This window comes from Aulonocara sp. 'chitande type north' Nkhata Bay, linkage group LG19 (assembly GCF_057382095.1).
Source record: "Aulonocara sp. 'chitande type north' Nkhata Bay isolate Kocher_YH1m ecotype deep benthic linkage group LG19, A_spYH_male_GT1.1, whole genome shotgun sequence".
In the NCBI taxonomy this organism is placed as follows: Eukaryota; Metazoa; Chordata; class Actinopteri; order Cichliformes; family Cichlidae; genus Aulonocara; species Aulonocara sp. 'chitande type north' Nkhata Bay.
Genome location: NC_141362.1, coordinates 12,121,013 through 12,243,124, shown reverse-complemented (window position 1 = coordinate 12,243,124; position 122,112 = coordinate 12,121,013). Strand labels below are relative to the sequence as shown.

The window sequence follows — 122,112 nt, the reverse complement described above, 5'->3', positions numbered from 1 at the left end:
TCAGGAAGAGAGCTGGACAGGGCCGTAGAAGGCCAATAACCTGGCAACAGGAGGAGCACATGGAACCAGAGCTCCATGAAGTGACCTCCAGCAGCCTACTCATGTGCATGTGTCAGGTAGCAGTACGCTAACAAATATTTTTAATTTTATGCAGAAACACAGTTGGCAAAATATTTTTATTGTAGCTCTGGAAGCTTTCTCTTGGAATTTCACCTGTTCTAAGCGTTCCAGGTTCACTTTTCGTGTTGCCACAGGTCATTCAAATCTTCAGGCAACACTTTTTGGATCATGCAGAAACCATCAGCTTTTTTCTTACACTGTGGTCATTTGAATGCATTCCTGAAAGCTTAAACAAAAAACTATGCAGATTAAAGTTTTGGCATAAATCACATGACTGCCTAAAGTGGAACTCTCGGTCACCTTATACCAGGCAGTGTTGAATAACTGAGCCACAGCTGTGTTACAAAATGTCTTGTAGATTATTTTACAATTTTTCAAAATGCTTTCAAGCAGGACTGGTGCATTTCCCGTCCCTTAGGTTTGCACATCAGTGCCGTTCTCTTTGTCTTTTCATCCCTTCATCTAAAAACATCTTCAGTCCCTTCATGGCTTCAGGCCCAGAATACGACTGTCTCTGTTTTCTCAGTTTAGCCTAATCTCACTTTGCTTGGACAGCTCATCAGCATCCTTCAGCGAGGCCAAACCTAAAAACGACCCGGGAGAGCCGAGGTGACGGCTGATCAGAAGAAGTAGAAGTGAAGAGAGACTCGCTAATGCTGGTGGAGTGATGTGAAGACAGCCGTGACCGTTGGATGGGAAAGACCGGCGTGAAAAATGGAGATATGAAAGACTTACATAATAGAGTCTGGTATGTAACATCATACAGTGCAGATGTCATGTTATCTTCTCTGCCTACGTTTCCCTCGATTAAACCTCAAACCAAGACTTTTGCTTCCACCTGGGTCATGAAGCTGACATCTTATAGCAAAATTTTATCACCCATCTTGTATTTATCAGACGTGAGTGCGATTCGCTCTGATCACATCGTACAGGAATGGCAGCTCCTTCCACCAGCCCACATGTTTCATAACAACCACAGCCCAAAGCGCCCTGACGGGCCCACCGTCCTCCGGGCATTCTGTGTACAGATTGAAATCATAACAAACCTCTTCCTCACAGAATCCCACCACATGACTTCATTCTGGGTGTGGGAATTATGGCATCCAATCAAAATAACCTTCTCATGACCTCAGTTTGGCTAGAGCTTCTTCTCCGATACCAAACGGAGAGGAATGACTTCATATATGAGGAGGAAGAGGCCTGTCAAACAAATGGGCTTTGTTTTTCTTTGCGCTCATTCATGCTGATTGTCACAAATAAGGATGAGAAAAAGTTCAAAGCTTTGGGTTAGCTGCAGAGCGCGTGCACGTTAAGGTGATTTTGCATCTTCAGATAGGCCGCCTGGAGAAATGATTCATGACAACAGAAGTAAAGGAATCTGAAGAAGCAGAGAAGTGTATGCATGGGTTTATGTCCGCTGCAGCAAGGTTTCACTTTATGGAACAAAACATGACATCAGCACCACGCCCAGATAATCCAGCAACTGCTACTCCTGAACGCAACTGCTCTGACAAACAGGGAGTGAATGCATCAGTGTCCATCTGACATAACTCCTCAGGGAGTACGTGAGTCTGTTCGCCGCTGCCTCTTTTGTTTGCTTTGGTTTCCACATAGAGATAAGAGCGTCATTATGTGCACCGAGCCCTGCTCCTTGGTGACCAGACAGGACTTTCACTTTAGTAACAGAAAGACGCAGACCGCCATGACTCCTTGTGCATCACCCGTAACTGTGATTTGAAATCTTTAAACTTTCTGTCCTGGTCAGACAAGAAAGCAGAGGAGCTCTGGGTTTATGTTTCGGAGCATTACCATCACTCACTGCTGATCTCTGCCATGGGCCACATGCAAAGTGCTTTCACTTCACTGTTTACATTATCATAATTTACACGCATGCAGAATAAAGGACAGTTTATGCTCCTTACATTAGCGTATATGATATCAAATCTGAGAGCATATACTGGACTACTGCTGGCAAGATATTACAAAACCATCTGTATGAGCCGTGATGAACTGTAGCATTGAAAAGGAACCATTATGTCCTTAATGTGATGTACTGTTTTGAAAGGAGAGACGATGAGATTTTGCAAATATTTAAATATAGTTTTACTGCTTAGATATTTTACAGTTAAGACAAAGTTTTAAAGTTCAGTGCAGAGTTAGAAGAGCTGCTAGACACCTTTCATTTTGGCATTTCCTTTTCATTCAATAGGTCACATCTGTCTTCGTGCTTGATTCTAGAGTGAGGTGCCCTTTTCATTTTCACTTCCTGTTGGGAATCATGCATTCCTCTTCCCATCCTCTTCATCTTCCTCCATCCGTACTGCTCCTCTCCTCTTGCCTGGCCCCATCTCCGGCATCCCTGTCCTTAGATGTCCTCTGCCCAGATCCAAACCAGCTCAGACTCACCTATTTCGTTGTCTCTAAGCCTTCCATCCTACGCCATGTTTTACTTATTCTTTTTCATCATCGCAAATCAGCGTGTCAAGAAAATGTGCCACTGGTGCCGGGCTTTTATAACCAGTAAAGATGCACAGTTCCCAGCAGTAATGAGCTCTTCAGTTATGATCTAAACTACATGGACTAGATGTTGTCTTTGCTTTTCAGTATATATTTATTTATGCTGGACTTGAGAGCGAACTACCCCACATATAAAACAGGTAGGTGAACCAAGGTTAGGTTCATTTACTCACTCTGACTCAGCAGCACCCTGGCAGCAGCTCTTCCCATTGATGCAGAGCACAATTACCGCACCTCAGATTCTGCTCGCCTCCCTAAATTAGATTGTTTTCTGCAAGCAGGGCCAAAAAGACAGCCTGGCTGCCAAAGTCCTGGAGAGTTTGGCCACGCTCAACCATCCCAAGACGGCAATTGGCGGTTACTCGGCCACTGTTAGGGCTTGGGTGGCTGCTGTCACTGGACTTTCCCAGCCTGTGAGAATGGCACAGCACTGTTCAGCTGTCACCGAGGGTCAGCGGGGAGAGTTGGCTCTCTGAATGGCCGGCCAAAACATCTAGCATTCAGCTAGCCTCAGCTGCTAGTGGCACCCGTGCTGGCAGCAGTGGATGAGTTAAATATAGAAGTATACTTCTGGCTTTTGTGACTCTGGTCAAAAAGCACAGAGAGGGATGATGGTGGATGTGGCTTGGAGAAAAGATCTGGCCCTGTGACAAAGGACATCACAGTCCACCTCACCAGGCAACGGCCTCTTTCAGACAGAGCGGGAAGAGAATAGCGCATGCCCCCCTCCACACACACGCACGCACACACACACACACACACACACACACCGCTCATCAACTGGCTTCTTGAAGGGATAGGAGGGAAAGAAAATGAGAGGTGTGTGCTAGCCTGCTATGTGAAACAGAACTGGATAGGCTGTGGGAGCGAGAGAGGGCGTGTGTGTGTGTGTATCTGTGTGTATCTGTGTGTGTGTGAGAGAGAGGGAAGTTACAGTCCTCTGTTATTGCTCTCTACCATTCCCTTCTTGACCCGACGACCTAAAAGAAGAGAGGCAGGGAGAGAGTGAGAGAGCAGGGAAGCAGACACCACCAGTGGACCACACAAGCCAGAGGATACGAGTGGACTCTGTATTTCCTTCTTGCCTTTTATTATTTTTGATTCTAGGATTACTTGCTGTGTTTACTAACTGGTTAAACATTCTGGAAACATCAGAGCGGCAGGTGAGTGATCATCTCTTGCATCTCTCATGCTGGAGAAAAAAAATCTCTGCTATTTAGAGGGAAAGAGCCAATGACAAACATGCGGTTCTAGCAGAGTGGAGCTTATCAGCTGTTCTGCTTTCAGGCTGTAGTGAATGAAACGGCTGAGTGCAGGTGCTGCTGCTGCTCGGCTGTCATCAGTTTTATTGAGCCAGTAAAGAGCACTGGTCAAAAGAGTCTCCTGGCTTCATTTGTTCTGCAGTATGTGAATGAAAACACTATTCCCCACATTCCTGTGTGATTAATTCCAAATAATGAGCGTTTAAACATTTTGAATTAATTAGTGTGCGAGCAGACACACGACTAGTCTCTGTGCTGATAATGGAAATGCAGCACGTTCGGATAAAAGAAAGTCATGAATCAAACATTTCTCAATGAATTACACGTTGTTACTGTGTGAATGAGACCATTTACTGTAAAGAATGTGGGCATGTGGGAGGAAACACCCACAACACAGCAGGGCATGGTGGTTTATTGAGATATTGCAAAGAAATGAGAATGATATCGTACACATTCACACAGTCGACCTTTGCCCCCGACCTCTCCCACACGCGCCGCCTTCGCCTCCTCATGCAGCTCTCACTGCTGCGCTGCTCAGCATTAAGAAGCTTAGGCCCGACGAGCTGCAGCACGATGACATCTTTCATCTGGAATATTTATGGGATGTAATGACACCGAAATGAATTCCATTTCATTCACATGAAGTCACCAGTGTTTAGGAGGAGACACATGGCTCCTGCCAGTCGCTGTTTGTCAGGCCATACGTCACCCTGTCTCAGTAAACTGAAAAGAAAAATGTGAAATGCGCCTCGGTCTCTTCAAGGCCAGCTCCCGCTGATGAGTCGAGGGTTTTCTTTCCTCCTTGAGTGTTCGAGACCGCAGCGCAGCCTCTCCCTTCCTGCCTTCCAGTGGTACCAGCCCTGCCTCAGGACAGAGAGACCCGGTGCAGAGAGATTGCTCATTAACATTTCTGTGCTTGTAAGTCCTCTTTACTCCTGCACACTCTCAGGATAGTCTGTGAAATTCACCGATGGAAGGAGTTCTAATGATATTTCGTGGGTTATTGATAGTAAAGCATACTTAAAGCTACTCTGTGGTCACACAGTCACTGCAGTGCGTTATTGTTATTCCTGCAGTGTTACTATGTATGTTGCATGCTGCTGATGGAGTGGCTAAGCTCCTCCTCTCGCACGTGACCGTGGCAGGTTGGGGCTGGAGTTTGATTCTTCCTGTTAAAAAGACGTTTTTCCTTCCCACTGTTGCCAAGTGCTTGCTCATAGGAGGCCATCTGATTGTTGGGGTTCTCTCTGTATTATCATGCAGTGTATTACCTTACAATATAACATTGTTGTTGTGATTTTACGCCATAGAAATAAAGCTGATTCAATTCGGGATTGTTTTTAACTCTTTTTTCTTACTTTTTATTTTTTTTTATATGTAAAACATACACAGACTTGGCCTAATATATAAATAGATATAACAGAAGCATAAAGGTTTCTAAAGTAGAACAAGAACATGTATTTTAATGCAGTACTTGAGTAAATGTACTCAGTTACATTTGGCCACTGTAGAAATTCAGTCAGCTGAATGAGCAATCAGAAGAGACAGATCTGTGACTGTAATCAGTCCCAGCTTGTTAATGGATCAGTCTTTGTGTAAATCAATAATGCAGTCTCTGATTAACTGAAACTAAGCTGAGGCTGGGTCTCCGCCAGAGCAGCATTGATTCGTGTGTCACCTCACGACATCACTTGAGCTCTATGTCACTTAAGGTGTTTCTCATGCACAAGGTGACATAGTTTAGCAGTGAGTACACAGTGGTACACATGACAGAACAGCATTGTTCCAGGATTAAACGTTGACACCGACACCTCAGCACCCTGTAAATGCTGCTTATCATGATACCGTTCTTTATACTTGCATCGATATGCACCTGTACCTCTATCTTGTGTGTTCGTGTTCATGTGGGCTAATTCATTTTATGACACGTGCACTAACAGAAACAGGAGGCGGAGCTTGTTCCGCCAGTAGCCGGTGTCTTTCCTGCGTGTCTGGGGGGCCTCGACAACAGCTGTCACCGACACATGCACAGCTACAGTCGTATAAATGCCCCTGGTCTTGAATTCCAAAAATGCAGTTTAGATACTTCGGGATGTTTCGCAGAACAGCGGCACTTATAACTCATGTGCCCTTCATTTAAAAATAAGCCCAGAACTCCATGGCAACCCAAGATATTCTAAAGAGCACTTGATATGTTGTGGTCAGAATGGCGACGCATACGTGCTAAAAACAGGGGACTGGTTAACTGGCTGTTGATGTTTAACGATAATAAGACGAGTGATGTCATTCATTAGGTTCGGATCTTTGGACCATGATGTGCCTGGACCGCTCTGGCATTAAATATGGATTGCATCAGGAGACATTTCAAATTTCACAGCTGGGAACAAACCTCACGACCCATTCTGTAAACTTTTCCCCTGTTTGCCAGTAGTGACATAATCATGACTTTCCTGGTGATTTCCTGTGTGATAAGTTACACCAGCCTTCATCATTCCAGTGATATTACTGGTCAGGAGAGAACAAACCAGCATATACAGTAAAACATCTGAAGGCACCTTTAGAATGAAGATGACTGGCCTCTGTGACTAAGACAGGCCGTCTTTGTCCCTGAACCAATCACTCTGTGACTCCACACGTCTCTCAGCGAGTCAGAGCTCTTCTCTGACAGACATGTTATGCTTTAGTTTATTTTTGTCTCACCTGCAACAATGCTTTTCATTTTTTCCCATCTGTAAAAAAGGTAAACAACTGACAATGGCACCAGCACAAGACAATGCAAATGCTCACTTACAAACTTAAATGGGTAGCAGTTTGGAGATTTGTGGTTAGCCATGTGTTACATTATCATTCCGAGCGCTGCGACGTGCGATAGCTTAGGTTTACTGGAAGGCCAGCTGCAAACTTTAAACTTTAAAGCTGAAATTTCTGCCCACTGTTTTCCCGTCCACACATATTTAATCTCTCTGACCTTTGGAGCCTTTTTACCTCTGTTTTGGTCTCCACACCCTCCTCAGATAAAATATCTGGGTCGCTGAGTTGCTAAGCTCAATTTTCATCTCCAGCAACAGTTACGTTTACACCTTTGGTAGCGGTGACACATTTTTATCAACATTTTCTTTTATTAATTTGAACGATTAAAAAAGCTTCTGGGTGCTGTTGGTGTGACTGAAGAGGATAGTAGACGCAGGACAGAATGGAGGGAGGAGCCTTTGTGCCTGCCAGGTTTTTGTGATTGTTCTGCAAGTCGCCACCCTGGCATACAGCTGGGATCAACAGGGGCTCAAGAAGTAGAGTTGGTCACTTACCCGTCGGAAGGTCGATGTTTATTTTACAGCTACTCCAGTCCAGTGTGTGTGTGCACAATTGTCAGACAAAGCTCTTAGGTATAGAAAACAGTGTTTGCATGAATATGTATGAAACTGGGTGAATGAGGTTTGCAGTAGAAAAGGACTTGGAGTGCTCCAGTGCACCATATCAGTACCAGTCCAATTCCCAATAAATTCCAGAACTCTAATGGTTGGAGAAGAGCTGCAAGTTAGCACAAAAACACTGTTCTCTGAACAGCTATGAAAACATGTTATGGAAACCAAACAGACGTTTGATGTGTGCTTTAAGATGACTTTCTAAGTTCTCTCTCAGTCGCCCATTTTTTGCTCCGCGCTGACTTCAGCTGGCATTCAGAGGATTTTAGACAAATGGCCGAGCCTATGTCTCTTTCCCACGTTTGAATGTGCTTCATCCATATGTTGCTGTTTCTATTCATAGCACACTCAGAACTTAATATCTTCCTTAAGAGAGGGTAAAGATGATAACCAGATCTAGAAAGATCTAGTGCTTCATTAGTTGGTGTTGGTTTACCGATGCTGCCGCTAGACTTTAGCAACAAGAGTCAAGTGACTCTTACTAAATGCCGTTGCTATGGGAATCGTTAAAATGTGAACGTTTATCGTCGTGTTTGAAACTATGTTTCTAATAGACTATGTCTAATCTAAGTGTGCTTCATGTGCAGCAGTGTTTATAATGCATGACCCAAATCTGAGCATGTTTCATCTCGCTAGGTTCGCCGGTGGATTTACACAGTAAGAGTGAATAAACAGCTTGAGTGAATATTTAACAAAGTGCCCTCACAACAACTCTCACGAATGCGTCCTGTTTTATAAGTGACTGATTAACGGCCTACCTGCGCTGAGTGTTTATCAAGCAAAGAGCGTGTTTGCTCTAATAGCAAAGACTTACTTAGAGAGCCACCTGCATTCTTCTCGGTTTGCTCACTGTTCAAGCTTCGGCTGGTTCCCATGAGGGGATCAGGTTAATGTGACATCAGGAGAATACTACAAGATGAAACCCACCACCTATGCTGACATTTTGCTCCAGTGTGCTATGCCAGCATTAGTTAAGTATTAATAGAAGCCATGATTACAGTAAGACAAGCTGTAAATGCTCGCGTTATGTGCACAAAATCTTTTTGATGGTTCAGTTTAACATTACAAGAAGAACGTTTATGAAAGCAGAATCTTTAAGGAATGTGAACAAGTATCACTCCAAACTTTTTCTGCCAACAGAGTCTTTAGTTTTCCCAGGAAAAGACTGTTATGTAAAATTTGACCCGTGAAGGCCACCGGCCGTCTCGGCTCGAAGGCTCCGTCTCCCAAAATGGATTCCTGGAGCAGACTGCGGCTTTGTACCCTTGCATCCTCACAAAAGTTTCAATAATAAATGGATTGACTGGTAGCTTCGAAATCCATCCGCAGAGACGGTTTTGATTGGAGCTTTCATGTCTTGGCAGGGCTGGTGTGTTTTTCTTGCTGCTCGAGCACGCTGCATTTTATCTGTGTTCTCTGGCAGAACTGGTACCCTAATGCTCTCGTGCAGTTCTCTCTCCTTTTTTGGTCACGCTGGGTTTGTGCTGTGAATACATCAAATCACACCGAATCAAAAAAGTCATTTTTCCTTATTCATCACCTCCGTCCTCATCCGGCAGATCAATTTGGTTATATGCCAGTTTTTTGCCACCAGGCCCAACCTCTTGATACGAGCATCACATACAAGCTCAGTTTTCAGTAGCCTCGTGACCTTATCATGCTATAATTTTATTTCAGCTAATGGTGTCTTTAAAGGGAATATCTGCAAATGAACACACACAGGATGCAGGTAGTTGACTTTCCACCATCTTTTGTGCGATTGAGGGCTCGTATCTGCCCAAGCAGACCAACCACTGGCAAATAAATGACTCATTTATTTAATAAGTTTTCAGTCATTTTCTCCAACTCTAACTCTGTGTGTAACCATAACATAATTAGTGTATCTGGCACAGGCTACAACATTATGCCTATTAAATTTTATTAGAGCGTGCTGGGAGCAAACATCATTCGGACTAAAGGTATATGTAAGCCATAAAGTGAACATCGGTGCGGACCACTGATTAGCTTTTACAGTTTCTTTTTATCACTTTGGAATGGAGGCACGTGCTTTGTTGGGGCCTATAAATACACGTGTGTGACAGCTGGACCTGCCCAAGCCTTGGGGCAGATATGGGTCCCACTTTAAATTTAGACTCAGGCCTTGGACTTGGGTTTTAGGATATTTCTTATTAGATTGAAGTACTGGATGCCGCACCATCAGTGGTGATGGCTTAGATGCTGTGAGTGTGTGTGGACATTGTGACAGGTGGTCATTGATGTTAGAGTACAGATTTACTGTCTGCATGCTCTCCTTTCTTTTCCATAAAGACAAATGGGAATGCTTCACGGCAGGGAGGAATTCAGGTCACGTGACTCAGGAATCCCAGCTTGTCTCTCTGCGGAATTAAATTGATAAAGACTGCAGCGACCAGTCAAGGTGACTCAAAACTGTGAAGACAGTGGGCTTTGACACATGACAGTTGTGTTCATGAGTTGCCTGTAATTGGCCATGAGGATGATAAATATGTAGCAGTTTCAACAGCAAGATTTCAGATCAGCTGTGGTTGCACATGGAGAAATACCTGGTCAAATAGTCCAAATACTTATGGACTCTGCAAAAGTTGTTAAACTGTAATCAGCAAAGGCTGTGAAACTGTAATGATTTTATTATTTTCTGCTACCAGGAAGTGTTGGATATTAAATGTCATCAGGTTGTGCAGCTGAGGAATGTTGGACTTGTTATAATAATAAATTAAAAGTTGATTTCTAAAGACAAATGCATTTCTCGTTGAGATATATTTAGTTTTCTAACACTCTGTGCAGTGTTTGTCATGTTTCGGCTGTGTGGCAGGCAGGGATTGGACACAAACGCAAACTCACGGGGACAGAACTTGAACTCAAAAGCACAGCTTTATTGCTGGAAAATAGAACACAAGCAATACAAAACTAAACTGGGAAAAGCTAATTAAAATGCATACCAGAAGGCACGGGGAGAGTCACACACAGCATGAGGGACGACGCGACACTGACTCAGAGAAACACGGGGTTTAAATACACTGGGAAGTAACGAGGGGAATGAGACACAGAAGGAGGGCACAGCTGGGAGAAATCAGGACTGACGAGACAAGCAAAGCAGGACACATTCACATAGGACACGGACCATCAAAGTAAAACAGGAAGTATCACACAGAGACGCGAACTTGACACAGTGGAGACAGCAACTAAGAAACACGGATGATCTGATATCCTCGTGTTGGTGTTGTTCCCAGACCATCATGAAAATGTTGTTCCAGGTTCAACATTGCAAGTGACCAATCACATTGTTGTGACGTTATTCTTTTGCGCGCCAAGCCATTCGTGCATTTATGAAATTCCAATGTTGCAAGGACAATATCAATTCTGCTTACTGTTTATTAAAGGGTTACGGTTAGGGTTAGGGTCAGGGTCCGTTGATCGGCGGACAGAGGCAGTTTCACGCAGCTTTAGTACAGTTTTTTGTTTTACGCCGGTTTTTCCCGAAGTCGCAAAAGTATGACGTCACAACATTCTGATTGGTCACTTGCAATGTTGATCCTGGAACAACATTTAGTATGATGATCTGGGAACAACACCAACACGAGGATATCAGATCAACCAAGAAACACAGAGACATAAACCATAAGGCAGAGGACTCTAAGAACCGAGAGACACAGAGGGGAACTCAAACATGCAGACACAGACTACACAGAACAGAGGGGACACAGAGAAACATGAAGGGCAAGGGATCGAAACTAGAAACCATAGAATAACTCACACAAGTACAATAATACAAACATCACAAAGAACTAAAAACGCTGAGTCAGAAGACCCAGGACCGTGACAGTACCACCCCCCCCCTTAAGGGCTGGCTCCAGACAACCGAAACTCAGAAAAACAAAACCAAACAGAAAACAACCCAGGGCGGGCGGCGGGGGCCCAGGACGGAGGGCTCGGAACAGAAAACAAAAGCAGAGCACAGCAAACACCGGAGCCCAAGAAAACAGCCCAAACACAGGGGCAGTTCAGGGGGCCGACCATGCGGACGGCAATGGCGGCGGCGAAACAGTTCAGGGGGCCGACCGCGCGGAAGGCAGCGGCGGCGGCGACGACGGAGCAGTTCAGGGGGCTGGCCGCGCGGAAGGCAACGGCGGCGGCGAAGGAGACGACGGAGCAGTTCAGGGGGCTGGCCGCGCGGAAGGCAACGGCGGCGGCGAAGGAGACGACGGAGCTGTTCAGGGGGCCGGCCGCGCGGAAGGCAACGGCGGCGGCGAAGGAGACGACGGAGCAGTTCAGGGGGCTGGCCGCGCGGAAGGCAACGGCGGCGGCGAAGGAGACGACGGAGCTGTTCAGGGGGCCGGCCGCGGAAAGCGGCGGCGGCTCTTAAGTGTCAGGCGTACTGGCCGAGGCTCGGTGGGCACAGGACCAGACGGCAGCTCAGCAGCTGACGCTGCAGACGAGGATGGACCACACGAGGCGGAAGCAGAAGCTGATGATGCTGATGCTACAGACGGGGATGAAGCTGATGATGCTGGAGCTGGACCAGGCGACGGCGTGGGTGGAGACGCGGAGGCTGCACCTGGCGAGGAAGGAGACGCGGAGGCTGCAGCTGACGAGGAAGGAGACGCGGAGGCGCTGCAGCTGGCGGCGGCGTGGATGACACTGCTACTGCAGACGTGTATGAGGCTGCCGGTGGAGCAGCTGGTGGCTGGACGGGCCCCTCGGGCCCCCCAGCGGAGACAGGTGGCTGGACGGGCCCCTTGGGCCCCCCAGCGGAGACGGGAGGCTGGACGGACTCGCCAGAACCCCCAGCGGACGAGGCGGGTGGCGGCGCGGGAGCCACGGAGTGCTGGATGGACTCATCTGAGCTTTCTTTACGATCCGTGTTTTAGTTTTGCAAGAACCGTTCCTGTGAGGACACAGTTGTATATTCAGCTGGTGGAGGCCAAACAAGAGATAAAAGAAGAGTGAATACTGCCTTTCATGAGGAGGATAATTAGTACTGTAAATCAGTGCTAAACTAAGTAGAAAATGATGTGCCATTTCCAAAAACCTAAATGAAAGGCATTAGCTCAGGGGTGGGCAATCTCAGTCCATGAGGGCCGGTGTCCCTGCAGGTTTTAGATGTGTCCTCGAACCAACACAGCTGATTTAAATGGCCTAATTAGCTCCTCAACATGTCCTGAAGTTCTCCAGAGGCCTGGTAATGAACTAATCATGTGATTCAGGTGTGTTGACCCAAGGTGAGACCTAAAACCTGCAGGGACACCGGCCCTCGTGGACTGAGATTGCCCACCCCTGCATTAGCTGGTAGGTTTAAATAAAGTTTTGTATGTTTTACTCAAAGCCCTGCTTCAGATTGGTCACCTGCCCGGGGTGTGACCTGCCTCTGAGCCTGTAGTAGCGAGATAGGGTCCCGCCCCCTATTAGGAAAAAGGACAAAAGCCTTTATTCAGAGCTAAACATGATAAAAACATATATAGTTGCCGTGAAGTCAAGTGAGCTGCATTTCAACAATAAGATCAGAATTAATGTTTGTGTTCTGGGGCAGTTTGTCTGAAACCTTGTTTTGATTGTTTGCTTTACTTTTAATGCATTCTTACATTTTCCTCATATGAATTTTTATTGTACAAGACTGAATTTGACCTGAAGCTATTTTTATTCTTACATCTGTCAGCTCTAACTGCACTCGCCTGCCTTCTCTGCTGAACGATAGTAACACTGCAAAGTGAGCCGAGCTGTTACAGTAGCTGGATTTTCATGGCGTCGGCCCAGAAATTAAAAATAAACCATCACGGTCCTCACTCGGTGTCAACCATCTTGTCCTTAGGAAGTCTGCCAGAGTCATTTGCAGCACTACACATGTTTCTGTGTTTCGTCACGCTCGTGTCCCAGAGGTGGTCATTTTAATGCCCTCGACCTCTGGGCATCATTCAGAAACACTGGCACAGTTTGAATGGTGGACCCAACACTATCAGCACTCGCGCACACTGCTGCACCACAACACTGGAATGAACGTTAGCGAGCCTACAGCTGAAACTAATAGGTATGAGCAGGAAAGAAGGCACCGCCATTAATCTCCAGTTAAGAACCAGATCTCCTCGGAGCCAAAGTGCACTCTCTGAACTCCGAGATAAAGGATGCACTTAATGGGTCCGTTTGTTTGATTTTCTTTCCTCTTTATTTGAACTGAGAGATGCTGCCACTGTTATCTTGCACCCCAATTTTCGTACATGGGTGTTTTTCCCCGAAATAAGTGGGATTCAAAGAGATCGGTTTCAAGCGTCATTGGAATTCACTGCAGTCTTGACTTTGGTGACCTTTATTACTGAAGAAGATAAGCATTTCTCTTGATGTGAAGCAGCAGTTTGATAGACTCTCTTTCAAACTTCTCAAAATTGTATAGAAAATCTAACTGAGCTTTACTTTTTTATCAGGTTGGACTGATACGCATAGTTACTGATGTTCCAGTAGAGCATATGTGTGAATTCTATCGCACACTTCCATGAACGTGCACCAGAGAGAAGTCCTGACAGTTTGGACGGCTTATTTGGGATGATTCAGAGGTCAGGGCGCTATGACATCACTGTGGGCTTACAGGGGGACTCTAGGTGCTCAGGGTGCTTTTCTGTTTGTAATTATAAAGAGCTGCTGATGTCATATCTGAAACCGATCACAAAGAGCACTCTGTTCGTACAGAACGTGAACACACACACAAGAACACGCACGTTTTCACATTCACAGAGACAGAGAAACAAACTTCTCTTCAGTCTCTTAACATTGTTGGTTGTTGTTCTCGTGTGTGGAGTCAGCTCCCAGCTTGAGAACTGGGTAGAGGTCTTTGCCCCTAGCTTTTGTTTTAGCATCACAGAAATGTGGAAATTTTAATGTCACATTTTTGCCATTTTTTGTAACTAATTTAACCTCCTAAGACCTGAACTCTTCCACAACATGCATTTTAAGTTTCTCTTTGATATTTGGGCTGATTGGCACCTGATGAATGTAAAAACAAAGAATTACCAGATTTTTTTTTGACCTTTTTTTTTTGTTTCTGAGAAAAATGAGAGCCACATATGAGGATATTTGTTTAAAATTTCAATAGAACAGTGGCAGCATAATGTCCTCGTAAGTGGATATCAGGCCCTTGAAGAGCAAAATTGAGGATTTTGGCCTAAATAACCCAAAATGTGACGTCCACATGTGTGGACACCAGGTCGTAGGAGGATAAATATAAATTAGTTTGTGTATCCATGTCCTCCAAAAGTTGTACCCACTGCTTTCATAACTTTAAAAAAAATGATATTAACTGAAGAGGGTGGCAGAGTGGTTCAGTGGTTAGCATGGTCACCTCACAGCACCAAGGTCGTGGGTTTGAATCTTTCTCTGTGGAGTTTGTGTGGATTACTGTGACTGAGAAGCCACACCGGCGGTTTGGTTCATTGGTTATTCTAAATTGACTGTAGCTGTGTCTCCAACCTTTGACAACTGTAAACTTGACTCATAAATACAAATGAACTCATGCTGTGCACAGGCTCAGTTGCAAACTACTTTTAAATTATTTAAAACATTCAGAAATGACAGCAGAAGTTGTGAACCAGTGATAAGTACATGCACTTCTACCAACACTCACCCTTATATGCCTTTGTGATTTTGGGACTACACACACACACACACACACACACAGGTGGGTAATTATTGATATTCACTCCAGATTAGGGATGTTAACAGAAGACATGTTTATCCAGTTTTAATACAAACACAATGATTGTGCTTGTGTTTGTCATCGGATCAGTGCAGGTCAGAAGGTCTGTTAATGTGAACAGGAATGGAAGCCAAACTCAAACAACACACTCCTGAACCAAAAATACCTATGAAAGGAAAAAGATGAATGGTAGTGGGATGCAACCGAATAAAAGGCTGAATTAAAAACAGAGAAACCTGTTCCTTCTCTCTCTGGTTCAGGTAGGATGAGATCCAAAAGCAGTGGGGTGGACACCCCAGCCAATGGGGTACTTGGAGTTCCACAGGGTGACCAAGAACAGGAAGTGAGCCTGCCTGTGAAGACCCTGAAGGCCAAAGTCCAGCAGAAAGATGGTGAGGAAACAGTGGAGGTCGAGGTGATCTCTGACAAAGACAAACCGTTGGATTCCTCCAAGGCTGGAGATAAAAGACAGAACATCCTGGATCTGTCTAAAGAGGATTTGCTGACACTGTTGGGAATCATGGAAGGAGAGATTCAGGTGGGCGAGGCATTGTTTCCCTTTGTGTTTAGCTTTCTGTATGTGATCTGCAGCTGTAAGCAGGACAAGTGCAATGATAAGAGAAAAGGTGGATGAGCGCAGTACCTGAACATTATTGGCTTGAGTAACTGCAAGTTTTGCACAACAGCTCTCTCTTGTGGTTTAAAATGTAACATACCAGAGAAAACTGACAACCACACTTAGACTTTATCGAGTTGGTACTTTAGAGAACTCTGAAAGGTAAACTGGTGATCCACAAAGCAAAGACTAGCAAGTTTTTAACACCCTCTGTATCATTTCTGTGTAACTTCAGGCCAGAGAGGATGTTATCTGCATGCTGAAGTCCAAACAGAGTTCCCCAGAAGCCCTTGAGTCACAGTATGGCGCCGCGGTCCCTGGCTCGGCCCTCCAGGCCCTTCAGAGAGACGGCGTCATCACAGGCACCAAACCACACAACCACAGTGTCTACCAGAAACCGATGACTGAGGTTAGTAGGCGAGTGTCAGTCACAAACCCTGAGGGATGATCAAAATTACTTTTTTATTAACAGGCCTCAAGACCCTCGAAATCCAAGAAATCACAAGACAGAAACTAATAAAAGTAATGTTTTTGTCACCACCTGGCAGGAGGTTGTTGCTACAAAACACTCGGCATGTTGCACCACAGCAACTGGAATTATTTGTTTCTGTGTGTGCGTGTTCGTCTTTGCCGTCTCAGCTCGAGCGTCTGCAGGAGAAGCACAAGGAGACGTACCGGCGGATGCTGGGTCAGCTGCTATTCGCAGAAAAGTGCCACCGGCGAACGATCCACGAGCTGGACACAGAGAAGCGGAAGCACGCCGACTACATGAACAAGAGCGACGACTTCACCAACCTCCTGGAGCAGGAGAGAGAAAGGTGAGGAGATCAGGAAAGGAATGCAAGAGCCAGCGGCTGTAAAATTGCAACACCATTATCTGAACCTGGACACTGTTTAGCTGCCCCGCTATTTTAAATCATTTGGTAAATAAGCTTTGAGAGAAGCACCTACAAATATGTTCATTTAACAGAAAGCAATATGCACATAAAGTGAAAAAATGGTGTACAGAAAGTAAATTTATTGCTGTAGCACTGCAAACATCATGTGATGCTCATACAGAATTTTACAGGTATGAGAAGTAAAAGGAGGAACTGTGAAGGAGAACCTGGTAAAAGCAGCAGGGGAAGAAGAAGAAAGCATAAAGTGCAGTTCCAGTGTAGTCTATGAAGCCAGTGCATCCAGTGGCTCAAGGGAGAGAGTCGAGGGAAGGAATGCTTGAAAAACATCTCAGACTGCATGAAAGATGGCTTCATCGAACCTGTGACGCAAGCGAGATGGGAGAAGACAGGGAGGTGCCGCTTACTGAATGATAACCTCGCATAGCTTTGTATGCAGGGGAGAGTCACGCAGCTCAAGGAAAGAGAGGCCAGAGGCAGGGTGGACTTGGACTGCTGTGGGAAAGACACAGGTCAGATATTGAGAGAAGAGGACACAGAGCCATGGGGTGGAAGAACAGCAGGAAAGACAAGCGCAGGGCTAAAGGACATGTCAGAGCTTCATTGCTGAGGTTGTGACATGGGCTCGCAACCTCAGAGCGGCTGCATGGACACACAACACAGGAGGGGAGATGGTGAAATTCTGTGTTTAGAAGGCTCATAGAGATAAAGCAAGCCTGTATGTGAGAGCGTATTTGTGCCATGGGAGTGTATGAGAGAGAAGGCCCTGCTAACTGCAAACACTCCCATATAAAAGGGTTTAATTGACTGTTGGTTGTTGGAGATTATTCTTTTGTTATTGTTTTGTTGCAGCTTCCACAAACGGACGGCGATGCATAATTTAAAGCTATTCGCACTCATAGTTTGCAAAATAAAAATAACAGCAAAATATGTGGACGACATAATCATCTGTAAGACAGACTGGAGCACTTATGTGGCAATTTATAATGACTGTGAAAAAGTTGCTTTAAAACTGTGACATTACCTCTTTGCACGGGCACGGGCACGGGCACACACACACACACACACACACACACACACACACGACACAGCTGGGAAATAAGCAGCTGAATTTACCCACAGAAACGACCACCTGCAGTAACCAACCACTGTGGCCCGCCCCACAGTTTGAGAAAGACTAATCTAAAGTAAATTTATGTGAAATTTGATACTTTAATCTAGCACTGTCCAACTCCAGGCCTCGAGGGCCGGAGTCCTGCAGGTTTTAGTCCTTGATCTGACACAGCTGATTCAAATGGCTAAATTCCTCATCAACATGTCTTGTAGTTCTCCAGAGGCCTGCGAATGAACTAATCATGTGATTCAGGTGTGTTGACCCAGGGTGAGATCTAAAACCTGCAGGACACCAGCCTTCGGGGCCTGGAGTTCCCCACCCCTGTTTTAAACAGAGCCCTAGTGAAAGAGTGCACACAACCAGCTTAAACTGCATATATTTCATGAGTTTTAGCAACAGGAAAGAGGGACTGCTGACCTGTCTGTGGTGTATCCTGCTGTGTTAGCTGGACTGGTCGAGCTCTTCTGTGTTGCATAAGCAGGGGTCTCGAACTCCAGTCCTCGAGGGCCAGTGTCCTGAAACTTTTCCATGTGTCCCTGTTGCAACACGCCTGAATACAATTAGTAGGTCATTAGTAAGAGTATAGAACTTGACTGCGTGCTGAAGTGGAAAAATTACTTCTAACAGTACTTTTATTGCACCATGTTCATTCACTCATGAGCTGCTGTAACATGAATCAAATGGCTGAATTGTCACCTCAGCATGCAGTCACGTTCTACAGGGTCTTGCTAATGACCTACTAACTGTATTCAGGCTTGTTGCAACAGGGACACATGGAAAAGTTTCAGGACACCGGCCCTCGAGGACTGGAGTTCGAGACCCCTGGCATAAGCAGTGAGGTACATAGGTAGTGGTCTCACCCTGACCACACCTATAAAATTGTCCGTCTTTACCACCGACATGAACCAAAAGGAGTCTGCAAATATTCAAATGAGGTTATTGTAACATTTCTGAAGGAAAACAACTAATTGATATTTGTGAAGTTGTTTGAGTGACATTCCACAACTTTACTCCAAAAGAATCTGATCTGAAACTTTATAATTAATAAGATAAGATAACCTTTATTGAGAGAGATAAGGATAAGTGAAGTTTAGCTGTAAGTGCTGCGGTTGGTAATAGCGACCAAATCATAACTAAACGGGTTAATTTACTTCTACTCGATCATTTGTTGATCCCCATCTCATGCCAGGTGGTTTCCAGCAGGTTCCTTGGCTCGCACACATGGCGGCCTCTGTCACCCCAAAGAGAGAGAGCAGAGAGGATGAACTCTGCCAGGTCTTTACTCTGTCAACACCTGCACGTTTCAGATTCCTCTATTTGCACCATACACAGGGATGCGAAAACAGCTCAACTCCAGGAGGAAATCTAACATGTCCATGGTATATTCATTAAAGAGAAAGCCTGACGGAGCTCGCAGTAAAGCTCACGCAGTGTTATTCTTGTCTAATTTACATCAATTTTGTTTAGCCGGAAGTAAAACTTCCAATTTTGTTTTTCAAATCTCACTTGCACTGAGAGATGGGACAGACGTTTGCTGTCCACACAGTAGCAGGTTTTTCCCTTAGGCCTTAGATTTATGGAGTTTTTATTCACTAAAACTTTACCTAGAAAGTGAAAAAAAGTAGCCAGGGGCTGGAGGGGTTAACATAAACAGGAAAAACAGATTTAAAAGAGAACATGACACAAGTGCTAACAGCTACACAAAAACATGCAAACAGACAGTCATTCACTCTCTCAGGTGAGATGGAAGCGTGTCATGCTCTCATCCTTATGGATGTGATCTCCTCCAGCCATCTAGATGAGAGTGAAGAGAGAGAAGTCAAACGCTCTTGTGCCAAACACCTTGAGGAATGCAGAAAATGGGCAGAGAAGAAGCTCCTTCAGACCGGCAGCCATCAGCGATTAACACCCTCTCAGACAACAAGTAATTTATGTGTCAAGATGTTAAATATTTCAAGTGGCACAGTGGAATGTGTTCAGACTGACGGAGGAAGCAGCTCCCACTCCTGACGGGAGTTTCAAAGAGCGCAAAGTCACGCACACAAAATGAAGACGTGGCCTCCAAACTTAAACTGTTTGCCGTTATCGAGCATGCTGTCTGCTCTCCTTTAACACCAAGTCAGAGTGCACAGAGCTCAGGCTCTGCACCTTTTGCCACTTGTTTTCTACATCCATCTTCATCCTACTGACACAGGCTTTTAGATCACACACACTTTTACATGGACGCAAAGCAATTTCTTGCAAAGTTGAAACACAAGCTAAGCTGTGCTTCATAGAAACGGTAACACAAACACTTGTATTTTCCCATTTTGGACATTGTACACCACAATTATTTCTTCCTTAGTAACAGTAAACTAGAAATCTACATGACTTGGCCACAAGTGCCAAACCCCTCTGACATCATGACTCTGACCTTTGCATGAAAGTAATTTTAGAGTTCCAGTTTCTAGGGTGTCAGTGACTTCTGACTGTGTAAGTATGAAATGTTATGAGCTACACTTTCACATGTGGACGGCCTCTTTGTACAGTAGCCAGGTATGCTAAACACACTTGGCAATGGAAGCTGCTGGCATTATGAATCAATGTCGATGTTTATCTACAAGTTCACTGGCAGACGTGGTTTTTTTTAAACTGTGGTTTTGTTTAAATGATTAACTGTAGCTACACGGCCCCGCGCTGCAGTCTGGATGTAGCGCTTCGTACTCTTATTGCCATGTCTCTATCCTCCCATGTCTCCGTCACCTCAAGGGAGGCATCCAACTCTTCCATATCTGGTTTCCTCATCATATGTAGACTTTGCAGGGAGCCTCATTCATGTCCAGGTTCCCCTAAAGTGCAACTGCAGCAGACATTCTCTCTTGTACCAGTGAGCTCACAGCAGAGACATTATCCTGCACACAGAATGGAAAATGGAGCAACAATGATATAACTTTGAATGTGAGCCTCAGAAAGCATTAACACTAATTCATTTTTTTTGGAGTAAACTTGGAAACAAAGTTATATTGGGCTAATCTCTATTTTTATAAAAAGCATTAAAACTGAGGGGAGCTTTGCAAAACACTGGTTCTGTGGAAGGGTCCCACCCCCTTCACAGTGTCTGAAGCAGAGCTCTCTCTCTCACACACTCTCACACTGCTTTACATGGATGAGGTGGCATCACTCACTAGAAGTCTGCTGTTTCCTCGCAGTAGTTATTCACCTTTCATTGCCCTCATGCCACGCCTGGAGTGTGCCGGTGGAAGATTTAAGTGACAGGAGGTCTCTGCTACTCCTATTGCTGCTACTGTGGATTTTTGCACGGGCAGAACAGGGTTCATGTGCTACTTGTAGAGCATCAATAGTGGGTAAGTTTTAAATCTAGCAAGTTTCTGAGGTCTTGTGACCACATACATTTTGAATGGAGCTCATTTAGTCTCTTTACGAGTTGTTTAAAATGCACAGTCATCCTTGTTGTGCTGATGCTTCTTGTAATTTGGTTTAATTTGCAATGCAAAAAGGTTCAGGTTGAATATTGTATTACAATATCCCCGGGAGTGTACAGGCAGGAACTGCATCTGCATGCATTCTGCTTTGTATGGATTTTCTTCGAGCTGGAAATGAGAATGGACATGAGCAGCATAGAAAGGAGCTAAGAGAAAAGATGACTGCTTGGTGAGGGGGTGTTGGTGAAACTCAGTAGCAGTTTGTTCTCTTGTACTATTGCTTTGGCAGGATTGAAAATAGTAGGAATGTTGGAGTGTTTCATTCTGACAGGTTTTCCTCTGGATGCTTGTTTGGGACACTGTAGCATGAATTATGTGTTCTACCAGGACTGTGACTGATAATTGTTTTATCCGTGTTCTTTCTAGATAGCTTCAAGTGCTGGGCTTGTTTATACCACTGTTTGATTTAGAGTGTGGAGTCAGTGCATAAAGTTTTCAAATTCAAATTCAAATTTTATTTGTCACATACACAGTCATACACAGTAGGATATGCAGTGAAATGCTTAGACAACTGCTCGTGACCTAAAGAAAAAAAGACTATGAATAGGATAGGAAATAAATCTGAAAATTAAAATGAAGGGTAAATTTAGCTTGGAAGGAATAAAATAAAATATTGATATTAAAGTTAAAAATAAAATAATTGTACAACAAATTACACAATATAGAAATATATAAGAATATATGAAGAAATATAGAACAATACCAGCAGCTGTAAAAGTACTAAATGGTATCAAGAAATATAATGTCCAGGGCTGTGCAATCCACATGTAAGTGTCTTGTGCAGTGCAAATATGCTTAAAGTGATTTATTTAAGTGACTTGTGATAGAGTGATTAGATTAGATGACCACGCAGTGTAGTTGTGCAGTGGCCACTGGTGTAAACAAATGTCCAGAATGTCCAGTGTGTGTGTAAGAACTATATGTGTGGGTCAGTACTGTGTGGTGGTGTGATTGAGAGACCGTATCGCCTGCAGGAAGAAGCTCCTCCTCAATCTCTCTGTGTTGGTCTTCAGGGAGCAGAATCGCTTTCCTGACCTCAACAGAGAGAACAGTCCATTGTTGGGATGGCTGAGGTCCTTCACGATCTTCCTGGCCTTGGTCCAGCACCGCCTGCTGTAGATTGAGTGCAGGTCAGGGAGCTCGGAGCGGAGCTGATCGCACAACCCTCTGTAGAGCTCGTCTGTCCTGCATGGTGCTGTTCCCGAACCAGGTGGAGATGTTTCCCGTCAGGATGCTCTCTATGGTGCGCGAGTAAAAGTTCCTGAGCACCTTGGAGGGCAGTCGGAAGTCTCTCAAGCGTTTGAGCTGGTAGAGATGCTGTCGGGCCTTTTTCACCACGGTGCTGATGTGGCAGGACCATGACAGGTCCTGCGTGATGTGAACTCCGAGGTATTTGAAGTTGTCCACTCTCTCCACTGGGCACTTGTTGATGATGCAGCCTTGAAGCGAGCATAGAAAGTGTTCAGCTTGTCTGCCAGTCTGCGTTCGTCATACCGGTTGTTGATGCTTCATAATCCGTTATTGTCCTTAATCCCTGCCACAGGCTCCTAGATTCACTCTGTTGGAGTTGTGACTCTAGTTTCCTCCCGTACATGCAAATTTCAAGTTTAAAGTCAGTGACCTTCCAGAATAATGCCCTTTCTTTTTTTGTTCCTTTCAGACTGAAGAAGTTGCTTGAGAACGAGAAAGCCTACCAGCTCAGAAAGGAGAACGAACACGCCAAACGTCTGACCAAGGTGCGAGAGGAGCTGGTCAAGCTGAAGTCTTTCACCCTGATGTTGGTCAATGAGCGGCAGCAGCACCTGGAACAAATAGACCAGCAGAGCCAGCGGGTCCAGGAGCTCAGCCAGCAGCTGCAGCAGCGTGAGCAGGCTCTAAGTGAAGCCAGGCAGCGTGCTCAGGAAGATGGACACAGGGTGCTGAGCCTCGAGGCCGAGCTTAAAGAGAAAGCCGACAAGCTCAAGCAACAACACGAAGAGATGAGTGCCAAGCTAGCCGGTCAGGAGCTTCTCAATCGTCAACTAAATACAAAACTTTCAGGCCTCACGAATGAGGTTGCGGAGCTACAGGAAAGCAACAGAGCACTGAGGAGATCTGAGGAGGAACTGCATGAGCTAAGGGAGAAGATCAGCAGGGGGGAGTGTGACAACTCAAACCTGATTGCTGAATTAGAGAACTTGAGAAAACGAGTGCTGGAGATGGAAGGAAAGGATGAGGAGATTATTAAAACAGAAAATCAGTGTAAGGAGCTACGGAAGAGGCTACAAGAGGAGGACAATAAGAGTAAAGACCTCAGACTGGAAGTGGAGAAGCTCCAAAAAAGAATCATGGCATTGGAAAAACTCGAGGGAGCATTTAGCGTTAGCAAAGCCGAGTGTGCACAGTTACACGGTGCTCTAGAAAAAGAGAAGGGCCTGACCAAAGAGCTTTCAGACGAAGTTGTAGCTCTCAAGATTCGTATGAAAGAGCTCGAGTCATCTGAGATAAAGCTGGAAAAGTCTGAGCTGAGCCTTAAGGATGACCTCAGTAAGCTTAAATCACTGACCGTCGCATTGATGGAAGAACGAAAGACCCTGATGGAAACAGTGAAGTCATGTGAGGAGAAAAAGGACGATTTAAGCAACCTGGTCAAAGCTGAGCAGAATAAAGTTATGGAAGTGACAGAGAAGCTGATAGAAGAAAGCAAAAAGCTCCTAAAATTGAAATCAGAGATGGAAACCAAAATAGAGACTTTAACGAATGAAAAGGGCGAGCTTAGCACTAAGCTAGCTTATGAAATTGATAAAACTAAGGACCTTAGCTCTAAAGTCAACCAAATGAAAAAGAAGTTAGATGGATTTGAGCAAGCAGAAAAACTTTCTGGAAAGAATTCAGTGAAATGTGACATGCAGAGAACATCTGAGCCCATCATCAGAGATGACAACAAAGTTAAGGAGCTGACGTTTGAAATTGAGCGCCTGAAAAACCGTCTCAAACAGCTCGAAGTGGTAGAGGGAGATCTTCTCAAGACAGAGGATCAGTACGACATGTTGGAGAAAAAGTTCATGAGTGAACAGGACAAAGCCAACATTCTGTCCCAGCAGGTGGAGGAAATGCGGACTCAGATAGCACGGAATAAAGCAATCGAGAAAGGAGAGGAGGAAAGCCAGGAGGAAGATCTGCGTCAACGTTGCAAGAGAGAGGAGGCCAGAACCAGGGAACTGCAAGGTGACGTGGTAGCGCTCAAGGAGAAGATCCACGAACTCATGCACAAAGAAGACCAGCTTTCTCAGCTCCAAGTGGACTTCTCCGTCCTGCAGCAGAGGTTCTTGGAAGAAGAAGAGAAAGCCAAGAACATGAGCACTGAAGTTTTCCATCTCACCAAAGAACTGGAGATGGCTAAGCGTCAAAGTCGAGCGCTGCGACCCAGCTTGAATGGGAGAAGAATAGTGGACGTGGCGGTGACCTCCACTGGCGTGCAGACAGAAGCGTCGTCCTCCGAGCCAGCAGAGGAGGATACCCCGGCTGGCTTTATAAGAAAGTCTGTTCAAGAAGAGAACCACATTATGAACAACTTAAGACAGAAGTGCCTGAAGAAGCCAGCAGAGAAAGGCAGTGCTGTTGAGCGTTCACCTTCATCTGGCAGTGATTTAGGTATCAAGAGATCTTGGATTCCCTGGATGAGAAGAAAGGACAACAGCCCTCAAGAGACCCACCTGGAGAAGCCACTGCACAATGGAGAGAGCTTCTCCTCTGAGCTGACCATGCCCCAGAAGCCAGGTCAGCCTTTCCACATCCGAGTGACACCAGATCACCAAAACAACATGGCAACTCTTGAAATCAGAAGCCCGACTGCTGGGGACGTTTTCTCTAGTTCCGCTCCCCTCAGCCCCAATCCATCTCAACCCAAATCCAGAATCACCATCATTCCCACCGGCACTGCTCCGACCCAGCGGAGAAAGTCCCCCGCTGTGTCTCAGGGCCCCGAAAGGGCCAAGTCTCCAGTCACTATCACAGCTATATCTAGAGCCAAGTCTCCAGAAACCAGCCGAATCTCCTCCACTAACTCAGGAAGACCCTTGTCCCCTGTCTCCATCATGACAGTGAGCACAGCTGTAGCGTGCGAAGCATCTGCCTCCCCAGAACCTCAGGAGATGACCATGGGCCGAGCCGTGTTCAAGGTTACCCCCGAGAAGCAGATGGTCCCATCGCCTGTACGAAAGGGTCACGGCAACACGAGTATCATCACCACGACTGACGATAGCAAGATCCACATTCATCTAGGCAACAACATCGCCCCAAAGATGGTCGTCAGGCCGGTGGCTGCTGTCACAGAGAGCAAGGAAATGACCTTATCGACTGGGACAGTTTTGCGCTCGCCTCGTCAAATCACCACCACTACTACCAGGAGCACGCAGAGCAAAGTGATGAGCAGCATTACAATTTCTCCTGTTACGTCCTCCTCTTCCAGAACGACACAAGGCATGGTAAGTTTTCCTTCATCCAGCTTTGGATAATTCCTGTTTTCTTTAAGTTGGATCATCTCTTTTCCTTACCTTCTTCATTTTCTTTTACATTTTTGGATCAAAGAGTTGATAGGAACACTCAAGCTGATAGCGGTTTCCTAAGTTCACCATGAGCTTCTTTTCACATCTCTGGAGATGAGAGATAATGCAGCACTGTGTGTGGTGTTTCCCGGGACCCCTTTTACTCTGCTCTTTGTGGATCCGATGGGTAGTGTGACAGAAACGGGGCCATGTGCAGGTCTGAGAGCAGCAGAGATAATGAGGTGGAATTTTGCCACCCTGCTTTAATCAGGCTGTAATTTATAGTTGTTACACTGTGTTTACTGTTTACATTCACAAACAGCCGTGGCTCGGGGCCCTCCGCGCTCTGGCTGACACAAAACAGCTTGGCACCGTCAGCAGCGTACTGAAACCTGGCCTGGACAAGCACTCGCTCGCTCAGTGAAAAATAAATGTTTACATTTCTCATTTGTGCTGCTCTTTTAGCACATAAGATCAGTTACATTGCACTAATTTACAATTCCTGTTTCCTGCATGATTTTTACCATGAATCCATAACTTAGTGTCGGTGTGGCTCAACTGTTTTCATTCTCCTGCCTGAGAAACTGTACTCTCTCTCTATTGTCAAACAGACCGGGCACGATGCCCAGCCACCGCGCTCAGGGCTGACCCGCATCCCAATGTCCAAGAGCCTGAAGACGGGAAAGGCTGCGCTGGGATCCCTGGGGGTCTCCGGTGGAGTGAAACTGGAGTCGCGGGCTGAGAGTCAGTCTATGAGGATAGAAGTTAAGAAATCCAGCGTGAATAGCAGTACTTTACAGAATGGAGGAAAAGCCTGAGAGACACAGTACCAAACGTATCTACATGGTGCTTCAGAGAGATTCATAGTAAAAGCTGTGGTGTTTGAGTACAACTCAACTATAGTTTACAAGGCATTTCTTTATTATTATTATTAAGCAGGAGACTGATTTTATACTTTTTATAAGGTATTTTCTACTTCTTTACTTCTTATTTGCATTTCTGCCATTTAGACTGAAACATCCATGATTTGTTTTGTTGTTTTTTACAGTGTGTTGTGATGGGCATTTGGGTAAGACTCTGCTGCTATCAATGGCTTCTTTCTTGGGGTGGATATTTAATCTATAATGAGTTTATTTGTTTTATATTAGACACAAAAAGTACACAATTATGTGAAAATTTGGTGCATTTCTAAAGGATTTGTATTGAAAATATTGTAAATAAAAGTGATATTAGAGCAAAGTGTGGTGTGATCATTTATGCAGACACTTATGTTAACTCATCTGTGTACCTGCAACCAGTGCTTCTTGCCCGGGCCTGCATCCAAGGATTGAGGGAAATGAAAAAATTCATATCCTGTGCTTTACGTAAATATTTTTGGAATAACAAATATTCTGGTTGATTCCTGTAATATAAACAGAAATCTTTAAAAAGCAATGTGCACGAGGCCAGACAAAGAAAACAATGAGACAGTGACGGTGCAAGAAGCAGAGGTCGTGAAGGTAGATGTGCTTAAACACCTGGGGTCAAGCATCCAAAGAGAGGTGAAGGAGAAACCCGGAACAACATTTATTATGATGATGTGGGAACAACACCAACACGATGATATCAGATCATCCGGAAAGCACTGCCAGGGGTGATTTGTGACAAAAGGATAGCAGCAAGAGGGAAAGGGAAAGTTTACAAGATGGCAGTGAGACCTGCTGTGATGCATGGTTTGGAGATGGTGACACTGAAGATTTTGAAGGTTTTCATTGGGAGTGACCAGGAAGTGAGGTTAGAGAGGTGATGTTGAGATAGCTTGGACAGAGGAGACACTGGACAAAGGATGGTAAATATGGAGCTATCAGGTATGAAGAAAGGAAGAAGACAACAAAGAAGCTTCAAGGATGTAGTGAAGGAGGACGTGCAGAGGTTTGGTGTAACTGAGGAGGATTCTAGGGACAGACGACAGAGAAAAAAGGTTAAAAACAGTCAAACATGTAGAGCCTTCACGTTAAAACCCGAGCACAGACGCCTACAGGTACCATCAGCTGTCAGTGACAAAGGGGCGTTACCCTAATGTTTGCGATGATGTCACTACTACGCTACTTCTTGCTATTGGTTCGAAAGCTTCCGGCTTCTTCTTCTGGAGAGAGAACCGCAGTTGAAGGCAAACAAGAAGTCAGCGCTACAATGAGCAGATATTTTCATTAGACTGGGGGTAAAGTTCACTTCGCTCACAGTTTTACCCTTTGCCTAACCGCTCTGTGTCTTACTTGACGTGTGGGATTAACGGAGCAGCTCGGCTGTCTGTCAGAGAGGATTATTTAACTCGAAGCTGACCGCAGCCATGATGGCGTCGAGCTACAACGCTAAGGAAGAGGACGGACACCACTCCGGCGCTTCGAGCGGCACTGGCCTTTCGAAAAATAAGAAACCGGACAACACGGCGTTCAAACAGCAGAGACTTCCAGCCTGGCAGCCCATCCTCACTGCAGGCAGTGTGCTGCCGGCTTTTTTCGTCATTGGGCTCATCTTTATCCCCATCGGCATCGGCCTGTACGTCACATCGAACAACATCAAAGAGTTTGAGGTACAGTCGCGCTCCTGTCCGCCTTTAACCGACTCTGGCTTCTTCTCGGTTCTCCTACACAGCCCGGTGTAGCTACACACCGTTTATACACACAGTAAACCTGCTGAAGGAGGCTCACTAAACAGGAATAAGTGGTTCTTCGATAAGTGACGTAGCTTCTTTACGTCACGCCAATGTTAACAATGTTAATTGTAAAGATGAACAACATAGTGTTGAAGTTCAGTTTGAAGCGCATTCATTCGACGTTACTTTTAAATGTGGTTGCTACACACTTGTATCAAAGGTCGATATTAGATGGTAAAAACATCAGAGACATGGGGAGTCGGCACCACATATTTAATATTAATGAGGCTAGAAAGTGATCACGGCTTATATCAGTGTGGCTGATCATAGTTTGGGCAGTGTGGTTTAACAGCACCACAAACCACAGCCTCTAAAGTGGCTTTCACATGGCTTCAAAACAGTCTAAACAAAGCTGGACTAGAAGGTAAGAAACACAGGATGTGTCCGGGGTTCCTGCCTCGCAGTGGGCCTTTGAGGGCTGCTGTGATCATAAGTGATTGCTGCCTGTGCATTAAACAAAGTGTTCCTGTATTTGATTCAAGTCTGTACCTTCTTCTAGTCATGTTGCTGCACTGAATAGACGGAGCACTGAGTGTATTTCAACATCAGTTTATTTCCTCTTTGCTTCAGATCGACTACACTGGTGTGAGCAGTGACAGCCCGTGCTACAACTGTGCAAAGAACTTCACCTGGAACACCACAGAGCCCTGTGTCTGCACCGTCAACTTCACTTTGCTCCAGCCGTTTGAGGTGAGCTCAGATCCCCCACCAGCTTCCAGGCATTGGAAGTTAATGAATAATGCATGCATTTACCTGCAGGACGGAGAGTGCTGCTTGTGCAATCCTAACAATAATTGTCCATTAAGATCTATTTTGAGTACAAACAAAAAACACTCAAGGTTTGTTTAGAGGCTGCTTTACTATTGATTGTTGTAGGTTTAAAATATGCTCTGCAGCTTTCAGAAGGCTTCATTGATTATTTATAAAAAGCTCTCAGTTGCTCGTCTGCACTCGTCTCATTTAACAGCTTGCATTTAGCTTGTAAAATAGCATTTTTTTTTTTTAATTAAAATGTTTGCGTGCTTCTTTTCTGAGAAGCAGAAGAAGTATTTGTATTAAGTACACTGCATCCTGAACAGTGAATCACCTGAAGGTGAAGTATTTTTGTCAACAAAGTTATTCACGTTCAACAGAAAATGGAATCATGTGCTCTTTCAGTTTAACAAACCTGATGAAGTGAGTTGTGTAGAAACGAACAGCAGCACTGATCAACAAAATAAATGAGCTGGGCTTTAAATGTTTATTTCAGCGTTCTCTTCATACTGAAATCAAACGCTTATGAATGTGCAAGATTAATGATTTTCTGGAGTGCTGCTCTCTTGTCGTTTTGCAGCAGCACTATTGCGTTGTACCATGTTATTTTTATATTCCTTGTAGATTTCCAGCACCTGTTATTGTCTCTGGTTGGAGTAGGTATACAGGTATTTTATACCTGTATAAAACATTTTATACAGGTATAAAATGAGGTTATTTAAAATTTACTTTAGGGCTTTTTAGTCCTCATTTAACAGACAGCAGAGAAAATAGGGAGAGCGAGCAGGAATGAAATGGTTCAAATAAACCTGCGCGGACTCAAACCCAGGCCCCTGCAGTAAGGACTCCAGCCTGTGGTATATGGGTTGCTAACTCAACCAGGTGAGCTGTGATGGTGCGCACAAAAAGCAGTTTGTAAAACTGGCCTGATTGCTCGAAACAAAGATGACACCGGTGCCGTAACGCTGTGGGAGAAACATCACTACCTGATCAAGCACCACAGCCTTTTATGAAGGCACAGACTGGCAAGAAGACGCATGTCCCACATTAAACAAAGCCCCTCTATGTTGTTAACCTTTTTACAAATGTATTATTTATTTTTAAATATGCATGGATATCATTGGATTTGGTTTTATCTCCCAGTCCCAGTAACCAGTGAGTTCAAATGAATTTCCATCACTGTTTTCCGAAGGGGAATCTTTTAATCTTGATGATTTTCTTGATGATTTATGTTGATCATAGAGATTGTGTGTAAGACCCTGTCACGGAAAAGCTGCTCATTCATCCTGGTCGTTACTGATTCCTAATTCTGTCAGCGATGCCGTCTTTTCTCTCGTACAGAGCAACGTCTTCATGTACTACGGCTTGTCCAACTTCTACCAGAACCACAGACGCTATGTGAAGTCCAGAGATGACAGACAGCTGAACGGTGACCTGTCTGCTCTGACGGTATGCTGCTGTACTTTTTGTGCCTATAGATAATTCAGAGAATCCAGTGAATGTTTCTTCCATCAGGTGAACATTATGTCCTTTTTCCAGGATCCCAGCAAGGAGTGTGAGCCGTACCGTAAGAGCGGAGATGTGTCCATTGCTCCGTGTGGGGCCATAGCTAACAGCCTTTTCAATGGTGAGTGTGTTGAAAAACTTCACTTTCCCTCTCTCAGCTGTTTAGCTTAACTGGAGTCTTATCTACAGTTTAAAACTGCTGTGTTAAAGCTTTGTAGAGCCTGATATCTGTACTGAATATACTGATTATGTGTTTCAGACACTCTGGTGCTGTACTACGTCGATTCCAACAACAGCAAAATTGAAGTTCCTCTGGTAAAAAAAGGCATTGCGTGGTGGACGGACAAGCATGTGAAATTCAGGAATCCTGCTGGAAACAGCAACCTGACTTTAGCTTTCCGAGGTGACATCTGCACACAGTTCACAGGCCCCTGTAGTAGGGATGCACCGATACCGGTATCTGGTATTGGCCTCGATACCACATTTTCTAAAGTACTCGTTAAAAGTCCCCCGATACCGGGGACCGATACCACGGTCTGAGACCTGTCTATGTTTGAGCGGCATGTAAGGGGTTAATCACAAGGGCCGAGTGAGTGAGTTGCACTGTCACTGTTTAAATATTTTTTTCATAATTATTTATTCTGTAATATGTTGCATACAACATGCTTTTCATTTTAAATAATAATTCTTAATTCCAAGCCAGTCCCTTGTTTTATTTTTTGTTAAATTATAGGACTAAAGCTGTTACCTGTAAATTTAAATCATGTTTTTATTCAGTACTCGGTATCGGCGAGTACTGAAATGCAAGTACTCGTACTCGTTTCCAAAAAAGTGGTATCGGTGCATCCCTACCCTGTAGGCTCGCAGGTTCGAGTTGCAATGACCAGCTGGGTTTTGTCTTCATCTCTCTCAGACACAGCGAAGCCGGTGAACTGGGCGAAGCCGGTGTACGAGCTGGACCCGTCGGATCCTGATAACAACGGCTTTATCAATGAGGACTTCATCGTGTGGATGCGCACGGCTGCATTGCCCACCTTTCGGAAGCTCTATCGCATCATCCAGAAGAAGTCTGGCACCACCCCAACTCTCCCCAACGGGAATTATATGTTGAACATCACCTACAGTATCCTTTACATTCCAGTAATCTCATTACTAGAGTTAGACATGCTGCTTTGAACAGGCTAGCGTGAGTTTTTTGTGTCTTATAAAGCTTAACAGATCAGACGGTCTTTACTTGCAGTATCTCTGCTTCTTTGATTAGCACACGGAGAAGCTTTTGATTCAAGAGGTGTGCAGATATAAATATTTTAAACACATCTACATATACTCAAGTATCCACTCTGGGCCACAAATAGATTATTATTTTATATTCCTTTATGGCCACAGTGTATCCATCTACTGTTGGCCCTTACAGCAGGATAACGCGCCATGTCACAAAGTTGGTTCCTTGAATGTGATAAAGAGTTCAGTGCACTCAAATGCCCTGCAAAGTCAATGGATTTAAAGCAATAGAGACACTTTTGGGATGTGGTGAAACAGGAGTTTGTCCTTATCTCCAAAATCAAAATGTTCCCAGCACCTTGTTGAAACTGTGCCATTAAGTCTGTTGTGAAGACAACAGCAAGGCGTACCTAATAAAGTGTCCATTGAGTGTAAAGATATTTAAAAAGATCATTTTTCTGGTTTCTCGAATCTCAGTAGATTAAGGGTGTATCGTTGTTCGTGTGTGTGCGCGCGCTCTGTCGTTTCTCTTTAACCGCATGTAATCAGATTACCCCGTACTCAGTTTTGATGGTCGCAAGCGGATGATCCTGAGCACCATCTCCTGGATGGGAGGAAAGAACCCCTTCCTGGGCATCGCCTACATCACCGTGGGCTCCATCTGCTTCTTCCTGGGTGTGGTTCTGCTCATCATCCACCACAAATACGACAACCGCAACACCAGTGCGGATATCCCAAGCTAAACGGCGCGTTCCACGCTCGGGCCTCTGCATGCACGAGTGCGTACGCCGTACCAGGCTGTCGTGCGGTAGCGTCTCCAGTTTCTCATCAAAGCTGTGTTTAAGCGTAGCGAGGCGTCTCCGTGTGTCTCTGTGTATATAGCTTCAGGCCGATTTGCTGAGAATGTCTTTTTTTTTTTTTTGTCTTCAGGTTTGCAGTCTTTTATTTATCTGAACATTATCAAAGTACCTGTTTCATTTTAGCAGTGCTTTGCGAATGGCTTAATTATTGAAGGATGTATGTAATTTTAATGCAAGTTTTTGTCCATATTATGTAAAGTTATATGTCCTGCTGATGAATGTACCGTAACACTTCGTTGACATACCTCTGTGGGTTCTGGGATTACCTTGAATACTGAAGGTGATTATGATTGCTTGGATAAATACTGATATTCAAGAGTCATAAAGCATTAATAAGAAGTAATAACAGAAATATGCTTTTCTGCCCTCCACTGTGACCGAGGAGCCAGTCTTTTATTTATCACTCATAAAACTTACTTTATACAGTATTCCTAATTCAAAGGTGGTGTCTCTGGGTGGGTGGAGCACAGGAATTCTTAATTTATTGTTTGTTAGTGGTTCGGCCAGAGTGTGAAATCGTCTGATTGGTTAATGTTGACCAAACGATATGCACTTTAAAAGTGTCCCGTTTGTTCGGTTCCCCCTTGTTTCGCCCTTCTGGACTGTTCTTGGTTTTTTATGCTGTTAAAACTTTCAATTTGAGCTCCTTGGCTTTTTATAAGGTTTGTAGGGTCCAATTAAAGAACTTGGTCAATGTATCGCTGTCATTTGTGATTATAATGGTAGAACTCCCACTGCTTCCATTATCCATGCTACTGTGATTTGTAGGGATGTTGATGTGTTTTATTGGCCTTTATTAACTTAATGAAATAAGGGGAAACAATCCCCTCAAGAATTTAAACACATAAAAAGTAGCACTTTATAATGATGTCACACTATTGGTAAAGTATTAGTAAGTGCTTAATTTGTCAATTATATATCACTATATACATCATTATATACTTCTCCTTAGTATGTCATTTATAAATCCAGATATATTTTAATGATCATTACCAGCAGCGATAGCTCTGTGTGGTGCAACAGTAACACATCTGTATTGATAAATGGCATACTAAGGAGGAGTAATGATATATGAATGAAACATTATCTCATACCTTACTAATGCTTAATGGTGTGATGTTGTAAAATGTAATGTAAAAAACAGTCCTTGTACTTAAAGCCTCACCTGTGTGGACTGCACCACTTATCCAGGTAAGGAGGAGGTTGTGTTTAATGTGTCTCTTATACACTCTCCTACTCTTAATGCTTCTGTGCTCCTCTCACTGCTCTGGATTCAGTCGCGCCCGTCTTACCAGCTGATTACATCATCATCATCAGAACGTTAAATGAAATCTGACTGTCTCAGACACTGAAATACACAACAAAGACGATCATCAATAACACACCATGCTGATAATCTCTGGGAACTGGGGAAAATGGGGAGCTAACTTTTGTTAAGAAGACTTTTATCAGTAATTAGATCATGCCTAATTAACGTTATATGAATTATGGACTGTATATACCAGGGGTAGGCAACTCCAGGCCTCGAGTGCCGGTGTCCTGCAGGTTTTAGATGTGTCCTTGATCAAACACAGCTGATTCAAATGGCTATATGACCTCCTCAACATGTCTTGCAGTTCTCCAGAGGCCTGGTAATGAACTAATCATTTGATTCAGGTGTGTTGACCCAGGGTGAGATCTAAAACCTGCAGGACACCGGCCTTCGGGGCCTGGCATTGCCTAAACCTGGTATATACCATTGAATTCATCTTTTAACTGAACTCACTGCAACGGACAGGGCTGACCAGCAGGTGTCGCCATTTGGCTTTATCAGCCTTTAAGGGCCTAATTGTAGGTCCGGTGGTTCCCACAGACAGACAGAGCACAGAAGCAGAAAAGGTGAAGATCTTTCAGTATTATTGTGTGGTTTTGGGATGATTTGAAGTGAAGTTGTTTCTTGTCGGTTCACTTTTGACCAACGCTGCTGTTTTGTGCATCATTGTGATCACAAGACTCCTCCAGCAGTGTGGCGTCTTAAAGCTTATTATAAGTAAATTACAAGCAAATGTTTGCTTGAAATATTGTTTTTACTTTATGTGAATCTTTAGATGGAGGTACAGGATAACAGGCTGTATTTCTCAGTGAGTTACAGTAAAATGAAAGGGTCTCTTTGGATTTGCAGGTTCTGGAGACAGAACCTTGACGTTTTTGTAGCCTGGAGGATAAATATGTGAGATACCTGCTGCATTATTGAAAGATCTCCGCCTGTAGGGGAGCTGGGCTTTAGTAGTTATTCTTGTGTGCTGCAAGTAAAAAATCTTGCAAAGTCAACATTCAGAGTGTGCCAGGCTTTGCTGATCTTCCATAATACTAGAAATCTGGAGCCCAAAACAAACACTGTTCCAGCACATCATTTGATTGCTGTGGTTAACCAGAGTCGAGCTCTTTGCAAGCAAACTTTAGACATTCTTGTTGGGAGAAATTTGCTCAAATCATTTTTATATTATTTCTTTGTTTTTTTTTAGATGCATGAACACAGAAACTGAAGCCTTTGAAGCAATAATGTGCTTTCATTCCTCCCCCTCTTTGATCAGGAGGACAACAGCATGCCCATCATCATCTGAAGGGTGGGTCAAAGGACGCTCCGCTCCACAGAGCCGCAATAAGTCTCAGTGTGTTTGGTATGTCAGCTCTCGTCTGAGATTTGATGAGTCAGGCTAATTTCAGATGTCTCACTCTGTGTTTTGGATAAAACACGCCCGCGTCCCGACCCCAGCGTTTTAACCCAAACTGTCTTCTAAAGATAAATGCCTGTAATTTGACGATGCATCATCGAGGCTGTTTAAAGTCTAGATTATTAACTTGTGTTGTATCTCGGTTACATCTGTAATTCTTGTTTGATCTCCTCACAAGGAGTGGATATGTTGAGCTGTTAGTGCTGTGATGCCCAGGAAGCCACAGTGAAACAAGATCAATAAAAAGCATTCCCAGTTAATTACACCAACATGGCTGTAGGATCCCATGCAGACCCCTTTGCATCCTCTTGTCTCTTGTCTGATCACTGTTATAGCACCCTCCTGGGTGTTTGTCTCATGGTGTAACTCTGTAAAAGTTCAGTATCAGATGCTTGAGATCACTGCTTATTTATTGTGCAGATAAATCACAGTCACTCTCTTTTTAAAGGAATGTTGGTATTTTTAATTAAAACCTACAAAATCATTTATTCTATGGGAAAATATCCCAAGAATTTCCCGGTGTCCTGCAGGTTTTAGATGTGTCCTTGATCCAACACAGCTGATTTAAATGGCTAAATGACCTCCTCGGCATGTCTTGAAGTTCTCCAGAGGGCTGCTGATGACCTAATCATTAGATTCAGGTGTGTTGACCCAGGGTGAGATCTAAAACCGGCCTTCGAGGCCTGGAGTTTGACACCCTTGTTTTAGACTTCTTTCCCAAGCTGCTGTCTATCTCTAGTATGACCACTAGAGGGCGCCATAAACCTTCGACTCTCAGTTTCAGGAGCAGCTGCTGCTCAAAATCCAGGGCTTCCCCAATAAAAGCCAACTAAACTCAGTCCTTTATAGTTTAAATAAACTTGAAAGACAAACGGACTGATGTGATTTCGCTTTTGTTTCTTTAAGCATCTTGAGCGCATTATGGGGAGAATGACAACAAAAAAATTATTGTTTATAAATGAAAAGGTGAAGTTTTAATTTCAGCTGACATCTGTGTAAATAAGCTGGATAAAGTTGCTCATTGCGCAAATAAGAAAGTTCCCCTCGGTGCGCTCTGGCCAAAGGTGCCCCTGCTGTGAAGTCACAATTGGCGCTGGAAACTCGTCGCCAGACCGAACGAATGCTGGGAAAAATGTAATTTCCGAACACCCGGTCGGTCTTAGCGGGGGACATACATCAAGTGAAGGACGGAGCTTTCGTAAGAAGCCCATATGATGGTAAATTGAGAGCTGGGAACTCCCCCCTTATTAAGTAGCCGATGGTGGAAAGATTCTTCCCACTTGGAAAGAGGCTTTCCTTTCTTGGACATCTGCTGGTGGAGCTTCCAGTAGCTAGAGAGAGAGGAAAGGGGGTCCAGGAGCAGCTCCTGAAATTTCTTACTTTCCTGAGGGGGGAGGCTTCAAGCGGGCTGCGCTCACGTTTGGTCCGTTCAGAATTTTGGGGGAACTTCAGTAGGTGAGTAGACAAACTTTTATTTCTAACAATTACGTTATAAAGATCAACTTTTATTTTTCCTCACAAAATTTCGATACGATATTTAAATTTTTTATTCACACTTTTTCAATTGAATGCGCTTTGATCACCAAACCAAGCTGAATGCTCTTAAAGCAAATTATAGAAGTTTGAAATGAGTTGTTGATCTGAGATTAGAAGATTTAAGATAAGAGCTCGATTTTTTGTTGTTGAGCTGAACAGATTTAAATGCAGCCACCGCGAGAGGCAGGTAAGCCTGTAGTAACTTAGATTTAGCCTAATATTTGTGTTTTATATGATCCAAGATATCCGATTGGATCCAGGGCTGCAGTGTCCTCACATGTGCACCAGGCGGAGCGCACAGCCTGCGGTTAAGTTTAAAGAACTCGAGTTCAGCCTGAAGTGTCCCGTGTGAGGGCGACTCATGAGTTTATAATAATAAAATAATGTCAAAAATGCAAATTAATCACATCCAAGTAAATCTGCAACAGGAAATGAATGTATTAAAAACAAATTTTTGCTTCTGTGATTTTTTTTTTTTCTCTTTTCCCAAGGGAACCCTTAGGATCATAGTGAAGATTTAGGGAAGGATAGAGGAGTAATATATTTTCATATACATGAAAATGAATCATCACAGAGTAGCCCGTGATATCACAGACTTAGTGATACTATGAGGTCCTCCAAGGCAAGGCAAGTTTATTTGTATAGCACAATTCAACAACAAGGTGATTCAAAGTGCTTTACAGAGACATTAGAAACAAAAACAAATAAAAAGCATGATTTAAAATTAATCATCCAGTCTTCATCCCCGTAGGTGTTATGTGAACGAGAACCAGCGAGTCTATGCTGGATGTAATGATCCGCACAGCAAGCTGCCAAAGTTGGCAAACAACCAGAAACGCATCAATTTTCCAGTTTATGCACTGGAAAATCAAAACTGAATTGCATGTGTTGGATATTTCTTTCATTCTCTTATTACTGAATAACTGCAGAGCTTCATTCAGTGGTAAGAAAAGTGCTCCCTCAGGCCATGCGAGTCAACTGAAGGCAGCAAGGTGTGGTTGGTTGTGTAAAGGAGTCTAGGTGAATCCAGCAGTTTTTTTTTTGTGTCGGGACTGAAAGCGATGACTGACTAATTAAAGTTATTTATCTAGATTTATATTCAAATAAACACGATCCAGGGAGAACTGCGTGCACGCTGTCTAATTGTAAAGGCTCTCAGGTCACGCTTTAGACGCAGCTCTACGTTAGGTGTAAAGCTGATGCCTTTACACCACAGTGTAAAAGTGAGCTGAGATGTGCAAATGTCCTTTTTTGTTGTTGTCTGCAGACTTTTTGATGCGCTGCTGACCCTTTAGAGCCAAACATGAAGATAGGGCTGTCTCTGGCCACGGCTGCCTTCCTGGCGGCCCTGTTGTCCTCCATAGATGCTCAAGGTAAATACAAAGCATCTGGCCTCACTCTCCCCACACACACTATTCAACTCTGTCCAGTCTTTATCTCCTCCTTTTCTATTTTTACCTCTTATCTCCACTCCTTATTGAAGCTACTGGAATTAATGTGAGCGATTCATCACAACCAAACATGAACTGTTTGTACTGACTGAATAAAGTTAATCTTATTTCATATGTATGATATGTTGACTATGTGACTGATTCCTTGATGTCTGTCATGCTTTTATTCCTCAGTAGTGGCATATTTTCCCAATGTATCTATCAGGACTCATTGTTTGCTTTGATGTGAACTCCAAATCCAGATCCCACTCACTTGGAATTAAACTGTAATTTAGGAGTTTTAAACCAATAATGCACGAGCAAGTTTCTCATCCACATTTGGCACATGTGAGAAACCGTGCACACGAAAGTTTATTTAATTTCCAGTTTCTAACTGAATGTATTAAACAGCGAGGCACAGACTACAAGTGTAACAAAAGGCATTTTGTGGTTAATGTTTCCCTATAAATGTTTTAGCACAGTTTTTACTATTTCCGTTTTACACTTTTTCCAAAGCAAAAATGGGAAGATGGCCCAAACCAGGTAGTTACGCACCGATTAATCTGGCTTACATAAATGTTATCATCATTACACTAAAGGTGCAGAAAGATCCTAAAACATATGCAAATTTCTTTTGCAGTGGTTCTAACAGCTGTTAAAACATTAGATTATTGTGCATGACAGCAAAAGCACAAAAGATAAAGTAGAATACAGTCATTTCAGTTTTAATAATAAATAGAAATGTGAAAAGTGCATCAGTACTGGAGTAGAGTCATTTAGTGGACAGAAGTGGATCTGTGCAAGAAAAATGCAAGTGATTAAAACTCGAGTGTCTGGCTTTTTCCTTCCCAACACTGATTTCACGCTTCTACGTTACAGTTTCAGTAGAAACTAAATGATTTCGCTCCACATGCGACATGATGTAAAACATCATCAACGGTTAGGAATCGGTTGTAGCAGGAGTAGTTCTGACAGAAAATGACTTAATGTAATTAAATATTCAAACATCTCAGTCCAAAATAATGACACATAGAGAGGGGGTATGAAATCCTGCTCTCGCACGGCAGAGGAGTCTGCGCTCGGGTATCTCCGCTAACCGAGTGGAAAGATGAAATAGGAGAATAGCCAATTAATCCTCAGACAGCTCAAAGACAAAGAGCCTTTCTCGAGCTTCTTTGCGGGCATTTGTGAAAATGCTGAGTTGCAGGACATATGGAAAGTTAATATGCAGTAATGTTTAATGTCAGCACAGGCTGTGGAATTACTTTGGCATCTGTCCTGCCTCTTTGGGAGAGTCAGTGTTCTTTCCTCCTCTTCTTGGTCTCTCCTATTGGCAGCAGCTCAGGTCAGGATAGCTGGTTGGCTGGCTGACTGCTGGAGACTGAGGTAACACAACGGGAGCCAGATTCTGGCCCCTGGAAGACAGAAGTGTCCTTTATTATGAGCTGATGGGACAGACGTCCATATAACAAACACAACCGCAAAGTCCAAATAACCTACCCGCGATTATTTTGACAAAACCACATTTGTTCCTCAGCTACATTTTTTTAGAGCAGACAGACATGCGGTGAAAGGAATTGTAGCAAATCAAAACAAGATGCTCAGACAAGCTCGCCATGAACAAACGTGGGAGCGGCAGGCGCATCCTGCAGCTGAATTTTCCACTCATCGTCCACGCTGTGCTACTCACTACCCCTCCCCAACTCATCCACACCCAAGTACCAACACACACTATACACCCGTACCGTTTTGGTGTTGGAGATGAGTACTCGTGGAGAAATCAGGGGCAACATGGTCCACCGGGGCTCCTTGAGTTGAGATGCCAGGTTGGTGATCCTCCAATGCCAGTTTTTAAATATTTGGTGGGCTCCTCTTTGTCATCTGCCTGTGCACTCAGTGTGTCCCAAGCTATGGCTTCCTCCTCATAGTATATTTTACAATGATATTCTTATGAAGCATGCACCCAGTACCGCATGCCGTGGCATCTTATGCATGTTCGCGTCCCCGCCACTACACGGACAAACGAGGACCCGCACCAGAGGACCACGTAAGATTGGTTGCGCTAACCTCATTAACCTCACGGCAATTAATTTGATTGTGTTGTTGACACTAATTTACTGAGTGAAAAGACTTTCAGAGCTGCATGATTACATGAGAAGTAACTGAAAGATGAGCTCACAAAATATGAACTAACACCCATACCGTGACCCGACTCTAACAGTGGTTAACCTGGTTGACAGAAGCGCAGTCAGAAGTTTGCTGCTAGTTCCTGAAATACTCTGATGTGACTTTAATGCATGTGTGGTACTCACGTACTCAAACGTTAACACTGTGCCTGCCTGCAGCCTAAAGACGTAAGAAAGAATATCATTCTAAAATATGTTTGTCATCTCTGTCTCTGTACATGGAAACTAATGTCCAGCCGGTCAAAGTTGTTGAGTCAAACAACTTTCTCATGTACACACTGCATGATGTTGTCATCAAGTCAGCTCCATGTAAAGGCCTGCGGTCTTCTCACACTGTATATGTCTTCTCATATTTATTTTACATGTACACCTTTCTCTGTAAAAGCACATTTGGTTGTCTGAGGAAGTCTTGTTCTCTCACACCTTCTTGTGCATTTATGCTGCTGCTGGAAAAAGTACACAAGAGTCGCCGGTGACGAATTGTGTATTCTTTTTGAAAGGTTTGCAATGGATGTGTGCCACACGCTTTTGTAAAGAGTCGTAAGCAAATAAACAACAAAGTATTTTTTTTTTGTCCCTCAGATATGTTTATATACGTTGTGTATATAACATATGGTGTTCATTTTGTCACTCCAACAGCTACATGGCATCGTTGATTCCATTGTATAATCGGTAACTTAAGAATGAAGTCACTGTTGTGTTTGTTACTCTGAGCTCGGCTCCATCATAAAGGCAGTTTAATATGTGGGGCATGCGTTGTAACTGCACTTAGCATGTGTTGGATGGTTCACTCAGTGTCTGCACTTTAGTGGCGTTTGCGTGGATTCGTGCACAGACTGACGTGTATGCCAGTGCTTGAGTTGCCGGGCCGTCTCGGCTGGGCAACTCAAACAAGCGCCATTTTGCTCCAAAATGGCTTCTCACACTTTTCCATTGTCACGTGTTGCTCACCTGTCACCCTCACAGAGGGACGTGTTGTGTGTTTGGCCCCAACAACGAACAAGTCCGCTTCAGCCACGAAGTGTTTGTCGTTGGGATTAATGTGAATGTTTAATCAAAGATGCCCTTTTATTTCATTTGATCAGAAATACGCCCACGGTCACACGCGTCTTGTGTTTTAACAGCGTTTCGTCTCTTATTTGCAGTGGAGCCGCCCTCAAACTTGAAATTTCACATTCTAAATGAGAATACAGTGGAAATGTCGTGGCTGAGACCCTCGGCAACGATAGAGGGCTTCAAAATACAAGTGCAAGTGCCGGATGGAGGTCAGTGCGTGTGTTGGTGTGCTGACACTACAAACGCTTTGAAACCCTAGCAGCTTTCTAACTTCCTGCTTTGCTCCTCATAGATGAACCGACCAGAGACTTTACCCTAGATGCATCTGCCACTATGACATTGCTCACTGACCTGACCCCTGACTTGGACTACTCTGTGTCAATAAGCTCCTATTATGGCTCAGAGGAGAGCATCCCCATCTTTGGACAACTGACCAGTGAGTTGATTATGCTTTATAAACATATTTTTCAGTGGAAAACAGGTTTTTAAAAAGTAAGTGTATGTTTTTACGCTCTATAATGTTCTTATTGTGTCCTGATGTGAATTCAGGACATCAGGAAATCACTTTTCCTTGCTGGCTATTGAAACCTCTGAATTATGTTCACTGATACAAAGCATTTACTCCCTCGGCAACACGGAGAGAATTTAATCATATAATATGCTAGTAAAAGTCAAGTAATAGCATTTCCATCCAGCCATAAAAAATCTAGGAAAGGGAAAAATCACATCTGTTTACCGACTCTTGAATTGCTCGCTGTTTGTAGTTAATGCAGCGTTTGTGTGCGTACGGAGCTGCTTTTATGATGTGTTGATTTTCTTGCCTTTTTCCGCTGTGAAAAAGTACACAGTGAGGCTTCAATGTGCGGCGCTAACTCACCGAGTGTTTCCTGTGTTTCAGTCCAGTCCAGTAACAGCAGCGGACGAGTCAGGAGGCCACAGGCAGATGCAATCAGTGAGTATGCTTACTGCAGTGTCGGCCAAAATCCAAACACACCCGACCTTTCGCAGGGCTTTCCGAACTTTTAAAATGTATTTTTTCCTTTTTGACTGTCATCATAATATTTTTCCCATGGAATAATTTGGTCAGGCATCTTACTGGGTTCTAACTGGGTAGACAGACAGGGTTTTGGCAGCGAGTGGAAAGGCACATTGGTTCCTTTAATTCTAACCAGCAGCCTGGTTAGAATTAGGAAGAAAAAAAAGTAAAGGAAGGCTTGAAGCTGCAAGAGAAAAGCTCCCTTGAGCTCTCAGCTTCAACCCTTAAGGAGAACGATTTTGGAGGGGAAAGGAGCAGGAGGCAGGTCTGAGGTACGAGTTCAGCTTTGATCAAGCGTCGCCATTGCAAACTTTCCTCAGCTTATTCAAACTGTCCGTGGTGACTGATGGGCAGACGTGCTCACTTTTCCCTCATATGATGATTGGAAACTGCAACCATGAGTGCAGATCCTCTGAAACATTAAGTCAGAGCATTTTGACTGAAGATGCCTTTTTCTGAATGTTTCATGTGAGACAGGAGGAATCGCATTTAGAGTCAATGAGAGTGCAGGGAGCGAGGATTATAAAGTCCATCCACATAAGCCCTGCCAATTAGCATTTCAACTTAAATGTTCTGTTGCATCTGTGATTTAAAAGCTTGAGGATCTCAGTGTTTAAAAGTAGATATTACCAGTGGAACTTCTGCTGAATATTTAGTCTACAAAGGCACATTTTTGCCTCAGTCTGCTGGAATAACTCCACCAGCCCACTTTTGGCAATGGCTCAGAGTTCCTTTGATGCAAGAATGCACATCTCTCAGTCGTCCAACTACCTGTCAAAGATTTTATTTTATTCAGACGGACAGAAGAAATGCCATGATTTAAAATATCACCGTGAGATGTAAAGAATGTAGTTTTCTGCTTTCTGAGATTTTAACCCCATCGTTCACCAAAAGTTGAAAGCCAATCCATTCCTAATACGAATCAGTTAAAGTGTGTTTATTCATTCTCTCATCGACTGTTCTCCTGATTGACGGTCTTTCCTGTCCGCCGTCTGTCCTCAGAGTGTTCGGTCAGTGCGATAGCCGACTTGGTTTTCCTGGTGGACGGCTCTTGGAGTGTAGGAAGAGAAAACTTCAAACACATCCGGAGCTTTATCGGCTCGCTGGCAGGGGCCTTTGACATTGGCGAGGACAAAACCCGTGTGGCGGTGGTTCAGTACAGCTCAGACACTCGTACAGAGTTCCCCCTCACTCGTTACACCAGGAGAGGAGACCTGCTCCAAGCTATCAACTCACTTCCGTATAAAGGAGGAAATACCATGACAGGTACGATGTTTATCAGGAGGCTTTGAATCACGTTTTTTAACCTGATTGCGAGCGAGGACTTAAAAATACACATGAACTTCTTTTTAAAGGCGATGCCATAGAGTACCTGGTGAGAAACATTTTCACTGAGGCAGCTGGATCCAGGAAAGCTTTTCCAAAGGTAGCCATGATCATCACTGATGGAAAATCCCAAGACCCAGTGGAGGCGCATGCTAGAAGACTTAGGAACATTGGAGTGGAAATATTTGTCCTAGGTATGGTTTATTATTCAGTGTTTTTTTTCCTTTCTGATTTGTGCTTTCCCATGTGAAAGTCTGCCTGTTCTCAGAAACCATTTGATTTTCCATCGATGGCTCGTTTTAAGATGCAGTTTTGCCCCAGTAAAAGTCAAACTGTTGTATTGCCTAACATAAGCAATGCCCTAAATCACATCTGTAAAGCAGACAGTCCTAACACATGAGTTACTGTTTTTCCTTCGCAGGTATCAAAGGAGCAGATGAGGATGAGCTCAGGGAAATAGCCTCCACGCCTCACAGCAAACACGTGTACAATGTGCCCAACTTTGACATGATCCAGGAGGTCCAGAAAGAGATCATAACACAAGTGTGCTCCGGTGTTGACGAGCAGCTGAACATTCTGGTCAGCGGAGAGGAGAGTGAGTCAAGTGATATTTAATACATGCCCATGCAGGATTCATCTAAAATGCTGTTACAGTATACTGATGTGCAGCATCTTGTTTACTTTGATGCCTCCCACAGTGGTGGAGCCAGCCTCCAACTTGGAGGTCACAGAAGTTTCATCCAAGTCAATGAGGGTGACGTGGGCCCCGTCTCTGGGTGATATCACGGGCTACAAGCTAACCCTCAATCCCATGCTGCCCGGCATGAAACGCCAAGAGCTGTACATTGGGGCTGGACAGACATCCGTCAACGTCCGTGACCTTTCCCCCGAGACCGAGTATGAAATCAGCCTGTACGCACTCAAAGGTCTGACTCCCAGTGAACCCATCGTTGAACTGGAGAAGACGCAGCCTGTCAAGGTGTCAACAGGTGAGGTGGTTTGCTGTCATGTGTGGTCAGCTTTTAAGTTTGATGTACTCGTGAATGAATCACAGGCAGTCATGTGACTTGGTTTCCTGTCTTTTTCAAGAGTGCTCACTGGGAGTGGATGTGCAGGCCGATGTAGTCCTGCTGGTCGATGGCTCGTACAGTATCGGATTACAAAACTTTGCAAAAGTCCGTGCCTTCCTGGAGGTTCTGGTCAACTCCTTTGACATCGGACCAAACAAAATCCAGATTAGCTTGGTCCAGTACAGTCGCGACACATACACCGAGTTTGCCCTCAACACTCACCATGACATTAACGCTGTCGTCAGAGCTGTGCGCACCTTCCCCTACCGCGGCGGTTCCACTAACACCGGCAGGGCCATGACTTACGTCAGGGAGAAGATCTTCGTCCCAGCTCGTGGAGCGAGACAGAACGTCCCCCGCGTCATGGTCCTGATCACAGACGGAAAGTCGTCAGACTCTTTTAGGGATGCGGCCACCAAACTGAGGAATATTGATGTGGAAATATTTGCTGTTGGCGTGAAGGATGCGGTGAGATCAGAGCTGGAGGCCATCGCTAATCCACCGACTGACACCCATGTGTATGAGGTGGAGGACTTTGACGCTTTTCAGAGGATCTCTAAGGAGCTGACTCAGTCCATCTGTCTGAGGATTGAACAGGAGCTGCTCAACATCAAAAAGAGAAGTAAGTAGAAGAAGATCAACTCCTTTACTATGATCTGGAGCTCAGATTTACTTCTCTTTCTGATGGTTTCCATGTGTTAGCACCTTCACACTGGTCCACAGGATATTAGACCCTGAAATGTGACTGCATTTTTAGCCGCTGACGTAGTGGCAAATAGCCAGAGCAGTCATGGAAAAGCTAAACAGAGAAACATATTTTGTAAATTGCTGTCAGACATGGCAAAATTGAATCATTTCATCAGAGTTGCCAATAAACATACCACAAAAACCACGGACGTGCCTCTTGAATGAGCTCGAGTGATACCGAGAGCTGCAGCCCAAAACACTCGACAATCAGCCAGTGTGCCGTCCAGTGCTTCAAGATCTCAACTTTTGAAATCCATATTTGTTAAACTACAGTAGCTTTATAAAAGTCACGTGCAGGTGAGGCTCTAACTACCTGACTACCTCTTTGATTTTCAGGTTTGCTTCCACCGAGCGATTTGCGCTTTTCTGAAATTACCTCCCGAAGCTTCCGTGCCACCTGGGTACCTCCTCTTGCCAATGTCTTGTCTTACCTGCTACGTTTCCGCAAGGCGGAAGATGTCACCGGAGACTACATTTCCCTGGCTTTGCCCAGCGATACCAACACAGCTGTCCTTCCCCATCTTTATCCCCTCACCACCTATGAAGTCAATGTCTTTGCTCAGTATGATAAAGGAGACAGTTTCCCTTTGACGGGTGAAGAGACAACTCTCGAAGGTAAGAGATTTACCTGAATTTAACAGAATGTAATCAAAATAAAAACACTGAGCATCTAAGAGTTGCGTTTTTCTTCTCAGAACAAGGAGCTGTAAGAAATCTACGAGTGACAGAAGAAACAACCAACAGTTTCAAGGTGTCGTGGCAAGCCGCGCCGGGTTCAGTGATCAGATACCGCCTGTCCTACATCCCGCTGAGCGGCACAGGAGAGATACTGGAGGCTCAGACCCTTGGCCCAGAGACCACCATAGTCCTCCAGGAGCTCTTCCCCATCACTACCTACCGTGTGTCTGTGTCTGCTGAGTACGCATCCGGCCTTGGAAGCGAGATGCAGGTGGATGGAACCACCAAGGAGGGTGAGCGAGGACAACTGCTGACACTATTGTCAAACTGAAGTTTTGAGAAATGTGAATTTTGAGAAATGATGCATTTTGATCTGTTTTCAGTCCGCGGCTCTCCCCGTGACCTGCGTGTCTTCGATGAAACAATATCTACGATGAAACTGGCGTGGAGGTCTGCTCCTGGCAATGTTCTTCAATACCGCATTGCCTTCAAACCTGCTGAGGGAGGTGAGAGGAAGGAGATCTCTGTCAAAGGAGACACCACCCAGGCTGTACTGAAGAACCTCCAGCCAGCCACTGAGTATGAGCTGTTTGTCAGCGCTCGCTATTCTTCTGGTTTGGGCGATCCTCTCCTGGGCACCGGAACCACCTTAGAAGGTAAGAGACGCTGCCATATTGGTACTTTAAAGCCTTTGAAGCACAGTCGGATCATGTTTATTTCCAGTGTTTGCAGCATGCTTTGTAGATGTGCTTAGTATTTCCAGCTTAACAGGCCCCCTATTGTGAAACTACACGCATTTGGGAACTTGTTTCCTGTCCTCTAAAGGTCCCTGCACCAATAAAGTGAAAGTTGTGTAGTAGTTTGGAAGGTTGGTGTGAAAAATATGGAATGTGTAAGCGTTCTTTTACCACAGACTCCCCAACACGTCCTCACTCCTAAAGCGTAATATTTCACGCTACGTGACAAATCATCGATATATTACGCTTCCGAGCACCCAACACGTCTCTATGTTACGAGATCTGAAAAATGAGGAAACATGAGAACCGTTTGGAATCAATCTACACATGTATGTTCGTTTTACTTAAATCTGTTTAAAACGTCATTAAAGTGCTGGTTAGGGTTAAGGTTAGGGCTGGAATACCGCGGGAGTGTCATTCTACTGGATTTCATCCGTAACCCGGCGCGTAGCATAAGAACGCGGGTGGTCACCTTTCGTGTTCCTCAGGAACGCCTCAGGACTTGACAAATCATCAGCATATTACGCCTCAGGAGTGAGAACGGGCTGGACTCCTAGCTCGGGGTGACTTTGCCACCCATGAAGGCAGTAAGATGGAAATGAGTGGGTGTGGAATGCTTGTAAACCTATGGAATGACTTGGAACTGACTTTGAGAGGCATATGCTCGCCTGCTGAGACCTTTGCATCTCTATGACACGCGAATGATTGTGTTAGAGTCGCTCAGCGGGGTTGTCTCTCTGTCAGTAATTGCTACTGATTGCAAATTCTGTTTATAAAATCAGGAATTTTATTAGTTGTGCATTCAGTTTTATTGGGGAGCTAGCTGTTCTGGCCCAAATTGTGGTTTAAACGGACAATAATTTGAATCTCAATAATGTGTGAAGAGATAAAGTCTGCTGTTGTTTTGGCCAAACTGTTAATAAAAGGGCAAAAAAGAAAGTAGACTTGGCCGATTTCACTTATGAGTCCTTTTTGGGTAGTTAAAGATCAGAGAATGAATTTTGCAGTAATAGAAAAAGTGGGACTGTGTTTTCTTCATCTTGTCGAGTGCCAAGATGAAAATGGCACGGTGGCTGTTTTTCATCACATCTAAGTTGTGCCTCATTTGAATCAGAGTCTTCTCTGAAAGCAATTTAAGCCCTTGGACATATTAAAGAGTACATTTCTTGGTCTTTACAATTATGTTGTTACATTGAAACCACTGGCGAGGTCCTGCGTGCTGGATATATCTGCTTTTAATAGGCTTCCCAGTGCAGGTTGAATAAGAAGACTCGAGTGCAAAAAATTAACTAAATTTCCGTCTTGAATTTACAACTTCAACAAAGCATTTTTGTGTAAATTTCGGTGACCATAAAAATGTGGATGAAAAGTGGTCTCGTCTTTATTTCTTGCTGTTCCCACACTGACCGGAGAGCCCAGTCTGGATTAAAGCCGTCTCCACAGGTCAAATCTGTGCAGTCAGCCCCACACCCCCACAGGAAAAAGCTCCATGACAAAGCACTCTGTTTAGGCATTTTTTATTAAGCTGTCATGATATCAGCATGCCTAAACACTGATCTCATTGTGTGCCACTCTTTTTGAGTGACCCACTCTGTGAAGTCCATGTAGGCAAGAACTGGAAGAAAGTGGCTCGCACAAAGGCCTCTCTCACGGCCAACAGAGGATGGTAGACAATACAGAAGCCTTGAGCAGAGCAGAATTAAATCATCCTGAAACGAGTGGGAGCAGAGAGAAGGTGTGACACAGAATGCTTACATCAATGTGTTAAATGTGGATATTATACACTAACTATTTACTTAAGGAGTGGGAGTGTTAGTCGGCATGTGGAAGATGTTACCTAAGAGGACCCTGAAAGCTGGGTGAGCTGTCTGTCTCGTCTCAGGGAGAGCCGTCTGTTCATCTTCCTCCAGGGTGGGGCAAAGGACAGGCAGGGGCAGAGAGAAAGGCAGAGGGAAAACAGGGTACTTGAAAATGTGAACCACAATGCCTCAGGGTGACCTGGTGGGATAAAGGGCTGTTTCTTCCCTAAGAGGTCAAACGTTCAACCCCTCATTTATCAAATGCTTAACTACCTGCATGACACCTCTGATGTGTTTATGCCATGAAGGACTTTCGAGCTTTGACTTGCACAAAAGCTTGGCACCAGGTGAGGTTGTAGCGCTTTGGCTCGGTTTCCTCTTTAACCTATCCCTTTAATGAATTTTGTGCAGTGCCAGACTCTTTGGCGTGCCACATATTTTTTTCCACCACTGTAAAAGGTCCTTTGAGGTAAAAAGACTAGGGACAGGCAACCCTGGCTGACAGACACTGAAGGCTTGATCTTCGTGGCCCACGTGTACGTCTTAGCTGACCAAGAGCAATAAAGCGAAGGAAGCTTGAACCTGGCTGCCAGTGCTGAGATGGCACAATGTATTTCCCGATGTGATTTTGAAGGAGTTTGCAGAGAAAGCAAGCGTGCTCAGTCTAGTCAGGTAATATATACAGTGACCCACCTGAGTCTATGTAGCTGCGTAAAATGACAGTGCTGGCAGGTTAGTCGTGTTTCCTCTGAATTTCTCTTGCCTGCTGGCACGACTGATTTCTTTCAAGTGCCGTCTGCAGTCATTTATATTTTCGAGCTTTAGACGTCGTTGGCTGCAGATGTGAAGGTTATGTCGGCACATGCCCTGCAGGAAATCTCTCAGATGAGCTTCGGTTGTGTCATATGCGGTTTTCTAGACATGGGTGAGGCCTTACTGTTATTTTGTGAGCCACCCTCGTTCCAGATCTTAATTTGAGAGTTCCTCGCCTTGATGGGTAGGATGCTCAGGAGGCGGGTGGGGTGTTATATAGAGGCGGCTATAATTGTTCTATTTTGATAGGTGGCACTGTAAACAATGCAACAAGATCTAAACATGTGTTTTGTAACCAAGCACTGAACTACAAACTGTGCAGAAAAGAAGTGAAACTTGTTTTTTTGCATTGCTGTAGAGGTTTTGCTTGGACTGGAGCATGTGTTTCCCCTTCTCTATAGCTTGTCTGCAAGTGCTGATGAAAAGTGAGCCGCTGTCTGCAGAAACCATTATGTTGTGATTTTTTTTTTTTTTTTTTTTTTTTTTCCACCGTTGGTTCACGCACAGCCGGTAAAGTCAGTCAAGTTCATCTGCTTGGCAAAGATAATTCTTTTGATGGAACAATCTGGGTATTTATGAGCGGTCCACGCTGTTTTCATGGTATCCATAAATCTGGAACTCTTCATTAATTTGTGGCCGTGGCCGTTGCGCTTGACAAGTGCCTCCTCTCTTTGCTCTCAAGGTGCAGATTTCTGCTTGGCAGGCACGCCCGGTGCCGTTACTTCCGTTCGCTTTCCAATTCAGCCAGACTGGATAAGTCGCAGGGCCTGAAATCATCATGCATTTCATTTATAGGACTTTTCTGTTCCATTACATTCTTTTCAACTGCATTTTTGCTTTTATTAAATCTCATTTGGTGAGGTTTGATAGATGAGGTTTGAGTGGGACCACCCAGCTGGTCAGCTCTGCTCTGCTCGCCCGCAGTGGGTTAGGTGTTTGAATGAGGATCAGGATCCCGGAGGTTGTGTGGGAGGCTGTGCGTGGCAGCTCATCCTCATCCTCCTGTGAGATATCCAGCTCCTCTATATGGCGGCCAGATTGAAGAGCTGTCTCAACACGAGCGTCCCTCTCAGCCAGGCGTGCGCTGGCCGTGCGTTGCGAGACGCCACCGCAAAGTTCCCTTCCCTGCCTTTTCTGCAGCTTTCTCCTCTCATGACAGTCTCCTAGGAAAAGAGAGTGAAGGAGAAAAACGGCGAGCACAGCATCTGCAATTGTAGCGAGCGCACATTTCTGGATCGGGTTTCCTCTGCTTCAATGGAAAATTAAAGAGCTGTCAGGAGAGGTGCTGAGGATATGTGATTAGTTCTGCAGAAGTTTTTCCAACCGTCTCTTATTATGAAGGGAGAAAACTGTCAGTGCTCAAACACATCCTCAGGGGTTAAGGTGGAGACAGATGAGTGATGTCTGGTGGTTTATCACCGCCATTGTTCATTCCGTCCCTTTCGTCAGATCTTTATATGTCTGCATTCGCAGTACTAACAGCATCTCAGCCCAAATATAAAGTACTGAACCAACTCAAAACAAACTTCTATGTCTGATCTACTTCTGCCTTTGAATCCATCCCCCAGAGCTCGGCTCACCCAGAGACTTGGTGACCAGTGACGTCACAGACACCAGTTTTGCCGTGTCTTGGACCGCGGCCCCGGGTAACGTTCGTCAGTACAGGGTCACGTACAAGTCTCTGTTCACTACGGAGTCTGGGGAAGCAGTAATACCAGGAAGCAGCACCACCACAGTTTTGCAGGGTCTCACCCCAGAGACACGCTACGAGGTGTCTGTGTTTGCCGTCTACGGCCATGGAACGGGCCAGGCATTGGTTGGAGAAGAAACCACAGATGGTAAGTTACTCTTCTTTTTTCTTGGTCTGTTTCGCTTTCTTCATAGGCTTTCTGTGTGAAGTCTGAAGACTTCATCTCGGTCATGCCTAGAAAGTGTGAAGCTAAGTATGTGTGATGTCACCGTACAGCCATAAAACCACAGAAGACACAAAGGGACCTTCAGATATTTCCCCCCACCTAAAACACAAACAAAGCCTTAGGGCTTCTTGCATCTGTTAAACTCCAAATACGGTCCAGGAGCATCATCACTGAGCTTTCTGGGTCAGTGACGCAGGCTTAAAAGTGGTCCAGGAAAAAGTGGTATTTTGTAAGCTGTAGAAAAAGGGAGCTGTCATCAGCGCTTACTGCTCAGTTCATTCTGTTGAGCTCAGAGATAACGTCATAGCTGATGCCATTCGCCTGAGCAGTAACGAATCTGGAGACTTCACACGCACGTCTTCGAGGCTGTGCATGTATGTTATATATGTGTGCAGAGGTGATGTCATGTCCAGGACACCTGCACGAATTTTCATGGGAGATCCAGAGCAGATAGGCCTCACTCATGCATATTGTGCAGAAACTTGCACCAGTTGGGAGGATTTTAGTTCAAGAGTTAGTAAAAACGATTTCAAGGAAAAAGATTTCCAAACACTATTATTGTTTATTGATTCTGGCAAGCAGGAGAGGGGGCATACCCACCAAATACAACCATCCTATCTAGAACCTCCCTGGGCCGAAGCGACACGCAGCTAACTTGGATGTGCTTCCCTTTTCCATTAATAAACGTGCTCCCACCGATGCAGAGGGCTCTGAATATTTTCCTCAGCCCATTTCAAATCCTCTGACAATTCAACAACAACAACAACAATCTTTATTTATAGAGCACATTTAAAAGCCTTGGGCATACCAAAGTGCTTTACATAAAACAATAAAAGGTTCAAACATTGATAACGGATAAATAAAAATAACGAGTTATGTTCATAGATAAAAGCTACCAATAAGAATGACTACAGCACATGGGTAATAGCAAGATAAAAGCTGTACCACCATAATAAAAGACACCAATAGAAAGATAGGAGGGAATTAATACAAGAGGTCAATAGGTCACAGCAACCAAACAAACAAACAAACAAACCAGCAATTAAAAGGTGGAGAAGGCAAGTTTAAAAAGATATGTTTTAAGCTGTGATTTAAAAGAATGAATAGAATCAGATGCCCGGATGCCAATCGGGAGATTGTTCCACAGCACAGGTGCAACAAGAGCAAACGATCGAGATCTGGGCTGAGCCAGCAGTAACTGTGACGATGACCTTAAAGCCCTAGCAGGAGCATAAGGGTTTAAAAGGTCCTTAAGGTAGCTGGGTGCAGTGTTGTTAGTAATTTTAAAAGTAAACAACAAAATTTTAAATTGAATACGATATTTGACAGGCAACCAGTGCAGATCGGCAAGGACAGGAGTAATGTGGGCAAACTTGCTGGTTTTAGTTAGAATGCGAGCTGCAGCATTCTGAACTGTCTGTAATCTCTGTAAAAGGGAAGAGTGGAGACCACAATAAAGTGAATTACAATAGTCTAGCCTCGACGTTACAAAGGCGTGGATGAGCTTTTCGAGGTCTTTATGCGGGATATAGCGCCTAGCCTTAGAGATAAGACGAAGCTGGTAAAAACTAGATCTGACAACAGCAGACACTTGTTTGTCAAGTGAAAAGGAGCTGTCAAATAAGACACCCAGATTCCTGACAGTATCAGAGAGAGAACAACTAAGAAAACCAAAGGCATCCCGGAGTTTGGCACGAAGGGCATTACTACCAAAAATCATAATCTCGGTTTTCTTCTCATTAAGGATAAGAGAATTCGACAACAACCACTTCTTGGCCTCAGACATGCATTCTCGGAGGCTATTCAGAGACAGAGCAAGATCGTCGTTTAGCTCAAAATAGAGCTGGATATCATCTGCATAATAGTGATAAGCAATATGGTATTTCTCAAAGATGGCACTTAAAGGAAGCAAGTATAATGAGAAAAGGGTAGGGCCCAGCACAGATCCCTGGGGGACACCACAGCAAACAGGTACAGCCGAGGAAGAGGATGTAGCCAGATGTACCGTAGAGAGCCGATTGGAGAGATAGGATTTAAACCAATCCAGGGCAGCGCCCTTGATGCCTACAGTGTGCTCAAGTCTCGCTAATAAGATATTATGGTCAACCATGTCAAATGCCGATGATAGATCCAAAAGCACTAAGACTGAGGGGCGTCCGTTGTCAGCCATTAGTAGGAGATCATTGAAAACACGAAGCAATGCTGATTCTGTGCTGTGATGTTGTTTGAAGGCCGATTGAAATTTATCATTTATATTATTCTCATCAAGGTAGGTCTGCAGTTGGAGCAGAACCACCTTCTCAAGTATTTTAGCCAGAAAGGGAAGCTTAGAAATTGGCCTAAAATTGGCAAAATCACTAAGCTCAAGGTTCCTTTTTTTTAGAACAGGTTGGATTATGGCATGCTTGAGAGCTGAAGGTACATAGCCAGAAAGCAAGGAGAAGTTCAATATGGACAATAAACAAGGTCCAATTACACTGAAACAATCCTTAACAATACGGGATGGGAGAGCATCATGTACACAGTTAGTATTGTTCAATTTATCAATTAGACGCTTCAGAGTGGAGAGAGAAACGGGTTCAAATTGATAAAAAGTGGCCGAACAATCAGGAGTAGACATACAATCAGTCACCAGAGGAAGAGTAGATCTAAGGGATAAAACTTTATCTAAAAAATAGTTTGAGAATTTTCCACAAAGACCCGGGGAAGACAGCAGTGGCATAGAGGGACGGGGGTTCACCACAGAGTTAAAAATTTTAAATAGAATTCGTGGATTATCACCATTAGTGGTAATAATTTTAGAGAGAAAAGCCGCTTTAGCCGTTCTGGCAGCAGTTTGGAACTTCGAGCGGCTAATACGTAAAATATCATAAGAAGACTGAAGTCTATCACTCCTCCACTTCCTCTCATCACGCCGACATATACGTCGTAGGGCACGAACAGAATCATTTAACCAGCATTGTGAGAAAGTTCTAGGGCGTTTCATTTTGATGGGTGCAACAATGTTAAGAATCGAGGAACAGGTGGTAAAAAGAGTATTAGTAGAGTTCTCAAGTGTGTGTGGGGAAGAACAATCCAGCATACTAAATGGGGAGTTAACAAAAGACGTAATAAAGTTGACCACAGTATTGGCATTAATAGTGCGCGTAGGATAAAGAGGAGAGTTTAGGTATTGTCCAGTATCAGCCAGGTCTACATCGAAGATGACCGGGGAATGATCAGAGAGACCAGTATTCCTGATTTCCTTAATGCAAATGTCCACATTGAATGAAAAAACCAAATCAAGGGTGTGGCCTTGAACATGGGTAGGCTCATTCACCCACTGAATAAGATTAAAAGAATCAGTCAGCACAAGAAAGTCTTTAGCCAATTGGTCATTCATACAGCAGACATGAATGTTAAAATCTCCAGAAACAATAACAGAATCATATTTAAAAAGAACGGATCCCAAAAAATCAGCAAATTCAGAGATAAACATCTTATGATATTTAGGCGGACGATAGACCACGACACACAAAGTGGTCCGAGAGCCCGTCAGTTCCAATAGCTGAACTTCAAAACTGGAATAGGTTGGAGAGGATAGCAGCCGTGCATCATGTTTATTATTGAAAACCGAGGCTAAGCCACCACCTCTACCAGTTAGCCTAGGTGAGCTAAAGAAGGCAGAGTCAGGAGGTAGAAGCTCAGAGAAGGGGATGAACTCACCCGGAGAAGTCCAGGTCTCCGTTAGAAATAGGACATCCAGTCCCGAGGTGAGAAAAAAGTCATTTAGGAGGAAGGCCTTATTTGAAAGAGACCTGACATTAAATAAGGCCAACCGAATCCGGGGGGCCAGGACCTTTGTAGTAGCCCGTCGCAAGGAGCAAAGGTTGTTATGTTGAACACCGCGGCCAGGCGGTGTTATCCAAAATCGGGCAGAGTGGTAAGCCACTGGGCGAGCAGGGTAGGTTTGAAGGCCGACGGAGCAAATCCAACGGTGGGTTAGCAATCTAGCCGCAGAGTGGCTGCTGAGATAGTGGAAGAAACAGGATAGCTCACGGCTTGTAGAAGGGAAGTCCATAGCCATGGCTCTGATATAAGCCTTAACGCGGACACGGACGCCGCTCCTCCTACCCCGTTTCCTGAGGCGTTTCCTACGGAGCATGGGAAGAGGAGGATAGGTCACATAGGTAGGGGAGACAGGCATCAGGGGGATAGCGGCACTGGCGGTCCCAAGGCAGTCAGGTCGTTGAGAACAGGAAAACCGAAGATTCAGGAGCGTGTCTCTGTCATAAGTTATTAGTGTACAATCACCTAGAGAACATAAAACCAAAGATAAAACAACGAGAAGTACAACGCCAAGGCGAAGACGTGGTCGGAGACGGTCAGCCATGCACACCGGCGCCATCTTGCTTCCACGTGACCACGCGAATGAGCGTGGTCAGAATTCACACTTGCCCACACTTGCCCTTCCTGCAGGGAAAGTAAGAAGCACTCAACAGACACACAAAGAATTTCCTCAAGATGTCACGGCAAGACATCAAAGTTTGGCGCCCAAAACCACCTATTAAACACAATCAATCATGTAACTTTGCATCTGTTTAAAGTGAGTAGGTTTGTATTCAGACGCGTGGAAAATGAGCCGATGAAAGCTACTGCGAGGTAGCTAACTGCGCCGTTTCCTTAGCAGCAGGAAAGCCTTGGTGATTTTATTCCCCAGGGGCCATCTATCCATCGTTTCTCTCTGATATTTGTTCCTTCGTTGCAGTTTCAGCTGCTGGCAGATCGATCGTCGTCTCAGAGGAGACGGAGAAGTCCATGAAGGTGACATGGCAGCCGGCACCTGGAAACGTCGTCAACTACCGCGTCACTTACAAACCACAGGCAGGAGGGCGCCAGCTGGCGGCCAAAGTGCCCGGTGGCACTACCACCACTGTGCTGAGACGCCTTACCCCTCTCACCACTTATGACATCACTGTGGTGCCCGTTTATCGCTCCGGAGAAGGCAAAGCAAGGCAAGGGGAAGGAACTACATGTAGGTTGGCCCGCTGTTCACTACACATCATGACACTGTAAATCCAGGCTATTATAAAGTCGTTAAAGACCCTCCACATCTGCCCCGATCAGTCTGTGTATTCCTTCCCCTCCAGTAACACCTTACAAAGGCCCGAGGAACCTCCAGACTTCAGAGCCCACCAAGACCAGTTTCCGTGTAACCTGGGACCACGCTCCCGGTGACGTTAGGGGCTACAAAGTCACTTACCACCCAGTGGAGGATGACATCGACCTGGGGCAACTTCTGGTTGGTCCCTATGATAACACTGTGGTGCTGGAAGAACTCAGGTTTGTCCCACTTTTTCGTGTTTTTACGGTTTATTATCAGACTCGTTTGGACTTTGGACTATGTTCTCCTGCATATTTTGTAATGAAAGTTGTTTTTTGGGTTGACAGAGCTGGTACCAAATACACAGTGAGTGTGTTCGGTATGTTTGAAGGAGGGGAGAGCATGCCGTTGGCTGGAGAGGAGTACACCACCTACTCTGACGCACCTGATCCTCCAAATTTTGACAAGCCAAGTAATATTACCCACATATATGTGATGTACATTGCACACGGTCATTGTAAGAATAAGAGAAGGCGCAGAGCACGTTCTATGCAAAAACAAATGAAAAAGTCTTAGTCATTCTGTTACTGTATCTGTCGTCCTGTTTAAGTCAGTGTCTCCAGTATGTTTTGTTTCTCTGTCAAACATCGGAGAGTGTGTCACATATTACATTTTTGTTTGGGGAAAAACCCCTCTGTAAATCCAAGCCACATAAAAGCTGAATACATTTCTTTAAAGCGAATTGTCTCACGAAATAACAGATGTAATGGCAACTCCATCTGCCTGCCCTTTCCCTGCTTTCTTCACCGTGTCACTTTGGGCTTCCGCTCTTTATTTCCAGTCCAGCCAGCGGAGATACAAGCCGTGCGTGTATAATCTGTTTGCACTTATAAAACGTTTTACTATCCAGTGAGTCAGAGCGTGGCAGGCAGCAAGTGTGAGACGAGGAAAGAAGTTGTGTTTGCTGCGAGGAAAGGTCAGCGTGACCAGTTAGCTGCAAGCCCTCTCCTAAAAAGGAGGCAGATGTAGACTCGGTGAGGTGACATAATCAGCGTTTCCTTGTACATCTACCGAGTAAGTGTCTGCACATTAAAGGCACTTATTCCTGGATCTTTATTGTTACAAACTATTTCAAATGACTTTAGAAAATCATATTTTACCTCCACATACCACTTCTTGGGCTTTTTGCCCACAGATTGGAGATGTTGTGTGTACTTCTAATGTGTAAAATCATGTAACCTGTTTTCAGTTGCAGACAGCAGCAGTTAGTGCGACATCTGCAGTTCTCTTTTAGGTACAAAGGATCGGATGACTTCCTTTTCATCACACAGATGTTTGGAAAACAGGATGTGAATGTTTCTTCGCTGCTCTGCAGGGCACAATAATCTCCTCAGCGGAGGCCTTTAATATAAAGGGCACATTCTCCTGGGAGTACCCCGTGGATGGGAAAACCACTGAAAGAATTACTGCCTCCACATGCTGCCGAGTGAAGAAGATCATAATTATACCACCTGGAAAATAATTGTTATCCACAGAGGGATGAAAGAAAGAGCAGAATTATTTGTTGCGTGCATGTAGAGATTGTTAAGCATTCAGGAAATTGTTTGGATTTTTGTGGAAATTTATTGCCGTCAGCTCTTCTTTCCTCCCTTCTTTTCTTCTCACACGTCCTTGAAAGCTCTTCCACCATTACACTAGAGCATTTTTGATTATATTTGAAACTCATTTGTAACGTTCACCTGGGATCCTTCGTGACACGTGAACCTCTGCCCTGTCAGATACGATGTGTAGGACCAATGCTCAGGCTGACATTGTGCTTCTGGTGGACGGCTCCTGGAGTATCGGACGTCTGAACTTCAAGACTATTCGTGCCTTCATTGCACGTATGGTGGGCGTCTTTGACATCGGCCCTGATCGGGTCCAAATCGGTGCGTTGAATCAAAATAAGAATGATAAAGTATGTATTTGTTAATACAGCAAAGGTTTTCTTTGAGGTGCTCTAACTAAGATTTGGCGGCTTCTTTAGGGCTTGCTCAGTACAGCGGAGACCCAAAGACCGAATGGCACTTGAATGCTCACCGAACCCGAGAGTCTCTCCTGGATGCTGTGTCCAACCTGCCCTACAAGGGAGGAAACACCATGACAGGTGATTCGCTTCGTTTCTGATCTTTTTGCTTTTGTAGACGCAAACGAGCATTTCGCATTACTCTGTGCCTTCTTCGTGGCAGGTCTGGCTTTGAACTACATCCTCCAGAACAATTTCAAAGAGGACGTCGGGATGCGTCCCAGCGCTCGAAAGATTGGCGTCTTGATCACTGACGGAAAATCGCAGGATGATGTCATTGCCAACTCTCAAAACTTGCGCAATCAGGGCATTGAGCTCTATGCCATCGGTAAGCAAAGAGTGGTGCAGTTAACTTGTGCTTTTCCTGCATCTAAAAAGCTGCTGCTGACCCTTGACCTTTATATCATTGTTATTTAGGTATTAAGAATGCAGACGAGAACGAGCTGAGGTCCATCGCCTCTGAGCCGAATGACATTCACATGTACAACGTGGCCGATTTCTCCTTCCTGCTGGACATTGTGGACCGGGTTTCTGACAACCTGTGTAACAGTGTCAAAGGGCCAGGTGTGTGAAGTCCAAGGTGTTTGATAAGCAGTATAATTATAGTGGACAGCATCAAGGATCCTCGTGAAAAAGCCACATTAGATGCAAAGAACGACCCCTGCATGAGCATCATTTACTCCCTCATACGTGGAAAAGCTATGAAGCTATGAAATGAGAAAGTTGGCCAGTTTCAGAGCTTTTCACTACATATAATTCACCCTAAATCAGTGATTTAGAGTTAATTATACGCAGCGGTTTCAAGCATTCTATGCTTGCATCTTAACAGGAGGCGCTCCAGATGCACCCACTAATCTGGTGACATCAGAGGTGACTCACCGGTCCTTCAGAGTCACCTGGGACGGCCCCGACGACCAACCAGAAAAGTACCGTGTGGAGTACAGGACTTTATCGGGAGCCCCACAACAGGTATTTGCCAAAAACACCAAAAAACTTGCTCTGCTTCAATCACACGCAAGTAATTCTAGTGCAGTATGTGAGTGTTAATGCTGCCCTGATGCTACTGGGAAACAACTTCTATTTCCAGCCACCTGTTTGTGTTGGCTTCTTGCTGTTTGGGTGTCTGATTACACTGCAGCTCGACACAGGCCAAGGAAACAAAAACAGCCGTCTCAGTTTCAGAGATTAGTAAGAAAATCTCGTGACTTTGAATGAGAGATGGCCCCGCTGGCCGGCAGCGTCTCGGCTCCACGGCGTGGATGTGTTTTTGGAGTCTGAAACAAATATGCAGAAGTTTGTTTTTCTGCAGCTCCCAGGGTTTGCTTGAATAGTGAACATTGTGGATTTGTTTATAGATGGTGAGGCTGACCTTTAGCCTGGTAAAAATTTACAGATTGTTTTCTGGGATTGATTGGAAATGTCTGTGAAGATATTCACAGTTCTGGTGCACATTAGTAAAACTTCATCAATCCTCTGATCCTCCTGTCTGTTATTAGGTGATCGTGGACGGCAGTCAGACCACTGTGGTTCTCCAGAGGCTGAACCCTCTCACACAGTACCTGGTCAGCGTCTACTCCGTGGTGGGAGAGGAGAGCAGTGATGCTTTGGATGGAAAAGAGACCACACGTATGTCCCACCTCAGCTCACTGAAAGAGACTGAGTGACTAAAACTCCACACACAACGTTAATGCAAACCTAACTTTGTAAACAGCGCTGCATATGACACTAGTAAAAATGAGCTAAATCGGTACGTGATGATGAACTGCAGATGTGACCGTATTTTATTGCACGCTCTTAAGTGGTTATCATTTAGAGTCTAACTCAAACAGACCTTTCGCGCTATTAGGAAAGCCAGATAAATGGGGCTCTGAGAGAGCTACGGTTTCAATTCGAGCAGACTCTGGTGCTCTCACGAACCCTGAGTCTTTGCTTTACGAGCAGTTGCCCTTTGAGTCAGCCGCCATCATGCAATCTCTCCGGCACGGTTGCGTAACACAAACGTAATGCAACTCAGAGACTGTAATTCGTGTGTGGTCTCCATTAATAAAAGGTTCAAAGGATATATATATATACACATATATACGCACCTTGTTTGTGAAACCATATGTGGCTGCAAAAAGATGAAAGTACCAAATCTTGATTAGATGCAAATTAAGAGATTAAATTTGGTTTTAGGTCCAAATTTGAAAGAAAGATTATATAGTGTAAATGCAAACTTTATGCAATCAAAGAATTAATTATAATTGTGGCTATACAAATGCAGTGGTTAACAAGTATTTGCTGTTTCCTGGTTTTCCAGTTCCTCTGAGTGCCGTGAGGAGGATGGAGATTTACGATCAGCAGGTCACCACCATGAGAGTGAGATGGGAAAGGGCACCGGGAGCCACAGGCTACATGCTGCTCTACAGCGCCATCAATGCTACGCAGCCCACTACAGAGCAGGAGGTAAGATCCATTCTGGGAAACCAGAAGGCATCCAGCCAATCAGCTGTGGATAGAACTGAAATGGACACATTCACATGTGTTTGTAGGTTCATAACACGAATGCCTGCTCGCATACACGAGCACCAAACACACGCAGCGCCTCGCTAAAAGCACAAAGTGACCTGCTGTCAGCATTTCTGACTGAGTGCAGATGTCACACATTGAAATAACTTTTTACAAAGACACCAGTGTTTGCCTCGTCACTCAGCAGCAAGGCAACAGGAAAAAATACAAAGAAACATTGTCAGCCACAGAGGGGTGGCTGAACCATGAGCTCACTCTGCCAAGGGAACATCATCATCATTTCTTCATGAGGTGTCAACCCCAGTGGGGCAAACCCAGATGCAGCAGATGTGCTCCAGTATTTCTCCTCACCATATTTCCCAGCCAGCGAGGAGTCCCCCTCATCTGCTTCCCCTCTCAACCTGTGTTGTTTGTTTGGTTTGGTCCGCTTCCAGATCAGAGTGGGCGGCGACACAACCGACGTCCAGCTGGTGAAGTTGCTCCCCAACACGGCCTACACGCTTTCCCTATTTGCCCTCCATGGAGAATCAGCCAGCGAACCACTGACCAAACAGGGAGTCACATGTTCGTAACCAGCCTATCATTTCAATGTTTCAGCACAAATTCAGAGTCATTTTTGATAAACTAACAGAGCTTTTAACTCATGTGCAGTGCCCATGCCACCTGCGGGAGAACTGAGGGTTCGGGATATTACCCACAGCACCATGACGCTTGACTGGGATGCTGCTCCCGGTCCCGTTCGCAAGTACCTCATCACCTATAAGCCTGAGAGTGGAGATGCAAAAGAAGTGAGTTCGTCTTTCCTTTCATGGTATTACAACCGCTGTTATGACCAGTCCCTTCCTGCTATTGCAGAACCTCCTGTCTGTTATAGTCATTAGGATTTATGATGATTAAGTTGTTGGATATTTCTCGACTGATCCGTTATCACATTGTGGAGATTGCAGCTGTTTGAGTGGACATCAGGGGATTTTCTGGAGTCTAAAGAAATATTATGAAACTCTCTGAATGTGATTTTGCAAGGCTTACAGGCTGGTTCTGGTACTGGGGACTGGAGGAATACTTTATGGTTGCATGTCCCCATGTGGGAGTTGTTGGGCTACAGCAGCACATTCTGCAGGAAGTGAAGATTAAGGTGCTCTAAAGGTGGAAACACACTGAGCTGAAGATATGTGATGCAACACAGAGACATGGTGCCACTAACAACATCTTAACTTTCAGCTAACGAGTGAAACCAAGAGCACAAAGTATTTCGTGTGTTTAGTTTCTTCCTGTTTGCTTTAGTGTTATACCTGCTGGTCACACTGCTACCGGTTTTATGAGGTGCAGATTAGTGAGGTCACCAGAATTCCAGGAAACCTTCCCTGAGAACGAAGCCTTACACTTTTCCAAACGCGCAAAGTGATTCTTAAGCGCTATATATTCTTTATTGATACTGTATAATAACATTTAACAACTGTGTTTTATTGTTCTACAGCTGGAAGTGGGAGGACGCGTGACCAGCAGAGAGTTGGATAACCTGATCTCTCAGACCGAGTACGCTTTAGCTGTTACTCCAGTCTACGACGAAGGTCCCGGACAGCCGATGCTGGGAGAGGCCATCACAGGTCAGAATCGTTACCATGGCGCCGGCCCCGTTTGCTGCTTCTGACCGAGATGGAGATCATAATTGCATTTTCTTTCCTCCGCTCTAAAGATGTGGTTCCAGCACCAAAGAACCTGCGATTCACAGAAGTCACGCATACCAGCTTTGTAGCTCACTGGGAGCATGGAGCGCCTGACGTGGCTCTGTACCGCATTGGCTGGGTTAAGAAGGGAGATGCCAACACCCAATACGTAAGAGAAAACCAGATGTCCGGGATGTTTATATTAGGAATAAATCATGCAGGTATTTCACGATGAGTCCCACAGTAGGCGTTTGGCGTTGCTTAGGAAAGACCTCCGGTGGAGGCAGGGAGAACATCTAAAAAACAGACGATGAATTTTACATGGCTTACATTTGGTTTTTATTGGCTAAGCTGTCTTTGTGTTTTCCTCATCAGGCCATTCTGAACAATGATGAGACGACCCACCTGCTGGAGAACTTGGAGTCAGACACGCCCTACGACGTGTCCGTCACTGCGATCTACCCGGATGAGTCGGAGAGCGAGGACCTGCTAGGCACCGAGAGGACATGTAAGACGCACACAGTGATGACGACTCAGTAATAACTCTAGCTAACACTGTATGCTTAAAGTATTTGTCACAGTTTCTCTTCTTTTGGTGTTAATTTTGCATTTTGATGCTGTGTGAAGTGTTCGATCAAGGGTTTGCCCATTATGCCTTTCTATTTCTGCCTCTATAGTGCGCCGTCAAAATGGTTCCCCACGTAAGTGTGTTCATAGCAAACCAAAGGGATGCTTTTTCTTTCAAGTGACAAAAGCATGTTTTATTGTTGCAACCAGTCATCAGAACCGTTGTTATTTCATCATCAAGCAAGACCCTTAACCCATCCATCGCTCCAGTGGTGCTGATGCTGTCACAGCCCGGTTTTATTCTTACGTGTTTGCTTGTCTGCGTTTGTCCACGCCATCATCCCACGGCTTCTTCATGTCCTTACTCGGTTACATGAAATGGCTGGATGGAGTTCCACCATGCATGCCTGGCAAAACAAGGATTTCAATCCCTGTTTTCAAAGCCCGTTCCATCAGCCACCATCAGTTCATTCATCCATCCATGTTCATTCATTCATCCATGCATTTGTCATTCATCATCATCATCATATCATTATCATCCTCCTCCATCTATTGTCCGTCAAGAGACACCTGCTTGAGAAAAGACGAAGAGCGACTGTCTTTTCTTTTTTAAAGCTGCAGTCCTGTTTAACGCTCATTGCTCTATTTTCTTTCAACCATAAACAAAAGGCAGAAAATTAACTGGCATCTGAACTCAAATCAGCCAATAATCTCAAGGACTGTGTCTTTAAAAGATATTTCAGTGATATCAGAAACGCTTTCAAAGGAAACCGTATAACTGCTGTTGGCGTAGCTTTAACTGTCATATATGTGCTTGCCTGTTGCACTGTGCAGTGCCTCTTCCAGCGCCCACCAACCTGGTTGTGTACAATGAAACCACCACCACTCTGAACGCCATGTGGACTCCACCGACGGGCCGTGTCCAGAACTACAAGATCTCTTACGTCCCCACATCTGGAGGCAGGATTCAGACTGTAAGTCACACAACAGTTAGCTCGTGTTTGTCAGTGTTTAGCAGCAGTGACAGGCTTTAATATTTTAGCTAGTGTCTCCTTTCTTTTCATCTCCTTCTCAATCTCGCTTTAATAATCCAGACAACTGCGGTTTATAGTTTATGGCTTTAACTCAGTCGGTGGATTTGTTTCTTCCTCCACAGCGACTTTGCTTCCAAGAAATCTATACAGCTGTGGCATCGGTGTTCAATTATTTGAGTTTATTCCGAGTCAAATCTCATAATCTGTTGTTTGGATACAGCGGCATTAGTGTGGACAAAACCTTTCCTACTCTTTCCTCAGTATTTCCTGACGCTGCAGACTGTCTCCCACTGGTCGTGCATTTTTGGCCGTCTCGCTGAATTTTCAAAAGTCTTTCTGGATGACAGCTGAATTTTTGGTTTCAATTTTCTGTCAGACGTTTCTCAGAGCTTCCACGAGCAAGAATTAAAACGAGAACCAGAAGCCTGAGGACGAGCAAATATCTACACACGAGATTTCACGCTGATGCGAAGCGTCTGATCGTTTATTTATGAGATTAAAAGAGATCAAACTTGAACGTCATAAAAAGTTGAGATGTTTGAAGAGGCAGAGTCCGGTCACTGGTGTCAGATATTATCCTGCAGATCAAGTTTAAAGTGCTGCCGTGCACTGGTCCTTCACACTTTTATAGCCACCTTTTAACAGGTGCAATCCAGAATTTGTCATTTTAGGTGACTAAGACTGGAAGTTCATCAAACTGTTTGTATGTTTAAAATACGGCTCGGTGAGGTTTCTTCTTTTGGTTCTTGATGAAATGTAATTGTGCTAATGGAAAAGCGGACGCTTACTTACGTGTTGGTTCAGTGTCCGGATTTCAACGTGTATGAGTAACCCTGAGTTAAATAAGTGTGTTTTTTGGAAATGGGCTGCACACATTTTGTACTTAAAGAAGAAAAAACTGCCACAGTGCCAAATAATAAAAATAATAAGTGCCGTCTTGACCCGAAACGCAGTGATAAAACAAATCCAGCAAATGCAAACAGACACACACTCTCTAAGAATATTTACTCCTTATAGCAAAAGCCAACAGCGTTGCAGTAAATCCATCATTAGTCACAACAAGACATCTGACTGTTTCCACCATTAGCGGACATATTTACCTTGGCCACTGTACTGTATGCTAACCTTGTCCAAAAACACTCAGAGCATTCCACCTGGAAGCTTTCAGGTAGAATTCTTTCCATCAGGTTATCAATCTGAGAAACCCCGCAGAGGATACTTTATTCCATCTAAAACAGAGGAAATACCTCCTCCTCAGCACATAAAAGAGCTGCAGAGTTGTTTTTAAAGCTACAGCAAAAGAGACAGGAAATGCAGAAATATTTTAAGGACTGAAAAGCCAAGTGAAATTTACTAAACTAGGTAACTATGTTTCATTTGTTGTTCCCTAACTAGACCCAGGTTGGAGGAAAGAAGACTACAGTCCTGCTTCCTAAGCTGACGCCTGACACCGAGTACGCCATCAGCGTGGTGGCAGTCTATGCCAAAGGAGCTAGCGGGCCACTGGAGGGCATCGGAAAGACCAGTGAGTTGTGAACAAATATGACAGCCAAGTCTTGGATATATGAATACATCACACTCATGGAAAGTCTCTCAGTTTAAAAAAGCTCACACATGGTGTTCAGCCTTGTTGATGGATGCAACGTTATCATATCTTTATGTTATTCCAGAGCCTCTGGGTGGTGTTAGGTACCTGCGGGTAACTGACCCCACCACCAGCACCCTGACCGTCCAGTGGGAGCCTGCTGAGGGTAGCGTCCGTCAGTACAGGATCTTCTATGTGCCTGCAGCTGGAGGAGTGGAAGACATGGTAAGCAAGACATTAACAACGACATTCAGCCATCTCCAGTGGAACAACCCCGACATGATGTATGCTGTGTTGTATTTCTGCACAGGTGCAGGTATCAGGCAGTACCTACAGTACCGTCCTGAGGAACCTGGATTCTGATACTGTGTACACTGTGTCTGTGGTTCCCGTATATGCTGCTGGAGAAGGACTGCGCATGTCTGAGAACGGCAAAACATGTAAGCACTGCACGCATGCAACTGCTGCTGTAGGTAACGAGATCCACTGCAGATCCACGCGAGGTCGTTAGGCAGCGACAGCCACCTCTGTGTCATCAGGGTATAGAAAAGCCCACGCAGACCAAGAAGAAGACCTGTGAATGAGATGCCGTGACGTGGCAGTGGGATTTATTTTCCAGTGTCAGGAATCAATTCCCGTCTATCCGGAATGAACCGAGTGGCCTCGGCTGCTGGCCTGCTGGGTCAGAAACCTTCAATAAGGCAGCCAGTTGTAACTGATTTGTTTCAAAAATATCATCCAAATCCTCTGAAAATCTGCAATCCAGCCAGCTCAAATCCCATCTCCTTCTCCAGAAGTGAAAAAATACCTGAATAAGTCTGAACCGGGGTACCCGCAATTACCCGACGTCCCGGGTACGAAAAACGTCCATCAGAGAGAGCATTCAGCTGACTCGCTGGGACAGAGCTTTAAACCTTACCTGCAAACTGGAACTTAAAGCTTAAAATAAATGACAGCATTGAGCTCAGTCAGCTTAGTTTGAGTGAACATCGGTTTTCCAGTTTCTCCCACAGCTGAACCACCGAACTCTGCTGGGAATTAGTCAGCATTTTGTGGGGTGATTGCGCAGGAAGGAATTCCTCTGGCCTGGCAGCACTATAATGGTGTCTCCTCTCTCTTTACTGTAACATTGTCCATTTATAGGTTGAGTGAAGGCTAGCGGTCAGGGTAATGGCGGGGCTGGGGTATTTGGCTCCTCTCTGGGAAAAAGAAACAGGGGCTTTGAAATGAATAGAGAGCATTATATGTATAATTGCTCTCAGCCTGCTTTGCTGGGGTCATGCGCCGTGCCAGCTACTGTTACCCCCATTTTCCCTTCTGTAGCAATAGTTCATCATGTTCAGTGGCTTTTCAGTGGACAAGTCAAAGCTCACGCTGCCTGTGTACATATATTTATGTTCATTAACGTCAGGCCTTGAATCGGCTCTCGTCTGATTCAACCGTTTGAGCTAACAAGCTGCTCGGCGAGCATTCACAGCATCTTAAAAGTAACAAGCGTTGGTCTGTAAAACATTTAAAGTACGGAAGCTTGCTTACTTTTTTTTCTCCTGCGTTTATGGGGTTATAATTGAGAGCAGCACAAAACCTCCAAACATCTGCTTTGGTTTTTTAGAAGTCTAGCTTCACACAGAGCTGCACATAGGCCTTTCTGTATCCTTTTCATTAACCTTCAGGGCACTGACAGGAAGTGCCCTGTTGATAGCTGTATTGTTAAATAGCATCCTAAACTCGTCTCTGTTGGCTGCTGGGGGAGTTTTACTGGAGAGTTCTCATGTTGTCCTGTTCTGGCCATAAAATGAGTCCAGACCATGATTTATAAACCTTGACAAAGGGAGGATGACAGGACTACAGGAGATTCACAGAGGTGTTATTTAGATACTCGTAAACCTTTTCATCTGGAGTATTTACCAGTACTGGAACCCCAGTTATGCATTTGTGCTTCATTCTTATGGGTTTTGTTTAATTGTTGGTTTTTTAGCCTTAATTTATTGCCATTTTTGCAGTTGTCAGCCTTTCCTTTCCGTTCGTCCTCGTTCTCTTGCCCCTCTTTAATTCCTTCTTACCAAACAATATTCCTGTCCCTGCAGTGGAGCGCAGCCCCGTCAGAAACATCCAGGTTTACAACCCCACCACCAACACTTTGAACGTTCGCTGGGAAGCTGCCACAGGTCCAGTCCAGCAGTACCGGGTGGTCTACTCTCCTCTGAACGGTGCCAAGCCTTCAGAATCAGTGAGTTTCCAACTGCTGTGTGGGAATGGCTGATACGTAAATTATATTATTAGATTATACTTGAGAAAACTAACTGAGAGCAGGTTTATTTCTAATGCCTTCAATCATACAGAATGCGCACAAATATTGAGGATCACCACATGGAGCTGGAAGTGGGAGCATTTGCAGTTTACCGTGCAATTACTTTTAAAAGCACTCGGCCTGCTCACCAAAAGCATTGGTGCGAGCGTGTTTGCATGTGTGCACTTTCTGCCATTTGGATTGTTTTGTGTAAATAAGTGCTTGAGTTTCAAACACGTTCATTAAAGCAGAAATTCTTTAGCTGCAGCTCCCGCTCTCTCCGTGCTGCGTGCCATCTGGCATCAGAGGGCCCACATCTTCATATGTTAAAGATTTCTGGGCAGCTCAAAGAATCCATAAAACTTTTAAAGCGTCTCTTTGCATCAGCTTTCTTCAACATCCATGCCAGATGGACTGCACCACTAGTTTCTTCACTGGGTCGCTAACGACAGTGTCTTTAAGAAGGTGATAGAAATTCCAGCATATTGATAAAGACATGCACTCAGCTTTCTTTTCCCCCCCTTTGGTCAGCACGTTTAGGACAGGATCGTGCCCTTTGCATGGCCAGAGCTAATTATGCAGGTCAGTGGTAATGTAGCCTGTTTCAGCCAGCACCACCAAATCCAACGCCAGCTGGAAATTTGCAGCGTAGCTTTTTAGCTTCATCATCATTGGCTGCTGAGTCCTAAGCCTAAGTTTGACCAGGAGACACTGTGGCATGATTCAGACACCCACAAACATGTTTGAACCTCCACCAGGCCAGAGCGCTGACCTTAGCCTGTCCAGATAACCGCTCTGAGGCTAAGGACACACGATCAGCTGTCACCTCCATCAGTGCTGGCTGTCACCCACCTAGCCCCCTTTTCTGTCCTTTTTTAAACCACTATCACACCTCTGAACATCAAAGGACTGTTTGGCTCTTCCTTTCACTGCTGCTGACAACAAGGAGCCATTCAGTAAAAGGCAGGTGTAGAAAACAAGCAGCTGCCAGACGAGAGGGGCAGAGTCTGTGGCTGCGTGAATGTTGGATTTGGCCCTTTGGTGCATGTGTGCATAAAAGCTCACTTATTTTGTGTCTCTGCACAGATTCTGGTACCAGGGTCAACCACCACAGCCTTGTTGCAGCAGCTGCTTCCAAACACTGATTACAATGTGGGAGTTGTTGCTCTGTACAGCGATGGCGAAGGACCTGCTATCATGGATGAAGGAAAGACATGTAAGAACCCGGGCCAGTGTGTTTTGTTAGCAGCTCTGAGACGCGCAGGTGTTTTCAACAAAAATGCAAAACCATATTCTTCTTCCCGTTTCTGTGCTCAGTGCCTCGAAGTGCCCCGAGGAACCTGCGCGTATACGACCCCACCACCACTACCCTCTCTGTCAGCTGGGACCATGCAGATGGTCCTGTCATGGAGTACCGCATCACCTACGCCCAGATCACAGGAGACCCGATTGAGGGATATGTGAGCATATTTATAATTCGACAGCGATGTTTTTGTGGCCATAAATAACAAAGGCACTTGTTTATGCATCCAATTCTTCTGCTTGTAGACTACAGTGCCAGGAAACCGAAACAACGTGATCCTGCAGAACCTGGACCCGGACACGCCGTATAACATCAAAGTGACCGCCATCTATGCTGATGGAGCAGGAGGAGAGGTGGATGGTGATGGACGCACAGGTACAAGCTGTTCCATCTGTGCGACCCTGTGAGAGTTTTTATTCAATAAGCGAGTGTTATTGATCAGCGGCGAGCAGAAAATCCGAACGGATTGATTCACTAATGAGGTTCCTGAGGAACTGAACATTATACCAAACGTGGAATAAGTGATATTGTTGACTTTTAAAGAATGCCAAAAGCACAAAATGCCTTTGGCAGAAAAGCTGCCTGCACTCCAGTGAAGGAGATCGTATCCTCGTAGTGCTGGCCAGAGTCTTGCCTAACTTTGCTTCTCAAACAAAAGAAACACTATTGCGTATCGTAATGCCGCTCCGCTCCTTCAGGCAGATTATTATTCTTATTATGATTTTTTTTTACTTTCTTTCATGTGCTGGAATTTATCATCCCGCTAATCGCACATTAGAATATTTCACTCAATGTTATTATGAGCAGTGAAGTCAGATGCAGAAATTACCCAGCTGCTGATGGATCACCAAAACTCAGATCCTGTGCATCCCATTACAGTGAACCTTATCCTGTGTTGACTGCGCCGCTCTGTCTTTGCTTCCTGCAGTGGGAATGCTCGGCCCCAGGAATCTGCGTGTTTCTGATGAGTGGTACACCCGCTTCAGGGTGTCCTGGGACCCCGCCCCCTCCAGGGTTAACGGATACAAGATTATCTACCAACCCGAGGGTACGGACATGCTTTAGCATTGGATCAAAAACTATATATCGTTGTTGTTGTTTTTCTAGTTGTATGAGTTGTTACTAGACAAAAAGCCTCATTGCTTACATGCAAGTCATATTAATGTTGCTTTTCAGGCTCGGATGAGTCCATGGAGGTGTCTGTTGGAGACGTAACCTCCCACCAGCTCCATAACCTGAAACCTGGAACCACCTATGACCTGAAGGTGTTGGCACAGTACAACACGGGTGACAGTGCACCTTTGGTCGGTCAAGGCACCACCTGTAAGTACGCTGCTACCTGATGGTTGATGTCTGGATCGGATGGATTTGTAATGAGCTGCGTTTGCTTGTCTTTAGTGTATCTGAATGTGACGGACTTGAACACCTACAACGTTGGCTACGACTCCTTCTGCCTCCGATGGGCCCCTCACAGAGCGGCCACCTCTTACAGACTCAAAGTCAATCCTTTTGATAGTAAGTTCAGTTCACCCGGTTACACGTCACAGTAACGTTTTAGAATCAGTTGCTAAGTCGCTCTCCTCTTTCCTCTCCTTTAGCCTCCAGGAGCGGGGCTCAGGAGATCACCGTCAGAGGCTCAGAGAACAGTTACTGCTTTGACGGCTTAACCCCCGACACTCTTTACAATGCCACCGTGTACACGCAAACGCCCAATCTCGAGGGACCTGGAGTCAGTATCAAAGAGAGGACGTGTAAGGAAACGGCTGCTGCTGGAACTTCCTGTTTCTTTGATGTTACAAAGATGTCATTTTACCAGCTATGATGAATTCATACATGCGATTCTTTCTTGCGTTGCAGTGGTTAAACCCACCCCAGTGCCAACAAAGGCTCCCACTCCTCCTCCTCCAGCAACAGTCCCACCTGCGTTAGATGGTAAGGATAGCTTTAATCAATGTATTTACTTTGTCCAGGCGCGATCAGCCTCTAACGTTGCTTTACCTGCATCGCAGTGTGCAAAGGTGCCAAGGCCGACCTGGTCTTCCTGATCGATGGTTCCTGGAGTATTGGAGACGACAGCTTCAATAAAGTCCTCCAGTTTGTTACAAGCATGACTGCAGCCTTCGATGTCATCAGCCCTAAAGGCATGCAGGTCAGCTGATATTTCGGTGGCTTCTTAAAAAAAAAAATCATGCACATATTTCCTAATATCTGTGTTCACCGTCGTCACCATCCTCTTATTTTTGTTCTCGGTGAACAGGTTTCATTTGTGCAGTACAGCGATGACGCCAGGACCGAGTTCAAACTGAACACCTACCACGACAAAGGCATCGTGATCTCAGCTCTGCAGGGCGTCCGCTACAGAGGAGGCAACACCAAGACAGGTGAAGCTCTGGGGAAAAAAAGCTGCAAACTTAAAGTTCTGACTGTAGTGAACGTTTGAGGTTCAATGGTCTTCTTCTCCCGTTTTCTTCTTCGTCCAGGCATTGCTTTGAAGCACGTCTATGAGAAGGTGTTCACCTCAGACAACGGCATGAGGAGGAACGTCCCGAAGGTGCTGGTGGTCGTCACGGACGGACGCTCCCAGGATGAGGTCAAGAAGAGTGCAGAGAAGCTGCAGCATTCTGGTATGTGTGGAAATATGAATCGCTGGCTCGTGTGTTTGCATTTGTGCTATAGAAGAAGTAAAACAGGGGAAGCATTTGCTCCTGAACGTCGATTTAGTTCATCTGAACCAGACTTTCTGGCCTGTTTAATAAACTCTTGTATTAATCCCCGCAGCGGGTTTTTGTTGCAGACTTAACAATGGTCTTTGTTTGTTTTTGTGTGTTTGTGTTTTGCGCCGACAGGCTACAGCGTGTTTGTGGTCGGAGTGGCCGACGTGGATATGACCGAGCTGAGAAGCATCGGCAGCAAGCCCAGCGAGAGACACGTGTTTGTGGTAGACGACTACGACGCTTTTGCCAAAATCCAGGACAACCTGATCACCTTCATTTGTGAAACAGCCACTTCCAGTAAGTTTCATGTATCAGAAAACAACAACTAAAGTTTAGTTTCACTCGCAGGCGCAGACAAAAACTTTATTAGACAGGTTGATTAGTGAACGGCGGAGTTAAGGGGAAGCTCTCCCTTTGTCGCGCGCTCCTACCGATCCATTGCCTGGGGAAATATATAAAGGCATATAAATCACATTCTTTCTGCCGTAATCTGTTTTTCCAACTCATTGTATCTTTTCGTTGTGTCTCAGCTTGCCCTCTGATCTACATCAATGGATTCACCACGCCTGGTAAGCACACAACATCACCATGCAGTGTACACAGCAGATAATCCCTGCAGAGTTTGTTGACATTGCTAAATGCTGTTATGTGGTACACTAGGAGGTTTCTCTCGTTGTTCTTCCCCTCCAGGCTTCAGGATGCTCGAGGCGTTCAATATCACAGACAAGACATTCGCTGCCATGAACGGTGTGTCCATGGAGCCGGGCTCCTTTAACAGCTACATCGCCTACAGGCTGCACAAAGATTCCTTCCTGAACCAGCCCACCAAGTAAGAGCTGAGGGTGTGCATAATCGCAAGTTACTGGCCTTATCGCCTGCACGCTTCATTATTCGTAATAAAGTTCAACAGCCTCTGCAGTCACAGAGGTCTCCCCGATGCTCAGGCCTGTTTATTGCTGCAGCTCATAGAATATGAGGTGTTAGCAGGAACATTTTGGGTGTAGCGTTTTAATCCCCAGGACCCCCACCCTCCCACCTTTTTCTTACAAGGAGAAAACAAATCACCGCTGAGTCAAGTGCTTTGTCTCTTTATTGGGCACCATTTAGGCGTTGTTAAACACTTGCACAACAGCTGTAGTATCCAAAAGTCTTCTTAATATGTTTATAATGATGCGACTTTAGTGTGCGTGAGTGCAGCATTTGTCTTATGCACACAAGTGGAAACACTTTCAACCTGAAAGAAGACAGAAAATCCTTTCAACATGTGCACAATTTAATCAAGGCCATGGGAAAAACATGTGCCGGCTGTGTCACACAGTAGACCATTTGTTATGCATATCATTATTAATCTGCTACAGTAACGAGCGCACAGCGTCTGATCACAGGGTGTGATTTTTCACAATTACAGGGAGATCCATCCGGATGGTCTTCCCCCTTCTTACACCATCATCCTGCTCTTCCGCCTCTTGCCCGACACGCCCTCTGAAGCTTTTGATATCTGGCAGATTGCCGACAAAAACAACAACCCTGAAGTCGGGGTCACGGTCAACCGTAAGTCTCCCCTGCTGAATATTCTTACCCTGAGCTGTACACTCTTTAAAATCATACTTTGTTTTTTTGTATAAATCACTAAAGGTGCTAGTTGCAAAGCTTCAGGACATACTGCTTGAAATACAATTGGACTTTTTTGTTGTTTCGCTGGGAGCTTTAACTCTTAAAACAGCACCTTGTTCAAACCATGTGCATGCACATAACCACAGGAATTGTCCTAATCCCTCCGAGCCTTCCCTTTATCCTTCCCTTTATCCTGCTCTCTCTGCGAGCATGTGTTCTCTATAGTCTGTGCTTTGCGTGCCACTGCGCTGTAACACACTGTCAGGGATTCATCAAAGGCTCTTCTCTTTTCAGCTTCCAGCAAAACAGTCACGTTCTACAACAAGGACACCCGAGGAGAGATCCAGAGAGCCACATTTAACGAGCAGCAAGTGAGGCGGGTTTTCCATGGCAGCTTCCACAAGGTAAACATCGGGCGTGATTCTTAAAGAGAGGAGCAAAGTGACATTTTGGCTTTAATGCGAAAGACTGGGAGTCTTTTGTTTGTGAGTTGAGCGCTGCTTCTCCTTTCTGAAGGCTTTTGTGTTTTCAGTCTTTTCACGTCTGTTTTTACATCCTTTCACACTCTGTGGCTTCTATGCCTCCTTTCTTTTGGCTGAATTACCTTTTAATGCGAAGATGTGACAAAACATTCAGGGTCATGTAGCCGTATCAAAAGGTTCCTGCTATCAATCTCAAAGTGGCAACCTGCTGTCAAAGTGGCCCCTTTTTACACACACACACACACACACACACACACACACACACACACACACACACACACACACACATATATATATATATATATATATATATATATATATATATATATATATATATATATATATATATATATTTATTATTTCTTTCTTTAATTTAAGCCACGGCCAGTGAATATGACAAATGGGCTGTGGAGGCTATAAATAAGTTTTAAAAACTTTGGCTGGAGGGAAATTCTGCTGCAGACTGTTAGAGTGAATCATGGCGGTCTGACCACATCAATACTCTAAGCTTTCCTGGTAGTTGTTAGATGAATTCCAAACCAATCTGCTCCTCGCTGTATCAATTTTTATGTGGGTTCAGTTGACTTGCTTGCATTTTTTCCACAAACAACACGAAACATCTTCATTTAATTCCCCAAAAGACATTCCTGCAGGTGCATGAAAAAGCGTCTTTCACCTGACCTCCCCGTCTGCTAAATGTTCTCCGTTTTCAAACTAAAAGCTGAAATTTCAGGACGAGTTTAAGTTAACGCTGAAGATATAAAAATCAGTAGCCCCCGTGATGAATCGGCTGAAATTTGCTTGTGCGATCGGTGGAGATTTGGGCTGGAATGTGTACTTTTCTCATTGTGAAAGCAAGGAAACACATTATTGGCGGAATGCTGCAAGGACAGTGAGCGGTGGATTTAAGGCTCCAGGATCCAGATGTTTGCAACTGTCTTGATGAAACATTTTCTTTATTTTGAAACCATCATCTGCTCCAGATTTCCTGTGAGAAATTAAGCCAGAACTCCTAAAGTGGCATGTATTTAAAGATTCGTGAACATCAACTCTTCAAACAATCGGCCAAAACCTCTCATCTTACACAGAATATCAACAACAGCGGCGATATTGTGTTTCAGACTGTTTCTTTCCCTTCGTCGGTTTAGCCGCTATATTAGGAACACATGCCGGGCTTACTACTGTGATAAACACCATTTGTATCGTATGCTTTTTCTCTGGGCTACAGAAAGCGGTAAATAGAGACATGGACTGTCTTTGTGGCCAGTGCAAAGCATCAGTGACTTCAAAACATCCCCTGTTCTGTTTCAGCACAGTAAGACGGTATATTTTACAAACCTGGAAAGATTTATGATGCTAAATTGATCACCGGGGGGAAAGCAGCTGGTTTCGGTGTACTCCAAGTCACAACCAATTGCATTTGCTATTTCTATTTAGTACACTGTACATTTATTCTAAGGTCATCGAAGTAAACGACCCTTTTCGACATACAGACATCTTATCTGACATCAAAGATTGCCACCCCACTTCCTGACATGAAAGAGCTCAGCGTGATGTACTGGCCCAGAGATCAGAGCCTGCAGCAAATTACTTTTTAGTTTGACCGTTTAGCGTCTACACAGCTAATTGCAGGGTGACTTTATGAATGAATGCGACCCTGGAAAATGTTGGGTCAGGATTGGATTTTAATTGCATCACAGTCGGTCGAGTCTTCGGTGCGTGCGATTGCGCGTGCATGTGCGTTGCATGAGCTGGCGAGTCTGCAGCGGTCTACCTAGCTGCTTATTTGCTGGTCTGCTGAGTAAATGCCGCTGCTGACTGCTGCGGTGGAGTGTGTTTACATGTTGTCAGTGGTTTTCCAACACTTTGTGGCTATTACAGACTGACCTCAGCATGAGTGTGCGCAGGCTCAGCCAGAGTGACCACTGATGAGACTGTCACAAATGATAGTTGGGTTTTTTTGTGGGTGTGCAGAAAAGCGAAACGCAGTGAGATCTGAAATACGGAGTGAATACAGATTTAGTGAAGACTTACTTTCTAACCTTACACCTCAGCTTTCATTGGATCAGCTGGTAGAGGATATCATCTGCTAACTGGAACTGAATCAATCTCTGTCTGCAAGCCAGTCCCGATGCTTTCAGTGGAGTCTGGATGTGCATGAATGTTAGACAGAAAGCACTTTGTGTCTTGTAATCAGGTTTTTGACTCGCTTCTAGAGTATTTTCTGTGTCTTTCAGGCTAGTTAATAAAGAGTAACCCAAGCTGGGGAGGTCGTGGTCAACTGCTACTTAAACATGTGGGATCACTCTCTGAGATGGCTATAGCAGATGCTAACCACTCACTAGCCCCACTGGGGAATTCCCGCCCCCCACCACATTTGACTGATGGGAACCTTGCTGGTAACCAAAGATTTTTTCCATATGTCATGATGACCAATCGCGTGTTCACTGCTTAAAGTTTGATCATGTAAGTTGTTGTAATAGTGAAAAGTACATTTTAGTTTGCGTTGTCTTTGTTCATGAAGGCGGTGCCAGTGTACCGCTCTTTGTGAGCCCAATGCCAAATTGTTTATAATCTTCATTTCTGACAAAAAAGTCGACAAAGTTAAAGATAATTCAGTTTTTTTTTTCATAGAGAAGACTTACACCTGCTTATTAACAGGGCTTTGAGTCTTTTGAGGTTCAGGATTGGAAAAAAAATGGAGGAAGACGGAGGACGGAGCCTAGAGCAACAAAATGTGATATTATATCAATCTCGGATGTCATGTGCATTGGAGCGGCGACGGTGTCAGCTTGAAATCTCACCATATGTGCTGTGACTGTGGAGTGTTGACACAGCAGAGCACAGTGAAACCCTCTGTGTTAACAATTGATGAATGAAAGTTGTTCGTCTGTCAACGCTTTGCTGCATCTGGACAAAATCATTTAACAGCAACCATCAGCTGAGGGAGCGCTGGTCATTATTTTTCCTGAAGCCTCAATTTCCAGTGACACTGTGTTTTGTTTTGTTTTTTTTTACTGTGTTTACTTGCTGGTCAGTGAGGTAATGTGTACAGTATACCATCCAACCATGTTTTGGTAAGCCCTCAGGAGCATCGTGGCGAATTATATCCACGCCAGGACCTGGAGATAAACGGCAGCCCTCTCTCTATGTGGTCTCACCAGATAGTTTGTTCTGTTTCCAAGGAAGTAAACTATAATTTTAAGATTGATTGCCAAGAACTATGGCCTAGTCTGTGGTTGGTATAGCTTTGTAGAAAGAATTGGTAGCTTGCTTTTCCTGACATAAAGAAAGCTTGTCTGACTGATAGGCAGAGGAAAATGTGCAACTCTGAAGGGAAACTATGGAAAGTGTAGGACTTTTGATGGCACACCGCAAAAGATATTATTTCAAGATGTGGAGCCGGGTCCTCTGAAAAGGAAACTTCAGAAACTGGCACTTTGTCACTCTGTGCTGTTATACAATCACTGACTAGCACTTTAATACCACATGGAAATGCCAGTGTTGTATATTCCCACTTTACGGTCCATTTATCTGTGGAGGCATCAAACAGCAGCTCAAAGACTAAACATTTCTAGTCTCATGGTTTCACTTTCTTATAAAGAAAAGATTAATATTTAAACGGCAGCCAAAGAGATTTAAATGCCAAACCAGTTTTTCAGAAGCGCCAATGTTCTTAGAAATATTTGCCAAATAATCGTTGCAACCAACTTGGCAGCTGAGGAGACAAAGATGTTAATGGTGCCCTCTCTTCATCCGTCCATCCTGCAGCTCCACATCACCGTCTCTCCAGAGAAAGTCAAGCTCAACATTGACTGCCAAGAGGTGGCAGAGAAGCCCATCAAAGAGGCCAACAACATCACACTGGATGGCTATGAAGTGCTTGGCAAGATGGTCAAGTCTGGAGGTGGAAGGAGGCAGTCTGCTACAGTAAGTCAAAAAAAACGAGCTGGGACTCATTAAAACTGCAAAAGTTTGGAAAAACGCTTTTGGAAGATCATCTCTTAAATTTCCAAAGAAAGAACATCCAAAACTTCTTGTCCATAGATGCACAATTCACTTTTAACTGCTCCCACCGAATGCGTCTGTCTTTTAACAGCGTAGGAGCCATTTGTTAACAGCCTCGCTTCTTCTGTTGTGTAGTTCCAGCTCCAGATGTTCGATATCGTCTGCAGTTTGAGCTGGATCAGCCGAGACAGATGCTGCGACCTGCCTGCAACAGTAAGAACAATTTAGAATCGTGTCGTAAACAAGCCAGAAGGCCGCTGACATACATGCGCACTGTTCGGCTATTCTGCCACATTTGCTTCCCATGTTCTCTCTGAAGCCTTTAATCTTTGCTGTTAGCTGTAACACATCTCCAGAGGTCCACTGTGACTGTATACACTATCCTGGGTTTACAGCCCAAAGTCTACGTTTGCTGGTATGTGGTCATTAAGCAAAACGCTATAGTGCTGTTTGAAAAGAAAGCGCCTCAGCTGGCCTCAATGGAACCTTGTATCCTGTGTAATTGTGCTAATCGCACTATTGCCATCATGACCTCCCGATTACATGAAAACAAACGCTCCTTTAGATCACCAAGCACTCACTAAATCACATTTACTTTGATGCATTATGGTAAAAACCGGATGCATGCACATTTAGGCAATTACAAGTAATTCTTGTATAATTTGCATCACATATTAATCCATCATGTCAATGATTCCAGTCTTATATAACACATCACATCAACCAATCATTTCCATACGTGGACAGCGTTTGGTCCTGAAGCTTCACGATGACCAGAGTTTGTTGGGATACTGTTGCCTAATTGTGTAATTGTATGCTACAGATTTCAAAGACAAGCCTTCGATTGTCAGTTGGTGTTAAATATGCAATAATAATGTGTGTTTCTGCTCAACTTTGGTCCTTTTCAGAGAGATGAGGCCAAGTGTCCATCCCTTCCTCACTCTTGCACGTGCACGCAGGACAGCATCGGCCCCCAGGGACCTCCTGGACCTTTGGTACAGAAACTCCCTCCATCATCCCTTAATCTGCCTTCACTTCCTCTTCCTCTGCGTGTCTTCACCTGATAAAGCAGTTTTCTCAGAAGACAGAAATATTTCAGAGATGATGATGATAAAGCCAGACCGTTCTCTGTTACAGTGACCATACAGCTTCACATTTGTACTCAAACACACTGAGGATGTTTTTTTTAATCTCTGGAAAGAGCATTTGAGGATGAGACAAGTGGCACATGTGGAAAAAAAAAAAGTGGGCTTGGGGAAAAGTGTCAAAAGATAAATGCCTGTCGGAAAAACGGCAGTACAGACGTCTTGAGGAGAGGTCTGGAATATGTGGGCTTGGTAACCTCACTAAGCCAATGCAAGGATTTCGCTGGCTTTGGGGCTTTAGGGGTTTTGGAACTTGCTCCTGTTGTTACACTCACTCGGATTTCTGGCTCCTCACTTTTCTAGGGAAGCCCGGGCACCAAAGGACCTCGAGGAGACAGAGGAGATCCTGGCAAGCCTGTAAGTTAAACTTGACATCACTGTAGGCTTTGATTTTATGAGGCTCCTAAAGTAAAGTTAGATATGTGATAAATATGCTTCGCGATGCCATGGTATTTCGCAAGCTATTGCAAATTGCACACATCTGAAGTCAGTTATCGACTGTATGTTTTTCCACAGCTACAGTTAGAGGGGCCTATGTTAGGTAACCTAAAGGCTCGTTTCCCGAGGCAATCATTGTCTATATGTGCAGTTAAAGGTTTGCTTTAGGTTGCCAGAGGCTGTGTAACATTTCGTTGTATGTTTCGGTTAATGCTTTAGGGTTCGATGGGTCCACGTGGTGAGCAAGGACTTCCAGGTTCGATGGGACCACCAGGTCCACAAGGCCCTAACGGACTCTCTCTGCCTGGAGAACCAGTAAGTTCATCCACACTCCAAAGAAATCCTCTGAGTAGATGTACGTTTCCACACTATCACTGTTTTTTCTTTAAATTACCGTTCACATGTGCTGATAAGTGAAGTTTGTGTGAAAGTTGATGAATAGCTGATGTAGTTTACATTTTGCCAGTGAGTTGTGTTTTGACATTAGTTATAAATCCATCACACTCCCCTCGACGTGAAGAAAGACCAGAGGGCTCGCTTAGGATTTTTTTTTACCTGCAGATGTTCTTGTGAAAACACAAAATCAATCACAATCACAGGTTCACTGAAAGAAAACAACCCCAAAGACTAAAGCAAGCTTGTCTTTTCTCATCCTCCATCTTCAGGGTCGCCCAGGACCGAAGGGAGATCCCGGAGACCCAGGCATGCCCGGTCTGCAAGTACGTACTTCTCTTTATTTTGTGGTTTGTGAGCAGGAAACGGGAGACTATCCACAGAGAGCGGTGTTGCTACTGGAGCCTGGATTTAGTCCATATGGCTGGATGAAAACCACACTCAGAGTGGGAGGTTTACCATGCCATCCTCAGGGAGTCCCACACTCTCAGATCAGCCCACTGATTGACAAACGGTAGAAGGCCGCTGATGCAGTTAAATTATTATGAAGTGCAGGCTCATGTTACCAAAGGGGAAATGGGGAATGGAACATGTTCTTCTCCAGCCTTGTAACTGAAGATGATTGGGACGTGGTAAAGACTTGCACTCTGTCTGAAGTTTGAGCATCTTTGACTTATGGCAGAAGACATCCTGCTGAGCTTGTGGATGAAAATGAAGGTCAAATAAAAGCAGACTCTTGGGAGTTCTTTGAGGTTGCACGGATTTTTTTTGACTGTCAGAAGCAAACATGAAGTTAGGCCAAATCCATTTTATATAATAGTTAGGAATTTTCTGGATTTGAGAGGCTTGGTATTGCGTAGCCATCATCGCTTCACTCATCCAGCCAACTCCCACCGTTCAGTTGGAGAGAACCTCACTATTGGCCATTCTGGTCCTTGAATAAGCAAATTCAGACATGAGAGAAAGTCCCAGAGCTTGTTGGCAGCATTGTGATCGTTGCTTACGTAATACAGCTTATTATAACAGCCTATGTACATTTCTACAAGATGTCCTACGTCAAGAGACAAGAGAGAGGTTTTCCTACCAAAATATGTACTGTTTTTGGCTCGACACTGAGGAAAATGCAGGATTTTTCTGTTAATTCTAGGTCAGCGGGGCCACTGGGGAGCTCTATAAACGTCCTGTTCTTGATCATTCACATTTGATGAAGTGTGTCTGCCTTTTTCCCAGGGTCCTGCTGGACAGCGCGGTCCTCTGGGCCCCGTTGGACCGAGCGGAGCGCGGGTAAGATCGATCTTTGGACATGCGTTGTATTCACACTGTGTTCAAAGCCTAGAAATACTCAAGCACATGTTTTACATGCGATCAGCCACTTATACACGGCCCCATGTTTGATGTTGCCTCCATGTTCTCACTTACGTCAGCCAGAACCATTGAGCCACTGCCTATAAGCCTAATGTAAAAACACACACACAGGCTGATGTATTGCAGGGGTCTCCAGTGTGTTGTTATCCATGTGTGATTGTATGTTGTTTCTGCTTAGGGGCCACCAGGAAAGGAGGGACCATCTGGACCCAGAGGCCCACCAGGACCCATGGTGAGTGTGGAATTGTTTGTGTTGAAAGGAGCCAAATAAATATTCAGTGGAGTGTGCTTTATTTCCTGATATATCTGCAACAATTACTCCTCTGGCTCCACGGCACATGAAAAGCAGGCTGTAGTCTGTAGCTTCCTCCACTGTTACCAGGCTCGTGCGTGCATCTCATTTCCTTTTTCTGTGGTTTAAGGAGGTCTGAATCCACTTAATCCAGCCGCCATGCCAGCCAGTATAGAACGCACACGTACTATACCATCCTGAGTGCTCCAAGAGCCATTAGCACCGGCTGGCGAGTGTGTTTGTGTGCATGTGTGTGTTTCAATCTGTTCTTGGCAGCTTGTGCCACGTGCCCCTACACCCCCCCAACCCGCTGCAGATGCTAAAGTATAGCTCCCTACCTAAAGCTTGTTATGCAGCTATTAACAGGGAGCAGAAGTTAAATGTTACGATTACATTTACTGTGCAGTCATTTCAAATACAAACCGCTTTTCTCTGAAAATTCTCCTTTTTTTTTTTTTTAGGGAAATCCTGGAAATCCAGGTGTTCCAGGAATAACAGGAAAACCAGGAAAACCAGGAGATCTAGGAAGTCCAGTACGTACTGAATAACGTGGCACAAATATAGGGGTCCAGGACGTGGTATGCTTGTTCTCATGTTGTTCCTCTCATTAACAGGGACCTGTTGGCCTTAAAGGAGAGAAAGGAGAGAGGGTGCGTATCATCTTCTCATCGCTGTTTTGTAACGCTTTAGGAAACAATCGCTTCATGACAACATCTTTGTTTTCCAGGGAGATTTTGCATCCCAGAACATGATGCGCTCCATTGCCCGACAAGTTTGTGAACAGCTTGTGAACAGTGAGTCAAATGTTTCATATAACTCTGGGAATTTATCTTAAATGATATTTCTGTCCTAAATCTCTTTGATGCGTCCTCTTTGTTTGAAGGTCAGATGAGCAGAGTCGACATGCTGCTCAACCAGATTCCTTCCGGATATCGTAGCAACACTCCTGGACCACCTGGGCCTCCGGGCCCTCCTGGCAACACGGGATCCCGCGGAGAGCCCGGACAGCCTGGCCGAACTGGTTTCACTGGAAACCCTGGTTTACCTGGAAATCAAGGAGAAAGAGGTGCGATACCAACTCTGTGGTTTATTCACAATTCCAAGCAAACACTTTAATCAAGAGTCACCTCAGTTGTGTTTCATAGACACCCTGAACATTTCTCCTTTTTGCCAGATATGAGAACTTGTTTTCATTTGTTTGAAAGTGAGTTCTACTCTTTAATGTTTCTGTAGGTTTGCCAGGAGATAAAGGAGAGCGAGGGACTCCAGGAACCGGTATCAGAGGACAAAGAGGTCCAAGTGGACCACCAGGTAACACAATTCATCTTTTTGAAGTGAAGTAGGCCATAGCGAGAAGAAAACGAGCTGCTTTAAGCTTGTTTTCTGTTGAACATTGTTCTCCAGCAGCTGCAGACAGTCTGCTGCTCTCCCACTGTTCAAATTTACAACTCGATCCTGACTCTAACACAGTTTCGCCGTGACAGCCTTTTCCAACCTTCTTGGTGGACCTTTCTAGGACCGAGTACTCCCACTGGCCCCATTAAAATGACACATTTCAGCAAGAGGCTGAAATTTACCTACAGTAACTGTGGCTCAGGATCTTTGGTTTGGGCAGCTGCGCTACATAAATTTTTTGGAGAGGCCCCAAACATTTTCCCAATTCTTTCCTTTCTTAAAGATTTATGTGATGTGTGCATATTAGACATCTACAAAGACATCCACGGTAAATGGAAAAAGAATTTCCACATGTGATGTTCAGACAGCACCCAGGACGTCTTTAGACCGTGTTGCAGTTCAAGAAAAAGAGAAAATGTCATTAGTTTGAATGAGCTTGTAGTTTTCTTTAGGTGAAAATGAGATCTGGTGTGCGGCTTATAAAAGTGCTCGAGAAAGTTTCCGTTCCCTTGGGAAGTGATTCCTCAACAACAGGAACCTCCTATTGATGTCTACCCCACACCGAACACTGACATCTCTGTTTCTGTGAATGAATTGAGAAACAACTAGGAAGTCCACGCTGATGACTCACACGCACTGTGTATGTGTGTGGGTGTGAGTGGGGGGGTCAGATTGTTGTACAATGAGCTTTCTTTAGTGGCTTCATTGACAACACATGGGCTCACTTAAAGGAGAGAAAAAAGAGGGGGGAAAATTCCACCGTGAGTTTTGCTGTCTAGACAGACGGGGCCGGGGTGATTCCAAACAGCCCAGACTGCATCCCTCTCTTTAATTGAGCCACTGAAAAGTTGAAATTACAGTTCTGCTGCCCTGTGAACCCCCACCGTTTCCACAGACGGGTTGCGGATGATGTCAGTGGGGTTTTGTGCTTAGCTGTAGAGACTCCCTGCTCAGGTTGGCTTCACTCGCCTTCTCGCTCCCATTTGCAGGGCCACCCGGAGAGTCACGAACCGGATCCCCGGGGCCTTCTGGCTCCGCTGGGCCTCGTGGCCCTCCAGGTCGTCAGGGCACTTCAGGCGTGAGGGGACCACCGGGACCACCTGGGTACTGCGACTCCTCTCAGTGTGTTGGCATTCCTTACAACGGACAAGGTTACACAGGTACGCTTGATGCGCTGTAGGTCCTGCATGGTGCTACATCAGAGGAAACTCCAAGTGTATGCACGATTATTAGACTGGCAGCTCATTGGACAAATTCAATGGATGGAGGTATGAATGCAGCAGAGTGTTGATATTGGAATAAAACTATTAGTTTTGTTCCCTGGGATTTGTTTTCAGTTACTCATGCTGCTCTGTTGAGCTTTGTTGGTTTGCGTGTGACAAATTTTCAAAAATAGCAACTTTTGAAGAAGCGGTCAAATAATTTGTAACTTGTATATTTAAATACCTCCATACATTTAATGTCCAGGTTTGAAACTGGCATGTAAAGCATTCTAGCTATTGGTCAAATGAGATGCTTTTTACTTTGTTCCACAGAAAACTCACACCTTGTTTGAACTATTTTCAGGTTTTGCATAGTAAACGTTCTAAGTCAACTGTGCTGCTTACACTTTGAAGTCCCGTTTCTGAGATGTTTGGCCGTTTGCTATGGGGCATGTAAGGATAAATCGCCACGGACATGATTATTGAACATTTAAAAAGAAAAAAAAAAAACACGAATGGAGCGGACTAACATCATCTCACAGCTACAAGCTACGGTGATGGCAACCTGCTGGTCTGTTTGCATCTTGAACCACAAACCGTTGGGAGATAGAAAGCAGAGACTGAGCACTTCTACAGAGGAAGGAGCATGTACAAATACCACCCAAAACAAGTACTAACATAGAGGAGCGTTAATGTAGAGGTGACACGTGTAAATAAAACTAATGTTTTGCCTTGTAAATGATTGTATGAAACGAGACATTTCACTAAAAATCAAGTTAACATCTGTATTGAGCTCGTGCCTTGTAACCCTCTGCTTACTTACATCAGCATAACCCCTGTTTATGACGCCTGAGTGCCCTAAACAGCTCTGGTCCAGACTGAAGCATGTTTCATTTGTACTTTTTAATCATCGTGCTCTTTGTGTACATTGGTGAAAATGGTGCTAAATGTTGCTTTCCTGCTATTTCCATTTGTCTTTTATAGTATCAGCTGGTTATGTTACTATGTCTTTTTTATTCAATATCTTGTTGGGTTTTATTGTAAATGTCATCACAGCTTTTAAAACTTCTTTTTGTTACTTTAGAGAGAAGCAGTTTGACACAGGGCATTTTTTAAAGTCCACAGTGCAATATAATTTAAAATTGTGCATGTGAAAAGTTGCAGAAGCAGCCCGTTTTTTGATTGGCCATCCTCAATATGTTTCTAGCCAACCAGTACCCACCTGAACCCGAAGTAGTGAATATACCTGTGGAGCCAGCTGGAGAGTTTGAGACACGAAACCCCAGAGGAAAGCGATCGCTACCACAGGACAATACAGAAACACTAGCATCATAGCTACGTTAAGGAGCGGTCAGAAAGTCTACTATTGAATAACTTACAGGAACACTTAAGTGAGGATGAAGCGATATCCAGAGCAAAACTAGTACTTATATGGGTTTGATACCCCTGGCTATAATGAACATATATATTTTTTTTGATGTGACAAACTTTAGGAAGATGAATACAAATGTACATGTTACAAACCTGTGTGCTTGCCAAGTGTCTGCTTGTAATATAACCGCAAGTGTTAATCGGGCTTCAGTGCACTAATCGTGTAAAATCCCGTCCAGAGATGTACATCGTGTATGTTTTTGAACACTTTCCATCTACCCATGTCGTTTTCAGTAAGTACTGCCGTTTCAGTTAAAAAACATCGCCCCTGTGACATTGTGACCAATTTGTAAACCCGCTGATATTCTGACTCTTTGTAACAAGCAGCATTTCTTTTTAAATATTTTGTTTTCTTACCAAAGGTGGAATTGCATAATTGTGCTGTATATTTACTGAGGATTTCTAAGGCAGAATATAGTTGTCATTTCCTATCGATGCAGTTTCAATTTGGTTGCAAGACTATGGACATAGGATTGCTATTTTCATGTTTTAACTGCACATTTTGTGAATTCCACACAGCCTTATTTTCTTATTTATTTCTGAAACGAAAGAGGCATTTTTCAATAAAACTACTGAAAATGTAACAGTTGTTTGAGCTTTCTTATCGTTTTTCTATAAACTGAACTTTGAGTCAGAAACGTCAAAGGTCTGAGCCGCAGCTGCTGTCTGTTCGAAATTCCTCTAGATGTTTATTTGAGCGACAGAACCTGTTTTTCCTCAACATGAGACTTTCAGGAAAAGACTTTGAAGTGGAAAACTTTATTTATTTTGACAGCTAAAGATATTTTGAGCCTGTCAAGACAACGAGAAGAGAAAGAAAGAAAGAAAGAGCTTTCTCAACTTCTGAGCTACTTCACAGTCTTTGACATGAAACCGCTTGGCTTTTATCCTATCAGACTGCAACAATTAAGCTTAGAGATCCATAAGGAAACAATGTAGTGGTAACTGGGCCAATACCAGCACTGGAAAAACCCAAAGATTTATGCCCTTCAAGCATGTCTAATGGTGAAATAAGAGACGTATGAGGTAAGCAACAACTGACAAGTTTCTGTTTGTTGTGATAAAGGGAAAGCATGTCTGAGGAGGGGTTCTGCACAAATGCCACAGATAAGAGCTGCGAGTAATGTCCCAAGGTCAAGCTCGGCAACACAAACGTGGAAACATTCCACTCTGGATGTGTCTTACCTTTATTTCCTGATGATAAGTGCATGAAGGTGTAAAACAGCTGCTACATGTTACACAAAGGCTTAAGTGAAAGGACCCACAGCTGATGGTTCTCACTGCTTTAGTTATCACATGATTTCTCTATTAAGCCCCTCCCCTTTTTATTTTATAGTACTTACAGACATGTTTACTGCGACATATGGAAATGTATCCACACCTGTTTTTACGCCATACAGAGTTCACACTGCGTTTCAACATACAGCAAACACATTATCATCTCAACATCATTCGACGACGCCGTCCAAGCAAACTCTGAGGCTACATTTGCCCCCATTTTTCCACCACATCCAAACGATACCGCGTTTCCCCCCAAACTTACTGATGCCTCACTGTAATCCACCTGGTCTGGTTGAGTTTGATGGCAATCCAGCGTCCATCTGTGTTCACTTTGTGGCCAGAGTTTCAAGTGGGCTGTTCTAGCGGTTGTTACGCACTTCTGTTTTATCTCTGGATGTCCTCTTGAAAAACAGCAAACAAAGCACTTTTTCGGCTACAGTGGGAAGAAATATTTGTAATCTTATGTAGCATTTTATGACTTCAGGGAAAAGGTTTTGGAAAATGTACATATTTGCTGAAAGGATGAACAGCAAAGCTGAGACTTCTCATACGCTCTCCAAGCTCTTTAAAACATATCTGTTCATCTGAACACTTCACGTCCTCACTTTAGGTTTGACAGCGTTTTAGTAGGTAAGCTGAAAGGCTTGGATGTGAATTGAGCTGCGGTTTGGGGAAGGCCTCGAAGGGGCTCCCGGGCCTGGCAGATCCCCGTGTTATAAATACAAGTGAAGAAGTTAAACAATTGATAAGTGGAGGGAGGGTGGGGCACGTGAATGAGAACAAACAGCTTGTAGAACTGGGGAACAAAAAAGATGAGAACTGGAAGGAGCATGTTTGGAGGTCCTGCTCCTGAAATTCTGATACTTCATCTCCAAAACAAGTTTTACCATAGAGATTGAAAATGTGACGTCATTCAGGGGTAAAACCGCAAAGAATTCTGGGAACTCGTGGCAAGAGGTACTAGCGCACGCAGGCTTTCAATTGAAATCAGTTACACAGCGATAAAAAGAAACACAAAAAATGGCAAGAAGCTGTTGTATTCTTGACTGCAATAGCCGGTCGCATGACAGCCACGGGAAGCCGACGGGTAAAGAGATCGGTTGTTATCGGATTACGTCGTGGAAGAGATATTGTTCGAGCCATGTTTCCGAAGTAACAAAGAGGCGACGGATGGCCTGGATTGCAGCCATTCAAAGACAAAATATAACGTCCCAGAACACTCCAGCTCACATGTTAGTCTGCTCCAAGCATTCCCACAAAGGTCAGTGTTTTGTTGTAGTTAATACGTCATTTTTCTTAACATAATTGGTGATATAGTGTTGCACACTTGGACAAATGACACTTCCAGGCGTGCATGAGTTCAGAATCGTTCTCTTTACTTGCTCTTTTGCAACTGCAAATACAAAACACAAGCACTTCAGTTCAGCGTAGCTGCGCTCTGCAGGCTATCTGTGCAGTAGAACACACAGGACCCCAAGGCTGCCCGATTCAGTGCCTGCGTGAGCCCGAAGCTGCCCGTTTCAGTGCCTGCGTGAGCACCACCCGTGGGAATCATCATTGATCAGAGTATCCTAGCTATATTGCCAGTTATCACAGTATGTGTCAGAAATAGTAATACAGAACTGAACGCATAACATAACAATGATAAGAATGCATGAGATTATGGGGGGGGGGGGCGATATCTATTACAATACTTCCATCTGTGCCCACCCATTACATGAGTCCCACACTCTCTCCCCTCCAAAAATGAATGTCATCCTGACATTAGAGATTTTTTCCAGAATGCATGTCTTCAACAGAAGGTTACAGCAGTAGCTTCACTGGGAGTCAGCCTCTCAAGATACGTTCTGTCCGGTAACAGTCTTTGGCATGACATACATCTCCCCCTTCATGTCATGTACCAGCAACAGACACTACTGGCCAGGCAATGTCTGTAAAGTCTCTCCGCCACTCAGGCGTGCTCTGTATCCGGCTGAAGGTGTAGACCTATCACTCTACCATGTAACCTTTTACACAGACACACATTTACTGCTGTATATCTCACATACAAGCCAGTATCTCTCTATGTGTAGCTAGTCTGGTTCTGGTATTCCCTGTTTAACTCATGTGAACTATTAAACAAATACATGCAGTTGTTGCTCTGTCAAATTAGCTCTTTTTAACATTTGCTACTGTGAACACTTCCCTTTCTGTTTAAACTGTCACCACAGTAAACTCAACATGTGACAATGAACTTAGTTTTTTCCTCTTAGCTGTGGACATCACTTGTGTCTGTTTATGACTGATGGCTGACCTAAGGTGTCATACGTGAATGTCTTGGGTGGATTTCTGCATCGGAAAGGATACTTTCTTGTGGGAACTGGCTGTGAGTTGGGCTCTCCCTCGTCTTCTTCATCAGATGACGACACCTGTCCTTGACTTCTTCTGTTCTCCTCCCCAGACAGCTCACTTCGCCCTGCCTCTTCCTCCTCTGCACTTGACTCCAGTCCACCTTTTCCACCCTCGTCTAGGCACTCGCTGCTGACACCACCACTTGACAGTTCTCCGTTAGCTTCTTCTGGCTGGAACTCCTCTGCCCTCAGCTGACTCCTGATCTGGGTGGGTGATTCCGCAGCTTGTGTGGTGATAATTCCCCAGTCACCCTCATCCTCTGAACCGCTGTCGTGGTCACTCTCCTGCTGCTTTTCTTGGGTCTTTCCTTTTCTTTGTTGTTTGGCATCCTCCTTCCCATTCTTGTTTTTCTCCAGCTTCTCCTCCTGGACGGGGAGAAAGTCACAGGGCAGTAGGAGGTTCCTGTGCAGAACTCTCACTTTCCCTGGTCCTCTCTCTGGCTGTACGGCATAGACAGGGCTATCTTTGTGCTTTCTTTCTAACACGACATGTACTCGCTCCTCCCAGTAAGACCTTAGCTTTCCGGGCCCACCCCGATCTCTGAAGTTCCGTACTAGCACCCGACATCCCGGTTGCAGTTCCACTCCATGAGCCTTCCGATCATACTGCTTTTTCGCTCTGTTCCTCTCTTTCTGGGCTGTTTCTGATGCCAGTCTGTATGCCTCTTGCATCCTACTTCTCCACTTACGGACGTAATCACTGTGAGAAGTACTCTGGTCACCTGGAACCAGGCCAAACATGATGTCCACTGGTAGGCGGGGGTTTCTGCCATAGAGAAGATAATATGGGGCATATCCTGTTGCTTCACTGCGTGTGCAGTTATACGCATGCACCACTTTGCTCAAGGAGTTTTTCCAGTCCGCCTTGGCTTCCTCTGTCAGGCTCCTCAACATGGAAAGGAGTGTCCGATTAAATCTCTCCACCTGGCCGTTCCCCGCTGCATGGTAAGGTGTTGTGCGTGACCCCTGGATTCCACAGTACTTTTCCAGGGTGGCAAACAGCTGGTTCTCAAACTCCCTTCCCTGATCATGGTGTAACTGGGCAGGGAATCCAAATTTGAGCACAAAATCTCCAAAGATCTTTTCTGCCGCTGTTCTTGCTGACTTGTTGGTGCATGCATATGCCTGTGCAAACCGGGTGAAATGATCCATCACGACTAGGATGTACTCATATCCTCCTTTACAACTCTCCAGATGCAGGAAGTCTATTGAGACCATCTCAAAAGGGTATGTGGTGACAATGTTGACCAGCGGTGCTCTGTCTGGTTTGCCGGGACGTTTCCGTTTCAAGCAACTGCACACCTTAGTCACATAATGTTCCACATGTCTTTGCATATGTGGCCAATAGAATCGATCACGGACCAAGGCGAGTGTCCGCTCCACTCCGAGATGTCCCATTTCCTCATGGAGCTCCTTGTACACCAGCTGATGGAATTTTTTGGGTAACACTAGCTGAGCTCGCGCAGCTGATTTCCTGTACAGGATGTCATCTTTGTCGAGGTACAGCTTACTCTTTTCCCGGCTTAGAACGGAAGTGTCTTCCCCCCTGTCTCTTCCTCTCCAAGGGGGCCATTTTCCTGTCATAACACATTCTCGCACCCTGCCAATGACTGGATCATCCTCCTGTGCTTTCTTTAGTGTCTCTTTGGAGATCTGTGTCACTGGGGCCATTACTCGTTCAAGCTCTACATCAGCACATGCTGTGGTTATGGTAGCTGGACACATCCATGGCTCATCTTCATGGGCTTTCAACTGAAGCACCTCTGTCGCAGGGGTGATTACCTCTGGTTTCATTTCCTGCGAGCATGTGCGCATGTACTCCTCCATGTCTAGCGGCATTCGTGATAAACCATCAGCATCGCCATTAGCCCTTCCCGGCCGATACTTGATTGAGAAGTTAAAATCGGCTAGCTCAGCAACCCACCGGTGTGTTGTAGCATTTAGCTTCGCTGTAGTCAGGACATAGGTCAACGGATTGTTATCTGTATACACTGTGAACGAAGGTGCGTAGTACAGATACTCCCGAAACCTCTCACAGATTGCCCACTTCATTGCTAGAAACTCTAGCTTTCCAGAGTGGAGGTGGTAGTTGGTTTCTGGAGCTGTTAGAGTTCTCGACCCATACCCAATGACAACCAGTTGGCCCTGCTGTCTCTGGTACAGGACTGCACCAAGCCCTTCTTGAGAGGCATCACAGTGCAGCACAAATGGCCTTTCGAAGTCAGGGTATGCCAGGAGTGGTGGACTCAGCAGGTGTTCTATCAGTTGGCATAGCACTGCCTGGTGTTGTTCTGTCCATGTGATTGGCTGGCTTGAGTGGCGTTGGTCTGCTTTTTTCCGCTGTCCTTTGTGCTTTGTTACCGTTGATCTTCTGTCAGTAATCACTTGACTCTTTCCGATCGATAGCAGCTGGTATAGTGGCTTGGCAGTGCGTGAGAAGTTTGGAATGTAGGGGCGGTAGTATGACAGGAAACCTAGCATTTTCCTTAGGTCTCCCACAGTCTCAGGTTTGCGGTTTTTTAGTGCTTGCACTGGTGCCAATTCAGCAGGGTCCATGCAGTAGCCATCTTTGGATACAATTTTTCCCAAGAATTTCACCTTGTCCTTGAACACTTCACACTTTTTGGGGGTTAGCTTCACCCCGTGCTCTTGGTAGCGGCGCAGGACCTCCCTCAGATCACGCAGGTGGTCCTCAAATGATCTGCTGTGGACCAAATTGTCATCCAGATATGGCTGAGATATTTCATCCCTCAAGCCTGCCAGGCACTCTTCCATACTGCGCTGGAACTCTGCTGGAGCCGAGGACAAACCAAAGGGAATCCTTACCCACTCATATAAGCCCCAAGGTGTGATGAAGGCTGTGAGGGGTCTGCTACTCTCCTCCAGGAAACCCTGGTGGTACGCCTTGCCCTGGTCCAACACTGAGAACCATGCACTCCCAGTCAGGCTGTTTAGCATGTCTTGAACACGAGGGATGGGGTGACGGTCAGGAATGGATTTCCGGTTTAACTCACGGTAATCCACGCAGAGACGCAGACTTCCATCCTTCTTGCGCACACAGACGATGGGCGATGAGTAGGGGGAACGGGATTTCTGAATCCATCCTCTATTCAACAGGTCCTCCAAATACTCCTTCACCTCCTTGTGGAGTGGCTTGGGGACTGAGATGTATGTGCGTCTTACTGGGGTTGTGTCATTCAATCTGATCTTTAACTGCAGGGAGGGGATGCATCCCACATCGCTCTCATCTTTTGAAAATGCAGCACACTCATCACGCAGGACTTTTCTCACCTGCTCCTGCTGGTCTGGGGTCAGGTGATCAACTGACACCGGTGGGTCCCATAAATCTTGGCTGCATCTGCCCACCTCTTCATACTCCCCTTTGTGCTGTTCTGGGGCGCTGATGGTGCTCCCTGTGTTTTCACTAGCACACGTCAACTTGCCCATGTTTTCAGCACTTACTGGTCTTACGTCTACTGGGTAAATAGCCTTCACTTGCTGTAGCCGTCCCAACACTGCATGAGGGAGGAGGGTGATGTCATGGCTGCTGCCATTCGTGACTGGAATAACCACCCTGGACCGGGTTCCCCTCTGCAGTCCAATGACAGTTTCATTCAGGTTAACCCCCTCTGGTAGTTTTGAAATGTCCTCTGGTTCAAAAAGAACCTCCTGTTTCAGGCGAAGGGGACCTGTCCTCACACTGCACTTAACCTCCCTGCTTTGTCCCGCTGGAATCACTATCTTTTGCCTCCCAACTTTCACCACACCCTCCTCGTCGCTTTTGTGGCAGCGCTGCACGATGTTAATTAGCACTTCCGCTTTCTTACAATCAATCGAGAAGGCTTCCCTTACCACAGCAGGTGTAACGTCTGGATGCTGCTCCATTCCATCCTTCACAAAATGCTCAATCACATTATAGCCAATGATGGGTGGCTCTGCTACTCCTGGTTCTTTTGAGACAAGCACGGGGACAACTAGCTCTGGCTGTGGATCTCTAGTTGACCCCAGTCTAAATTTTAGCTCAACCCAACCTGCGAAGGGTATGGGTGTTTGGTTCGCTGCTTTGCCCACCAGAGCCTCATCCTCACCTAGGAGTTCACTTGTGCTTCTCAGTTGGATATGTGGAAAGCAGGACTTCCTCCAGTTCTCATTAATGATAGTCACCTGTGAGCCTGTATCCCACAATGCTTGTGTTTCTACACCTTCAAAGAAACAATCCACCATACACTTCTTCCCGATCAGGGCTCTCAGCTTAGCCTGACAGCGTAGTGAGAGATGACTGGCATACGTGGCACCCACAGTCTCTTTAGCCTTGCCACTCTGCTCTAATTCTGCCTCCAGCTGTCTTATCCGATTCCAAAGCAGTTCATGCAACTTGTCATCTGCTTCAGCATGGATGGGAATTAATGATTTGGGAGGGGCGATGGTCTGGATTCCCACTTGAGTGCTCTCCGATCTTTCTGCTGCCCCCCTTCGCCCTCTACAGCCTCTGGAGAGGTGTCCTGGCTGGCCACACTTGAAGCAGTGTTCACACCCTTCATTGGTTCCCTGCTCCTGGCATGCCTTACATCCCCTCCTCCCACTGGTTCTTAGTGGGCGAGTGGGGCCTTGAGGGGTGGTGATGCTCCTCCTTAATTCAGCCATCTCCTCTCTCAGCAGCCTGACCGCTTCATGCAGCTCCGACTCTCGGGAAGCAGCTACAACAGGTGTTCTGCGGTTCTTGGGTTTCACCACTTCAGCTGATTGCTCTTGAGTCCCCAACCTAGTTTCGGCTACACCCAGACCCAATTGACTGGCTGGCCTTTCCGTCTGGAGTTCATTTACTTTCACAGATTTGCTGCCTGTAGTTTTCTTTTGCTTCAATTGTCTTTCTGATTCAACACTAGCTGCTTCATTCATCTTATCAATGAGGATTTCATCTGTCACCCGAGGGTCATCCAGATAGGGCTTGAGCTGAAACTTGATAGGGTCACTCAGTAGCCCAGTACTGACCGACCTCAAGAATTTCTTCTGGATGAGCTCAGGGCTGTATTGTTCATTGGACCCCGTGTCTTCCGATGCAAGCAGCAGCCTCTCTTTTAACTCAATTGCTCTGAAGAGGAAGTTTTGGGGAGACTCACGGCTGTCTTGTGTGACGTTCACTAGTCTGTGATACAAATCTGTGGTGCTATCTTCTTTAAAATGCCCCTTTAATATGGCCTTCAATTGGGGGAGGGTGAGGTCACGTTTTATCTCAAGCATGTCTCTAAGACTCAAACCTGGGCTGACAGACTTCACCACAGCCTCTATAACCTCCGCTTCACTGTGTCCTTTGTTCAGACCTCTGTCAATCTGATGCATCAGGTTGGTGTATGAGAGTCTGTCCTTTTGGCCCTTCTCCCCAATTTGACCACAGATTTTGAATTCCCTCCTTATCGTCACTTCCGAAAGGCGGTTGGCTGCGACAGGAAACACATTTTGTGGGGTGGTTGGTTGATTTGGTGGTGTCCTCTCCACCCTTCCACTCAGCCTCCTAATTTCTTCCTGCAGTGCTTCGCTGTTTCTCTGGAGCTGTGCGTATCTCTCTGCTAAATCAACTTCTTCCCTTATTTCCTGAGCCCCCTGTGGCGAGCTCGTTGGATTTGATCCACTTTCTGTGCTTCTGGAGCTCCCTATTGCTGGGTCGACACTTTCTAACATTTTCTTTAGATAGCAGAGCGCAACATCCTGCTCTTCATCATTAATAACCTTGTCCATCGATTCTGTAATTAATCTTATTAACGCTCGTCTTGTTGTGACATTTCCACTAGGGATTTTAGCTTCAGCACATACCCCTTTGAGTTGGTCGAGTTGTAGGTTCCAGAGTGTCTGGGACACAGTCTCTGCCAGCTCCTCGAGGTCCATCGTGGTTGCTGTAGCCACGCCCCTTCCTTATTTTCATCACGCTGGACACGGCGTTAATAATCCCAGCGGTGCCTCCAATATTTGTTGCACACTTGGACAAATGACACTTCCAGGCGTGCATGAGTTCAGAATCGTTCTCTTTACTTGCTCTTTTGCAACTGCAAATACAAAACACAAGCACTTCAGTTCAGCGTAGCTGCGCTCTGCAGGCTATCTGTGCAGTAGAACACACAGGACCCCAAGGCTGCCCGATTCAGTGCCTGCGTGAGCCCGAAGCTGCCCGTTTCAGTGCCTGCGTGAGCACCACCCGTGGGAATCATCATTGATCAGAGTATCCTAGCTATATTGCCAGTTATCACAGTATGTGTCAGAAATAGTAATACAGAACTGAACGCATAACATAACAATGATAAGAATGCATGAGATTATGGGGGGGGGGGGCGATATCTATTACAATACTTCCATCTGTGCCCACCCATTACATGAGTCCCACAATAGGTTACAAGCAAGTCTGGCACTGAACAGAAATTGTCGCTCCTTTGTTTATTGTGCATAAATAGTGAATTGTCCTGACAGAATATTGTGTTTCGCTTCTGTTATTACCATGGTACATTGACAAAAACATATACTTTTATTCACAGGATAAAACAGGTTTTTTTTGTATCACTAATTGCCCAGTACGATTACAGCATGCAGTATTATTGTCACTGCTACATTTCTGTAACGCGTACCAGAAATTATTTCCACTACTAATTAATTACCGTTGAGCTCAAAGGTCCTATTAATAAACTGTTAGCGAATGTGTATTTATGAAGACGATTTGTGAGACTGGTAAACTTACCTTTGTTCATACGATGGTCTTTCGATCTACACGGTGCATTTCAAGGTCCTGTACCCATCCGTCGGTAAACTGTACCTGGGCTTGTTGCAGTGACCTGAAGTTACTAAACTTCATGAGTGTATGCACTCACTCCAAGAACCGTATAATTATAAATATGAGCGTGGTGAAAGTTGGGCAGCACGCTAACGTATTGTAGCGGGTCAGGGCTGTTCAGGGTTCTGTTTGTACAGTTATGTTTTGTTTATGTTGCCATAGTGACGGGTGACGCCCTCTCGCTGCGGCGGTGTGTCCTTCCGGGGTCAGAGGGCGCCCTGTGTGTTGTTGTTGCTGTGTTGTTGCCGCGCTGAGCAGTTAGCTAGCAGCAGTGTTCTTCTGCAGATGTCAATAAATGGCTGTGCTCCCTGGCTAACTCACGGGAAGCAAGACCAAACGATACCTCCGTCTCCTCCTTGTCTGAGCTCGCCACAGTATTTTGTCCACTCTGTGTGCTCGTAAGGGTCTAACCCTTTCACAAAAGATACGAGGATTTTTTTTCCTCGTATCTTTTCTTTGACTTTTCGTCGAGTCTGTCTTTGTACGGACCGGCATTGTTCTCCTTCGTTTTGTACATAACTTTTTGGGGGGACAAAGAAAAACCAAGAATTCATTGGAACCGGAGAATGAAAGTTTTGCGGTGCTGCAAATGCTTGCATTTGATGCGGTACTTGGATTGTTTTGCCACGAGTTCCCGGCATGCAATGCGCGAAAGTCACGTGGTCTGTCAATCTCTGAAGGTGGGGCCTAATGTGGGTGCTTAGAATTTCATTCATGGCTGCGTTTTATGGCTTCATTAATATTCTTAATTGGTCAGCTTCTGATTAGATTTGCTAAAATAAAACCAAAATTTAGATACAAAGTTACAATGTTCCATTCCCAGTAACAGTCCCCCCTCCCTCCACATTTAACATGTTCCCATCACTGTGAAGCTAAGTCAATAAAAGAAAGAATTAGCCTTAAAGTGCAGACAATCAAAACAAGAGTTTAAACTATAAACTGCATAAAAGGCCAACAGTCTGCAGTCAGTGACGTAAACCTGCATTTTTAAAAAGATTTATTCTCAGACTCAAAGCGAGGCTGCTACATTTTAGACATAAGGCAGACCAGCGAGCTGAACTGGTGCTCAAACCTGCATTTTTAATGGACAGTCAAGGGCGACTCATCTGGTCGTAAAAAAACTTCCATTTGTACAGAAGTCTACGGGAAAACAGCCCTCGGCTCCCGCTCTGCTCTGTGACCTCAGCCGATAGTTTCAAGTCAATGTGAATAAAATGGGAAGTTAATTTGTAAAGTATGGCCATTATTAGAGTCACAAAAGAGGACTATCCAATCCAAATGTGTCAATCAGATGTAAAAGCTAGAAAATGACATCAAAAGGTGCCGGCACCTGTGAGTCACTCATTTTCTCTCATTTCCTGTCTGTTCCGACATGACAGTGATACCAACTTTCTCATCTAACTCTCAGCAAGAAGAGAAGAAGCCAAACTCTCACCATATGCTCCATAAATGTAATAAATGTTGGGTGTCACGAGGAGACATTGATGTTACATAAAGATATGTTTTGCTTATTTAAAAAAAATGCTTTGATGTTCTTCTCACAATGGTCCAATATGGCAGCGTCAAATTCCTGTGAGCTGTGTTCCATCAGCACTGGCACACTAAAATACAACAAAAATACAGACTGGCTTTAGAGAAAGAAAAACCCACCAAAGCCACTCGACCCTGTTGATTTATAACAGAGCTGTGGGAGTAAAACGTTACAGAACGCTGCAGAGACGTGTCAACTTCTTCATTTCATGGCGTTAATCACAGCATTTTATGAGCATTTAACATCATCACAATAAGAAAGGAATCTCTTATCGAAAAGTCGTCATCAGTGACTGAAAAGTAGAATTTTATGAGGACTTTTAGGGTTGCTGTGATAGCATGAGATGAATTTCTGGGTTGACAGCTAAATAATGGAAATCACATGCAGTGGAAGGTGGAAACATATGGGCCATTTAAATTTTTTATTAAAATCAGGCTTTAAGCATTGATCTGCACGCCGTGTGATGATATTAATCATTGTGATTGGCAGATAAGAGAGATCAATGCTAGCCCAGATACCTGGCTAGTTTTGCTGCATGCTCCAAGCATGCACATGAAAGGATGGGCCAATCCCGGAACTGAGATATTCTGCCAAATTTCAATTACTGCCGTTTTGACTGAACCGGGAAATGGTGACAACCACCACCTGTGATTCGGAACACTGTTATCAATCAACACCTTTTTATTACGTTTGTATTCAATCAACAATCAAGTCAGTGCACAGAGAGCAAATGCTGAGCGCCATTAAGAGCTATTTTTCTTCTACTGTAGTGAGCTTCGTTGTTCTGGTCCACTAGTGCTTTTCACTCCGTGCTCCATAACATGCCTACAACTAATAGTTGTGCATACGTACTGTGTACCACTATGTATTAAAACAGACACTGCTAAACATTAAAAGGAGGTTTCCTAACCTTTGTAGTCTCAATAATCATCAGTTGTGGTGCCGTTCATGTGTCAGATGTCAGTGAGGTGTATATAAAGCCCTGCCTTGCTCTTGGACACTTCAGCAGGGTGGTAACATTGTCTCGTTTATCCTGTAATGAAAACACTTCTACCCTTTTGAGAGCTGTCTTTGCTAGGATGCCAATCCTTCCATCAGTGGGACATGAGGGGGTTACTGGTTTCATGAATAATGCTGTGAAACCTTTTTTGGACTCCAGACATTTAGGATCCATGCTCGGGACACAGAAGCTGCTCTGTGGCATCTATGTATTACAGAAATAGTGAGGTTGCAAAGCTCACCATTTCTGGGAGGGACTGACCAGTATGGATGCTTAGAGACCAATAATAAAGCTTTTCATTGAATGCTGTATTACTAAAAAGGTTTTCTTTAGTTAGTTTTTTTTTTTTTTAACCTTCCCACTAAATTATAAGGTATTATTAGCTTTGTGAACATGAACCAGCATTCAGACTGTGTGGCAGTCCAACTTTCCAAGAAAATGCAACAGAATAATTTATTATTATGGATATATATGGATTTATAAACATCCTTTCAAAGCTCTCTAGAATACAAGCAAAGCTATTTACTCATGGGCTTACTGTAAATTGTATCATCTCATCACAGACTTTCTAAGCCCAGAACGTTAGCTTGGCTTTAATGTGGTTTCAAAGAGAACCACATTTCAGACCAGACAACTGTTATCTCATGTTAGACGAATGTGTTTTATTTTATTATATTTTTGTTTGTCTGTACAAATACGTGTGTGTGTGTGTATATCTACACATATATTCATATTCGTAAATGAAAATACATGTAGACGAGTATATATTGGTTTTTTTTGTTTGTTTTATTATGTCTGAAATAAATAAAGATACAATCACACAAATGTATAGGAATTGCTTCACCCTTGAGCAGCCACCCATTATAACGGACGGCCCTTGATTCGCGGTTTTCCAACCAAAACCTGAGGGAGGAACGGAGTAGTCCTTTTGAACTTGAAGGGGATGGGGGGGATGTTGACTCCTAAAAGAGCAAATATTCAGAGAACATACAGACAGAAGGTTTTGACTGACTGAGATGCCAAAAGCAACAGTTGAGCACTGCTCCTCTTTGAATATGGGAAGGGAAAGGGAGCGCCAACAGTTCTCCCGCTGACCTTGTTTTTTTTTTAAAAAAGGTCTTTGTTTGTGAATTCTTTCCCACAGACAAGAACCAAAGAACTACAACTTAAAGAGAAAATAGTCCCAGTTAATCACTTAAATCCTAATGACAAACACTGCTTTCTCTAACACTTGTTATATAACCTGTCTCAGCATCGACACCCAGTCACTGTTCAGCTCTGATTCTTCTGCTCAGTGTGTTTAGTGTTTTAGTCCCTGCTAGTCCCAACAGAGGGTCAGTTCACTGCTATGCACACGGCCAAAAACATCTGTACTCCTTCTGAAAGGATTTCAGGTAAAGCTACTGTCATTAGTCTTGGAGTATCCATCAGGTGATCCCCCGACTTTTGTTTCACCTCCAGTCTGATCATGAATGTCTTTTTCTGTCAAATATATGTCACTTCCAATGCAATAGAAAAGGTCCAAATTTTTCCATGCTGGGCAACTTGTCTGTTTTGCAAGGAAGGCGATTCAGCAGACGTCCCCCACCCGGGTCACTGCTCTGCATGTGCTGCTTCCTGCAACACAACGTAGAGCACAGCTGCGGAGATCACGGGTCGGGAGCCAACAAGTGTTTTGATTCCTCTGCCGATCCCAGAAAAGGATGTGCAAGAAGTCTGACCTTTAAGCAGAGTGAGACGTGATGGTATATTTATGAAGACCTGAGGGTGGTCTCAGACACTTTGGGGTTGTGACTGAGGCCTTAATGATCATCAAAGGGTTAGACAGTTGTTGAGTGCTATGGGCATACAGCTGAAGACATAAATCCCAATCCTGCTATATCTTTGGATCATCCAAGTGCATAGGTGTGCACGAAACCATTTATAACCCAATTAACTCAACTGACGTCAATACCTGACATGTTTCTTCCCGTCCTCGAAGAGCGGTTTAAATGCTCCTGGGTAGCTATGAGTAATGACTTTGGATAAGTACCTCATCCTGTGACATGATTCATCTGCTTCAATCAGAGCTGATGTATTTCAGCCTTTTTTCTCCCCCAGCACATTCAGTCCAGTGAAATCTAACAGCACTGCAAGCGAAGCGATGTGTAACCCCACAGTGGCTGCGCACAGTGAGTGTTGTTAGCATTTTTCACTAAAGACATCAGATGTCCAAAGACAGCTGCATGTCAAGATGAAGTCAAAGATGAGGTGTGAAAGATTTTATGGGAACATTTCTTCTGTGTCAGACTGTATTGATTAAGTTACAAATGTTACTTACTGAAGAATGTGGGAAATGAATACAGTCAATTCAGTTCAACTGAATTTTATTTATACAGCACCAAATCACAATAACAGTCACCTCAAGGCGCTTTATATTGTAAGGTAAAGATCTTACAATAATACAAAGAAAACAGAGAAAAACCCAACAATCATATGACCCGCTATAAGTAAGTGCCTTGGTGACAGTGGGAAGGAAAAACTCCCTTATAACAGGAAGAAATCTCTGGCAGAACCAGGCTCAGGGAGGGGCGGGGCCATCTGCTGCGACCGTTTGGGGTGACTGGAAGGGAAAACGACAGGACAAAGACATGCTGTGGAAGAGAGACAAACATTATGACTAATGATTAACTGCAGATGTGTGTGAACACATAGTGAGTAAAAAAGATGACTGAAGAAGAAACAGTGCATCATGGGAATCCCCCAGCAGCCTACACCCAGCGCAGTGCAGCTGAGGATGCAGGGTCACCTGATCCAGCCCTAACTAAAAAGAAAGCTTTAAGTCTAATCTTAAAAGTGGACATCGGTCTCCCGAATCCAAACTGGAAGCTGGTTCAACACAAGAGAGGGGCCTGAAAGCTGAAGGCTCTGCCTCCCATTCTACTTTTAAATAAGATTTTCAGGGCCGAGTACAATAACCTCAGTTTGATCGGAATTAAGAAGCAGAAAGTTAGCGGCCATCCAGGTCTTTATGTCTTTAAGACATTCCTGCAGTTTAACTCATTGGTGTGTGTTATCTGGCTTCATGGACAGATAGAGTTGGGTGTCATCTGCATAGCAGTGTAAATGTATGCTGTCTTCTAATGATGCTGCCTAAGGGAAGCATGTATAATGTAAACAGAATTGGTCCTAGCACTGAACCCTGTGGAACTCCATAATTAACCTCAGTGTGTGAAGAGGACTCTCCATTTACATGCACAAATTGGAGTCTATTAGATAGATATGATACAAACCACTGCAGTGCAGTACCTGTAATACCTACAGCATGTTCTAATCGCTGTCATAAAATATTTGAGAGTTATGGCAAAGAGTGAAGTACTTCTGATTTGAGGAGGTACGGCTTCCAGAGTCATACATATTGAAGAAGTAAAATTATTAACAAGATGATCGACTTCTGTGGGAGCAGCATTCAGATAGCTGCTCTGCTCTGTGTTGACTGCTCCCCACTGCTGTGTCATCCTTAATCTAAATTTAAATGTTATCAGGAAATGATCAGACAGGAGAAGGTTTTCAGGCAACACTGTTAAATGTTCAGTTTCTATGTCATATGTTAAAACGAGATCTAGACTGCAATTAATGTGTTGGGTGGGTTCTTTTACATTTTGAAAGAAACCAATCGAGTCTAATAATAGATAGAAATCAGGTCAAACCTCAGAGTAAGGCCCACCTTACTGGGCTCCTCTTTCCTACAAGTGCTCTATACAACACGCCACATTCACTCTAGGTTTCTTAGTGCTTCCTAACTACCAGTCATAGTCCGATGGACACATCAGAGATCAATCTTTCCCAAGGATACTTGGCATGCAGACTGGAGGAGCCAGGGATCGAACCACTAACCTTCTGATGAGTAGATGATCTGCTCCACCTCCTGAACTACAGCCACCCACTTTACTGATTGCTACCGAATGTATGGGCCTGGATGGTAAGTGCTGGTAGAGACATGTTGGGGTGAACAAAATGCTGTGTCACTCTCTCCTTGTGGAGCAACTTTGAGAAAATTATCTCCAGTTTCCCCTTCAGGCCAGAGCAGCTGTCAGAGAGGCAAACCCCAGCGGAGGAGTTGTCTGCATGACTCAGCTCTCACAGGAGTCTCTGAATGGGAGTAATGGGAGGAATACAGCCTGCTTTTCTGGGAAAGGCCAAAAAAAGAAGGAGAAAATATCTGTAAGCATGGCTTATGTTGCCCGTTACTTCTTTTTCCTGAAAGGAAATGAACGCACTGCAAAAAAACACAATAAACTTATTTAGAGATAATTGTGAAAAGCTGCTTGAAAATGACGAGAGCTGTTTAATTGTTGGTATTTCAGGGTTATAGAGTAATTATGAAAAACATTAAATGAAGGTTTGTCTTGTTTTAATATGACCACAAAACCTGTTAACATCATGAACTCATCTACTAAGAAGTTTCGCTGTGTTTTTACTGGAACTATGGATTTTAAAATTAGGAATTTCCTATTATTAATCTTAAGTTTGGGGTCTGTGAGCATTTTGTAGTTTGTGTTGTAAACTTTGCTTAATCAGTTTGCCCTCAGTAGGTCTGGCAGACCTTTCAAACACATGTCACAGTCTTTGGTCCAGGTTACAGTTTTTATTCTCAGTGCTGTAATATAACATAGTGATCAAATATCATCCCTGCCTATTACATTCTGAGAAGTCTTGTGATGATGTCTCGTGGTAAAGTCAGAGGATCATAAATATCTAGAGCCAGCTGTTAATTTGAATTCATGGAGTGTCCAGACTAGAAGGGTTCGTTTCTCAGAGGCTGTAAATCATCTCACTTTAGTCCACTGCAAACTGCTCGTTATCATTTGATATTCGTAGCAGGCCAAATATGGCAGCACATTATCTTTGGATGTGAGGGCACATTAGTGATTCTTGAGCTTAGTCAACATATTGAATACAAACAGCGAGGTAGCAGGGCTTACCCGGGGCAGACATCTGGAAGGTTCTCAGAATAGAACAATGACCTTCTCTCTTTGAAATCATATGTGTTGCCCGTGTAACCTGGGAAAGCACTGCGGTGGCCTGGGAAGAGCTGGAGGAGCCTGCTGTCATTGTGACCCAAGTCTCAGAGAAGGGTCATAAAAGAGATGGATAGAGGTTTGGTCTGAAAGATCAGGAGGTCACAAATAGTTTCTCCTGTGGGCAACGCACAAAACAGAAAACTATTTGGCTTTTTCAGGACTGTGATGCTGGAGCAAACGCTGGGAAACCTCTCAAGTCACACGAATTTAAGTTATGGTGACCATTTGTATTTTGGATCATCCAAGTTACTTACTGACAAATCCCTCGATGAAAAAAAAAAAAGAAAAAGAAAAAGAAGAGTTTTGGTTTCCACTATACTCTAAACATGTCCCCGTTAGACAGACATTCAAGCTTGATTTGACTGGCAGGTCCAAAAAGTCTTAATTAATAACCAAGCTGAGCCTAAATTGAATTGTCACTTATTTATTCTCACTTCAACTGACTCGGGAAGGCCAATCTTGAAATCATAACAAGTTTAAACTTTGATTTCAGGCAGGAAGGCAGCTCTTTCCATCCTCACGTTTGAGTTAAGGCTGAGAAAACAGCCCTAATTCCATCCATACTGCTGCAGCTCAGCCAGAGGAATGAAACTGCAGGCACAGCGGCCCTTCCATGTGTCCCCCACTGGTCATTTGAAGTCACTTTACAGCTTCACACTGAAATGACCGTCAAACATCTTGATGGGACACATTAGTTTAAGTCTAGAGAGTTCAGAGCTGTTTCCATGATAAAATCCCGCCTCAGCTTGTATGTGAAAATTTATCTATGCATTCAAATGAAAACATCAACTTGTGTTTCTTCTCCTTCTCCTTCTCCCTCTTTTGAACTCCCTGCTGATGACATGAGTAATTTTTTCCTCAGATGGTAAAGGAAAAGGAGGTGGGAGGTGGGGGCAGCGTGCTGGAGGTGCTATGAAGCGTGATGGTCTTTGTCTGTGTGGGAGGGACATTCCAAGCAGAGGTTTTATAATCCAGTTCCTATCAGTGATGGATTTCGCAGACTATCACTGTCTGCGGTCCACTGCTGCGCTGTTACAGAGAAACCGGACGACAACTGGAGGAGTCGTCCTTTTTCCATCCCCCCCTTCCCGTTTGTTCCCCCTCAAGAAATGCATGTCCTTGCCAAATAATGTGAAATGGCAGCGCGCCCCGGGTTGGATTTAAAAGACTGACAGTGTTTAGGTTAATGTAAAACAGACATGCTGAGTATGCTCTCCAGCGGTCAGATGTACCTCTTTATGCTGAAATATGTTGAATTCAGTCAATTCTGTTTTCACACTGCGATCGCGAACGATGATTTGGAAAAGAAAACAGTATCTGTGGTTGAAAGGACATTTCTGTTTCGGGGGGAGAGGTTTAGGAAACGGTCAGTAAACTGTTTAGTTTGGCTGCAGACGAAACATCTGATTCATGACGCTCGCTGCTTGTCTTGTTTCTGTATGAGGTGAACAGAATACCCAAACATGCAACAATATCCTTGTAATTTACTCAATTAGAGCCAGTTTTTTCTTTTTGTAGCCAGATTACTCACTGATCTTTAATTGCCTAATAAATCTTCATCTTCAAAGAGTCGTTTCCTTCTCCCTTTCTTAGGTAGCGCAGATGCAGATGCACAACTCTGAGTCTGTTATTGTTATTTGTAATTACAACAATGCCAAACAAAATGAGAATCAGTCTGATAACTAAGGTTCAGCTGCAGCTGAACATAAAACTGACAAAACATTTAGTCTTTTTATATTTGATGAGAAGAAAACTTCTGCGGCACTTTCAACATGGCCTCGTTTACATTTTTTCATAGCAACTTACATCCAAACACTTTTGCATGATTCTGGGAACATAGCTGCATAATTTAATGGAAATTCAATCACCGGTTTGAACAGATGACGACCGAGAGCCCCGTGCCATTTTCACTGCCAGAGCTAATTAGATTTTATGTTCAACGTTTTTGCATCGCAACTGAATAAAATAGTCAAACCATTGTCAGCGCTCACGACGCTTTCAGGATGAATCGTGTATGGAAGCTTTTCACGTCCTACAGAGTTTGTAATTTGGGCCTGTACGCCAACCGACTGCTGAATGAGAGGCTGTCAGTGGCTGCGCGGTTTTGGTTTTGCCTTTAAATGTATCCTAGTGGCACCACTAATGAAATATTATCGCATGACTTTGTGTTTCTGCCAGATTTGAAGCTCTCCACAAAGCGCGGCGCCACATTACACTCAACACTGATCCACTTTAATTTATATAAAGCAAGTTAGTTCAAGGACGGTAGTGGGTGGGGAGATTCCATTTTAATGAAACCATCCTTACAAATGATCCTGTTAAGATTCCTGCAAAGGTAGAACCAAAACAAAAAGGTCAGCTTTATTAAAACGTGATTTAAAAAAGAAGTTTGAGAAAGGAACAACAAAACTACAAAGTCTAAAACAAACTAAGATGTGAATGTACTATTGCTGTGTGATTTATTACTATTACTGAAGGTCCGCGACTCCGAACTGTAGTAAAGGGACCTCTGACTAATGCTGGGCTTACACTGTGCGATTTTTGGCCCATTTTGAGCCGATTTTTGAGTCGTGCGACCGTTTAGGCGATCGGCCCGATTTTGGCCTTCATCGTGCGTCGTGCATCGTGTAGTATACGTGGGGTAACGAGAAGAGATTAACACCTCACGACGAGCTCCCGATCATCAATCGCTTGGTCGTGAGGGTGTCACCGCAGTTTGTCACACTGCGCACGCGCAAACACAAATGTCAGCGAAAAAGACGGCGCAGCACGGCAGTGCAGCGTGTGATCTGGACACAAGCGATGGAGGCACAACTTGTAGAACTATGGAAAGCTCATCCGAGCCTTTTCGATGTGGCCTCACAAAATTATCACGACCACAACAACCTTGAAAATAGTTGGATCTACACTGCTGCTCAATCACAGCTGCCTGATCAATGTTTTTCATTAGCAATTTAGCAAAGTTGATGGTGGTGGTGACGTGTCTGTGTGAGTGAAAGACAGAGGGAGAGCGAGCGACAGAATTTCTGTTATAACCTTCATTTTATGGACGCACAGTGTGAGCACTCAGGTCGCATCAGAGCATCGGGTCGTATAGTGTGAGACCCTGCATCGTGACCTATGAACTTCTAACCCCTGCGAGTCAATCGTACAGTTTGAGCAGGAGCTGAATCGCGCGACTGAAAAAATCGCACTGTGTAAGCCCAGCATAATACGGCGGGGTCCCTGTCGGCTCGTAGCCGAAAAATAGCTTTACTTTGTTGTGTGGGTCAACTCTGCTTGCCAGAGACAGAGAGAGGCGTTGAAAGACTGCTCCAACGGAACTTATTGTTTTCGGAGGAAAACACGAACACAGTGTACAGTCGAGTCTTAATAGCTTACTTACAACTGGGCTTGTCAGGCTCTCTTCTTGGCTGCAGTGGTTATTATTATATTTACATGCTTCCAGCTCCCGTTTTTCCTCGATGACAACTCGTACCTTTCCACTCCCCTTTCTCTCCCTCCTCGCGCTCACATGTATGGCAGTCCATTCTCCCTGCAACACGGACTACACTGCCCATGATGCTACATTCTTTAGAGCTATGCTTGTAGCATTCTGCCTGTTAGCTTAGCACAACAACAACAACGAAAAGGCGCTCTCTCACCCAGGAAACACACAGTCGCAGAGAGAGAGAGAGAGAGTCGCCCTGTAACCATGGCAACCGTAACGCTGCCGCCTGGAACAACAGAACGTAGCTGTCAAACAAAACCCAAACAGTCCTGACCCGCGACAAAATGAAACAGGAAAGTACCGCAGTGTAATCAATTTATTTCAACAAAGTAACTGTATTCTGAATACCACCTTTTTAAACGGTAACTGTAACGGAATACAGTTACTCATATTTTGTATTTTAAATACGTAACGGCGGTACATGTATTCCGTTACTCCCCAACACTGCCTGCCTCTGCACATGTCCAAACCATCCCAGCCTCACCTTTCTAACCTGAGCTGTCCCTCTGATGTACTCATTTCCAATCCTGGCTTTGTTATCGCCACCATCAACTACTCATCACATTAAATCACCCCTGACACTCGTCTCCACCCACTCTACCCTGCCTGCACTCTCTAAGAAGGCATGCGTTGGGGAAACAAGGGAGTCAAACTCAGACGATGGTCTAAGGCAGGGGTGGGCAACTCCAGGCCTCAAGGGCCGGTGTCCTGCAGGTTTTAGATCTCACCCTGGGTCAACACACCTGAATCACATGATTAGTTCATTCGCAGGCCTCTGGAGAACTTCAGGACATGTTGATGAGGAATTTAGCCATTTGATTCAGCTGTGTTAGATCAAGGACACATCTAAAACCTGCAGGACACCAGCCCTCGAGGCCTGGAGTTGCCTGGTCTAGAAACCTTCTGCAGACGAGCACACAGAGACAGGGGGCACAGGTGAGAAGAACAAACCACAGGTGAGAATGAGCCAGACATTCATAAATGAAGGGAAACGAAAGCATGAAGTAAAATCTAAGTAAGGCACATGGGAAAAGTCTACCAAATTAACCAAAAGAAAAATAGCTAACACGGAGACATGAGGACTTGACATTAATCATGATTAGAGAGAGAGGTGAACACAGCAAGCATGGGGAGAAAATAACACCAGAGGCAACAAAAACTAATGAAAAGCACTGGAATAATGACATTATCTTACTAATGAGTATTGTCTGTGTAACCCCTATAGACATGGTTACTAGTATTTTCTTGTTTTTACCTGGTATTATTATTTCCGACACCCCTTGAACACACTTTGATTTTCCGTAGTTCAGTGAATGCAACAAAAGCACGTTGCTGCATTAAGCTAGGCAAAACGGAGCAAGACACCGAGAGCAAATAACAAGCTACACAGTGAGTCTTTTGGTATAAAATAAGTGTTATAAAGTATTTTCAACAGTCTCTAACTTAAAGTTATGTACTTTTCAGAGGCCTTTATGTGTTTTACTCTCGACCAAAACCAGGCAGAGCGTGTATTTGTTTCTTGGGAATTCCGGTGAGTTACTAGAGATGATAAGTTAGCAGGAAAACTTATGCTAATTTTACATGTGGTAAACACTGCAACAGTGCGAATTCCGTATTGTCTAAAAAAAGCTAAAACCAGTCGGAGTGCTTGAATCGTGTGTGAAATGGAATGTCGTATTTTATTTTATTGTCTATTTGATTGGGCATCTTCACAAATGTGCAAAACTAATGCAGGATGCACTTTTCTTTTAGCCATAAATGTTGTCCAGTGCCTTTCCTGCACTTTGTAATTTCAGTTATAGGTTAATACATGTAAATAAGTTATTTAAAACTAGTTACGTTACAAACATTTCATGATGTGATTACATATGCCTTAAAAAGGGGTATATAAATACAATTGATTGTAATGCTGTAAAGCAATACAAATGGAATTCATAGAGACAGAACAATGTTAAAACAACAGTGTACTTGATTTTGAAAACTTTATGAGATCTCATTTTATTTAGAAAAACTGTTAAGAACTATTTTGTTTATTGCTCTGTACTGTATGTGCAGACTGGTTTTTTTGTGATCCTGGATCTGAAGTGGTTCTGGATATGGATGGCGAGCCAGACCCTGTGAAAACTCTTGGCGAATCCAAAAGCAGTGTGGCCAGCTGTTCTGGATGCAGGAGTAGAGCTACAGTCTGAATTACTTCGAATCGCAGGATTTCAGATAAGCAAGAGCAAAAACTGCTTACTTCATACGGATTGTTTCTCTGGGAAACTATTGAACTCCCAATATCCTGCTCATCAGGAGTCAGGTCTAAAGAGACTACTTATTTTATTTTATTTTGTTGTTATTTTCAAAAGAGCGCTCTTCTCTGTTGATTTTCTGTTAATTTTCTATGCTGTTTACATTGGATTATTGCACCACTGTAACATTGTAATAAATCTGCCGGCTGTTCAACACTCAATTCTCTCAAATTTATTTTACTCCTCTCGAATCTAGTCTATAAGTTTAATCCTACTATACTAAGCAGGTGTTACATCTGTATAACTAAAACCTGATATCGCGGCTCCCTCGTTGTCCAAAAACTGTTTAAACCACATCATTACATCGTTCCACTGGGTGATAAATTCCTTCATTAGCCTGAACGAACACACACACACACACACACACACACACACACACACACCGCGGTTTGTCTTGAGTCATGTTGTAAAAGCTAATAAAAAAAATATAACAATCAGCGAGTGAAAAAGCCCAGAATAAACGCACTGCTGTTACTCCTATAATCTTAAATTTTTATCCATTTTCTAGAGATTTGTGTCTTTGTTAAGAACAAACGAGTCTCAGCCCGAGTTCGTGAACACCCTCGAAGTTTTCTCATGGCAGCACTGCCGTCGGGAATCGTCTGCTTTTCGCATTTGCTCCCAGTGTGTAGGTGGCTACGATGTGGTGTGAAGGGTTATCCTGACAGACGATAACCTGATGGCCTGCATGTCAAAGCCCTTCAGGCTCCCCTGTTGTCTGTCAGAATTCATAGATTGTTGTAGAGCTCTGGGCCAAACTACTCCATGGCTGAAGGTTCGCTGGAGTTCACCGAGGCTGTTTTACTTTCTGTAACTCCAATTTGGTCCCAACTATTCTCTCCTCAGGCAGATTTTAGGTGCAGGCACCAGAGACTCCTGACAGCAGAGGCAATTTTCTTGTCTGCAAACCTTTCTTGCTAAGCTTGTGGGTTTAATGCTTTTATTCTGGGCTGCAAAGATCGTGTTTCAGTTGCAAAGGCTTGTTGGACAAGTTTCCAGGTGAAAATTATCTCTGCTCATTTAAAATTTCCTGGTGATTTTACTGTGAGGTGGACACCATGTAAAGTGTAGTTTTGAGTTTGTTGGAGGGAAAACCTAGAAAAGAACACGTAACCATTTATTTTGTGCAGACATCTTCATGTAACAGCAAAAGTTGTGCTCCCTGGTAACTTGGACTCAGCAAATTCATATGTCTGCCACAGAGTCTATTTTGCGGTTTCTGTTTAACTGCTGCTTGTAGCAGCATGATATCATCTGCAGCTACCACCTTCTGCTGTATTGTTCTCCTGAGTCAAACAAGCCGAGCACGAAAAAGTGATCAGGGAGCTTGAAGCTGAAGACTTACATTAGTGTCAAGTTTAATTATTCAAATTTATGTTAATACTGAATTAATATGATTAGTAAATGCTACTTTATAAGATTGTTCGTAAGCTCATGATGAAGACTGGAAGGTGAAAACAGCTACAGCTCAATGCTAAAGCTCACAAACATCATTGATCATCATTTTGTCTTTAAAATGTAACAATCAATGCTTTCAGAAGAGTTTGAAGGATTTACGCAGAGTAAGACAAGTAGCTCCCCACTGATTTCTGCATATTTGGCAAGCTAAGCTCATTTATTTCTGGGGTAGCTCTCTGTTTAGAGTACAGACATGAGAGTATTCATCTAATTCGGACTCATTCAGGAGCCAAACACATTTGCGGTTCTACAATACAAATGAAACATTGTTTGGAAAGTTTATCTCCACTGTTTCACTTTCCAGCTATCCTGATGGGTCTATCCTGATCTGCCTCGGTTTTTTTCTAGTCATTGTTTTTTAGGTCGTTGAACTTGTTGGAGATGAACGCAGGAAAAACAATCTGTCTTTGTTACTCGTCTTTTCTCACCATTTTGATGGCAAGATACCTTTAGGACCTCCTGCTGTGCATCAGACCAGCCATCACAGTCACAGTTTGCAGTAAATCAAGAACTATTTGCTTTAATGTCGTCTTAAATGACTTTTATTGATATTAACCAGTTAACCAAGAAGGCTGAGATTAACCTGAAATTAATGTCTGCCCACCTTTGGACACTTTATGGTTATTCGCTGGATGAAAACTGCAATAATAAATAAAACATGAGAAACCTGTTGCTTATCGTGTGGTAGTGCTAAAGGAGCTCATTGCACTGGGTGTTTTTTCTGATCGGGTCTAGTGATTAGGATTTAAGGATGTTGCTAATGTCAAAACGCAGCTGCATTGAACAAGGGTGTTTCTGCTTTGGCAAACATGACTCAGATTTTGGCGTTTGTGCTTTCAGTGACAGCCAGAGCATTACAGATTGAGCCTTGAGCTCTGGTCGCATTATAAACAGGCGGCACGGAGCTGCAGATGGCAGTCTCTTCCATTCATCACTCATGGTCTGGATCCACTGTCATGTTTACTTCACCTACGTATGAAAACACACCCCTCTGCATGTGTTCACCGTTACCCAACGCTAGTTCTAGCATTGGCTAGTTCAGCAGTGATGTGACTGAGGGTCCACAGCCGGGTCTCGGCAGATGTCTTTGGTTTCGTCTGCTCTGGTGAGCTTACAGTCTTGATTAGACTGGAAAGAGTGCAGTGGTAGTGTCCAGCGTCTCGCTTCCCTTTCTGGCATCGCTCAGATCCTGCATAGTTAGATAGTAATCGCTCTTGAGCTGATGAGGGAACTCAACAATAGGCTCTTGCATGAAGGTAGTTCCAGGCTGATCGCGGGGATTCCTCTAAGGTAACGGGCCTCCCATATACTTTTACAAGAAAAACTCTGTTCACAGCGCCGAGCTTGTGATTTCATTTTCCTGCCAATTAAAAAGTTATCATGACAAACCGTTCTTACTTTCCCACAGCACCGTAGAAACATGCCGCAAATACTGAAGAGTGATTGTATGTGTTTTTTTCTGCTTCATAGACAATCCTTCGGCTGCTCGTTTAAATAACTCCGGACTTAACAGATCATCCACAGCATCTGCTCAGAATCTTTCCTCATAAACAATGATGTGACAAACAGGTCAAAAGCATTTCATAACTGTGTGCGCACAGCAGTGGCGATCTGCTGAAGTGCACGTCTACTCAAATTGAAACTAAAGCCTTCCAGTCCCAGTAGGAGTACTAGCGACTTTTCCAGGTTTTAGCCTAAAGTCTGAGGCCTTAGTTACACACCCGTCACCTTGTGATTGTTTTGAATCCAAGCAGATTGCTGTGATCATCGGTTTTCATGAAAAACGTGTTATTTACTCTCCAAGTGGAGGTGAAACACTTGCCAATACACATTTTTCCTGTGGGCCTTTGTAACTGAGGCCTTAGCTGATAATCTCCCTGATCTATCAAACCTCCTAAAAATATACTAAATAATTGAGCTCAGATATCACTAGATATCCCCAATACATCAAGGATTCTAACATGAATCTTCAGGAGAATTTTTACTGCAATATCAAGACTTATGGCAGTAATTTAAATCTTCTCAATATGAGTCACACAAATCTCTGAGAAGTCTGAGCATTAACACTGCAAGTGTAGTACAAGATTGATGGTGGTTGCAAATCCTCAGATGCTCAACTCCAGAACATGTTTATTATTTTTATTAATTTGTGCAGCTGCTTACTTTGGATAATTATGTGCATCGAAGTAATTGCATGCGCGTCATAGCTGCAGTGTTCTTGGGCCAGCGAGTTTTCAGGTGTGCTTCCACAAGAGTGCGAGGTCCTCTGGCCGCGAGCCACGTTATGGAGGCGACTCGGGCCGAGTGTGTGATGGAGGCCGCTGAGACGCTGCTTGTTGGAGGATCGATGCTGCCTCCATGCGACCAGTGACTGGGAAAGTCCGGTCAGTCACTGGGTGTGTGGGTGTGAGAGAGAGAGAACATAGTTGCACACAAGATTTCATCTGTCATCCAAACCTTCGGCTTTTCAGACCAACCCTGCTGCCCTCAAAAATCTGTGCAGCTGCAACTCAAAAAGAAAACTCAGCATTGTAAAGTAAGAAAAATGCTTTACTTGTGTTTTCTTATGAATTATCTACAAGTGCATATTTTTCCTTTTAAGCCAATATCAGTGGGAAGTTTGATTCTTGCCAGCGCCATGAATTTATCTGAGATCTAATTGCAAGACACAGGTGGAGCCAATCAAACAGGTGGAAATGGTGGCGAGGCTAACTATCACAAAGGAGGGAAGCAGAAGAAACCAAGACATGGAGACAGACGGGGAAACGCATCGGGCAGGGGAAGAAAATTACGCAAAGAATGACTCCGAACTAAGAGAACCACAGTGACCATAACAGTGTTGAACTCAAACCGTGCCTATTTTTAGTGCCTAAACTTTGCCAAGTGAACAAATGAGAGGAAATCAAACAGCAAACCAAAACACAGCTCAAGCCTCAAACCATCCCACTGTGTGTTTGGTGTACGAGTCTGGTAAGTGAGTGAAACAAAAGTGACTCGTGCTACCACATAAAAGATCCACGGTGACTTTCCATGAACATGATCACAGAGGGTAGCACCCCGGAACTTGTCTCACAGGTCATCTAGCTTTCTCATACAACCCAGAGACATGCAGTTAGTGAGGTTAGGTTAACTGGTGGTTCTCAACCGGCTGTAGGTGTGAATGTGAGGATGAATGGTCCTCTGTGTTGGCCCTGCGTCAGTCTGCGACCTGTCCAGGGTGGAGCACACATGGGACAGGATCGAGCCCCCCAGTGACCCTGACTTGGATATGTAGGAGAACATGAATGAGGATGCAATCATGTGACTAGATGAAGAAGAGGCTCCAGATTGTGTCGTAGGTCTTTTGTACATCCACAGATCGATCAACTACAATTTGTCAGGTGGCTGATCGACAGTCAGTCACAGTAGCGTGAAAAAGACGTCACTCCACTGACAGAGTACTTTCCACTCGACATATTTGCTAATGCTCCAGGAAACCCGCGAGGCACCGAGTAAAGATAACGAGTTTACAAGAGAACTCTGCAGGGTATCTTTAGCGGCGGCTCGCCGGCGGGGCTTTGACACCAAGCCCACTCCGACAGCTGAAAATGCACAGGTGTAGGCCTGAACTCCACTTAGCTGCTGCGGTTTAATGACGTAATGGGATACCTGAGCATAGCAGAGCAGCTCTTAATGATACCAGTGACATCTGTGCTTTTTCCTGCTGTGCGTGCATTTGTTAAAACCTTCTTTAAAATGTGCGTAGTGCAGCTTTAGCTTCAGCCAGCACCTCTCTGTGAGGCTGTGCAGGTCCAACATGCTACATCTGCTATCGTTCATCACCACAAAAAATCAGCGCTTTACAAGTGTGCGACATGTGCAAGTGTCGGGCTACTTTGTTGATCAGCAGTTTTGCTTGGAAAAGTCAGTGTTTTAGGAAAGTTTAAAGTAAAAGCTGAAGTCTCCCCAGTGCAAACAGCAGTGCAGGTTTTCACATTAAGCCCATCAGTAATTAAATTAGGAGTTCTGAGCTGTTAAGTCAACCGAATCAAATCATATAAAGAGGCAGTTTGAGGAAGGCTGGTATTTGTTTCTTAATGCTAATTCAGCTGATGCTGATTATATTTTACAGTAAAATAAAAGGCAGTAAACACAATCCTTAGAAAACATTCCAGCCGGGAACACTTTGCAGGAGGTTGTATGAATGATGGAAAGAGGATGAAACAGGGAAGCTAAACCAGGGATAACAAGCCTTGCTGATGGGGTTTGAAGTAGACACGGAGAGAAACAGCCGTCTGTCATTAAGCCACTTACTGACACCTTTTCCTTTCATTTAAACATATCTACATCCTCTATGCTTTCAGTTAAATGAGGTGGCCCTGCAAGGTCTACGCTGGCAGACAATTTACACCTTTAGGCTGTTATTGATTTATTTATCCACGGGCTAAACGTCTGAAAGCCACTCCTGCTGTGAAGTATGTACAGAAAATGAGATCCTTGTCCGAGCAGTCGGGAACTGTCTGCTTCAATTAGAAATTGTTCAAACCATTGCTGGAACTTTCTTTCCCCACTGTTTGCTCTTCCTCCACTCACATTTTCCATCTGCTAGGAAAGCTTAAGTTCCAGTATTTGGGAGCAGGGAGTTCTTTCTTTTTGTCCTTTATTCAAAAAGAAAGAACAGTCTGCCAGTTGACACAAAGGTGCCATATTTTAATTAGTATCTGCCATATCCGCCTGAGGTGGACTCGCAAGGTAATAATAAAAAGTTGACCCGAGCTGGGCACGGTTACCCCAGAATGTGAGTTTTCAGAGTTGTGCTTACATGAACAGCTATAAAGCACAGCTGTGTGTCTGATATTTTTATAGCATCTGTCCTCTCTTTCCACCCTCTTAAAAACCTCTCCTAACTGCCCATTTACAGATGCTTTGCAATTACCATTCCATCGCATTATGCACCAGAAATTTTTTTTATGAATCACTGGAAACTGTTAAGAGGTTCTGTTGTGTCATTTTCCACAATCATTCCAGTAAAAGCTTCTTTTGGGGGGCGAAACTAGAAATAGCAAAAGAGTGAATGTTTCTTTGGCATCGACCTGACACATGAAGTCAAACCGGACGGGGATGCTTGGATCCTTCTGGGTTTGGTCTGAGCAAAGTGTGGCTCCGATGATCTTTATTGATTTTACTCCCTTTGGTGGCTTTAACTGTCACTCTCATGTGGAAAACACACCCAGAGTGGAAAACTTTGTCTTCTTTATTTTTTAGATGAATTTTAAATCTGGTTGCACGAATTTTTGTTTTCTGTCAGAGGCAAAATCTCTAATCTCTAACGATTTCCTGTAAAATGTCCAAAGTAGGACTAAAACTTTGAGGACAGCGCTCCTCAATAACAAGGTATGCAGGACTTGGAGGCAAAGCAAACACAGGAGCAGAGTTATTTATGCGAGTTTGACCAGTTTTGTTTCCTGTTTAAAAAAACTTCAATATAATGTGTTGTCTGGCATGTACAGTAGATGATTAATACTGTACTGTGTGGGAACATGGCAATGATTCAAAATAAGAGCGATTGTGAGCATTTTTGTGTGTAATTATTTGCAAACCAACTTCTGCTGCGTCAAACAGCTCCGGACGTTTTTTCTCTTTGTCCCCAGCATTAGCTCGTAAACTGAGGGGCTACAATACCACCACTCCAGGAGCTGCTGCCAGGAGCCAGAATTATGCTTTTTGTCTCAAACCATAAGGTTCTTGCTATTCTCTTTCCCAAATGAGCCGAGGCAACACTGAGCAGAGGGTGGAAGATCACATTCTTCCAAGCCAAGACCATTCAGCAGCTGCAAATAGAAGAACGAGACAACCAACATTTTTTCCTAATTACTTTAAACCTCAGTTTGGGGGGATGACGCGGGGAGGGGTCTGAGGGTGCTGTGAGAGGATACTTTTAGGAGAGGAAGGATGTTCTTTAGTGAGAGTTCGTTGCTTTGGCACGCTGCGCATCCGTCAGCTGAGCTGACAGCACCTGTATAAATGATCCTGATGTGTAATTAGAGGCTCTTAAAACCAACATTCATTCAGCATGAAGCCTGAGGTTATCACACTTTAGAACAAGCAGGGTTTGCGATTGATATTTGCTTTAATCTTAATCAACTCACATGCCTGTGTGAAATCTAATCTTATAATGTGAAGGTTTATTACAGCAGGTCTTTAGATGTCATACGCTGTTGTGAAACAGGATGAGAGGACTCTGTCGATGACCTCGGGAGCTCTGCTGCAGCTTCTGTGGACACCTCCATGTCAGAAAGCAGAGCAGAGGACCTCAGTTTGTTTTCTCATGTGTAAAAGAGCAGCAAACGTTTAAGGAAGCATTAAAAACTGTGGGTGGCCACACGTACTGTACATACAGGTGTTCATCCTCACTTCTTGATGTTTCTTATTTTACGCGTTTTATCCTGAAAGAATATGTCTGCACAAGTGAAAAACTTGTTCCCACAACAGGTTAGATGCTTTATTTTGTACCGGGTCATTATACTGTTAGAGTGAGCATTAAAATTGCCACAAGAACAATAATATGCTCTTATAGGACCAGTTAACAATGAGAGAATTTGCAATAAGGAGAAAGGAATCCCTGTGATTTTGCCTCCAACACAGAGAATAAGAAGCATGACCAATTTTCCCTCTCTGAGCGCCGCTTGCCCATTAACCGCAACCACAAAAGTGCCACTCAGCAACCAGCGAGCCTCAGGGCAGTTGTAACTCATGCTCAGGGTTTAATGCTTACGGTGGCCAAAGAGGTTGTTCAGTGAAACAAAGCACGGTGGCTCTGTTGGTGGTCTGAGTCTGAATTCTTGGTTGACCTTATGACTTTTTCTCCTTGTTACATAGTTTGAGATCATCAACATGAGGTCATTGTTATAAAAATCTCATCCAAAGGAGAAAATACTATCATAACAGGAAACTCTGATGTAAAAACACAAGCTGGACCGGTTTAAGCATCCAACACGACGAACGTACAATCACAGCATTAGCAAAAACGTCTGTGACAAGGTAAAGAGTTCGCGCTCTGAGCAGTGAGTGCTGGCGTCTGAGAAGTCTCAGAGCAGTACACTGCCTCAATATCACAGGCAGTAAAATCTGTTATCGCTTTTATCGTGCTTGCGGTTTGCATGTTTGGATGACCTAAATGACCAAATGTTTTCATCTGTTCACAGGCTGCAGGAGCCGTGTTCAGGCATCGGGCGCTGATTATCACAATCATCGCATGATTTCTTGTGTGAGTGCAGTTAACAGTCTGCTGGCTCTCGGTCAGCTACAGCGTCAGGGAATGCTTCTCATTAGCCAGTGTAAATAGCACATCCTGACTCAGTCTTTAATTTAACATTAGGACGGAGCTTGTAATGCTGAAAATAGCACAGAGTGGTCTATTTGTGCTTAAATCAAGGACAAACAGTCGGCTTTCTTGCCCTGAGCTGTGGTTAAAGGAATGACTAGTCTCGATTTCTTAATTGAGTTATATGCTGCCTGGTCTCCGAAGGGTGTCCTAGCATCTGTTGCTATGGTTATGCAGTTAAGTGTTCTGCACTTAATACCAAAAATGTTTTCATCTGGTAACAGAGCGCAGGACCAGTATGTCTATAATCATGCACTGGTTGGAGGGCCGCAGGATGAAACTGTGCTTTGAAGACGAGGACCAGATCTGCAGACGGTCTCAGTTACTCTGGTGCATCCGACTGCGTGGGTCTGTTTTCTGTTGCAATCCATTTGATAACATGGCAATAAACTCTGATAAGTTGGTGAAAATTGTAACTCTGTTCCCATTTTCATAAACAGAAATTCAGATTAGCAACTGATATTCAGATTCTCTGAGAGTTGCTCTGCAAAATTGGGACTGTTAAAAACAAAAGAAAAAAAAAAGAAGAAATTCTGAAAATATTTTAATCCACAAAATATTTACTCAGATTTTGTGGTGTGTAAAGGCTGTGACTCGAGTGAGTACAAGTCAGACTGATTGCTTTGAGATGGGTTGTCTTCCACTTGTGCAATAATAATCTGACAGATTATCTGTAAAGGAAATTCAAGCATTTTAAAGTTTTTAAAGTTTCTGTGTGGGAGGGAGCATGAACGACACAACTGCATGACTCGTACAGGGAAACTCAAAGCAGCAGCTTTATTTGCTGGGAAAACTCTAACACTGAATACAAGAAAACAAAACTAGAACTGGGAATTTGTCAGGCGCACAGAGGAACCACAGCACTGAGAAAGTATATGAGGATACGGCACAACAACGCGCAGAGGGAAAACACAGAGCTTAAATACACGCTGGAGTAACGAGGGAATGAGACACACGGGGAGAAGACAGCTGGGAATAATCACACCTAACGAGACAAAGAAGAAGCAAAACTCAACATACTGAACACAGAACATGGAAGGGAACATAAAACACGGAGACAAGAGTAACTAAACGTGGAACACGGAGACGGCGCAGTGACAGAAAACTAGAAACTATAAATATAATAAAAAGAGAACCAAACAAATCAAAGAATAGAACTTAAACCAGAACTACACAAAATGTAACAGTTTGTATTACTGTAATTTACAGGTTATGTTTTCAACAGGAAGTTGGGCTTTCACCCAAACACTCGGGGCTCCTCCTCATACGTATCCACTCCACACGCGGGAGGTGATTATAACTTTATTGTTAAATGTAACGCTAAAGTTAGAACGCCACCTGATCAGTCCAATCAGTGTTAACTTATTTTTACTTTCAGTTAGAGTGCAGATGCGACCGATTAGTTTAATTTATAGGAATAATGTAGAAGCACAAACAGTGTGAAGGTGCAGAAACTGACCGGCAGTCCTCAGAGTTTTAGAAAAAAACAGTGAACAGGACATGACGCTTAAAGCAAATCTGTAAAATGAAAAGACCAAAATAAACACAGGAGTTTAATGAAGTAGATGACTAATGAGTGCTGCCAGAGTTTGTGTTACTGTTTAAAGTCGATTTTGTTTAGTGGAGACGACACTTTCTGGACTCGTGGGAATATCACGTTTCATACACAGAAAGACAATGAAAGCGGCTTCTTCTGAAAAGTGATTAATATGACATGTTAATGTACGTGTTGCAACGCACAACAGTCAGGTCACGTTCCACTGGTTCACGGAGCCCAGACAAGGCTTTTGCTTCCTGGAACTTGATTTTATTGATGGAAACTGTTTCATGACAAAGAAATGAGAGTGTTGCACGTTCCTTTGTTTTCTGGTGTTAACTTTAACCGCCTTAACGTCATGATCCCAAAGCGTTTGTATAAATATAAAAATATCCTGCTGAAGAGCAGATATGATACGAGGCTTGTTGTTGAGCATCGGGACAGGTTCTGAAGTCTGCAGACAAAAACACAATGTGGCAAAGGCGTCGTCTGTATGTCTCAGGGCTTTCCAGGGTAGAAATGCTCAGACTCTTCTGTAACCAAAGCGGCAGTAAAACTAAAGGTGCCTTTGCTGGCTTTGCACTGTTGTCCTTTCAAACGAACCACAAAAACCACACTTTCCATGGTGCCGACCTCTCGGGCAGCCAGTTCTACCAGCGCTGGGCCCAGCTACCTGCAGAAGAAGGAACCGAGGGCGGTCTGGGCTTCGTGACTCACTGTGTCCACAGCTGAGATGCCTTCCACTCACATTCATAGCAGGAGCAGTAAATCATTGCACACATGCTTTGCTGCAGTAGTGAAGCTTATGCATGAATGGTAGTACATCAGCAATAGGGCTTCCAATAAATGATCAGGAAGAGATGATTCACAGCATTCCCCTCAAACAATATTTGCACTGTTGTAATTTAAAAGGACCCAAACTTTCCACGGTGTAAACAGTCTGGGCAGCCGTGGAATCTAAAACAGTCTGAACTTCTTACGTGCTTTGAAAACGTCAGCTGTTGGGATGATTGGTGTAAAGCTGAAATGCTGTAAAATTAGTTCCTTTACATTAACCTGTCACAGAGGTGATTTAATAGGTACAAGCTCCAAACATCAGGACACAGAAAAGGAATGTCTGATAAAAAGTCCACCTTTAATACCACTACAGGTTGAAACTTATAGATATAGACAAGCGCAGCTAGTTTCTTCTTTGTGGTTTACCATAAGATTCGGAGATTAAATTATGCCTGCCAGCGATTACCAGGATGAATATAATCTGTGTTACAGCCATTAATCCCGATACAGCAGAGTTAGTATAGATTTGTATTTTAGAATTATTTTGATTACATTTTGATGCTCTGTCACGATCCTGGGTCTCTGATCTGTTTACGTTTTGAGTTCTTAAATTATCCCCTTAAATATGTTGAGTAACAGGATTGTCATTTGGTTGTCTTGAGTTCAGTCTAGTTATGTTTCACTCAGGTCTTCTGTGTTAGTCATGTTTCTTGTCTTCTTGTGTTGTCAAGCTTGTGTTATCATGTTTACATTGTTCCATGCTGGTTCCTGTTTTATTTTGAAAGTCTGTGTCCTATGTC

At 44.3% G+C, this 122,112-nt stretch overlaps 3 protein-coding genes across 6 annotated transcripts; all 3 read left to right on the top strand.

The window, feature by feature from the left end:
* Nucleotides 1-3,616: 3,616 nt before the first annotated feature.
* LOC147306615 (filamin-A-interacting protein 1-like) lies at nt 3,617-26,890 on the top strand. Its single transcript, XM_086275125.1, has 6 exons — nt 3,617-3,800; nt 15,278-15,555; nt 15,869-16,042; nt 16,273-16,451; nt 22,786-25,591; nt 26,263-26,890. Exons 2-6 carry the CDS (start codon nt 15,283-15,285, stop codon nt 26,467-26,469), a joined length of 3,639 nt encoding a protein of 1,212 aa, XP_086131251.1. The 5' UTR covers nt 3,617-3,800; nt 15,278-15,282; the 3' UTR covers nt 26,470-26,890.
* Nucleotides 26,891-27,750: 860 nt separating this feature from the next.
* LOC147306614 (cell cycle control protein 50A-like) lies at nt 27,751-33,382 on the top strand. The gene is made up of 7 exons (XM_086275529.1): nt 27,751-28,223; nt 28,917-29,036; nt 30,441-30,548; nt 30,639-30,726; nt 30,865-31,008; nt 31,519-31,728; nt 32,376-33,382. Exons 1-7 carry the CDS (start codon nt 27,981-27,983, stop codon nt 32,567-32,569), a joined length of 1,107 nt encoding a protein of 368 aa, XP_086131655.1. The 5' UTR covers nt 27,751-27,980; the 3' UTR covers nt 32,570-33,382.
* Nucleotides 33,383-33,534: 152 nt separating this feature from the next.
* Nucleotides 33,535-86,895, top strand: col12a1a (collagen, type XII, alpha 1a). 4 transcript variants are annotated; one of them, XM_086275526.1, is made up of 66 exons: nt 33,535-35,292; nt 38,204-38,309; nt 41,698-41,817; nt 41,901-42,044; nt 42,507-42,560; nt 43,647-43,910; nt 44,000-44,164; nt 44,392-44,565; nt 44,669-44,959; nt 45,060-45,662; nt 46,124-46,402; nt 46,483-46,758; nt 46,849-47,121; nt 51,383-51,652; nt 56,478-56,744; nt 56,860-57,052; nt 57,161-57,285; nt 58,592-58,741; nt 58,840-58,959; nt 59,042-59,206; nt 59,296-59,442; nt 59,708-59,847; nt 60,375-60,504; nt 61,178-61,323; nt 61,821-61,950; nt 62,038-62,174; nt 62,864-62,993; nt 63,083-63,222; nt 63,429-63,561; nt 63,731-63,754; nt 64,455-64,594; nt 66,050-66,179; nt 66,325-66,464; nt 66,550-66,679; nt 68,327-68,469; nt 69,616-69,745; nt 69,847-69,989; nt 70,078-70,207; nt 70,761-70,880; nt 71,009-71,155; nt 71,231-71,347; nt 71,431-71,583; nt 71,690-71,764; nt 71,842-71,981; nt 72,090-72,213; nt 72,313-72,456; nt 72,679-72,843; nt 73,077-73,115; nt 73,237-73,375; nt 73,955-74,097; nt 74,455-74,564; nt 78,414-78,572; nt 78,786-78,863; nt 79,559-79,645; nt 80,099-80,152; nt 80,453-80,548; nt 80,899-80,952; nt 81,857-81,910; nt 82,170-82,223; nt 82,745-82,816; nt 82,898-82,933; nt 83,011-83,077; nt 83,167-83,349; nt 83,517-83,594; nt 84,668-84,838; nt 86,088-86,895. In XM_086275526.1, exons 2-66 carry the CDS (start codon nt 38,240-38,242, stop codon nt 86,213-86,215), a joined length of 9,333 nt encoding a protein of 3,110 aa, XP_086131652.1. In that variant the 5' UTR covers nt 33,535-35,292; nt 38,204-38,239; the 3' UTR covers nt 86,216-86,895. The 4 variants fall into 4 exon arrangements, with proteins under 4 accessions (XP_086131652.1, XP_086131654.1, XP_086131651.1 ...); XM_086275528.1 differs by lacking the exon at nt 33,535-35,292 and adding an exon at nt 36,430-36,855 and having other exon boundaries at nt 85,245-86,224; XM_086275525.1 differs by lacking the exon at nt 33,535-35,292 and adding an exon at nt 36,432-36,855.
* Nucleotides 86,896-122,112: the final 35,217 nt, after the last annotated feature.

Excerpts from the sequence above, each read along its gene's own strand:
- LOC147306615 (XM_086275125.1), top strand. The coding sequence starts at position 15,283 with ATGAGATCCAAAAGCAGTGGGGTGGACACCCCAGCCAATGGGGTACTT. Across the intron at positions 16,452-22,785 it reads CTGGAGCAGGAGAGAGAAAG|ACTGAAGAAGTTGCTTGAGA; the intron begins GTGAGGAGATCA and ends TGTTCCTTTCAG. Across the intron at positions 25,592-26,262 it reads CCAGAACGACACAAGGCATG|ACCGGGCACGATGCCCAGCC; the intron begins GTAAGTTTTCCT and ends ATTGTCAAACAG.
- LOC147306614 (XM_086275529.1), top strand. The coding sequence starts at position 27,981 with ATGATGGCGTCGAGCTACAACGCTAAGGAAGAGGACGGACACCACTCC. Across the intron at positions 28,224-28,916 it reads ACAACATCAAAGAGTTTGAG|ATCGACTACACTGGTGTGAG; the intron begins GTACAGTCGCGC and ends TCTTTGCTTCAG. Across the intron at positions 30,549-30,638 it reads GTGACCTGTCTGCTCTGACG|GATCCCAGCAAGGAGTGTGA; the intron begins GTATGCTGCTGT and ends TCCTTTTTCCAG.
- col12a1a (XM_086275526.1), top strand. The coding sequence starts at position 38,240 with ATGAAGATAGGGCTGTCTCTGGCCACGGCTGCCTTCCTGGCGGCCCTG. Across the intron at positions 46,759-46,848 it reads GGATGGAACCACCAAGGAGG|TCCGCGGCTCTCCCCGTGAC; the intron begins GTGAGCGAGGAC and ends ATCTGTTTTCAG. Across the intron at positions 59,443-59,707 it reads TAACAGTGTCAAAGGGCCAG|GAGGCGCTCCAGATGCACCC; the intron begins GTGTGTGAAGTC and ends GCATCTTAACAG.